This window comes from Lactuca saligna, chromosome 9, assembly GCF_052625555.1.
Source record: "Lactuca saligna cultivar CGN05327 chromosome 9, ASM5262555v1, whole genome shotgun sequence".
In the NCBI taxonomy this organism is placed as follows: Eukaryota; Viridiplantae; Streptophyta; class Magnoliopsida; order Asterales; family Asteraceae; genus Lactuca; species Lactuca saligna.
Window position 1 is genome coordinate 34059519 of NC_136425.1, and position 144179 is coordinate 34203697.

A 144179-nucleotide genomic window follows, 5' to 3' on the forward strand; every position below is an offset into this window, starting at 1 on the left:
CTCCCGCATCTCCTGTTCCGGCTCCCAGGTCATCTCTGATCCCTTCCGATGCTGCCACTGAACCAATACCAGGGGTACCTCCTTGTTTCTCAAAACCTTGATCTTCCGATCTTTGATGGCCACAGGTCTTTCAGCATAATTCAGACTTGCATCCACCTGAATATCCCCTAACGGAACCACCGCTGATTCGTCGGCTATACATTTCCGCAGTTGCGACACATGGAAAGTATCGTGAATCTGCCCCAACTCTGCTGGCAAGTCTAAACGGTAAGCTACCCGACCCACCCTTGCGATCACACGGAAAGGACCAATATACCGGGGCCCCAGCTTGCCCCTCTTCCTGAACCGAATCACTCCTTTCCAAGTATAGACCTTCAGGAGCACGAGATCACCAACTTGAAACTCAAGCTCGGACCGTCGCCTGTCTGCATAACTCTTCTGCCGGCTCTGAGCGGTCAACAACCTTTGCCTGACCATCTGAATTTGCTCGGTCGTCTGAAGCACGATCTTCGTGCTACCCATAACCTCTTGTCCCACCTCACCCCAACAGATGGGGGTGCGACACCTCCGCCCATACAACAGCTCAAAGGGCGGCATACCAATGCTCGAATGATGGTTGTTGTTATATGAGAACTCTACTAAAGGCAGATAGGTGTTCCAGCTCCCTCCGAAGTCCAACACACATGCCCGAAGCATGTCCTCGAGTGTCTGAATTGTCCGTTCACTCTGGCCGTCTGTCTGAGGATGATATGCCGTACTGAAATGTAACTTAGTACCCAACTCTTCATGGAATTTCTTCCAGAACCTGGAAGTGAAACGCACGTCGCGGTCCGAAATAATCGAGATCGGCACCCCGTGCTGAGATACTACTTCCCTCACATATAAGTCAGCCAACTTCTCCGCAGAAGAGCTCTCACTAATAGCTAGAAAATGAGCGCTCTTTGTCAGCCGATCCACAATTACCCAAATCGCATCGACTCCTCTCGCCGTTCGCGGTAACTTGGTGATAAAATCCATAGAGATTTGTTCCCACTTCCATTCGGGAATCTCTAGCGGTTGCAGCTTACCGTGCGGTCGCTGGTGTTCGGCCTTGACCTGCCGACAAGTCAAGCACCTCTCGACGAACCAAGCGACATCCCTTTTCATACATGGCCACCAGTACTCCTTCTTGAGATCCAAATACATTTTCGTAGCACCAGGATGAATCGAGAATTTCGATCGATGTGCTTCCTCCGTCAAAATAGTGCACGCACCGCCCACAAACAGCACCCAAATCCGTCCCTGACAAGTCATAAGCCCTCGACCATCCGTAACAAATCCTGATACCTGACCTACCACCTGTTCCTTCTTCTGGTGTTCCGGCTTTGCAGCCTCCATCTGAGCCCCTCGAATAATGTCTAGAATCGGGGTCAAAACCGTCAACCTCATACAAATATCTCGGATAGGGGCGTTATCCGCCCTACGGCTCAATGCGTCGGCTACCACATTATCCTTGCCCGGGTGGTACAGGATCTCACAATCGTAATCCTTCACCACATCCAACCACCTCCTCTGCCGCATATTCAGATTTGGCTGATCCATCAAGTATTTCAAGCTCTTATGGTCCGTGTAAATCGTACACCGAACCCCGTACAAATAGTGTCGCCAGATCTTGAGGGCAAACACCACCGCCCCCAATTCCAGGTCGTGCGTGGGATATCTCGACTCATGAGGCTTCAACTGCCTCGAAGCGTACGCTATCACATGACCCCTCTGCATAAGTACCGCCCCCAAACCCGATATAGAGGCATCACAGTATACCACAAAATCCTCCATCCCTTCCGGGAGTGCAAGCACCGGAGCCTCGCACAATTTATGACGAAGCGTCTCAAATGAGGACTGCTGCTCCGGTCCCCATGAAAACGCAACACCCTTCCGGGTCATCCTAGTAAGTGGCACAGCGATCTTGGAGAAATCCTTGATAAATCTGCGGTAATATCCAGCCAAACCCAGAAAACTCCTGATCTCGGTGGGCGATCTCGGCACCTCCCACCTCAACACCGCCTCAATCTTGGCCGGGTCGACCAGTATCCCCTTCTGGTTCACAAGATGCCCGAGGAATTGGACCTCTCGTAACCAGAAATCACACTTGGAGAACTTGGCATACATTCTCTCCGATCTCAAAACCCGAAGAATCTCCCGCAAATGTTCCTCATGCTGGTCCCTAGTCCTCGAATACACCAAAATATCATTGATGAATACGATCACCGACCGATCCAGCATCGGTCGGCACACCCTGTTCATGAGATCCATGAATGCGGCCGGGGCATTGGTGAGCCCAAAAGGCATCACCACGAACTCATAATGTCCATAACGAGTCCTGAAGGCAGTCTTTTGGATATCCTCCTCGCGAACCCTCATTTGATGATATCCCGACCTCAAGTCAATCTTGGAAAACCAAGATGCCCCCTGCAACTGATCGAACAGATCGTCGATCCTAGGTAACGGGTACCGGTTCTTAATCGTCAACTTGTTTAACTCCCGATAATCGATACACATCCGATGTGAACCATCCTTCTTCTTGACAAACAAAATCGGCGCTCCCCAAGGCGAACTACTCGGTCGAATGAATCCCTTCCCCAACAGCTCCTGAAGCTGCGAGGATAATTCCTGCATTTCCGGTGGAGCGAGACGGTAAGGCGCCTTGGCGATGGGCGCCGCTCCCGGAACCAAATCGATACGAAACTCCACTTGCCTCTCCGGAGGCACACCTGGTAACTCCTCGGGGAACACATCCGCAAACTCGCATACAACCGGGACGTCATCAATCGAATTGGGCCTCTCCGCGGTCACACGAGTATCCATCACATAGGCTATGAATCCATCACAGCCCTGTTGTAGACTCTGCCTTGCCCTGGCCGCTGAACAAAACGCCGACCCACACCGGGTCCCTTCGCCATAAACCGTGAGCACTCCCCCACTAGGGTCTCGAATCATCACCAGCTGTCTCTCGCAGTCAATGACTGCTCCAAACTTACTCAACCAATCCATGCCCACGATAATGCAAACATCCCCCATAGCTATAGGGACCAGGTCTATAGGAAACTCGACCCCAAAAATCTTGAGCACGCATCCTCGAATCACCTCGGTGGCGTATACCGCTCTCTCGTTTGCTATAGCAACTCGCAGGGGATGACTCATCGTCTCCCGATCGATATCGATGTGCTGGCTAAAAGCCAACGAAACAAAGGACCGACTCGCACCTGAGTCGAATAATACCAAAGCAGGCACATGATTCACAAGAAAAGTACCTACGCAGATAGCAATATAAGCATAATATCTCAGCATAAATGTAAATTCATGAAAGAATACATACCGGCCACTACATCAGGTGTCGCGCGGACCTCCTCTGCAGTCAACTGGAAAGCTCTCCCACGAGCCTTCGGGGCCTCGGTCTTCACTGGCCGAACCTCAGGTACCCTTGCAGCAGGCAAAGATCCCTGGCGAAGCTGGGGGCACTCGGCCTTCCGATGGCCAGTCTGGTTGCAATGGAAGCAAACCATAAATCCCTTGGGGCAATCCCTCGCAATGTGCCCCTCCTTGCCACACTTGTAGCAAGCACCCGATCGACATTCCCCCTCGTGACCCTTGCCGCACTTCCCACAAGTGCGGCTCTTCTGTCCTACGGATCTCAAATCATCGAACCTGGTCCGCTTGGCTGCCGGCTGCGACTGAGCCGGCCGCCGATCCGCCCGTTGAGACTCGACCTCCTCCCTGGCCTGGGTCTCCAACTCGATCTCCCGCTTCCTGGCATTCGCCTGAAGCTCTGCAAAAGTCTGATATGACGAGTTCGATACGAACTCCCGGATGTCTCTCCTCAGCACTCCCAAATACCGGCTCATCCGAGCCTGCTCCGTGGACACCTGCTCGGGGTAGAACATCGCCCGCTCGTGAAACTTCCGCGTGATCACTGTAACCGAATCGTTACCCTGCTTGAGGGTCAAGAACTCCTGAACCAATCGTTCCCTCTCTACCGGGGGAATATACTCGTCTCTGAACATAGCAGTAAATCTCTCCCAAGTCATGGCTGAAACCTCCGCAAGAGTGAAGTTCGCCGTCATGAACTTCCACCAATCCTTTGCTCCCAGGCGGAGCTGGTTCAAGGCGAACCGCACCCTCAGATGCTCCGGACATGAACAAGTATAGAAGCATCCCTCAATATCAGCAATCCACCTCATCGCAGCAATCGGATCCTGCGTCCTGTCAAACTCTGGTGGTTTCGTGTTGCTGAACTCCCGGAACAGCAACAAGTCACCTCCCTGTGGTCTGGCAGCAGCCACAGCTGCGGTAGCTGCAGCGGCGGCAGCCTCAGACAACGCGGCGTACCGCTCATCAAATGTCTCCATCAGCGTGGTCTTAATAGACCCAAACATCTCCGGAATCTCGGCCCGGATCGCTGCAGCTACCTCCTCATGAATCATCTGACAAAGCTCCTCGTCAGTCACTCTACTCGTGCCAGGTATGTGTCGAGGTCCAACCATGATGTCTCTGAAATACAACATAAAAATATCAGAGACTCTATCGGGCAAAATCGCACTCGATAACGCAGTCCTACTTCGTCTCCGATACTCAGGGGTTCTTACTTGGGCTGCCTACTGACCCGGCGTCCGTGGTAGTACGGGCCCAATACTACCAATTACACCGCGTCGGTATTCACCCCAAGTCCTCCTCCCCGAATCCCGAATCCTGAGCACTCTATTCTTATCATACTCTAGTTACTCACTCGCTCTCGAGCACCTCATAGAAGCAAGTTTCTCTAGACTAAGGCATCACAAGATCAGGCCACTCTAGTCCTAATATGTATCCCTAGTCTACTAGCATGCGTATCATATCATATCATGTATCGTAACACATATAATAAGAGTATTTTGGGGATTTTTACCGTTCGGGCGCTGGCTGACCGTACACACTTTTTCTTCTTTGGTCGTCTCATTTGTCAAAAATTTAAAATTTTTCTCAAATCCTCAGTTTGAGTTCAGTTACGCCCGAAGGTGTACCCGAATCCCTCAAACCAAGGCTCTGATACCAACTTGTAACGTCATAAAATTTCCAACCAAAAATTTTCGTTTTTACAACCATCAAAACGTGAGTAATAAGTTTAAATTCCAAAGTAACAATGTAGTCACAACCGATTACATAACAAAAGATAAAATAGTTTTCCCCGAGTGTGTGTACGGTCACGCTGGCGCCTTCCCACGGTCCTCACTCGTACCTGAAACACACAATGCAACAACTGTAAGCATAAAGCTTAGTGAGTTCCCAAAATACAACATACGCACATACGCCTTTCCAGGCCTTGACCTTCCGGTCCATGTGTCTCAGGGGACTTCCGTCCCGACTGGGTAAACCTTCCGGTCCTACCCACGTCCACCCTTACAGTCCATATGACCACGCCTTCCGGCCCATATCAAACATATCATACATGACACATATAGCAAATAACTTAACACACATAAGGCATATATTTCATATCATATTCGACCTTCCGGTCACATAGTCAAAACCCTTCCGGGTACAGTATAGTGAGAAGACTCACCTCGTATGCCTCGCTAAGTCGCTAATCGTGAATCCTGGAATCACTCGGGCTCGAACCCTCGAGCTGCAATCCTCCTATGATATTACAAGTCTATAATTATTACTTGTACCACTAAGGTGGACCATCCATATCAAGTCAACACAGGTTGACTTGGTCAGCAGTCTTTAGACAATTTGGACCAGACTCGGCGAGTCCACAATAGCGACTCGGCGAGTCTACGCGTTTTTACCAACTCTCAAGAATTTTCCCTTTGACTCGTCGAGTACTCCCCCGACTCGACGAGCTCCACCTGGGCCTGAATCACAGGGCCACCGCGACTCCACTCGCTGAGTCGAAGGTCGACTCGGCGAGTCCCAACCTGACTCGGTCCACCTGTCAAAACCTTTCCAATTCTCTGCGACTCACTGAGTCGCCCACAACTCGGTCCGGACTACACACAGGATGGTCTCAAGGACAATCTTCAAGCGACTCGTCGAGTCTGTTCTTCAGACTCGGCGAGTCCATGCCATGCACCAGCTAAAACTGGCTTTTGCGGTCAGATCCGTTCCATACATACATAGATCTGGCCTTCCCAAGCTTATTTGTCATGTAAAGTCTCAGTCTTGGTTGCCATGCAATGCATACAAGGCTTATTTTGAAGAAACAACCACTTATTTGGCAAGTTTAGCTTCTAACTCAAAAGAATTGACATAAAGCTTGCCATGAGGGGTCTCCTGGACCTGCTTAAGTCCAGATCTAGGTTCCATGTCTCCATGGGACCTCTCATACTTCTTATTCAAGCCAAGAAATGCAAGAAGAAACCCTAGATTTGGCCCATCAACACAAAACACGAAGATTGGCTCAGAAAATTACCTCAAGAAGACCCCTTTGATGAAATAGCAACAGATCTAAGCTCCCCAACACTTCAATCTTGCTCCACTCCCTCCTTTCCTTGCAATATCACACAAAATGATGAACAAAAGGCCTTCAAACACACTCACAAGGGCTTACAGACGTATGGAGGCTCTTAGGGTTCAAGGTGGCCGCATATGAGGGCCATAAGGTCCTTTAAATAGGGCTTAGGACCGGGAAATTAGGGTTTCATCAAACAGCGCGGACTCGCCGAGTCCATCCCTTGGACTCGCCGAGTCCGGATGCGAACCCCCGCTCAAAAACGCGACCCGACTCGGCGAGTCGACTACCAACTCGCCGAGTCCCCTCACAGAATGATAAAAATATATGAAATGGAGATACCTGGGGATTCGGGCTGTTACAGAACTAAGTGTTCACCAGATGTTTTGGACTACGTGTTCACCAGTTGTAATCTATAAACCTTGGTAACGATGGACTTCGTGCCAATTCCTTAGTATGATCCTTAGTAATAAATGAATGAGGAATAGTTGATTCTTAGGAGTAAAGAAGATAATGGGAATGGGTAATTGGGTTGATTAATTGTTTGAAGATTAAACATAATAATTATATTATTGTGGGTTGAAAACTCTATGTACTCACCAGGTTTCCCAACCTAACCCACTCAGTTTATTTATATGACAGGTGTTGATATGAAGTCACATTACACTGACAGATTATGGAAATATAAATCACTAGTGATAATGAATGTAAATTTTGTTTATGCTTATGTTTCTGTATTGACGATGACATCCCACATGTTTTGAAATGAATAAAAATACTTTTCTACGGAAATGCTTTGATAACGTATTTATCATGTTTTATTGGGAACAAATTTCAGCAACATTTTTATTAAAAGAGGTACTCTGATTTTTATAAAGCATAAACAAAATCAGACTTTTCTGGCCGTGAAAATGGAGATGTCACAGTGTTTTCCTTTGGGACTCGGCGAGTTGGAAGCTCCAACTCGGCGTGTCGAGAGGGATTTGGCCACGAGAATTAATGAACCAACTTGACAAGTTGGGGTGCCTCAACTCGACGAGTTGGTGGATGGGAAGGAAACCCTAATTTTTAGGGTGTTGTACCCTATTTAAAGGGCTTGTAGAGTGTCTTGAGTGTTGATCTCTTGTCCATAAAACCCTGATAGCGTGCATCATCTTGTTTTGTGAGTATAAGGGCTTGTAGAGGGTGTTGAGTGTTGATCTCTTGTGCTCTTTTTAAGAAGCTTTGAAGATTGGAAGTGTAAAGCTTGGAGGTAAGACTTAGATCCAGAATTTCCCCACTTGTTGTAGTCTCTTGGAGGTATCAAGTTTATACCTTGCTTTGTTATCATCTAGATCTCTTTGTTTGGACATTTATCTTGATTTTGGGCTCATGGGTGGATTGTCCAAGAAGTTGTGTGTTCCAGGGGTTGTTATCTTAGATCTGACCATTTTATGGCCCCTTTGGACTTAAAGTTGCAAGCTTTACTGAGTTCTAGGTCTCATTCATGCAATAAGTTCCTTTTAGCCCATTGTGAGCCCTAGGGTTTCTTTTTAGCATGCATGGAAATAAAGTTGGAACCTTTATGTGATTTTCCAGCCTTTGGATTCCAGGTCTATATTTTGAGGCTATGTTTTGAGAGTTTAAGGGTTTAATGTGTCAATCCTCTCTCTAATGAGTCTATGGTTTGGGTCCGACTCACTTTGGATGGTTCCTAAGGGTAAAGTTGAAAACTTTACCCTTCTAGACATCATTTCGGAGGAGATCTGAGATTTGGAGTTCCTAGATTCTAGGGAAACGGCTTAATGCATTAAGTTGTTGGATTTCTGACTAACTCGGCAAGTTCATTAGCGAACTCGGCGAGTTGATGAGGGTTTTCCCAATCTGTGCAGTTATTGGAGAAAATCAACGAGTTGAAGGACAACTTGATGAGTTGGGTTAACTCGGATCTATGACGTTGACCTTTGACTTTAGTCATTGACCAAGTTTGACTTATAAGGGGTTTTAGGGAATTTGATTTGTATTTAAGGAATTGTTTCTGCTTAGAAGTTAAGTATAGCTGATATTCGAATCCGTGACCTAGTCAACTATCGTTCAATATTGAAGGTGATTCTTCTCACTACACTCATGGGTCGAAGGCACCAAGGTCGGCCCATTAATTATTATGTGATGATTTGTATTGGAATATGGAATTTTTTGCTATTTGATATATATATATATATATATATATATATATATGTGTGTGTGTGTGTGTGTGTGTGTGTGTGTGTGTGTTTGTGTGCGTGGATTTATGTGTAGACCATGGGAGGAGCCCATGGAATTTGGCAAGACCATGGGAAGAGCCCATGGCTCAGGGATATAAGACCTACAGGGTAGCCCATGACATTCCTTTAAAGACCATGGAGGGAGTCCATGGCAAACTTAGATGTATGCGTGCATGGTATTATGTGGCTTTATGTTTACATGTTTGGAAACTCACTAAGTGTGTGCTTACAATTTTGTTGGATGTTTCGGGCACATCTGGTTCTAAGGGCAAGGGCCCGGCTTGATGGTGTGGCATGCATTCTCCACTATTTCCACATCTGGCTTTTGATACTTTGATCTTTTGAAACACTGTGGCCATGTAATGGAATTATTTTGGAAACAATTGTGGTTGATTTTATATTTATAGAAGTTAAAATTTATCTAAAAATTGGTCTATTACAATCTTTTTTGCAAATGCATTTTCCTCTTTTTTTCATGTTTGCTTAGTATTCCTTGAGAGAAATCTCATGTTCCAAAACAACTTTACTTTTGCTCTTAACATCTTTTGATGTGTTGACAGATTTTGAAAAGTGTGTTTTTGTAGGACAATTGGATTTTGGATTTTCAATTGGTTTAGAAACCTATGGTTTGGAAAAAAGGTTTTGATTTCAGTTTCTGAATTGGAGAAGAAGTCGTATTTTGAACTGAAAATTTTGCTGAATTAACAGAATTTTGATTAGAATTTTTATTTTTCCAAAAACGCTTTCTTTCTTGTAAGTTCTTCCTATATCTAGCATTCAATTGTCTTTTCTTATCAATAAGCCCTTCAGGTGATTTATGAATGTTAAATTTAGGTTTCACTTTTCTGATTGGTGTTTCGTGTTGTTCAGAAGAGGTTTCATTGCGAACATCCTTCGTGCCACTTGGACTTGTCTATTCGTCACAAAGGTCTACACGATTCAGTGGTTCCAAAACGTATTTCACTTTTGTTTTCCAAGAGGTCAAGTCTGAAAGACCTTTGGTTTCATCTGCACTATTGATAGGCGTGGACCAGAAAAATTTGTCACAACCCTTCACATTATTATTATAGACAAGGGACATTAATTATGAACTTTCATTTTTGTTCAGTCTGGTTTTTACAAAATCTTGATTCGAAGCTATTTGTACTTTTGGAAAAACGATGGCTTTTCCATTTAAAACTTTAGAGCCTTTATTTTCAACAATACGAATGAATTTAATTGAATTTTCAGAAATAAATTTTTTCTTAGGACATTCAGTATTTTGAACAAAAGCAGAACAATCTATTTCATCCTCTACATAAATGTCACTTATATCGCTTTCATCAAATTCGGTGTAACACCCAAAACCGGGTACGTCTTGAAACCCTCAAGAATTTATGTTTAAGCACAATTGGTCCCTTGAGTACGTTGGGCGTACCTATGAGTAGGCTTAACGTACTCTGCATGAATAATCACGGAGGAGCCTCATCTACGTCGGGCGTATGTGAGGGTATGTCGGGCGTACACGTCAAAGGGTCAAAACCCTAAATCCTGGACTTGTTCCCATATTTAATCATCCTTAAGCCTCTTGGACCAAACCCTATTAGTCTCTTGAGTATCTTTTCGTCTACTTTCAGTTGTGGTATTGTGTGTGAGAGTTTTGAGCTTAAGGAGAGGGTTTTGGTAGGCATTTTAGAGTTCTTTCAAGAAGGAGAAGTGGTTATGCAAGCTTGGAACAAGTTGGTGCTTCAAGATCCTGCCTATTAGTCATCTTGCAAAGCTTCTGGAGGTATAAAGCTTGCACCTTTCCATCTTAATCTCTAGAGCTAGTTAAGGTTTCTTGTTTGGTCCCTTTTTGGATAAGTTTGGACCTCCTTTGAGAGTTAAGCAACTCCAGGAGAAGGGATAGACATATCTAAGGTCCTTTGGTCCTTTAGTACCATAAAAATGGAAGCTTGATGAGAGCTTTGTCCTCATGCATGTGTTAAAGACCTTGGAAAGGTCTTAATGGAGAAGTTGGGTGTGTATGAGTCATGCAAAGGCATAAAGTTGCTAACTTTATTCCTTAGGAAATCTTTACAGAGTTAGATCTGGCTTTTGGACATAAAGGACTTGAGTATTAAGCACTTAATGGGGAAAGTGCTTAAATTGAGGGTATGTTGGGCGTAACCCAGTGTACGCAGGACGTAGTCCCATGTCCCAGTACGTTGCACATACCAGGATGGTATGCCAAGCATACGTAATGCAGATGGGCCGAACCTGTTTTGGGCCCTTAGGATAGTTGGGCCTGATTTGATTTTTAGGCCTAAAACCTGCTAGTAAAGGAAGACATCCTAGGGATAAGAGACATAGGGATAAAGAGAGAGCCAAAAAAGGATCTTTCGTGTATAATCCTGCATTATCTCGAATGTTCTCAGTTCTGGTACGTAGACCAAATAAGACATTGTAATCTGGGAATTATGAGTCATACAATTATTGTGGGCCATGGAATTGGTGTTGGGCCTTTAGTGGGCCAAGAATCCCATTAAGGATTTTGGACTTGGACTTCGGTCCCATTAGCAAAGGATGGATATTTGGGCCTTATGGAAGGGTTGGGAAGCTGGGTTCCCTTGGTTAACCAAAGTTCTAACATTGATTAATATTATCATTCAGCTTGGGAGGTTTTGAATTGTTAAAGGAGCAGCTATTGTATCAGCAAACAAAGGTGAGTCTTCTCACCATACCTATGGGTCTAAGGCACCACCGCCAGCCCATTATGTGTCTATGGTATATGGGTTTGCCATTATGTGATTTTATATGATATGTGATTATGTGTTTTGCATGAAGACCCCCGGGGGGCCCGTGGCATTGGATGTAAGACCATGTGGGGTATCCCATGGTAGTCCTAGGTAAATACCATGTGGGGTAGCCCATAACATTGGATGTAAGACCATTTGGGGTAGCCCATGGCATTCCTAGGTAAAGACCATGTGGGGTAGCCCATGGCAATCCTAGGTTAAGACCATGTGGGGTAGCCCATGGTAGTATTACAGGTTTTATGTATGCATGGTTTATGTGATATGTGTGTAGCTTTAATTAGCTAACAGGACATGTGTATGTGTGGTGTGTGGTATGCTCTGGGAACTCACTAAGCATTTCGCTTACATGTTGTTGATTTGTTTCAGGTACATTTGAGCCCAAAGGCATTGGCAAGGTGTGATGACGCAGCGTGCACTCTATCATTCTCTTTCACTGTTAGAATTGGGGACATTCCGATGATTTGAATAAGTTGTAATGAAATGATGATTTGAAAACAATTAAGTTGGGATTTATGGTTTAAGCAATTATGTTATATTAATTAAAAAGTGAAAATTTTATTTTAATATTTGGGTCGTTACAAGTTGGTATCAGAGCCTTGGTTTGAGGGATCCGGACACACTCCCGGGTGTGTCAGGACTCAAAGTAAGGAAATGGTGAAATTGTTTTTAAAAGTAACTTAAAAGGGTTTTCAAAAGGAAGTGAAAGATGAGAATGCAACGCGCATGATCAACCGAGCCAAGTAAGTAGTTCCCCAATATGTTAAGCCATGTTATACTATATTTGAACCTTGTTGATTATATGGAACTTGCTATGTGTATGCTTTTAAATTTGTATACGGTTAGGAGCTTATAGCCTCAGAATGATTGATTTGGCCTTATTTCCTGTTCCTTGTTTGGTTGTGGTTCTAGGGTGGAGTCTTTTATTCGAAAGCCTGTTTGATCCTTTTCCGTGTACAATTTGCATGCATAAGGGCAACCTGTCATGATTGGTTTGATTGATATGAGTAGAGTGAATCTTAGGACGTCCTGAATCTGAGGTACTCGGTAATCGTGGTATATGGTTTGATTGTGGGATGAATTGAAGTTATCAGGTGGAGCAGTGGGGAAAGGTACAGGTAGATGTGGAAGGTAGTATTGGGCCCGTACTAATGTAAGCACATGACCTGTACCCGAAGCACTGTTAGATTTGACGACTTCAAGGAGGACCGGTGTGGGAAGATCCCTTTTATGGAATTCTTGATCATTATAATTTATGATATTTTAGTTCAGCATGGTGGTGACACGTTTTGGAGCAAGAGGATCAGGATCGGGGTCTGGATCTGGGGTGAGATTAAGAGACACTACTAATGTCATTGATGAGAGGTTGCACGAACCCATTGCAGCTGAGGTTACTAAGGGTATCCTTGACGCAACCTAGTCATTTTTGGGATGTTCAAGGAGGGAATTATGGAGATTATGGAGGAGAGACTGCGATCATTCAAGACCGATTTGGTGGTGGGTCAAGTTGGGACCTGAACACCTTTGTTCCGAGAGTTGAAGGCGGGGGGGGGGGGGGGGGGCAGAGTTCTTCGGGGTTAGGGACCCTATTGTCAGCCAACGCTGGGTAGCAGATATCGAGAACGCCCATCGCACGAGTTCTTTCCCAGATGCGGCGAAGGTTGGGTTTGCTTTGTGTGTGTTGAGAGACAGGGCCCGTGATTGGTGGGGCCTTGTTACTAGTCAGGTGGGGCCAGCCGGAGTGGCTGAGATCGCATGGGCCGAGTTTGTTTGGCGGTTTGATTCATAGTTTGCACCACCTATTGAGGTGCAACGATTAGTGAGGGAGTTTCAAACCTTACAGCAGACCACCGAGACTGTGGCAGAGATCACCTCCAAGTTTCGGTAACGAGCCTTGTTGATCCCATAGTACGCTACCAATGAGGAGATGAGGCGGACACGATATCATTCCATGTTGAGGGATGATATTCAGGAGTTTGTGAGCTTTACAGGGTGCAAGACCCTAAATGAGATGGTGGAGAAGGCCCGTGAGAGGGAGATGGAGTTGGATACCCGCACAAAGTGGAAGACTAAGCAGGCACAAGAACCAGGGAGTCAGGCTAAGAAGCCTAAGACCTATGATTCTTCGGGTAAGGGCCAGCAGGGCCGTGGCCAGTGTGCCAAGTGTGGGAGGTTTCATAGCGGGGCGTGTCGGACGGCTCGGATATCCGGATGTTACTATTGTGGTCAGTCGGGCCACGTGAGCAGGGATTGCCCCAACAATGGCCTGATATGTTTCCACTACAACTAAACTGGCCATAAAAAGGCCGAATGTCCTAGATTGCAGGGAAGTGGAGGAGCAGCGGCAACACCTGCACCCGCCACACTGAGGATCATTGATGGCCGCCCTGCTAAGGCGGAAGCCCCAGCGGTGAAGAGTTGTGTGTTTCAGCTGACTATCGAGGAGGCTCGGGCTGCGCCAGGCGTTATGGTTGGTACGTGTTTACTGTCCTCTATTTTTATTATTTTGCATGACTTATGTGTAATTTTGTTTGTATAGGGAACTTTTTGTTCAATGGTATGAATGCTCATGTATTGTTTGATTCGAGTGCTACCCGGGCATTTGTGTCTCTTGCGCTTAACAAGAAGTTTGGGGATGCGTCGGGGACCTTAGATTCCCCTCTCGAGGTGGAGATTGTTGATGTCCTCACCGTTAGTGCGGAGAGGGTATATTGGGGTTGTGTTCTGAATGTGTTGGGCGAGAGGCTCCGTGGGGATCTAGTTTCGATGCCGTTGCAAGGATTGAAAGTGATTGTCGGACTGGACTGCTTAGGGGCCAACGGGGCCATGATTGATTGTGAGCGCCAATTGGTTAGGGTTCGAACCCCAATTGGGGGAGAGCTGGTTCCTCATGGTGAGAGGGCCTTGCAGGGACCGACCCTCTGGCTGCGAGGACAAGGAGGTTTTTACAGCAAGGTTGCTCAGGATTTTTGGCTTATGTTTCGGATACGAGAATGAAGGTCGTGAAGGAAGTGGGCAGTGTGCTGGTTGTACAGGATTTTCAGGATGTGTTCCTCGAAGAGTTACCAAGAGTGCCTACGGAGAGGCAAGTGGAGTTTCGCATTGACCTGGTGTCGGGTGCCGCCCCGATCGCAAAAGCACCATATCGGTTGGCACCACCGGAGATGCATAAATTATCTGCGTAGCTTCAGGAGCTGCTGGACCAGGGGTTCATTCGTCCGAGCAGTTCCCCGTGGGGTGCACCTATTCTTTTCATGAAAAATAAGGATGGATTGCACAGAAGGTACATCGATTACATGATCTAAAAAAACTAACGGTGAAGAACTGTTATCCGTTGCCGAGGATTGATGATTTGTTTGATCAGCTTCAGGGTGCATATTGGTTTTCTAAGATTGACCTTTGGTCTGGGTATCATCAGATGAGGATTCAGGATGGGGATATACCGAAGACAACTTTCAAGATTCAATATAGGCACTATGAGTTTGTGGTGATGCCGTTCGGGCTCACCAATGCCCCAGCAGGGTTCATTGATCTCATGAACAAAGTGTGTAGGCTAATGCTGGATTGGTCGGTGATTGTTTTTATCGATGATATTTTGTTCTACTCTAAGACCAGGGAGCAGCATGAGCAGCATTTGAGGGAAGTATTAGAGACCCTGAGGGAGGAGAAACTTTTTGCAAAGTTCTCCAAGGGTGATTTATGGCTGAGGGAAGTATAGTTTTTGGGGGCATGTCATTAATCAAGAGGGTTTTTCGGTTGATCCAACCAAGGTTGAGGCTATAATGCTGGGAAGTACCAAGGAATGCATCAGAGATCTATAGTTTCTTGGGCTTAGCGGGCTACTATCGGAGATTTATCCAGGATTATGACTATTTGGTGGGGTGCGGATCAGCAGATGGATTTTGAGACCCTGATACGGAGGTTATGTGAGGCTCCAATTCTAGTACTACCTGAGGGGTTTGATGATTTGGTGGTGTACTATGACGCGTCAATCTCAGAGTTAGGCGCGAAACTGATGCAGAGGGGGCATGTGATAGCTTATGCCTCAAGGCAGTTGAAGCCTCATAAGGCAAATTACCCCACTCATGACCTATAACTGGGGGCAGTGGTGTTTGCCCTCAAGATTTTGAGGCGCTACTTATATGGTGTTCATTTCACTATATATACCGATCACAAGAGTTTGAATTATTTGATGGATCAGCAGAACCTCAACATGCGACAGAGGAGGTGGCTGGATGTGCTGAAGGATTATGACTACGAGATTCTATACCACCCAGGAAAGGCCAATGTAGTGGCCGATGCGTTGAGCCGCAAGACGGATGGGTCCCCGATTAGGGACATTTGTATGAGGATGACTGTGATTTCGTCTTTGTTGGATTTGATCAAGGGGGTTTAGGTTGAGGGGGCGAATAAGGAGAACTGGAAGACAGAGAAAATTCAGGGACAATATCCTATTTTTATCAAGGATAGTTGCGACCTTTTAACTCAGTGTGGCCGAGTGTAGGTACCAGTGGCAGGGGGAGTGAGGCAGAGGCTACTAGAGGAGGCACACAAGTCCAAGTTCTCAATACACCCTGGAGATACAGAAATGTATAGGGACTTGAGGCTAAGTTATTGGTAGCCCTGCATGAAGCGGGAGATCGTCGGGTTCGTGGAGCGGTGCTTGACCTGTAGGAAGGTCAAGGCCGAGCATCAGCGGCCTCATGGCAAGGTTCAGCTGCTACCCATCCCTATGTGGAAGTGGTAGGAAATCACCATAGACTTCATCACGTAGTTGCCCAGGATGGCAAGGGGAGTGGACACTATATGGGTAATCGTAGACAGACTAACAAAGAGAGCCCACTTTATTCTGATCTCCGAGAGTATATCTGCGGAGAAGTTGGCAGACATTCATGTTCTTGAGGTGGTGGGTAGACACGGGGTGCCCGTGTCTGTAGTCTCCGACAGGGATGTCCGGTTTACTTCCAGGTTTTAGAAGAAGTTCCATGAGAAATTGGGCACCCAACTACATTTTAGTACGGCATATCACCCTCAGAGTGACGATCAAAGTGAGAAGACGATCCGGACGTTGGAAGACATGCTTTGTACATGTATGATGGATTTTGGCGGAAGTTGGGACACATACCTCCCATTGGTAGAGTTTTTATACAATAACAGTTATCATGCCAGTATTAACTGAGCTTCATTTGAAATGTTATATGGTCGGAAGTGCATGACCCCAGTGTGTTGGGACGAGGTTGGGTATCGGGTCATGGGTAGCACTGAGGTAGTGCTCAACACTACTAGATTGATTCAGCAGGTGTGTGACCGGTTACGAGTCGCGCAGAGCCGTCAGAAGAGTTATGTTGATCAATGGCGATCGGATCTTGAACTTCAGGTGGGGGATTTCGTTTTGCTGAAGGTGTCGCCCTGGAAGGGTATTATCAGGTTTCATCAGAGGGGCAAGTTGGGGACTCGGTTCATAGGCCCGTTCAGGATCATATCCCGAGTGGGCAAGGTGGCATATCATTTAGAGTTTCCATAGGAGCTTAGTCAGATTCACAACACCTTCCACGTGTCCCAGCTTTGGAAGTGTGTTGCTGACGAGTCTGCAGTTGTTTCCTTGGATGGGAGCATGAACTATGTCGAGAATCCGGCCACCATCTTAGATAGGAAGACGAAGGGTCTTCGCAACAAGGCAGTGAAGTTGATAAAGGTACAATGGCAGCACCGGAAGGGCTCCGAATGGACTTGGGAGCCGGGGGAGGAGATGCGGGAGCATTATCCCGATCTGTTTACGACTATGGACTTCGAGGACTAATTCTAGTTCAAGTGGGGGAGAGTTGTAACACCCAAAACCTGGTACATCTTGAAACCCTCAAGAATTGACGTTTAAGCACAATTGGTCCCTTGAGTACGCTGGGCATACCTATGAGTATACTTAGCGTACTCTGCATGAATGATCGTAGAAGAGCCTCACGTACGCTAGGCGTATGTGAGGGTACACCGGGTGTACGCGTCATAGGGTCAAAACCCCAAATCCCGGACTTGTTCCCTTATTTAATCATCCATTAGCCTCTTGGACCAAACCCTATCAGCCTCTTGAGTCTGTTTTCATCTACTTTCAGTTGTGGTATTGTGTGTGAGAGTTTTGAGCTTAAGGAGAGGGTTTTGGTGGGCATTTTAGAGTTCTTTCCAAAGGAGAAGTGGTTGTGCAAGCTTGGAACGAGTTGGGGCTTCAAGATCCTGCCTATTAGTCATCTTGTAAAGCTTTTGGAGGTATAAAGCTTGCACCTTTCCATCTTAATCTCTAGATCTAGTTAGGGTTTCTTGTTTGGTCCCTTTTTGGATGAGTTTGGACCTCCTTTTAGAGTTAAGTAACTCCAGGAGAAGGGATAGACAGATCTGAGGTCCTTTGGTCCTTTAGTACCACAAAAATGGAAGCTTGATGAGAGCCTTGGCCTCATGCATGTGTTAAAGACCTTGGAAAGGTCTTAATGGAGAATTTAGGTGTGTATGAGTCACGCAAAGGCGTAAAGTTGCCAACTTTATGCCTTAGGACATCTTTACAGACTTAGATCTGGCTTTTAGATGCAAAGGACTCGAGTATTAAGAACTTAATGGGGAAAGTGCTTAAGTTGAGGGTACGTTGGGCATAATCCAGTGTACGTGGGGCGTAGTCCCATGTCCCAGTACGTTGCGCGTACCAGGATGGTATGCCAAGCGTATGCAATGCAGATGGGTCGAACATGTTTTGGGTTGTTAGGCTAGTTGGGCCTCATTTGATTTTTGGGCCTGGTTTAATATGGGAATTATGAGTCATATAATTGTTGCGGGCCATGGAATTAGTGGTGGGCCTTTATTAGGCCAAGAATCCCATTAAGGATTTTGGAGTTCGGCTTTGGTACCATTTGCAAAGGATGGATATTTGGGCCTTATGGAAGGGTTGGGAAGCTGGGTTCCCTTGGTTAACCAAAGTTCTAACATTGATTAATATTATTATTAAGCTTGGGAGGTTTTGAATTGTTAAAGGAGCAACTATTGAATTCAGCAGACAGAGGCGAGGCTTCTCACCATACCCATGGGTCTAAGGCACCAAAGTCGGCCCATTATGTGTTTATGGTATATGGGTTAGCCATTATGTGATTTTATATGATATGTGATTATGTGTTTTGCATGAAGACTCCGGGTGGAGCCCGTGGCATTGGATGTAAGACCATATGGGGTAGCCCATGGCAGTCCTAAGTAAAGACCACGCGGGGTAGCCCATAACAATTGATGTAAGACCATGTGGGGTAGCCCATGTCAGTCCTAGGTAAAGACCATTTAGGGTAGCCCATAACATTGGATGTAAGACTATGTGGTGTAGCCCGTGGTAGTCCTAGGTAAAGACCATGTGGGGTAGCCTATGGCATTGGATGTAAGACCATGTAGGGTAGCCCATGGCAGTCCTAGGTTAAGACCATGTGGGGTAGCCCATGGCAGTATTACAGGTTTATGTATGCATGGTTTATGTGATATGTGTGTAGCTTTAATTAGCTAACAGGACATGTATATGTGTGGTGTGTGGTATGATCTAGGGAACTCACTTAGAATTTCACTTACAGGTTGTTGATTTGTTTCAGGTACATCTGAGCCCAAAGGCATTGGGAATGTGTGATGATGCAGCGTGCACTCTATTATTCTCTTTCACTGTTAGAATTGGGGACATTATGGTAATTTGAATAAGTTGTAATGAAATGATGATTTGAAAGCAATTAAGTTGGGATTTATGGTTTAAGCAATTATGTTATATTAATTAAAAACTGAAAAATTTTCTTTTAAAAATTGGGTCATTACATTCAGAAACATTTTCGATATCAAAAGTATTTTCTGAATTTAATTTATTGCATTTCAAGTCAAATTTTTGCATAGTATTAGATTTGATTTTTTTTTTATCGTTATCATTCAACATCTGTTTCAGCATATTCTTATGGCCTTTGGACTTAATGTATTCTTTGATTTTCTCAAGTCCAATTTTTTATGAGTTAGAAATTTCATTAGAAGAAACAATAGATTCACACTTACAACAATCTGCATCGATTTCATCATCTTTCAATTCAAGAAGGGGCAAAATCATTTTATGCAACCCTTTTCCTATTTCACAATCGATATGCAATTGAGTAATATTGAAATATAAATGCTTAGCAATTAAACAAAAATGTTCCTTTGTTTTAAAAAAGCAAGATTGTCTCTCGTAAGATAAATAGTGTCATCTCTAGTTCTAGTGTCCTCTCTTCACTTTCAAATGTTACCATGTTGAGTTGATCAATTATATTATCATTACTAAGACGAGTTCTTTATAAACTATCACAAAAATTAGAAACAATATATTTTAAATCGTCTAGTTTGAATCATAACGAGACACAAGAATGTTCAGAGATTTATGTATAGAGTGTAACTTATCGATGACCTTTTCACATTCTATCACCTTCTCTGAAACAGTCTGCGCTACAAAACAACTTTCAGAATTTTAACCGTCGTTAGTTGCGTATCCTCTAAATTCTGAAACGCCGTTCTGAACCATCAAGCATCTACCTTCATACTCCTTCTCATCTGACTTTTCCATGAATCACTCGCCGTGTGTGGGTTTCCTGACCTCATCATCTTCAGAGTCTTTTGACCACACCTCGACTATTTCATCATCATCGCTTCCTTCTTGCACAATCAAGTTGGATTTTCACTATTCTTCCTGAGTTCCTCTATCTTTTGAAGATAGCAGGCTTCGTCATTCTCATATTCTTTCTTCTCATTCATCCTCCTAAGCATGCATTCCTTGGCAAAATGATTCTTGCCATGTCAATACTTGCATTTATAGCCATAATCACCTGGAAGCTTTTTCTCCTTTTTCTCTTTATCATTTTGAGAGCTCTTAAAACTCTCATCTCTAGTCTTTTCAGATCTGGAGTTACCACCCTGCTTGTATTTGTTCCTATAGAACTTCTTAGGGTTGGAAACCAACAATGCCTTGTCTTCAGTGGAGATTTCACTATCTGAGAGATCACATTATGAATCATCTTCAGTTGCCTTCTTTCCCTTCACAACCAAAGCTAGGGATCCCATGCCTGAAACAATCTTCACCTCCTTTGTAACTTCTTCTTTGTGGGATCTCAAAATTCCCATAAGCTTTGCCAATGAGTAGCTCTTGAATTATTCATGTACGCCTTCACGGTGGACATAATATCTTTCCACTTGGATCTCGGTCCATTCATGAACGTGACTTTTTGCTGAATAACTTCACGCCTGAGATTGTGTTTAAGCATTCTGCTTAATAGATGATTAAATCGATTGAACGTTTGATCTAGTTTTTCATCAGAATTTTGTGCATACGCTCCAAACTCAGATAAAAGTAATGTTTGTATGGAGTGTTCTAAATCAGCATCACTCGAATAAAGTTCCTTTAGCCTATCCCATATTTCATTAGCGGTTGTATATGCACTGACGAGGCGAAAAGTGTCTGGAGGAATAGAAAATCGTATAATTCTCATCACCTTGATGTTGCTTATTAGCTTATATTTTTCATCTTGAGGAAATTTTGTATGCTCAACGAGAATAGCATTGTAGTCAGCTTGATTTTTGATTACTTTTCGGGTAGACGTGTGCAAAAACATCTCCTGTATCATCGCTTGCCATATGGTTGAACCATGATCTTCAATACCCAGAACATAGTCTTCAAAGTGCAACACCCAGACTTCATAATCCTGTGGGAAGAGGATTGGAATCCTTGTAGTGGAGCCAATACTACTAGAAATATTGAAAGATAGTTAATGAGGATCTTCGTTTTGCATGATATCAAGAATTCACTAAAACGGTTACAGAATCAGATGTGTAATAAGTGAATCAAGTTTAGGGTAAAAAACAAAAGATCTAGATTTGAAGTCTATAATCGATAGAAACGATTGAGAACAAAAGAACGGATCAAAGAAAAACAAAAAATCCTAATAGAACTCGACAGAAGAGTAGCAAATGAGTTACACTATCTCCTGCTCTAATACCAATTGTAGAAACAATAAATATGATCGATAGATTCTATAGTTAATAAAGTGAATTAAATAACAAGAACAATGATGAATATAGTGTCGAATGCTTTGATTATAATAAATATATAAGAGTTCAACGAGAACTTTTATGTAAGAGCTAAGTATGGAGACAAAATGTTAACCCTAATCGATACATGTATGCAATATATATAGGCTAGACAAAAATCATAAACATGAGAATGGATAGGCCCATCTCGGGATAAACAAACCTATACAAAACATATTTGACACAATACTAATAAGCCCAACTCAATCTCGATCCTTATTGGACTGTTCCTTCTTAAAAATAGTTATTTTAAGATAAGTTATTTACTTCGATTATCATAGTAGACCGATGGGTCATGTTCTAATGACCTCTCATCGTATGATGCAATGCTTAGACTCAGGTCTTTTAGAGCTAATTTCTAGAATGGAAGATACCTTCCTTCATGTCCTAATGTGATATAATCACGTTCTAGCATGTAACGCTTCTAGCTGCAAGCTCTTACTTTAACGGCGGTCGCGATACTTCTATTGATCGCCTTGATTATCTTTCACTTAATTCGAATGCTACATCGATCTTGGTTCTCTGAACCACGTAGAATACATATCTTAGTCAGACTTGATATGATAATAATCATCTTCTTAGTCATTACCAAAATGATGGTAACAATAAATATGAACAAAACATAATCAATTACTAGCGCCTTAGTAACCTCGCGACTTTCCCTGATCCAAGTGCGAGTCCTATGCTTCTGGTAGTATAGGCCTCTACTAACTTTCACCCCTACTCATACTCTTCCCAAGTATTGTCTCTCAGTTCTCCAAGTTATTATCACTACAACAATTTTAACATATACAAATGTGTTTAGGCAACCATAAAATTTTCCCTAGACTCTACTAGGACTTCTCTCAGTCGTCAATCATCAATTCTGCTTCAACTGGGTTGGTGGAAGAAATGCCAGATGATGGGATAACTTCATGGATTATACCAAAAATCTTTTTTTCTGCCAATCGAAAGTGTACTTCTCCCATACTAGATGTATTACTTATTAGACACATTCTAAAGACAAGATACATCTCTTACAGTATCTTCCAATAGGTATCATTCACTATCATCAACTTTCTTATTTCCTCTATTTGCTTAGTCTGGTACGAGTCCTTATCATGACGTTCCATACACCGTAATAGTTTTTCAAGACGAGAAATTTAAGATAGAGAAGGTTTAGACGTGTAATCCTCCTTATTACTCTGAAAAGTTACATGCCAATTCTAATGCTGTAATTATACATTTAGAAATCTGAAAACATAAAATTTCAAGATCCGGTTGGCTATAGGCCATAGATGTGATCAAACGATAGCATCAAAAAGCTTATAAGGCATCTTATAGCATAAATCATTTAGCACATAAAAGCAATTGAGGCATCTTCCCTAAATAAGCTAGTGCTCGTGTCTATTCAGGTGTACTACCTAATATAATAGACACACTCCTCGCGATCATCGCTTAGCAATTCTAAGTTTAAGTCTAGAAATTTCCTGAAATTCCTAGTTCGCTTAAACTAATTCTCTGATACCAACTGTGACATCCCCAAATTCACGGTCATTTTAAAATTTTTATTTATACTTATTTAAACATCAGAGTATCCTTTTTGAAAAGTAGTATTGTGGAATTTGCTCCCAGAAGACATAATAATGATGTTATCAAAGCATTTATGGAGAAATGTATTTTTATTTAAAACATCAGGATGTCATCATCAATACAAAAATATAAGCATAAACAGACCTTACATTCATTTACACTTATGATTTACATCTCCTTTAATCTCTCGGTGTAATGTACCTTCGCATCGATATAAGTGATTCAAATAAATTGAGTGGGTCGAGCTGGGAAACCTAGTGAATACATAGGGATTTCAATCCCACAATGTTATATCATATATATTTTAGAACTCATAATATATACAATTTCACCTCATATAAGCAATTCTACCCCACCCCGTCGATCCTCACAAAGACATGATCCATAATCTTGGATCTAAAATGAACGGATTTACCTAATCCATCATCCTGGATCAGGTATGAATAACTATGTCCAATCCATGCTCTCGGATCAATGAAAAATGACTATGGCCACTCCATACTCTCGGACTAGGGGTGAATGATTATGTCTAATCCATGCTCTTGGATCAATGCCAAATTATTATGCCAAATCCATACTCGCGGACTAGGGGCGAATGTGTAACATCCGGATTCCCAGGTATATTATTTTATTCATTTATTTTGGAGTTTGTAGAGGGACTCGGCGAGTTGGTGCTTAGACTCGCCGAGTAGGGTCGCAGATTCTCATCCGGGTTCATGACTGGACTCTGTGAGTCCATGAGTGGACTCGGCGAGTCCATGTTGTTTAATGAAACCCTAATTTCCTGGGTTTGGGACCTATTTAAAGGCCTTTAGGGCCATCATTTGCGGCTACCAAACCCCAGAGAGAAACCCTAAGAGATCTAGAGCGATTGTGAGGAAGGAGAGGCCACTTTTGATCATTTTGTTGGTGTGATTGCAAGAAGGAGGTGACCAAGGCAAGAAGGGGCTGAAGGAGGAGCGGTTCTCGTGATTTCAGAGTTTAGAGACTTCATCTTGAGGTATTTATTCAGACCTTCTTTAGATTTGGTGTTGATTCTTAGAGTTAGGGTTTTCTAACCCCCTTTAGAGAATGAATATGTGGAGCAATTGGTCCCTTCTCGAGTTTATGCTTTGGATCTGGACTCAAAGAGGTCCAGAGACCTTAACCCTTGGAGCTTTATGGGTTATTTTGGGAGCCATGAACTTAGGAGGTTATTTTTGGGGCTAAATCACCAAGTGAGACCATCTAGATGCTATATGAGTTTCAAGGTCTGAACTTTACGTGCTTATCATGCTTGCGAAGGTCAGATCTATGGTAAGGAACAGATCTGACCTCAGGAGGTCAATGGAGTTTGTGCATGGCATGAACTCAGCGAGTAGGGTTAGGGTTTCCCGTAATTCACTCAGTGAGTAGACTTGCCGAGTTGGGGAAATAACTCAGTGAGTCAGAGGGGGATTAGAGGACTGGAGTTCAAGGCGGAACTCGCCGAGTTGTTCTTGAGACTCCACGAGTTGAGTCGGGGTGGCCCCATGATTCATGCTAGATGTAGCTCGTCGAGCAAGGGGAAAGACTCGACGTGCCAAGCGAGACTAGAGAGATAGTGGACATGTGTAGACTCGCCAAGTCACCTAAGTGCACCCGACGAGTCGGGTCAAAGTTTGATCGTTGACTTTTGTTTCCTTTTAGGGATTGGTCAACAATGGGGTCATTGAGCCAAGAGAGGGGTAAAATGGTCTTTTACCCTTCTGAGGATGTCAAGAGAGAGTTGATTCTAGTCTCAAGAGTTATATTTATGAGAGTATTTACCTTATGTGATCAGGCAGAGGCTAGACCATATTTCTACCGAGTCAGAGATTTACCGAGATATCCGAGGTGAGACTTCTCACTATACTTTACCTTGAGTAGATAATTAGAGTTATGTGACAGAGTTATTGTATGTTATCTATGTGATGTGTTGCATTGCATTATTTCTATGTGATTTATGTCGTGTGTATATTAGAGTATATCAGAGTTAGAACCGGGAGGTTCACAGAGCTAGGACCAGAGGGTCCACAGAGTTAGGGCTCAAGGGCCTGCAGAGTTATAGCCTCGAGTGGCTAGTATGTGATATGTGTGGTATTTTGGGGAACTCACTAAGCTTCGTGCTTACAGTATTTTGTGTTATGTGTTTTAGGTTTTCTCAAGATCACGGGACGACACCGACTCGATTGTACACACCAGAGAAAAAGTTTGTTTTGAGGATCCTGGTTATTAAGTGATTGAACAAAAGAGTCATGTATTGTAATTAAAACAAAAAAGGAGATTTTTATGAAAAGTGTTAAAGATATAAACTATTTTAAATGAAAATTTTATTTTGAAAATTTTGGTGTTACAAGTTGGTATCAGAGCCTTGGTTTGAGGGATTCGGATGCACCTTTGGGTAAATCTGGACTCAAACTGAGGAAGTAAGAAAAGTTTTCAAAGAAATGATTTTCTAAAGGTGAATAAGAGTTCAAAGAGAAAGCGAGAAAGAGTAGTGTGTACAATCAGCCAGAGCTCGAACGGTGATTTCCCAAAATACCTCTACTTTTGTGATTAAGATACTTATGATACATTTTATGAGATATTATGCATGCTAGATACAGGCTAGGTATTTCATATCTTAGGACTAGAGTGGCCTGATTTGTGATGCCTTAGCCTAGGAGTTGTTGTTATATGTGATGCACTTTTGAGTATGAGTGAGAGTATTCAGTTGGAATCCTTCTAGGGGATTTGAGTAGAGGAGTAATCTCGGAGAGACACCTAGATGAGTATTGTGGTGCTTATCGAGAGAAAAGTTAGAACCCGCGAGGGGTAGAGTTGCAGAGTTTGGTGGTACTTTGGAGAATGAGCAGAGCAAGCGGAGATATCACCCGAAGTGAGTTCTATGTATTATTCGATGCCCGAATGCTGCTTTCTTCGTCCTTTGTGGAACTCTTGATGATGGGAGTCAGCTACCGAGTGAATATGACGATATTTATGAGGTAGATGGATGGCATCATTAGGAGCTCTTCAGCAGCTGATGGCAGAGAAGTGGCAGGACCAAGAAGAGCCTAGGGAGTAACCTTAGCCAGATGAGTACGCTGTCGGAGTAGAGCATTTCGCCGAGGAGCGAGCACTTGTGATGGAATTGGTAAACGAGAAGGTTGAGCAGCTACTTAGGAGCTCTGGGATGGTCCGTGTGGAAAGTATGGGTAGATGTGGCAGGTAGTATGGGCCCGTACTACCGAAACCAGAGGACCCATACTCGATACAGGGAGTATTCTGAAGGTTCTAAGGAGCAGATTGAGGACTGATGTTATGGTTCGAGTACCATACATCGGAGCAGACTGAGGAGTGATGTTATGGTTTAAGTACCATACATCGGAGCAAACTGAGGAGTGATGTTATGGTTCGAGTACCATACATCGGAGCAGACTGAGGAGTGATGTTATGGTTCGAGTACCATACATCGGAGCAGACTGAGGAGTGATGTTATGGTTCGAGTACCATACATCGGAGCAGACTGAGGAGTGATGTTATGGTTCGAGTACCATACATCGGAGTAGATTGAGGAGAGATGTTATGGTTCGAGTACCATACATCGGAGCAGATTGGGCAGTGATGCCATGGTTCGAGTACCATGCATCTTAGCAGATTGAGGAGGTGATGTTATAGTTCGAGTACCACATATTTTAGCCGATTGAGGAGAGATGTCAAGGGATGAGTACCATGGTTCTTAGCAAATGATGCTTGCGATTCTCTGGTTGTCCGGTCAGGATTGATTGGTGGAGTTTGGACGCGATGGAGTTTTAGGCCTAAGGGCCATGATTGAGTCCAAAGAGGCATCCCTTAAGAGGGAGGTCGAGAGCATTTCAGAGTATTATTGGTAAGATGTAAGATGTAGTCGCAAGACTCAGGGATTAGTAGAGAAGGCATTTATGGGGGATTGCGGTCTGAGTGAGCAATCAGAACATGGAGGAGATGTCACCTTATGTGACCTGATGGGTGCTATTTATGTTTCTTGTGGGAAACAAGAGAAATGTGAGAATTCAGTTTTAGGTTTAGGAGTAAACCTTCGGGATGACATTGATGTCGATTTTTCCACCAGCATAGTAGGCAGCAGGTCTGCCGCGAGGAAATGATCTACCATGAGCACGTATTCAGTGGGGACTGAGATGGTCAAGGACCACATTACACCCTAGTTGGGTACAATAGAGCGTGTGGTAGCGGCATCAGCGGGTAATCCAGACGAGTATATCATAGCGGTGGCTATTCTGTCTATGATGGGTATTGAGTACGGTAGTGGAGTCCCTATTCTCGTGATGATTCACTCGTTGGAATGGGGTTGAGAAGTTGAGGGTGAGGAGTATGATGATTTTTTGTTCAGTCTAAGAGTCAGTGATAGTACTGGACAGTTGGGATGTTCGGTATTGGGATGGTATGAGGCTCCGGACGGCGAGGGGCAGTCATGATGAGAATTTCCTGAGGATTTCATTGGAGACTTAGGGTATTTGAGGTTTCTTGATCCCTATTGGGGAGATCATTGGGCGTTGTGTGGCACCTTCCAAGCGTAGATGCGATGTTTTTGTCAGAAACCGTCTGTGGGGTAGATTGTTGATGCGTCAATTGGTGATGGTTCGAACCCTAAGTGGGGGAGAACCGGGTATTTTATTGGGGAAACTAGAGATCTGTACAAGAGCGGTTAGGGGTTGGATACAGAGACATGCAGCTCGAATTCATGAGACCAGGGTCATTGGTGATCAAGGAGAGGTGCAGAGCGAGATAATGCATGTGGTGCGTGTCTGAGAAAGGATGAGTGTCTCCACGGCAGGTGGCCGATGGTCAGGAATCTGGTGGTGTTCGGGGCCGTTTCGAGTGGTAGGCTCGTAATGATGGTATGGGCAGTCAAGGACTTCTGGGTCGAAGTATGGATAGAAGATTATCGAGCAGCCAACTCTTGGACTGGTATGTGTATTTTTGCTTGGATTTTGAGCAGTAGGGGAAAGGGTTTCGGAGGATCATCAGCGTGTTCTGAAACGTTAGCATTTTCTTTGTATTCCAATTGAGTGTTCCGATAAACTGAAGTTACACCTTAGGTAAATGAAGAATTATTTATGGGGTTCAGAGGAAATGTATTATTGTATGGTGCTGGGAGTAGGAGATCAGTGGTTGAGGCAGGACATTGTGATGTTTTGTAATGGTGTTCCGTAATACCTGGGTATAATGTTCTGATTTCGGAGTTATTTGGAATCTTGAGCTTGAAACAACTAGCGGTGTATCATGTATCTACAGTTCCAGTAGGAGCCCTTCAGGTATTGGCATCAAGAGGTATTAATTAAGAAAGTGGATCTCCGCAGAGGTAGGTATTTTGTTATAGCGGTTACTGCCAGAGTATGTGATGCACATGTGGGACAAGGGTATGTAGCTATCTATGATAGTCTACAGAGCATGGGTTAGTGGACGTAGTGTGGCGTTGTGATGAGAATGAGAGTATAGGGTGAAGCTACAGGGATCCATAGTACTCACTAGTCAGAGGGTGTTGTGATGCTACGGGGAGCCGTAGTACTCATGTGACATCCCCAAAATCACGGCCAGAAAAGACCGGTTTTGTTTATACTTTATTTCAAAATCAGAGTTATCTTTTAATAAAAGGGTTGCGGAATTTGTCCCAAAACAATAATATGATAAAGATTTATCAAAATCATTTCCATAGAAATGTATTTCATTAAAAGACTCGGGATGTCATGTTCGTACAGATCAAAAGTATAAACAGTACAATATAAGCCTTACTACATTATTTCATATCTACAGGCCTATATCCGTAATCCCTCATCCAAAACATCACACCTATGCTCATGCGCCACTACCTGTAATACATAAAACTGAGTGGGTTAGGCTTGGGAGCCTGGTGAGCACATAGGGTTTTCAACCCACAATAAATAAGTTTATTAATTTCATCAATCAACAATAACCCGATTACCCGTTCCCGTTATCCTCACTTTACGTCCCTAAACACCTATCATAAGGGACCTAGCCTAAGGATCATCATCGGGACGGACACTATTGCTAAGGGGATTCCTCAACAATAAATGTCCTAATAGGCAACCATGTGGGGGATGGAGTACACCGGTGAACACATCGTTCACAACACCTGCAGGTTGCGAGCCTGCTAGTGTTCCACTGGACTGTCTAGAAGAGTCCGTGGTCGTCATCTATACTCCGCTAGATGACTGGATCAACAACAACAACATCGATGCCTCTCATCATTTTATCACACATCACCTATTACATCTACCCATGTTTTACCCCAACATTTTCGTAGATATAAAATACATATACAGTTTAAATCATTGAAAACATGTATAACAACGTTCATCTAGCATAGATAGCAAGTATTCAGATAATATGCACACATAGCACGTAATTTATATAAAATATTTCATATCTATGTGTAAGTTGAAAGTAACTATGCACTCACCTGATTAGGTGGTGACTCAGCACTCGGACAGCGCTTCGCTACTCTCAAAATGATATTCCTTCGATAAAACCTAGTATCGATACCACTAGGGTTTAGTCTAATGGTAACCGTGACAAATTAATTGTCTGACTATTATTATTATTATTATTATATAAGTGTTAATAACACTTAATATAACTCATAATAATAGCCCAAATAATTATTTTAAGGACCTAATAACATTCCTATATTAAAACATAAGCTAAACTAAAGATAGGATAGGTACAGCTCACTTACAGTGGGTTTTTCTCGAAAACCGGGCTTCGCTGGAGCAGCGTTCCCGAGCCGAAAGGCTCTTTTCTCGGGACTCCGGGAGCCTCGGGGCTTCCTTCGGGTGCTAGGGGATTTACCTAGGCTTTTAGGGGGGTTAGGGAGCTTAGAGAGAGAGTTTAGAGAGAGAAAGAAGAGGGGTGAGGGGTGAGGAAATGAGGGAACCCGACACCTCTATTTATAGGGGAGGATTTTGATGTACTCGCCGAGTAGGGGGGACCTACTCGCCGAGTTGGTCCATGTGGTGGCCTTCTGGTGGTGCCACGTGTCCAATTCTGGTGGTGCCACGTCACCCCTATCGCGTGTCAGCCCTCAAACTTAGAAAAATCATAACTTTCACATACAAGCTCCGTTTTCGACGTTCTTTATATCCACGCGTAGGTAAAATCAAGATCTACAACTTTCGTTTAGACTCCGTTGGCTAATTCTCGACCGATCTCAAATTTAATAGTAGGAGGCGTTTAGACTGTTAAATGACCGCGAAGAGTTCATAACTCCTTCATACGGACTCCGTTTTCGTCTGTCTTTTTACCGTTGAGTTCCTATGAATGAGATCTTCAACTCTCATTTAGGTCGCGTAAGCCAAAAACCGCTCGAACTAAAATTCGAGTTTCGGGTCGTGCACTGCTAAGCCGAATCTTAGAAAAATCATAACTTCTTCATACGAAGTCAGATTTGGGTGTTCTTTTTATCGATGTTCTTAGTTTAACATATTCTACGACTTTTGTTTAGATTGCTAGGGCTAAAAAGTCTTCTATCGTAAATTTACTATTTACGTCTCCCGGTGCCGTGCCGGTTTTGCCGTAAAACTTCGGCGGGTCATAACTTCTTCGTTATAGCTCGGATTTCGGCATTCTTTATATCTACGGAAACCTTGAGACATATTCTACAACTTTGTGTAGAGATATCGGGATTACCTCACACTTTAATTTTGACGCTCATTTTTATTCTTTATTAATTATACATTTATAATTAAATAATAAACACATAAACACACATAATTCACATAATACTCAAATATTTCATATTTATTACTTCAAAAAGAGTTACAATAGTTGACCTAGACTATTACATTGACAAAAATGCTTAGCCCTGAAACCCGGGCGTTACAATTCTCTCCCCCTTAGGATGATTCCATCCCGGAATCATGCATCAGCAAACAGATGTGGATAGCGATTCATCATGTCATCCTCTGTTTCCCAAGTGAGATTCGGCCCATTCGAATGTTTCCATCGGACTAGCACCAAGTCTACCATCTTGCGTCGTAACTTCTTAGTCTTACGGTCAACAATTGCCTCAGGCTCTTCAATCAGCCGTTTATTCTCATCCATCCTTAACTCTGAAATTGGAATTATGTCGGGAACATCTCCCATGAATTTCCTCAAATAACACACATGGAAGGTGTTATGAATACCATTGAGTTCTTCGGGCAATTCCAGCTTGTAAGCTTGGTTCCCAATCTTCTGAAGAACTTTGAACGGTCCAATAAACCTTGGACTCAACTTTCCTCGTTTCCCAAATCGTATAAGTCCCTTCCACAGTGAGACTTTAAGCAAAACGGAATCCCCAACTTCGAAGGTTATCGGTCGTCTTTTCTTGTCAGTATAGCTCTTCTGACGATCCTGAGCTGCTAACATTCTTTCCCTAATCACCTTCAATTTCTCAGCAGTCTCATGGACCATATCGGGGCCCATAAACTGCTTCTCTCCGGCTTCAAGCCAACAAGACGGCGTACGACACTTCTGTCCATACAAGGCTTGATAAGGTGCCATCTTGATGCTCGAGTGAAAAATATTGTTGTAGGAAAATTCTACTAGAGGTAAGTGTTCGTCCCAATTCCCTTGGAATTCGAGGGTACATGCTCTCAGCATATCTTCCAACGTCTGAATCGTTCTTTCGCTCTGACCATCAGTTTGCGGATGGTAAGCAGTACTCAAACACAACTTTGTACCCAACTCCTCTTGTAGACTCCTCCAAAACCTCGACGTGAAACGACTATCACGATCTGACACAATCGTAAGAGGGACACCGTGAAGTCTTACAATTTCCTTCACGTAAGCATTTGCGAGCTTATCCATAGACCACTTCTCGTTGGCTGCTATGAAGTGTGCACTCTTGGTGAAACGATCCACGACTACCCAAATCATGTCGTGTCCGTTCTTCGTTCTGGGCAGTTTAGTCACAAAATCCATGGTGATGTCTTCCCATTTACCCATGGGTACAGGTAAAGGTTCTAAACTCCCATACGGTTTCTGATGTTGTGCCTTAACCCTCGCACATGTTACGCACTTAGCCACATACTTCGCAACATCGAGCTTCATCGTCGGCCACCAGTAGTAGGGTTTTAGGTCCCTATACATTTTAGTGCTACCTGGATGAATCGAGTACATGGTCTTGTGTGCTTCTTCCATTAAAAGATCTCTTATTCCTCCCATCTTAGGTACCCAAATTCGATCTTGGAATACCTTCAGTCCTCGACTGTTCGTACCGAACACTAATGTTTTTCCCAAACGTTCTTCCTTTCGGTCATTCTTTTCTAAGGCTTCTTCTTGAGCTTTCCTGATACCTTCCACAATCGTCGAGACGACTTCAATTCTTAACGCTCTTGGCCTTTTCCTTTCAAGATTGACTTTCCGACTGAGAGCATCAGCAACAATATTTGCTTTACCCGGGTGGTAAAGTATCTCACAGTCGTAGTCCTTGAGAAGTTCTAGCCAACGTCGTTGCCTCATGTAGTCATGTTCAACTCCTTCTGATTAAAGAGATACTGGAGACTCTTATGATCAGTGAAGAGCTTGCACTTCGTGCCGTAGAGGTAATGCCTCCATATCTTTAAGGCAAATACTACCGCTGCCAACTCCAGATCATGAGTGGGGTAGTTCTTTTCGTGCTCTTTCAATTGTCGAGATGCGTATGCTATCACCTTTTCTCTTTGGGTCAGAACACAACCCAACCCGACTCCAGATGCATCACTATAAACTGCGAAATCTTCGACTCCATCGGGTAGAGAAAGTATCGGTGCTTCACATAACTTCTTCTTTAGCTTCTCGAACGCCTCATCATGTTTCTCACTCCATGTATACGTAGCTCCTTTATGGGTCAAAGCTGTTAACGGAGCAGCTATCGAAGAAAAGCCTTGGATAAATCGTCAGTAATATCCGGCTAATCCTAGAAAGCTTCGAATCTCCGTGGGACTCTTCGGACGTTCCCACTTCATTACAGCCTCGATCTTAGCGGGGTCAACCATTATTCCTTCCTGGTTAACAACATGACCCAAGAATTGGACTCCCCGTATCCAAAAGTCGCATTTGGAGAACTTTGCAAAAAGCTTCTCCTTCTTTAACACCTCCAACACTTCTCGTAGATGCTTGCCGTGCTCCTCCTGGCTTTTCGAGTAGATGAGAATGTCGTCGATGAACACTATCACGGATTTATCGAGGAATGGTTTACAAACCCTGTTCATCAAATCCATGAATGTTGCGGGAGCATTGGTTAGTCCGAATGACATAACCAAGAACTCGTAGTGTCCATATCTTGTTCTGAATGCAGTCTTCTCAATATCCTGCTCTCTCACCTTCAGCTGATGATATCCTGACCTAAGATCGATCTTTGAGAAGTAGCTCGAACCTTGCAGCTGATCGAATAGGTCATCAATCCTCGGTAATGGATACTTGTTCTTCACCGTTGCCTTATTCAGCTCTCGGTAGTCTATGCACATCCTCATGCTTCCGTCCTTCTTCTTCACGAATAACACTGGAGCTCCCTAGGGTGATGAACTAGATCGAATGAAACCGCTGTCCAACAACTCCTGAAGTTGTGTCATGAGCTCCTTCATCTCCGTCGGTGCTAATCGGTAAGGTGGCTTTGCTATCGGTGTTGTTCCTGCTAATAAGTCTATACAAAACTCCACTTGCCTATCAAGTGGTAATCCGGGAAGATCTTCGGGAAAGACTTCTGGATAATCGCACACAACCGGTATATTCTGCACCTCTTTCTTTTCTTTCTTAGCATCGATTACGAATGCCAAGTACGATGCACATCCCTTGGACAAACATTTCCTGGCTTTTATCAAGGAGATGATTCCAGAACTCACTCTGCGTTTGTCCCCGTACACCATAAATGATTCCTTTCCGGGTGGGTTTATCCTAACTATCTTCTTTCGGCATAATATCTCGGCATCGTTGGCGCTAAGCCAATCCATACCCAAAACGATGTTGAAACCGTTTAACTCTATGGGTAATAGTTCCTCATGGAATTCGTTTCCGTTTAGGTCAATGACGATGTTCCTAATACGATTACTAACAGGTACAAATTTGCCACTGGCAATTTCTACAATCAGGGCATTATCTAGTTTTTCTACAGGTAATGCTAATTTCGCACTAAATTTATGCGACACAAAGGAGTAGTTGGCTCCGGAATCAAACAGTATATTTGCAGGCAAACCATTTACAAGAAAGGTACCTGAAGCGATGTCTGTTGCCTCCTTTGCAGCCTCGAGCGTCATCTGGAAGGCTATTGCCTTCGGCTTCGGTGGTATGTTGGGTCTTCCTGCCTCTTTCTTCTTCGGGCAGTCCTTCAAAATGTGCCCTTCTTCATTACACCCATAACAGGCCTTCTGGTTGAGGGTGCATTCATTGGCATAGTGCCCAGGCTTTCCGCATTTGTAACAAGTGACCCCTCCATCACACTTCCCAGAGTGCTTCTTCTTGCACTTGTCACACCACTTTGCTTCTGATCCTCCTCCTCTCAAACCAGACTTCGAGAATCTACCTTTCTTACCGGACCTCGAGGATCCGTCAAATTTCCTTTTCTCTCCCACTTCCGCTCTCTCCAGACCCTTCTCTCGTATCTGGGTCTCCACATTCTTAGCAGCCCAGATGGCGGCTTTCAGAGTGGTAGTTTGCTTGACCATTGGACCGAAGTCCGCTGGTAATCCGAGGGCAAATTTGTTAACCTTGGAGAGTTCAGTTGGGATGAGGTGAGGAATAAGCTTCATTTTCTCAGTAAAGCTTGCAGCGTATTCAGTAACGCTCATTCTTCCCTTCTTCAGATTCTGGAATTCATTGTTGATCTCCAGAAGATCCTGCTCAGAGCAGTATTGCATCTTCAACTGTACCAGAAAATCCTCCCACGACATTTTGCTTGCTTCACCTTTGGGCATTGAATCAGCTAATAGCTTCCACCAGCTTAGTACTCCAGATTTCAATAGAGGAACTGCGAGAGCAGTCTTCTGCCTATTGCTACACTCGCAACTCTCAAACATTGTCTCCATCTCAGAGATCCAGTTCATGACTTCCACCGGCATCGGGCTTCCAGATAGACTCGGTGGCTTGGATGCCACGAAATCCTTGTATTTGCATCCACGTCCATCATTTCCTCCATCCTGGTGGTTTTGCCTAACTATCGGTGGTTGGCTTGACCAATAGTCCCACTATAGTTTCCTTCTTCAGTCTGCCCTTCGTTCAACTCGGGTTGTTCGATCTGAATAGTCGCTTCCTCTCGATTTTGCTGGAGCAAACGCCTGGTTTCCTCCATTTGACAATCCAACATTGCCTGGATCATCGCTTGCACTCCGGCTATCGTTATTGGTCCGGCAGCGGCTTCCACAACTGGTATTTGTTCTAACACTGTGGGTTGGTGTCTGTTCCCATTTGCGTTCACGGTTCCGCTACGGGTCCTTGCCATCTTGATCTATACACCGAATAAGGTGAATTTAGATCTTTATTTAGGAGAGACGTTTTAAATCGTCCTTATCACTCCGAAACGTTTACATGCTAGTTCTAATATCGTAGTCGTACGTTTAGAATCCTAAACACATAAGGTTTCCAGATCCGGTCGGTAACAGACCATAGATCCAAACAAAATAACAGCATATCATGCATAAAGCATTTAGCACATAAAAGCATTTTAGGCACAATTCCTAAAATAAGCTAGTGCTCACACCTCACAATCATTGCTTAGCATTCTAAGTTTAAGTCTAGAAATCCTACAAATTCCTAGTTCGCTTAAACTAATGCTCTGATACCAACTGTGACATCCCCAAAATCACGGCCAGAAAAGACCGGTTTTGTTTATACTTTATTTCAAAATCAGAGTTATCTTTTAATAAAAGGGTTGCGGAATTTGTCCCAAAACAATAATATGATAAAGATTTATCAAAAGCATTTCCATAGAAATGTATTTCATTAAAAGACTCGGGATGTCATATTCGTACAGATCAAAAGTATAAACAGTACAATATAAGCCTTACTACATTATTTCATATCTACAGGCCTATATCTGTAATCCCTTGTCCAAAACATCACACCTATGCTCATGCGCCACTACCTGTAATACATAAAACTGAGTGGGTCAGGCTTGGGAGCCTGGTGAGCACATAGGGTTTTCAACCCACAATAAATAAGTTTATTAATTTCATCAATCAACAATAACCTGATTACCCGTTCCCGTTATCCTCACTTTACGTCCCTAAACACCTATCACAAGGGACCTAGCCTAAGGATCATCATCGGGACGGACACTACTACTAAGGGGATTCCTCAACAATAAATGTCCTAATAGGCAACCATGTGGGGGATGGAGTACACCGGTGAACACATCGTTCACAACACCTGCAGGTTGCGAGCCTGCTAGTGTTCCACTGGACTGTCTAGAAGAGTCCGTGGTCGTCATCTATACTCCGCTAGATGACTGGATCAACAACAACAACATCGATGCCTCTCATCATTTTATCACACATCACCTATTACATCTACCCATGTTTTACCCCAACATTTTCGTAGATATAAAATACATATACAGTTTAAATCATTGAAAACATGTATAACAACGTTCATCTAGCATAGATAGCAAGTATTCAGATAATATGCACACATAGCACGTAATTTATATAAAATATTTCATATCTATGTGTAAGTTGAAAGTAACTATGCACTCACCTGATTAGGTGGTGACTCAGCACTCGGACAGCGCTTCGCTACTCTCAAAATGATATTCCTTCGATAAAACCTAGTATCGATACCACTAGGGTTTAGTCTAATGGTAACCGTGACAAATTAATTGTCTGACTATTATTATTATTATTATTATTATATAAGTGTTAATAACACTTAATATAACTCATAATAATAGCCCAAATAATTATTTTAAGGACCTAATAACATTCCTATATTAAAACATAAGCTAAACTAAAGATAGGATAGGTACAGCTCACTTACAGTGGGTTTTTCTCGAAAACCGGGCTTCGCTGGAGCAGCGTTCCCGAGCCGAAAGGCTCTTTTCTCGGGACTCCGGGAGCCTCGGGGCTTCCTTCGGGTGCTAGGGGATTTACCTAGGCTTTTAGGGGGGTTAGGGAGCTTAGAGAGAGAGTTTAGAGAGAGAAAGAAGAGGGGTGAGGGGTGAGGAAATGAGGGAACCCGACACCTCTATTTATAGGGGAGGATTTTGATGTACTCGCCGAGTAGGGGGGACCTACTCGCCGAGTTGGTCCATGTGGTGGCCTTCTGGTGGTGCCACGTGTCCAATTCTGGTGGTGCCACGTCACCCCTATCGCGTGTCAGCCCTCAAACTTAGAAAAATCATAACTTTCACATACAAGCTCCGTTTTCGACGTTCTTTATATCCACGCGTAGGTAAAATAAGATCTACAACTTTCGTTTAGACTCCGTTGGCTAATTCTCGACCGATCTCAAATTTAATAGTAGGAGGCGTTTAGACTGTTAAATGACCGCGAAGAGTTCATAACTCCTTCATACGGACTCCGTTTTCGTCTGTCTTTTTACCGTTGAGTTCCTATGAATGAGATCTTCAACTCTCATTTAGGTCGCGTAAGCCAAAAACCGCTCGAACTAAAATTCGAGTTTCGGGCCGTGCACTGCTAAGCCGAATCTTAGAAAAATCATAACTTCTTCATACGAAGTCAGATTTGGGTGTTCTTTTTATCGATGTTCTTAGTTTAACATATTCTACGACTTTTGTTTAGATTGCTAGGGCTAAAAAGTATTCTATCGTAAATTTACTATTTACGTCTCCCGGTGCCGTGCCGGTTTTGCCGTAAAACTTCGGCGGGTCATAACTTCTTCGTTATAGCTCGGATTTCGGCATTCTTTATATCTACGGAAACCTTGAGACATATTCTACAACTTTTTGTAGAGATATCGGGATTATCTCACACTTTAATTTTGACGCTCATTTTTATTCTTTATTAATTATACATTTATAATTAAATAATAAACACATAAACACACATAATTCACATAATACTCAAATATTTCATATTTATTACTTCAAAAAGAGTTACAATAGTTGACCTAGACTATTACATTGATAAAAATGTTTAGCCATGAAACCCGGGCGTTACAATTCTCTCCCCCTTAGGATGATTCCATCCCGGAATCAAGATCACGGGACGACACCGGCTCGATTGTACACACCAGAGGAAAAGTTTGTTTTGAGGATCCTGGTTATTAGGTGATTGAACAAAAGAGTCATGTATTGTAATTAAAACAAAAAGGAGATTTTTATGAAAAATGTTAAAGAGATAAACTATTTTAAATGAAAATTTTGTTTTGAAAATTTCGGTGTTACAGAATGAATATGTCTAATCGATGCTCTCGGATCAATGATAGATTTTAAATTTCTACCCTATGTGTACATCTCACCCGTACTCGTAAGAAAATAATACCCAATATTCCTCTTAATTAATTTAGGTTTAATTTGTATCCTAAATCACCATATATTGTCAGATATGCTCTTAACACGTATTTAAGAAAATATCAAATATTTCACACATAAACACATATTTAATACTTTAATTGATAATTGTATTAAAATCATGTTCATGAAAGGGTACACTCGCTTGTTAAAGTGATGACTCGTAATTCGGACGACGCTTCGTTTCTAATAATTTTTTTCTTTTCCTTCGACGAAACCTAGTATCATTATTACTAGGTTTTAGTCTAATATTTATTGCGACTAATTATTAGTCTAGAGTTATCATTAACTCAAGATCTACGTCATGATCTATCAAGTAAGGATCAGCCAATCATGACAGTTGGGAGGCATGACCATTTCAACATATAGCTTTTCTGAAATCCAACAACCAATCACAATGTGACCATTTTATACACCTATCTCGTAAGTAGTTCAATCAGTATAACGACTTTGAATCACTGATAAATCTTATTTATAGGTACATAATAACGATAATGAACTTAAACATAAGTTATACTTGAAGTAGGGTAAACATGACTCACTTATAATGGGGTTTAGCGAGGAACCGAGCTCTGCTCGGGCAGAACTTCTGAGCAAAAAACACTTCTTCTAGGAGACTTATGGCTCTCCATGACTTGCCTTTAACACTTAGTAAGTGCTAGGGAAAGGAAGAGGGGGTTTGAGGATATTGGGAGAGAGTGGGATAAGGATGGTGTGAAACAATGAGAGATTTGTGCCACTATATATTGGTTGAGAAATGGCACAACACGGCGTGTTCTGATCCCCTACACGATGTGTTGAGGTGCCAAGTGTCACCATCTGGTGGCTAGGCGTGGGGAGGAAGCTGTGGCTGAGATGGTACCACGTGTCACTTGCTGGTTAGTCCAAAAACTAATTATTTTTTAAAATTCGTAACTTTCGCATATAAGCTCTGTTTTTGACGTTCTTTATATCCACGTGTAGGTAACGATATGATCTACAACTTTATTTTATACTCCATCGGCTAATTTTGACTTTATTTTTAAAGTTATATTTTAATAGGCTTAGACAGTTAAAGTCCGTTAAAAATTTATAACTTTGTTATCGGACGTCCGTTTTTTACTGTATTTATATCGTTGAGCTCATATCAATGAGATCTTCAATTCTCATATAGGTTGTGTCGGCAAAAAATCGATCGATCTAAAATTCGATTCCCAGACTGTGTATTATTATGCAAAATCTTAGAAAAATCATAACTTCCTCGTACGAAGTCGGATTTGGATGTTCTCTATATGCACGATTTCGGTTTAATGTAGACTACAATTTTCATTTAGATTTATAAGGCTAAAAAGTAGTTTATCAAAAATTCACTTTTTACGTTACGTGGCGCCATGCCGTTTTTTTCGCTAAACTTCGACGGGTCATAACTTCTTCGTTATAATTCGGATTTCAACGTTCGTTATATGTACAAAATCCTTGTGACATATACTATAACTTTGGTTAATATTATTTATTCTAAATAATCTTCTATCAAAAAAGTCATTTTTAACGCTTATGATGTCTAAATTATCTAGCTCGAATCTGCGGGCGTTACACCCAGTCATAAACACCACCTCGGTTCACCCAAATTCACATGCTCAACTGTGGATGTTTGATATTGGTGCCTCATACCATGTCACATCGAATTACTCATCCTTTCACACCCTCTCGGATTACGGATGACCTGATGAGATTGTTCTTGGAAACGGTAAAACTCTTCCAATCTCTCACACCAGTCACACAAACTTTACCACTCACACTCGTCCTTTAACGTTATTCGAAGTTTTCTATGTTCCCCGTCTTCATAATAATCTCATTTTCGTTGCAAAATTATGCAAATCTAATCAAGTTCTTGAACTCTTTCCTTAACATTTTTGGTTAAGGATCTTCACACGGGGCACATCTTATGCGGTGAATCAATGCTAATGATGTATACTATGGTTCCACCTCATTGCACTATTTTCCATAACTCAACTCAACCGCTATAAAAATCGATCTCCTCCTGGCATCATAAACCAAGACACCCCTCCATCAATATCTTCCAAGCTCTCCTCCAGACATTAGGACTCAATTTTAATAAATTGTTTCATGCTCCATTTCATTGTGTTTCCTGTTCCATTAATAAAAGTCACAAACTTCCATTTGGTTCAATTATTTCAATGCTACCAAACCAATCCAACTCTTGTACTTGGATGCTTGAGGACCAATTCAAAAATCAAATGATGATTTTGCTTACTATGTTATCTTTGTTGACTTTTATTCAAAATACACGTAGATATACCCCCATGATATGCAAATCATACCTAGCTAGTTTGTTCCCACAATTCAAAATACTAGTTGAATTTTTTTTTCCAAACACAAATAATATCCCTATTTACCGATAATGGTGGCGAATATGTTTGACTTATCCCGTTCCTACAAACTCATTACATACCCCACTTAACAAGGCCTCCCCATACCCCATAACAAAATGATTTTGCCAAACGTCGTCACCAACACATCATTGAAACTTGTCTTTCAATTCTCCACTTTGTCAACTTACCAATTCGTTTTGGGTCTCATGCCTTTCAATCATCATTCTACCTTATTAATGTCTTCCTACCCACACTCTTGATTCCAAATCTCCTTATCGTCTCCATGGTCGATCTCCTTCCTACTCCAAACTCAAGCCATTTGGTTGCTTATGCTACCCTTGGCTATGTTCTTACACAACTTCCAAGCTTCAACCTCGATCCACTCAATGTATTTTTGGGCTACTCCTCTTCCAAGTCAGCATACAAATGCTATGATCCTCACTTTCATCATCTTTATCACTCTGGACATGTACAATTTATTGTAGATAATTTTTCATTTCACAAACCTATGGAAATCACTGTTCCCATACATCCTGTTGAATGTTTTCTTACCAAACTATCCCCATCTAACAACCCATCAAACTCTCCAAATGCCCCATCCTCACCCACTATTGACATAAATCAAAATATCACTTCATCTAGTCATCCCATGCAACCTGTATCTACCAGCTTCCTTCCATACACACACATACCAACCTAGCCCTACACCGACCCCACCTACCTCCATGAGTCACTAGACCAACCTCTCACCCGCTTCCCGAACACCTTCCACTGACCTATCAACCTCCACTAACTCCCCCTTCAACTCTCCATCGATGAACCCCCTCACCTATACATCCCTCCCCCACCCTCTCCACTATACTACAACTCGCTACCTTCGCTCTATCTCCCTGAAACCACAAACATAACTCACAATACTACAATCCTACTTACATAAATTCCACCACCCTACTCTCTTCCACATACTATTAAACCTACCACTCACCTTTAAGCATCGAAAGACCCAAAATGACGCACTACCATTGATCTAGAGTTTAATACCCGTTTTCATAACAACACATGGTAACTTGTGTCACCTTCTTCCTACAACCCTATCCGTTGGAAATGGGTTTTTCGTACCAAATGAAACCCCGGTGGTTCTATCTCAAAATACAAAGCCTATCTTGTTTCCAAAGGATTCCATCAACAATATGGAAAGGATTGCTTCAACACCTTTAGCCCTGTCACCAAACCTGTCACAATTTGAACTATCCTCTCCATTGCTCTCTCCAAATACTGGTTGATGTCAACAATGCTTTCCTCCATGACACCCTCCACGAAGAGGTATACATGCAACAACCTCCCAGCTATGTACACCCATAATTTCGAAACCATATATGCAAGCTTTGTAAGTCCCTCTACGTGCTGAAGCAATCCCCCCGTACCTGGTACATTGAACTGGAAAATTTCCTTATTCACTTTGGCTTTAAGAAATCTTTAGTCGATGCCTCTCTCTTTGTTTACAAACGGAATGACATCATTTGCTACTTCATGGTTTATGTTGATGATATTGTTCTAATCGGAAATAACATTGAGTTCCTTAATAAATATATCACTGCTATCAGCACCAAGTACTCTGTAAAAGATATTGGTTCTCTTCATCACTTCCTTGACATGAAGTCATTTTCACTCCTTCAAGTATGTTTCTATCGCAACACCACCACATTCAAGACATTCTCACCAAATTTCACATGGAAGGTGCTAAAGAGGCTACCACTCCACTTAGTTCCTCATATCCTCTTCCCCCTACTGATTTGTCTCCTTCTATTGATGTCACACCTTATCCCTAACTTGTTGGCACTTTACAATATCTTGCCTTCACAAGACCCGACATCTCCTTTGCTATCAACAAGCTCTCTCAGTTTATGAACTCACCCAAACAAGCTCACTGGAAAGCCCTCAAACGTGTTTTTCGCTACCTAAAAGGTACCATTAATTACGGTCTCTTTTGCCGCTCTCCACTTACTCGACTTTTTATGATTCTGATTGGGGTGGTACTAGTGACTTGGGTTGATCCACCACAACTTATTCATTATACTTGGGTCAAACATCATATCATGGAGGTCCTACAGGCAAAAATCCGTATCACGTTCTTCAACGGAAGCCGAGTACAAAGCTTTGGCAAACGCAATTGCTAGAATTTCATGGTTCAAAAAATTATTAATGGAGTCGTGCATTCAACTTCCGTAATCCCCCACACTATTTTGTGATAACACGAGAGCTAACTAGCTCTGCGTAACCTCTGTCCACCATTCCATAATGAAATACATTGCACTCGATTATCACTTTGTTTGTGAATAGGTTTCCCAAAATCTATTATGGGTTCTACATGTAAACTCAAAAGACCAGCTTGCTGACCTGTTGACCAAGCCACTCGGTCGCACCCTTTTTCTGCATATTCGTTCCAAGATTGGCGTCTAAAATGGAGCCTCAATATTGCTGGGGTGTATTTTGGATAACACTCAATCATAATTCAAATTATAATATTCTATCAATCTGTATTATAAAATAGAATTATTTACTTTCCTTTTTATCTATCTTTTGTTATTGCTCCTCTTTATATGTACATCGTGCCTATATAAGGCATTGTAATCCTCGGTAAAACATAATTGAAATTATAAATATAATTCATCTATGTTAGTAATTTCTTTTTTAATTTAATAAAAAATAGCTTTATATATAAATTAAATTATTTAAATCATAATAAAAAACTTGTTGTGTAACACTCCACCATTCCAAATTGCAAGAATTTGAAGTGGTGTTGTGCCATGAAAATAAGACTTACAACAATTAAATATGTGACAATGATGGCACCAATTCCGGGTATAAGATATCTGGCAATATGCAAATCTTGAAATTTAAGATGGGTGATGATGTTTTTCCTGGGATTAGGTGCGACCGTGCGAGTGGTATGTAAATGTAGTATGTTTCTCTCTCATTTGACAAAACAATTAGTAGAAAGTGAAAGTGAGTCACAAAACCCACCTCTTCCTTCAATTATTGCTACACTAATTCTTATATATAATTAATATTAAATATTTAAATTAAATCTTGAGGTTTATTATTTTTCTTGTTAATTTTTTTTTTTTGGGTGCAAATCGAGCCGACGATATGGGAATTTACCACTACACCCTTACCCGTTGAGTCCCCTCCGAGAACCACCGTAACTGGACCCTAGTCTCCACCGCGGACTTCCGCCACTCCGGTAGGCCCCACTCTGTCCAAAATTTACAACTCATACTTCTTTTTCTCTCTCTAGAATTATCAAAAAGGAAAGCCTCTCACAGACAGATCCATCAAAGCGATCTGTGTCCCTTCTGTATTACGCGTTGAACTTTCAACGCCTTTCTTTCTCTCTCTTAAGAATTTAACACACAACCAGTTGTCTTTGTCGAGATCTCTTCTTCTTCTTCTTCTACCTCTGATCCACACACCTCAATACTCCCCAAACTTTTTTATTCTCTCTTTCTCTCTCAAGAAAAGAATCAATCAATCACCAATTTTACCACTTTTGAGTGAGGGTTTTTATCTATTTACTTTCTCTTTTTTACAAAATTACAGAGGTATTTGCTGTCTGCATTTCGTTGTCAGCCTTTTTTTAAATGAGTTTGGTAGTTCTTGTGATTGGGTGTGTATTAAGAGAGTGAGTACTAAATAAAGGAGGAAAGGAAATAGAGAGAGAGAGAGAGATAGAGAGAGAGAGAAAGGGGGAAAAGCTCTCTCCTTTCATCATTTCATGAGCTTCCTGAAGCGATTCGCCGTGTGAAGTGAGTTTTCATTCAAGATTTCAAGTCAGGTTTCTCTCGTGTTGTAAGCAATTGAATTGATAGTCCGTGCGATTCAATGGCTACCAACGGACGGCTTATTGCTGGTTCACACAACCGGAACGAGTTCGTTCTAATCAATGCAGATGAAGTCGGTAGAGTAAGTCAAAGATTCATTCATAAATCTCCCAAAATCTCAATTGGGTTTCCACTCTTTACTTCCGTTTGCCCTAATTTCATTCTCGGGTTTTCGATTCCGACTCGATTTATGCATTTGCGTAGTTAATTTGAGTTCTTGTTGTCAGAAAGTAGGTTTGCAGCTGTAAAGTTTGGACCTTTCTGTATTAATTTCTGTCGGTGCCTTACAAATTAATATAATAATTTACTTTTCTTAACAAGTTTCATTGACTACCATGTCAGAATTAGGTTTCAGCTCATCTGTATCTCAAATGTTATTACTTGATAACTACAGATCACAATAATCTTGATCTGAAGCTAAATTTAGTTTTCATTTATCTATTTAGGTGACTTCTGTAAAAGAGTTAAGTGGGCAGATTTGCCAGATTTGTGGTGATGAGATTGAAATAACAGTAGATGGTGAGCAATTTGTTGCTTGCAATGAGTGTGCTTTCCCAATCTGCAGACCTTGTTACGAATATGAAAGAAGAGAGGGAAATCAATCTTGCCCTCAATGCAAGACCCGATTTAAACGGCTTAAAGGTATCAATAATCAAGATTGTGATGAAGAAATTTTAGTGAAAATAAAAAAGAGAAATTTTAACTTAATTCTGATAATTTCAGGGAGTCCAAGAGTTGATGGTGACGAAGAAGAAGATGAGTTTGATGACTTGGATAACGAATTTGATCTCCCTCATAGTGATTCTGAGGCAATGCTTTCTTCACGCCTCAATATTGGAACAAATGTTTCTGGTTTTGCAACTCCTTCAGATGCATATGGAGTCAACCCAGAGATCCCACGTCTCACTTATGGTCAAGAGGTAATAAATTATACCCTGATATCAGTCATATCACAAGATTAATAACTTTCTTTGAAGATCAAAAATGGAGATTTGAGATTTCTGATTGTGAATTTGTTGAATTAGGATGATGGGATTTCATCTGACAAGCATGCTTTAATCATTCCACCGTTTATGAACCGAGCAAAACGGATTCATCCCATGCCTTTTTCTGATACTGCTTCATCTATCTCTTGTAAGTTTTTAGTTCTTGATTTGATTTTAATTGGTAGAAGATTCTCGGATTAGTTTTGATTGTGGTGGTTGGTGGTGGTTGATGGTGGTGCAGTGCCGCCTAGGCCAATGGATCCCAAGAAAGACCTGGCGGTTTATGGGTATGGGACTGTTGCATGGAAAGACAGAATGGAAGAATGGAGGAAAAGACAGAATGATAAACTTCAAATGGTTAAACACCAAGGAGATGGTGATGATGTGGATGATCCTGATTTGCCAAAGTAAGTGTTTTTTCTAATCTTTTCTACATATTAAACAAAGGGTATTTTTCTTTATAAGCAAACTAATGATCTTAATGTCAAAATTTCCTTTTCTTTGAATGTAGGATGGATGAGGGTAGACAACCACTTTCAAGAAAGCTACCAATTCCTTCAAGCAAGATAAATCCATACAGAATGGTGATATTAATGCGACTCGTGATTCTTGGATTCTTCTTTCATTATAGAATCCTTCACCCTGTGAAAGATGCATACGCTTTATGGCTCACTTCAATTATATGTGAGATTTGGTTTGCTGTTTCATGGATCTTTGATCAATTCCCAAAATGGTTCCCAATTGAACGCGAAACATATCTTGATCGTTTATCACTCAGGTATCTATTGTTTCCACAATCATCTTTTTCTTGATTTCTTGAGTATGGATAAATTTTGAATGAGTTTATTTACAACAGATATGAGAAAGAAGGGAAGCCATCTGAGTTAGCTCCTGTGGATGTATTTGTGAGTACAGTTGATCCATTAAAAGAGCCACCACTTATCACTGCAAACACAGTGTTGTCAATTCTTGCTGTTGATTACCCTGTGGATAAAGTAGCTTGTTATGTCTCTGATGATGGAGCTGCCATGCTTACATTTGAAGCTTTATCAGAGACATCAGAATTCGCAAGAAAGTGGGTCCCGTTTTGTAAAAAGTTTAGCATTGAGCCTCGTGCTCCTGAATGGTATTTTGCTGAAAAGGTTGACTATCTTAAAGATAAAGTCCATCCTGCATTTGTTCGTGAACGTCGTGCTATGAAGGTTTGTAATTGGATTGAATCTTGTAAAAATTGATTTGATTTCTTGTTTTGGTTTATTGACATGAATTTGTATTTGAAATACAGAGAGATTATGAAGAGTTTAAGATACGTATAAATGGACTTGTGCAAATGGCACAGAAGGTTCCGGAAGAAGGATGGACAATGCAAGATGGAACTCCATGGCCTGGGAACAATGTTAGAGATCATCCTGGAATGATTCAGGTTTGTTTCAGTGTGTGTGTGTGTTTACATTTTACAGTTTCTTTCTTTCTTCATATCTAAACATTCTTAAATTTTAATAATATTGGTTTGTTTATAGGTTTTTCTAGGGCAAAATGGTGTTCGTGATCTTGAAGGAAACGAGTTACCACGTCTTGTTTATGTTTCTCGTGAAAAGAGACCTGGATTTGATCATCACAAGAAAGCTGGTGCCATGAATGCTCTGGTATAAGCTTTTTGCCATTTTTTTTTATGTTTTGGATTTGTAAAAAGCTCTTTGCATTGTTGAATGTTGATTATAATTTTGTATTTTTGTATTTTCTTTTTCAAGATTCGTGTGTCGGCTGTTGTTTCAAACGCGCCTTATCTTCTCAATGTTGATTGCGATCATTACATCAACAACAGCAAAGCACTTCGTGAATCCATGTGTTTCATGATGGACCCCACATCCGGGAAGAAAATCTGCTACGTGCAATTCCCGCAAAGATTCGATGGGATCGATCGTCACGATCGGTATTCAAATCGAAATGTCGTGTTCTTCGATGTATGTATCACCTAAACTGGATTCAAGTTCAAACATGATTATGTGAATAACTTTATCTAATTTCTTGTTATTTTTTGTGTTTTTTAAGATTAACATGAAGGGTTTGGATGGAATCCAAGGACCGATTTATGTGGGGACTGGGTGTGTGTTTAGAAGACAAGCTTTGTATGGATTCGATGCTCCAGCTAAGAAGAAAGCCCCTGGAAAAACCTGCAACTGCTTGCCAAAATGGTGTTGCTGTTGTTTCGGATCAAAGAAGAAGAAAACCAAAGGGAAATCGAAAACCAAAGAGAGTTCCAAAAAGAGTAAGAAGATGAAGGAAGCCTCAACTCAAATACACGCACTCGAGAACATCGAAGAAGGAATCGAAGGTAAAAACCAAAAACCAATCCTTTTCAATGAATTTAATCCTTTTTTCATTATTTTTTATAACCAGCACATGTATTTCGACAGGAATCGATAGTGAGAAAACATCACTGATGCCTCAGATAAAATTCGAGAAGAAATTCGGTCAGTCTCCCGTGTTTATCGCATCAACACTTCTCGAAGAGGGCGGTGTTCCTCCTGGCGCAACCTCAGCATCACTACTGAAGGAAGCCATTCATGTCATAAGCTGTGGATACGAAGATAAATCCGAATGGGGAAAAGAGGTAAAACTTGAAAACCCTAAAACTAAACACATAAATACGCAACTCAGATTCGTAAAAGCTTCTTATGAAATGTGTTTATATGGAACGATTAGGTTGGGTGGATATATGGTTCGGTTACTGAAGATATTTTAACCGGGTTCAAGATGCATTGCCATGGATGGCGATCAGTGTACTGTATTCCTAAAAGAGCAGCATTTAAGGGTTCGGCTCCAATTAATCTTTCAGATCGTCTTCATCAAGTTCTGAGGTGGGCCCTGGGTTCTGTTGAGATCTTATTCAGCAAGCATTGTCCAATATGGTATGGATATGGATGTGGTTTGAAGCCATTAGAGAGGTTTTCTTATATCAATTCGGTTGTGTATCCTTTAACCTCTGTTCCATTGGTTGCTTATTGTACCCTTCCTGCTGTCTGTCTACTCACTGGAAAATTCATCGTTCCCGAGGTAACAAACACATTCTAATTTTTTTTTTGAGTAAGTTACGTTTTTAGTCCCTGAGTTTATCTGATTTTTGCAATCTTGAATATGATTTACAGATAAGCAATTACGCGAGTATTCTGTTCATGTTGATGTTTTTGTCGATTGCTGTAACAAGTATCTTGGAGATGCAATGGGGACGTGTAGCCATTGATGACTTATGGAGAAACGAGCAGTTTTGGGTGATTGGTGGAGTGTCATCTCATCTTTTTGCTCTGTTTCAAGGTCTTCTCAAGGTTTTAGCTGGAGTCAACACCAATTTCACAGTTACCTCAAAGGGAGGAGATGATGGTGATTTTGCAGAGCTTTATATCTTCAAATGGACAACACTTTTGATCCCGCCTTTGACTCTTTTGATTTTCAACATCATTGGGGTTATAATTGGGATTTCGGATGCTATCAGTAATGGTTATGAGTCATGGGGTCCGCTTTTTGGGAGATTGTTCTTTGCGATATGGGTGATTTTACATTTGTATCCTTTCTTGAAGGGTATGATGGGAAAACAGAGCAATGTTCCAACTATTATCCTCGTGTGGTCGATCCTTTTGGCTTCGATTTTATCGCTTTTGTGGGTCCGGGTAAACCCGTTTCTTGATCGAGGTGGGATTGTGTTGGAGGAGTGTGGATTGGATTGTGACTGATGAAGAATGGAAATGGAAATGGAAAAATGGTGGAAGTATGTTTATGATGATGACTAGTAATAGTAGTAGTATAGAAGATGTGAAAAATGGATGTGTGTAGATAAAGAAAAGGGAAGGGATGAATTCATATTTGTTTTTGCAAAGTGTCTTCTTTTACTTCTGATATTAGCTTTAATTGATTCATTTAGATTTTTGTGAGGGGTATGGGTAAAATCTGTGTAACCAAATCCCATGGACAACATAAAAGTTCTAGTTTTTTTTCTCTTTTTATATAATTTAATTAATATCCCAATTTTCATCAAGGGTATTCTCTTTTTATTATTTGTAACATATTGAATGTATTTGGAATGTTGCTTGTTGGACATGCATACGTATGAATGCGTAATGCACATTGTATTTTATTGTATTGGTATTAGACAAAATCGGGGGGAAATACATGGTTTAGTCAAGATAGGCTCACCAAACATGTTTCACTTATAATTGCACCTATTAGGGGAAAGACTCAATTGGTAAGATCATAATATCGATCAAGTTGATCCATTCTTCGTATTGCTATAAAAAGGAGGCTAGACTCTAAAAGTGATTAGGATAGGTTGATTTACATAATCGTTGGTCAAAGGAAAATTTTAGAGTGAGCCATAAGCCGTCTCATATGTTTTATGCTTGGACTCATGCATTACATATCATTATATTGCATATTATACTTCTATTTTGGAAAGAGAAGTATATGTATTTAATTATGCTTTTAAAAGAAATGATATTAACCTATATATCTTGGAAAGAGAAGTATATGTACTTATGTTTTGAAAAGGAAATCATATAGGCCTATTTTGGAAGAAGTGTATATCAAACTTATGTTTTGAAAAGGAAAACACAGGTCTATATTTTAGAGAGAGAAGTATATATATATATATATATATATATATATATATATATATATATATATATATATATATATATATATATATACTTATGTTTTGAAAAAGAAGGCATATGAAACTATATTTTGGAAAGAGCAGTGTATGTACTTATGTTTTGAAAAGGAAGACATGTGAATCTATATTTTGGAAAGAGAATTATGTACTTATGTTTTTAAAGAAATATATACACTAGCACATATTGTGGAAAGAAAAGCATATGTACTTACAATTGGAATGAAAGGTATACAAACCTATATTTTTTGAAAGAAAATTATATGTACAAATGTTTGAGAAAAAGTGAATTTTCTAAACTGCAAGATGAATCGGAAAGGAAAAATGTATAATTAAAAGCATTTATATATCGCAATCAGGCCAACCCAAGGTATGTGTGGGGTGTGCGACTGCACAGAGTGGGGCCCATATTGTTTAGGGTGTGAAATTTTAAGTACATTATTATTAGCGATGAATTATTGCCAAATTACGACGGATTAGTAAATGATCAATAACATTTTTTTTGTTTTAATTAGTTTTATTACAATTATTGACTTATCAATGGTTTTTGTTTGTGCAGAAAAATTATATTTAAAGGCTATTTTTTACTTTTCGCACAGGGCCTTCGAAATCAATGGACCAACCCTACTAACGAGATTTTTCATGTCTTACGTATTCTTTTTTCTTTTGAATGACATGTACTCATATACCAAAGACACATGATACAATGATTTAGATTGTGTTTGGCGTGCCACAACTAGCTGATAATATAGCTTATTTTTTGAGTTTTTTATGTTGTCGTGTTTAGTGAGCTAAAAAGTAGTTTGTAAGGTAGCTTTTTAAAAAGCTACTTAGACTAGCTTTTTAGAAGCTTTTTCAAAATTTTCAAATACACCCTTTAATTAATTATAGAAACACATTCTTTTAAATGTTCTTTTATGCAATTTTATATCTATCGGCTAGTTTTCCAGCTAGTTTACCAAACGTCATTTTTTATAAGCTAGTTTTTCGGCTATTAACTAGCTTTTTATTTAACAGCTAGTTTTTCAACTATAATCCAACTTTTCAGCTAACAGTTAGCCTTTCAGCTAGTACGCCAAACATAGCCTTAGTTTCACTACTCACTAGCATGAATTTTGGACACCAGAAGACTCCACACATAAACGTTAACAGTAGAATAAGAAAAAGAGATAATGCCATCAAAAGCCTATCCTTTCTAGGCCTAACACGATCATGTACACATTTGTTCCGGTAGTTCCAAATTCACCACCAAACTGTCGAAATAATCACATCCAAGCAACCTTGAACATCACCTACGAACAACATAGAAGAGAAATCAAAATCACACCATTGACCAATCTTGGCCATCATGGAGTTCGCTACATTACATCTCACTAACACGTGATTTACATCTTCCACATTGACTCCACAAATTGCACTCAACACACTAGGCACACCTATACCACGATCAACGGGATTATATTTAGTAGAAAGTCGAATCAAAGACACCCTCCAACAAAAAAAATGTTCACATTAATAGGAATTAAAGTGTTTCACTTCATTTGTAACCCACCAGGAGAAAGAATCGCATTATCAATGAACAAACGAGCATTTTAATTTTTAATTTAACCGTAAATTCCAACCCGTTTGCCAACTTCTAAGACCACCTGTCAGGGCTTTCAGATTATGTCTCCATCTCCATCTCCAGTCTTGGTTTTCTCTTCTGTTAGCTATTGAGCAATCAAGATCTGTTTCAAGAAACGCAAGCCTAGGGAACACCAAAAATAACTTCATATTTCCTATCCAAACATCTTTCCAAACACAAAGTGGACCTACTATTACCCATAACTTTTTTAAAAGTAGATGAAGGATCAATCTATTTTTCATGAAGCTTTAGAGTTGTTGAAACAATACCCGACCAAACACCTTTAACAGCTAGGCGAGAGCCCACCATAAACCCCTCAAAATTACCATGAATAGATTTCAAAACTCTAAACCATAAAGCTTCCTGATTATATGTTTATGTTTTCCTATGGAAAAAGTTTTAATTGGGACCAAGTTCCACAAAATAATATTGATTTTATGATATGACATGTTTTGAAAACTGAACACAAAATAATATTGTTTTAAAATGGTATGAAAGTGGGGGGGTTACAAAATACGATAAAATATCTAAAATGTTAAAAAAACATTACATGGTCCAAGATGACCGTTGAGTGTTGATTACTGGAAAAAAAAAATATTAATCTTGACAACTTTGAAAAAATATGTATCTAATTCTACAATCGAAAATGAAAAAATATTTCATTTTCATATGTTGAAAATATTAAAAAATATGGGCGTGTAAGGTATCATGACTTGTATGCTCCTTTTATTGTATCCATTGGTTTTAAGAGATTAAGTTGTATCATGTCTTAATTCGTTCCTCGTATTCTTGACAGTATTACAATGTTTGATGATTTTGATGCTTCATATTCTTAAATCATCAGTGGAAGAGGTACATAGATGTATTTTAAGTTAAGGTACATGGCACTACATGCCAAATATCATGTATGAATTTATCATGAGGATATTTCGAATAATGGAACGTGGTAAATAGAATAGAGACATGGATATGTGCATAGTGAAAAGCAGTGCGTGGTTCCAATGAACAAAGAGTGTGATATGGGTTAAGGTACAAATTCCAAAGGCACTACAAAGTCTAAAACTTCCATGTGGCTAGCTAAACAACAAGGACGTATGCTCCATTCTGATTCACCTTCAGTTAAATCCTTAAGATAATAAAAAGAACAAACTAAAAATGCTAAGGTTTACTTATAAGAAAGGATTAATGAATTAGGGGTAATTAGGTTTATAGTTTATCCGCATTAGGTCACTAAGGTTTTTTGTGCGCATTAGGTCACTAAGATTGTTATTACCGTTTAAAAATAGTTTTTTTTACTGGTTTCTCCCTATTTAGCTTAGTTGACAGCTTACATGTTCGGTGGCATGCCTATAACCATCCCATATTTTTTGTGTCCAAAATTGAAGAGTTGAAGTAGAACAGAAAAGATGTCGCAAGCCTCCATCGCCTCCACCTCAAACAACCGAATCATGTGCTACTGTGGGCTCCCGAGTCAGATTCGAGTCTCCACGACACCACAAAATACGGGGAAAAGGTTCAGAACGTGCCCTAATTCGTTGGTAATGGCCAATTTTGAAGATTGAAGCTTTACACTCTTTAAATCTCTGTTATAAGTGTGTAAGTCGAGGCATTTATCTTAAAGCTTTGTTCTTTTTCATTTTTTTATAGAGAGCAAGGAGAAAGTGTCGATTTTGGGAATGGGTTGTTGAAGATTCGGTCACAGAGGAGCTTTTGGGTCTTAGTCATGAACTTAATGAAATGAAGAAGATGATGAAATGGCATAAAGTAGCTTTGATTGTCTTGTTTGTGTTGTACTTTGTTAAGTTATATTGAATGGAATTATGATGCAGTAGCCATCTTTTGAATATAAAGGGTACCCATAATTTTGTTATTTTGATTGTAAGGGTGGCTATAATGTAATGAAATCATATGTATGAATGCAAATGAAGCTTTTGGTAATGAAATTTGTAATTGTAATGTTAATATGGTGTATTGAAATCTAAAATGCTATTATAGTGAACAACCAATGCCAGTAATTATAATGAACAACCAAATTGAAGGCAAAGTACATCTGTAAAGTGTATGATTCAATAATCAAGAATCAGTTCAAAGATTTAAAGCATAAAATATATTGAAGGGTAATATTGTCAACAAATAAACACCCTTAAAAATGTGTCCCATCCAACATCAAAAGAGCATCAAAAGCTGGATAGTTTTGTCCCTTAGTCTAGTACAGCATTACATTTAATATCAAAAGATTCGACCATCACATGCTTACCTAACACTTACACCCCACATGCATACATAAGAAAACAAAAGAGTTCAACATCAAACCCACAATCAAGACAAATCTACAAGTTTCTCTTAATTACAACCACTACCATCCTTGGGCACCACTTTTTTCCTCACGCACAGTTTGGTGATTCTTTTTGAAGCTTTCCTCTTTCTCAATTGAACTGCACTTTGAACTGGTCTTGCAGAAGTGGATCTTGGTCTTGGAGTTGCATTTTTTTAATTCATCTTGAATAACCATTTAATAGCTATATGTAAAAGATACGAATACTTAACAGTTAAGACCATAAACCTTACTCAAATGTCCACAAATGTCTTGAAGTAAACATTTTTTTTCCATTATTTTATCATTATCATAAAAAAAAAGACATCCTCATGTGTTTAAATTTTTTAATTTGTCTCCTAATAACAAATAAGTTGTGTGTCAATTCCGTCTTTTGACATTTTAATGAGTCACGAGCAATAGCTAAACCGAGCAATGATAACTATTTTTATATTTATTGTTAGAGTTTCTTTATAATTAATATTGTGTGTGTGTGGTATTTGGGGGGGGGGGGGGGGGGGGTTATATCGCTTATTTTGAAAAAACATAAATAAGTTACTATTTTTTGAAATAAATAGTGCTATTACACAATATAACCATAAAAATAACAATGTATTTTGAAAGTACATTGTCAAATGTTAGATTATATTTGCGTAGACCCATTTTCACGCATGATCTATTTCCTGTGTTACAAGTAAAAAATGTTTGAAGATACTCATATGTGACGAGTTTATTAAAAAAGAACATTTAATTCTAAACTGAAGAAATCAGGATCATTTATTTCATTTCAATACTATATTTTACACCTTGGGATTATTTGATGACATCATCTTTGTCAACCATTTTATTTTAATCCATAGATTTTATAACACGTATATTACGTTTTAACTTAGAATTTTGTTAAAGACACTTAAATCTTACCAAAAATAAAATGAATTAAATTAAAAATTTTATTAATGACAATTAAATATCACCAAAAATAAAATGAATTAAATTAAAAATTTTATTAATGACAATTAAATATCACCAAAAATAAAATGAATTAAATTAGGAATTCTATTAATAACAATTAAATCTCACAAAAAATATATTAAAAAATATCCCGCCTCCTTCAATTCTTTAATTAATATATCTAACTTAAGTTTTGTAGTGGATAAGAAAATGGGGGGAAACAGGTTGTTTTGATTTTTACTTAACGATTCAGATTTGTAGTCGAACGACTATAATTATAAATAAATCAGAGAAAGATAAAAAACAAGTAACTCAAATTTCACCTGACAACTTTTTAGTCATCTCATATATGCTTATTTTTTGATAACTAATATTTGTACTATTTATCGATATTTGTGCTAAAATTGTGACAACATGAAAATGATTGTTACTCAAGTTGCTTGATTTTTTTTTTTTTTTTGGATTTCTTGTAGGTTGAAATTGGAGTTGACGAACAACAGAAATTATCGAATTCATCTGAGTTCTTGTGAATGTAAGTAAAATATATTTTGGTTTTTATGTTACGAGGGTGTCAAATTTTGCGGTTTGAAAATTAATTGTCACAGTTGTGTTATTTAGAAATTTGAATCGAATCTTTCTATGGGATTCCCCATTTTTTTCATACTTTTGACGAATTGTTCAATAAGTTGAGCAATCAAATTATAAACAATAGACTCATACACAATGTATGTCATATCCTTTGCTTTTGGTTGTTAAAATCACAAATCTGTTTTTTCTTTTCCTGTTTTTTGGATATGTTAGGATTTGAGACCTTGATTTGGATACTTGGAATTTTTGTTTGTCTACCTATCTACTACATGTTTGATGAAATGTTTAAGGGAACATGTAACGATCATTTCCGAGGTATAAAATTTATTTAATTATTCAGTTTGTTTTGGGCCATAATTGAATTATTATTGTGAGTGGACTTTTATTTTGGGCCGAAGTGTAAGCAGCCCATAAGCAGTACGTTGGGCGTACTGCTTAAATGAAACGCGTGGAGGCTGAGCGTACGCACAACGTACCTTATGGTACGCCCAACGTACACGACCAGGTGGCAAACCCTAATTTTAGGGGTTGAGGCGTATTTAAACCCCATTATAGCCTCCCATTTGGCCTCCTCACTTATCATTCACTCCAGTGAAACCCTAGTTCGTCCCCTTTGCTCCTTGTTTGTGTGTGTTTGATCTTTGAGCTTATTTTTGTGAAGAATGAGAAGAAGAGAAGTGGAAAAAGAAGAACTTGAGCACCTTGAGCTCATAGATCTGGGATCATCCTTTCTTTTGGCATTCAAAAGAGGTATAAAGCTTCCAACTTTCCTCTTGTAAGTTTAGATCTAGGAGTTTTTGGAAGTTTGGACCTTTTAGGTCCAAAGGAAGGACCTTTATCTTGCAACTTCATTTTTAGAGCTTGGAATTGCTATCCTTGAAGCTCAAGTGTCCCCATAGCAGTAAAGTTTCGATCTTTGTGGCTTATATGGAACCATGCATGAGATCTAGTTGGTTTTATGGAAGTAGAATGTTATTTGTGGAAGTTTGAGCCTTTATGAGACTTGTAAGCCATAAAGTAAGCAACTTTATGGCTTAAGTCATGGAATAAGCTTAGGATCTGGATTTGTAGCTTCTGGATCGGATTATTAAGCACTTAATGAGATGTTGGCTTAACAGAGTTGTACGCTGGGCGTACAAGGAAATACGCACCGCGTACAAGCCAGCAGCCAGTACGCTTAGTGTACCTTGGTGTACTCCCCGCGTACGCTACCAGTTTGGGCTTCGAGTGTTGGGCCTCGGTGTGGGCTGGGTTTCAGGCTTAGGGTCCTTGGGCCTTTATGGCCCATCAGAATTCAGTTGCTTAAGACCAAGGATTTAGTATTGGGCTTGAGTAAGGTCCAATAAAAGGGTTCTAGGCCCAATATAGCAAATTGGGCCATTAGTAGGCCTATAGTGGGGTCATAGATGGACTTAGAAGGAATTAAGGTTTTGGGCCATGTTGTGTCCCACACCATAGTAGGGGTAAAATTGTCATTTTACCCATAGAGGAATCCCTATTCTGATTTAGTATTTATTTCCCATGATAGCTGGGAAGCAGCCGGAGCAGCAGTCAGGGATTTCTCATTCAGGAGTTCAGCAGTCAGCATCACGAGGTGAGTTTCCTTCCAGTAGGAACGGGTGTAAGGCCACAATGTCGGCCCGTTTAATTAGTAGTAGTTTTCGGACCTCGGTCCGATGCAATAGTTTAAATGTTTGATGCCTTCGTGGCTTAGACAATGTTTTTTGTGTTATGTATTCCGGGCTACAACCCGATGTAGTGTGCAATTTATGTGTTCATGCTAGTTGATATGTTTATGCTATGTTATGCTCAAATAGTTTCTGGAATTCAGTCTGATGCAGTTAGTTCCGAACTTTGGTCCAATTCACGGGACAAGGTCCAGTCAGTTCCGGACTTCGGACCGATGCAGAGGACAAGGCCCAGTTAGTTCCGAACTTCAATCCAATGCAGTTTCCGAACTTCGGTCCGATGCAGTGGGCAAGGCCCAGTATGTGTTATATGTTATTGTATGGTAAGTGGTAGTTTGGGGGAGCTCACTAAACTTTGTGCTTACAGATTCAGTTTTGGTTTCAGGTATTTCCGCAAGTAAAGGGAAGGGCTTGGGTTGATGGCATCGCACACACCACGACTTCAGTTTGTCCTAGGAGTTGTTTTAGTTTTTCATAGATGTGATTTGATACAGTCTTGATACAATTTTCTCATGATACTTTGCTATGGTTTTGGGATTTTGACGTATGGGTTTTATTTTATGATATTGACATGATATTTTCAGTAATTATTAAACAAAATTTTTTAGGTCGTATTTTTGGGATGTTACAGAGCAATATTGGGATAAACCTACGACCCGATTTAAACAAATTTAAAAATATATTGGTTTAAATTACTTAAAAAATATACTTGATGATTTTTGTTATCCTTCATGGTTTAAATTTGTATGTTTCTCCTTAAAGTTTCATGTTTCATCCATAATATTTATTTGTTTATGTTTTAGTTATAATATCTTCTTTGACCCTTGATCACATTGGTTAGTTTCTCATACTAAGTTTTCTTAGAAAATTATATTTAATTGCAAATTATTACACTATCTAACACCCCAATAATCTTTAATATTTGTATAAGATGGCTGCAATTATTATTTTTTATTGCAGCTTATCTTCATATTGATTATCGGATGTGGTTTGAGTTATGAAATATTGTGACTGAGGGGATTCCACATTGTTGGCTGTTGAGGCATGATTTATATACCTTATTGGGTATTGATGGAAACGTTTAATGCTTGCTCATGTAGATCGATAAGAATTTTACAATATGTTCTCTTAACCTTATATTAGGACTTTTTTTCGAAAAAATTGTTTTTAATATTAAACTTTGATAAAAAAATCATATATAGCATCATACTCTTAAAAAAATGATTTTTTTGGATTATTTTTAGTTGATATGGAAAATTATATTTTCTGTATACTGAAGCTCATTTAAACGATTGTTTTCTGGAAAAAAAAATCATTAATAGCATTAAACTTTGCAAAAAAGTTCATTAATAGCATTGTAGTTTCAAAAATTGACTTTTCTGTATTTTTTTTGGCTAATCTAGAAAAAAAAATTTCTACATTAGAGCTCATTAATATAATTTTTTTTAAACATTTTATTAATGAAAAATATATTTTCATTTTCTTTCGCGTGATAGACCATTTATGTTGGAAAAACATTTCAAATATGGACCATTTGTGTATTTTTGTTCACAAGTGAACCATTTATGTAGTATGTAAATTTAATTGTTAATTAGTAGGTTATTAATATGATAATTTTCTAGGGAAAAATTGTTTTTATTATTGAAATTTGCAAAAAAAGTAGAATGATAACAATATATTAATTTATTTTGTATATATATATATATATATATATATATATATATATATATATATATATATATATATAAAAGTTATATTATAATATAAGTTTTTAAATAAGACATAAGGAGATTACCACCTTATAAAAATAAAAATAAGATAACAACCAATTTATTTCAATATTTAATTATGATCTTTAAAAGATTAATTATGTTCTAAAGTTTTGTTATACGAAAATTTTGTCAAATATATAAAAGTAATCTTGTTTTAAAATTTCAATTTATACAAGTAATCATGGTTTATGTTTTTCATATATGAAAATCATATTACGAAAAAGAATACTAGCATCTACCCGTTTTAAAATAAACTTCACATATTATTTTAGTTTTTAAACATATATTTTGACAAATAACTATTTTTTTAGGATTAATGTATACTTATATATGAATAAGAGATGATACAGGAACAATATATTACGTGTTCTTTAAAGTATAGCATGTTCCTGCTAAGAACATATGAAAATTTGCATTCATAAATAAGTCTCATTGTTAACCAATTTGCTAATATTTATTGCAACACACCCTAGCCTCCCTCTAAACCTTAAGCCCTTAAATAGTCGTATGAAACTGATCATCAAAAGAAACTATTTGGTACCGTCGCATTACTAATAGTCAAAATAAACTATATAGAGATATGGTCCAAGGTTTCCTCTATGTCCACATGAAGATGACATGTTACCATTCAAGCTGATAAAAAAAACAATTTCTAATTGGATTATGTTCGCGATAACAATCAATAAAGCTTACGGAGAAATAATTCCAAATGTAGGTATTTATCTCCCAGAATCGGTTTCACGCATGACCAACTTTATGTGGCATTGTTTAGAAGGATATCATGTACCAATACAAAAGTATTAGTAAACTTTGACGAACAGTTCAACGACACTGAAGTTTATACATCAAATATGGTCAACAAATAGGATATCATTGCTCTGTATGTATTTATCTTTAAGAATCGTTTGGAGGTAATACCATTTTATTTGGAGATGACTTTAGACAAATTCTTCTAGCAATACAAAGACGCAATTGTTTGGATATTGTGCATGCATCATATTCATCCAAATTACGGCGTGATGTACAGATTTACGTTTAACCATAAACATGAGATTTATTTTGGTTGTCTAACTAATGATTTAGATGAGACAAAAGCATTTGATGAGTGGATTCTTAAAATTGGTGAAGGTAATATTGGCGACCCTAATGATGGTGAAGCTGAAATTGAATTTTCAGAAGACGTTGTTGTTCGCTCTATAGGTGACCATATTCATTCAATTGTATCCACCATTTATCCATCATTTGAAAACCATCTTGATGATCAATCATATTTCCAAGATAAATTTATTTTGGTCCATACAAATGAAGAATTTGATGCTACCAATAACTACATTTTAGGATTGATAAAAGATGAAGGGAAAACATATATGAGTTCAAATTCTTTACGTGATACAGAGTTAGCAGGTTTTTTTGAGGAATCAATCTACTCTTCAATTGTGTTGAATGGTTTTAAGGCATCTAGAATTTCCAACCATAAAGTTACACTAAAAATAGGTGTTCCAGTCATATTACTTTGTAATATCGACCAAACCAAAGGACTATGCAATGGTACTAGATTATTGATTGCTAGGCTTGGAAGAAATGTCATTGAAGATTGAATCATATATGTTAGATTCCTTATCGAGACTACTTATATACCTTGCATGAATTTAACTCCGTCTAATAAAAAAATATCATTTTGTTTTTAGCGGAGGCAATTCCCCATAGTAGTTTATTTTGTTATGATCATTAACAAAAGTCAATGACAATAATTATTAAATGTTGGATTATATTTGCATAAGCTCGTCTTCACTCATTTTCAGTTATATATTTTTTGTTTCTCGTATCACAAATGAAAATGAATTGAAGATACTCATATATTAAGAGTTAGGTTGTCCAATTAATAAAACAAAAAGTTATGTTTACAAAACGTCCTTCAACTATTATAAATATTCAAATGTTTCTTTGTTTTTTTTTCAAACATTTAAATGTTAGCAATAAGCTAAGTTTGTTTATGTTACTTTATTTTTTTTATAGTGTCAACTTTTTTTATACCTGTACATGTACATTTTTATATGTTCCCTCGCGTTTTACACGGGTCATAATATAGTCAACTAATAAAACAAAAAATATTGTCTATAAATAGATTATTCAATGAATATATATATATGGTTAGGTTCATTTGAAACCACTTATATTTTGTGAGACCGTGAGATGCATTTTTTTATTTTTTTTTATTTATTTTTTATTTTTTTTTATTTTTTTTAGTTAATTCATGTTCCGAAAATAATATTTAAAAAAAGAATTTTTTGATTTTTCCATTTATTTTTCATTTTAAAATTATTTTTAAAATATGTACAGTGTAATATTCTATTTAGAATATTTCACGTATTTTTTTAAAAAAATAGAATTTTTTTTTATTTTTTTAAATTTTTTTAGTTAATTCAAGTTCCGAAAATAATATTTAAAAAAAGAATTTTTAGATTTTTCCATTTATTTTGCATTTTAAAATTATTTTTTAGAATATGTCAGTGTAATATTCTATTTAGAATATTTCACGTATTTTAAAAAAAAAAACGGAATTTATTTATTTATTTTTATTTTTTTTATATATTTTTTATATTTTTTTAGTTAATTCAAGTTCCGAAAATAATATTTAAAAAAAGAATTTTTGGATTTTTCCATTTATTTTGCATTTTAAAATTATTTTTAGATATGGTCTCACGGTCTCACAAAATTAGAATAGTCTCAAATGAACCTGAACCTATATATATATATATATATATATATATATATATATATATATATATATATATATATATATATATATATATATATATATATATATATTACCGATTTCAATATATTTTCTATACGTTTCAATAATACCAATAACATTGATTTTCTTATAATTATTATGTAATGGCTATATACATTTATATTTTAGGGTAAATTACACCATTCGTCCCTCGTGCACATGCCAGAAAGCGTGTTTAGTCCCTATTTTCAAAAATTAACTCCGACCGTCCCTCTATTCGTTTTTCCTTACACGCTTAGTCCCTATTGACATGAAATGACTTTTTTACCCTTAATAATTTATTTTTTTCATTTTATTTGTTTATTTATCAGTTTTAAATTAAAAATAAAAATAAAAAAATATCCTTACCCATCTATTTTAATTTCCCCTTCTCTAAGATTTTCCATAAACCACCACATATAACAGCTGGCACCTTCAACATCACCACCTACTGCCAGCACCTCCAGTAGCAACGCTTATCACCGCCAGCACCTCCGCATCACCACCTATCACCCCACCATCTCAGTAGGTCCTACCACCTCACATACTCTCCTTCTTTTCACCCTCTGTTTTCGTCTCTTATTCTGTCACCAACACCTCTTACCTATCCCCACAATACCACCGTATACATATTCCAACACCAACAATCACCTCTAGACCACAATCCATTAATCTATCTTACATTTTATTTGAAAGCCTATCAGATTTGAACCTAGAGCTTCGTTAATATGGTGGTCTGGTAGCTTCACATGAGTTCTAGCCCTAGAGCTCCACTAAACGCATACATATCAAAATTGGTGCTGAGATCCACAACATAAATTCCAAAATTGAAATCAATGATGAGAGAAAAAAAATAGATAACCATCCCCTGCATCTTTATGAGTTTAAAGCCTAGGAATTGAAAAAACAAACAAAAAAGAAAGAAAGAAACTACGTTCAGATTGTATCGTATCTGAAAGATCTGCACTTGGTGCCGATTTGAACAAATTTAAAAGGGTCTTCAGCCCCTCTTCCTTCTATAACCATATCACTGGAGATACTGGTTGCCTCTGCCTCCGATTCGAACAACGAAGAAGGAAAGAGTCTTAACGGTTCTTGATTGAGACCGGAGAAGAAAGAGATAACGATCGACGGTTCTTCATTTGGGGTGTCTTGATGCTCGTCGAAAGGGATGAAATTGTTGAGGTGATGTTCCTCGACAGAAAGATGAATCCGATGAACTGATGGTGGATTTTAGTAACCTGGAAACGACAAATGAGGTAAAAGGAATGTAGAAGGAAAGGGGGAAAGGAAACGGGGAGGCTGGGTCAGGGTATTTAACTTTTTTTAATATAAAATAATTTATGATTTATGTAATAATAAAATTATAAGGGCAATATAGTCATTTTATAGTTGGAAAGGGATGCAACGTGCAAATTTAAATTAATGAGGGACGAAGCGTGCAAATTTTAAAATAATAAGGGACGGTCCGAGTTAATTTTTGAAAATAAGGACTAAACACGCTTTCTGGCTTGTGCACGAGGGACGAATGGTGTAATTTACCCTATATTTTATTTTCGTGTTTCCGTATTTAACAAGGTGATATCTAATTAGGCTATCCGGTATGAGGACATTTTCACGCGTCTTGGACTGAGGTGGCACCCTCTCCCACGTGTAAACACCGCCCAAGGGTGAGTGGTTTGCTTGTGACGTGAGGCGAAAAACGGATGAAGATGGAGCTTCCTATTAGTTGCTTCTTTTTTGCCCCTTAATTTCGTTGGCTTTTCTTTATAATCCATCAAAGTAGGAAAAAAAAGGATGTACCTAGAGGGTATTAGGCGAAGAACACGGTGAAGAAGATAAACAGTGGATATTGTATATATGTTTTAATTAAAGTTACAAATTTGGTCCTTAAGATTCTATTTTTTTAATCCTATTATACCCTTTTATTTTTATTTGAATTAAGTTAAATCTTTAATTATATATAATTATGTTTATTTAATTTTAAAAATTAATAATATGTTTATTTGATTTTGTAATTAGTAAAATTATTACTTAAGGTTATAATAATATATTTTTATTTAATCTAATGTTTTAAAATTAAAAAAATAAAAGTATAAATAATATGGAGTAATAATCATTTCTAATGTTTAGTGGGTTGGTGATGGATTGAATGTGAAGCTGAAATCCAAGCACATATGTCAGCACTTTTTCAATGAAATTCCAATCTTCCTTAATAAATAAATGTTTTTTTACCAGTTATCAATCTTTCATCAGTTTGGACACTTATCATTTTGTGGTAATTTTGAAATAAATATTATCCACTTGTTAATTTTTGATTTATTTTAATTTTTAATTAAAATCATATATACTTATATATTTGTAAAGTATTAAATATCATATATATTATATTAAATTGTAATAAATACATTTTTTTCTTTCTTATTTTAAAATTGTAATCAAAAAATATTTCTTTTTATACTTTAGTTTAATTATTTTTTAAATCAACTATTGTACGGGTCTCACACACCTACTTAGTTTTATATAATCTAGTTAGGCTTGGTCTCGCACACCTAATTAGGCTTGGTCGTTACAGACCCGCGATGACTTATGGAGTAAGGTGCTGTTTGTTTTTCTGAAGCCAAAATGTCTGCAGTCTGCGGACCACATCTGCAAGCCTCTGCAGCAGAAGAGGTGGACCAAACGTCTGCAGTCTGCAATAAGAAGACTGTTTGTTTTTTAACGTCTGCAGGCTGCTGAAATAAACTGAATTTTAAATAAAATTATTTTACAAACTTAAAATGATTTTTCAACACCAAAATTTTAATAATAATAGTCTTATAACATTGAAAATAAAATTCATGCAACTAAATTAGTCATAGAATAAAAAAAATGTTTTACAATAATAATTTCATTTAAAACAATTCAATCTATATTATGCATCAACTGATCAGCAATTTCATCACGTAACTGAGTCATATATTCACGGTCTGCTGCAGTACCATGTGTTGGAATCTCGTCTTCATCATCATCAATGACCACATTGTTATTTCGAAACGGGACATTGGGTTCATCGTATCGTGCGAAATACTCATCACTCAATCCTTCTTTCCTTATATAATTATGAAGCGCGAAGCATGCCATGGCAATGTTTCTTTGTGTCACAAATGGGAATGGTGCCATCCTCTTCAATATAGGGAAGCGTGCTTTCAACACACCAAAAGCACGCTCAATGACATTCCGAAGTTTCGCATGTCCATGGTTAAGTTTTTCTTTATTGGTCAATGCACGTCTTTTACGAAAATCTCCAAGCCAATACCTCACATTACGATAAGGGGCCATAAATCCTCGAGTGTGTGCATACGCGGCATCACAAAGATAATATTTGTCTGAAAAAAATGCAAAACACTAATCAATTTTTAAATTAAAATAAATATATTTAAAAAAAACAAAAATTTACCTGGTGGTGGAAACGGGAATGATGCTTGTGGATCGGCTACTGCTTCTGATAATATTCTCGAGTCATGCGCTACCCCTTCCCACCCGGTCACAACAAATGTAAAAATCATATTGAAGTCACAAATTGCCAATACGTTTTGGTAGCAATCTCCCTTTCCCCTACTTCTATATAAGTCTTGTTTCTTAGCAGGGACAACAACATGTATCAAAGTGCCATCAAGTGCACCAACTGCTCCTTTGAAAACCCTTCGTAGCCTCCTATTATGTCCTGGAATGTTTGGATTCGGATTAAAAGATGTTGGTACTATAACATCTTGTGCGAAAAGCATCATTTTTTCCAACACTTCATAAAAAAATTTATGAATTGTTTGCTTCGAGTGTTGAAATCTCCGCTTGATAATCACGTAACGTTGATTATGTCCGATCATCATCAAAAACATAGCCATCTTTTCCTCAACTGATACATGTTTGCTGTCCTTTAATGAGTAATTTGCTCTAAAATGAGCACATAGTCGTACGAAAGATTCACGGGACATGCGTAATACTTCAACACATTGTAAACGATTACGGTGTAACAACTCCAATGTGTATTCATGTCCCGTCATTTCCGAATCATTATCCCGCAATCGTTTCACACCCTTCTTCCAAAAATAACGGATGTATAGGTACATAAGAATTACGAGAAGTAACTTTTGATCGTGATCCATATGAACCTAAAATCAACAAAGTAGAACTTTAAAAAACTTTACATAAACCATATTTCAAGTATCAAATAAACATTCCATTAATCATATTTCAAGTACCAAAAAAACATTACATAAACCATCTTTCAAGTATCAAATAAACATTCCATTAATCATATTTCAAGTACCAAAAAAACATTACATAAACCATCTTTCAAGTATCAAATAAACATTCCATTAATCATATTTCAAGTACCAAAATAACATTGCATAAACCATAGTCCAAGTAGCAAAATAACAAAAAATAGTTCCAACAAGGGCAAAAAGACCTAACAAAATAGTTCCAACAACGCCAACAAAATTTAACAAAGTAGTTCCGACAAAGCAAAAAGACATAACAAATAGTTTCAACACTAGAAAATCATCGAACAATCTGTCCATCCTTCAAAACTCCTAAACCGGTACCCGTCATCTCAAGCCACCCTCGTAATATCTCGGGAACATCGGGCAAATGCATCCACATCTCTCTCATGTTCATGGTTCCTCCAAAAATATGATATGCGACAAAGTGTAAAGGATCTGTAGGGCCTAACTGAAGGACCTCTAACTTCTCTAAACACTGAGGAATTGTATACCCTTTAGTCAAACTTTGTAGTGCTTTCTTCATTTCAAATGCTAAATCATCAGTAGTAATAGAAGTTCCATCAGGTGAAGAAGCAGACGGTGAGGCACTAGGAGCTACAGGAGTTGAGGGTTTAGCCCTTTTGTTGGGGTTACTGGATGGTGTAGCAGTATATGGTGAAGCAGCAGAAGGTGAAGCAGCAGAAGGTGAAGCAGCAGAAGGTGATGGCTCATGATGAGAAGTGTCAACACCATCATCATCCATTGCATCAAAAGGGGTGGCGGTGATCTGAAGTGGTGGAACACGACAGGAGGATGCACCAGCTACTGATGATGATTGGGTTGAGTAACTCCTAAAATTACCAGTGGCACTATTTCCATCAAAAAGACGTGCACAAAGATCTGGAAAAGGCAGTGGAATTGTTCTCAAAGAAGCAGCTTTCGGATGCCCCTAAACCCAAATGTAACAAGAAATAGTATAAGAATATTTGGCAACTTCAAACGTAAATGTTATATATATATATATATATATATATATATATATATATATTATTGTATATTAATGTGTATGTACCTTCTTAAAATCGTCCCACTCCTCGGCTGTTAAATTAAAAGTGTTTGTTTGAGAATTGTATATATTACCGGTTTTGTTTTTTAAATATACCCATCCAGTGTATTTGGCTTTCAGATTGTCATATGCGTTTTTCATTTGTTTTTGAGTCAACTCAACCCCAAATTTCTCCTTAAGAACTCTTCCAAGCCTTATCCATGAATCTTTCTGCAAACTCAATCCTTTTCTACCAACACTCTCTACTTCTTCAATACAAGTATCCAATAAGCATTTTAAATGCTCATTGGTCCATTGTTGTTTTTCTCCCATTTCTAATAACCAATATAACATAGACAAATATTATTTCACAGCATTATATCATCCACAAATCGAAAAGGGCTACCTATTTAGGGAATTGAAAGGGTAAGTTTGTAATTTTATTTTATTTTCAATGATAATAATGTGTAATTTTGTTTTATTTTCACAACATTATTTCAATAAATTTTGTTTTAGTAAACTTTTTATTTTCACGAAAAGTTTGTAATTTTGTTTTATTTTCAATCATAATAATGTGAAACTTTTTATTCAATCATAAATAACCTCAATTAGAGTGTTTTAATTCAGAGTTTTCTAAAAAACTTTATAAATCAAAATCATTAGTACCAACACACATCCAAAAAGCTAGTGAGTTTTCCAATTTACTTCTATCAAATAAACAAAACTTATGACTCTTTTTGATGCTTTCTATCATATACATATACACAATCAACAATCATATACATATACACTATCATATACATATACACAATCAATAATCATATATATATATACACAATCAAAACTCATATACACATAAACAATCACAATCAACTATCATATACATATACACAATCATATACATATACACAATCAATAATCATATATATATATATATATATATATATATACACACACACACACACACAATCAAAACTCAATATACACATAAACAATCACAATCAACAATCATATACATATACACTATCATATATATATATATATATATATATATATATATATATACACAATCAAAAATCATATACACATAAACAATCACAATCGACAAGATAATATGTTATCTTTTGCTTCACAGTTATGTATTTTGGCTTCCAATCAAAGAAAAATATAAATCCAATTTTTTTACAAATCCAATTTGTTTACAGGTAAGATTTTCAATTTGCTGGGAATTTGGCTTTCAATTTTAGCAAGAATACATTATAGATTATACACCTCCAAGATTTTCTGTGAAACAAGGATGTGATTCAAACAAGAAATTGAACAAGGACGTGAATCAAACAAGAAATTGAAGAATCAAACAAGTTGAATTGAAACTGAAATTGACAGAGAGAGAGAGGAGGTGACAGACCTGATTGCGATCTATTTCAGGCGTTAGCCTTGCTGTTCGCTCGCTGCTGCAATCGACGCTGCAATCGGCGGACGCTGGATCGAAGAGGAGGTCTGCGATCGGCGGTTTTGATCGGAGAGGAGGGCTGCAATCGACGTTGATGTTCGGCGTTCGCTGCAAGATGGAGTCGTCGAGGTTTTTTTTTGGGTGAGGCTGGGAGGGAGGTTGGACGACGAATGGAGGCGGAATCCCAAAAAAAAAAAAAAAGCGTTTTTTTTAGGGCAAAGGCATTGCAGACTTCAGAAGTGGCTATCTCATATCTGTGTGGTGAAGACCTCGCGCAGACGTTTTTATGTCTGCGCACTTCAGAAAAACAAACGGACTGCAAACCATTATGTCTGCGCGTGGTCTGCGCCTCGCAGACAGAAGAGGTCACGCAGACCTGCAGAGAAAAAACAAACACCCTCTAAGTGTTAGTCTGATTAAGTTTTATAAACAACCCCTTGACATTTGCTAAAAATACAAGGAACAAATTTGATATTCGAAGAAAAATGCCGATTAACAATAGTGAAGGGGCCATTTATGACACCCATTCCAATCCTATAATCAAGTAGGGCTTCGTCTACACAATGCATCAACTATATAAACGCGGAGTTAGGGTTTCTGAAAGAGTATCCAGAGCAACCGTCGCCGCACAACCATCTTTGAACCTCAAGCTCTCTCTATACCTCCCTCCCTCCCGCCCTCTGTTTCAATACATGTTTATTAACACTTCTTAGAATCGACACTTAGTTTTCTCTATCACCGTTGTTTGTATTCGACTGTTAGAAAGGATTTGATTTCGGGCATAATCAGATCTATATTCCGTTTCTTCTGAATACATTAGCTCGGAAATTATATTTCAAGCCGTTGATTTTATGAAGAGCACTTATCACGAAACCGAATCTGTTGATTCGATTCTTATTTTTCGTTTGATAGAATGATGATATCTTTGTGCAAACGCAGCATTATCGATCAATCGGAATGCAATGAGCGGCACTTCCACACGAGATTTCTGACTTTAATTTCAATATATGTTCTCTTTTTATTCACCAAATTCTTTTCACTTCTTGCTTTAAACAAAATCTCTAGATTTCGTTAAAATGTTAATATGTTGATTGTGAGTTTGAAAGGTATCAAAAATAAAAGCATGTGATCTCTGTAATGTTGCTTCATAATGGTGAACTCTCTCACAGTTAAATGAGAGAAATTCAAGTTTCCGGAGCATAAATTACCTTTTTTTAAACGCCAGGATTAAACAGCTCAATGTATTTACTAATTGCCTTGACGTTACCTATCTCCTGGCACATTCCTTAAGAACAAGGTTCTAAGGCCGAAGAGAGTTGTGCCTTTATATTCTAAATCATTTAAACCTTTAACATGATCATTTGATTTTACCTGTAGTCGTCTTCCTCACTCTATTATCTGTGTTAACCTTATCCAAGACAACAACCTAGGCCTCTTTTGCACAATCAGAGTTTTTATCAAGTTTTTGAAGAATTTCTGTTATTACCTGACAAAAATTCTATTTTCCTAGTGTTAATTTCTGTAGTTTCTAAGCGTATCTACAAAAGGTTAAGAGCAATAACATGATTGTTTTTTGATAAATTTGTTTTGCTAAAGAAATAAAATTAGTAAAAATTTACAAATGGGGATTACATTTGATGCACAACGTGATTGTAGTTCATGGCCTATAAAACGATGTTGAATGAAATTGCATACAGACAAAATGTGTAAGACATTTACAAGACCAAGAGATTACTGTGAGGTGAAATCCATCATTAAAGAGATGCAAGAACGCGAGAAGAAGATTCGTGAATAGAGATATCAGAAAGTAATATTAGCATGTTTCTTGCATCAATGTGGATATGCAGATCTTGATCTATGTCTGCTTCGTTTGATAGATAGATACTCGAAAAAGGATAGAAGATATAAGAAGACAATCTGTTTTGTTCGATAGATAGACATTTGAAAAAGGATAAAAGATATAAGAATTTTGTATCGATAGATGTATACTTGAAAAAGGCTTTAATGTTTTGCCTATGAAGATTTGAGGAGTGAAGGGGGTGTTTTTCGCAAAAAGAGTGTAGAAAGAGAGGGAAAAATGAATGTATTTGAACCCTAAAAAGGAGATAGAGATTGGTATCTACCGATGAAGATTACCTTAAAGAAAACATTGTAGAAAACATCCATTCTGCTTGCTGGCGGTAAAAACATTACCAAATCGCCTAATATACATTCATAACACTCTAACAATATAGGCAAACTAAAAAAAGAAAAGTCTACCAATTAAGAATATACCCTCGGTAAATAAAAACATCATCAGTAAAATCTTAGGTTCTGTTTGATATATGAATCTTCTCTCTTCAACGATCATAACATTTTCTATAGTTTCTCTCGATCATAACATTTTCTATAGTTATCTTACTAACGTGTGGAAGGTTTTTTTTTGGAACCGATGGATATTATTAAAACCACGACCTAAAACAAAAAGACCGGACACAAAAGAGAAAACAAAACAACTTACAAAATGTCAAACGGGGAACAAAACTAACATTCTCATCTATAATTTTCAAAATCACTCTTATATTTCAACCAACTAAACACCATAGAAATCACATTATCTGCCAACTTTGTAGGGTTCACTTTAATTCTCTTAAACCAAATATCGTTCTTTGCTTTCCACATACACCATAGAAAACCATAGCAGATAGCAATAAATATTCTCCTATTTTTTTGTCAGTTCCCCCATGAAGCAGCAAAATTAACAAAATCTGAAGTCAAAGTGAGCCACTATATAGGAATGTCACACCAATTGAAAATCCAGCCCATGGATTCAAAAGCAACCGAGCAATCCAAGAGAATATGATCCGCAACATCCACCCCAATAAAACACATTTTACAGGAAATAGAAGAAAGGTTAATACACCTCTTGGAAAGAGCCATTGTCGTAGGAATACGCCCCATACAAGCTCTCCAAACATAACTAATGCACTTTATAGGAGCTAAGGGAAACCAAACCGTGGGGTTATTTATCGGGACGGTCAACTTACTATCAATGAGAGCCCTAATATCACACACACGAAAAGAACCATCGACAGCTAACCTCGATCTCCATGTATCAAGCCCATTGGAGCTCACAACAAACCTTGTGATATCCACAATAAAGTTCAGTTCCAGCAACTCTTGAGAATTGTTGGGTTTCCTCTTCCAAGCCCATGAGAAAGTGCCATCAGCCCATCTACCACTTAAAAAACAAGTTTTCTTCTTATCTAACGCAAATAAAGAAGGGAATTTCACTACCAAAGTTCTGTTCTTTAGCCAATCATCTAGCCAAAATAGAAATTTCTTACTATCCCTCACCTGAAATTCAAAAATATTTGAAAAATCAATACCATTATTGCCAAACGTCGAGAATACATTGACAATACTACTCTAAGTGCCCAGGAAATATTTTTTTAGCCCAAGAGTGAATAGGTTTCCTTTCACATCTATGAATACTACCAATCACTCGCCTCCAAAGAGTGTCCTTTTCCGCATTAAACCTCCATAACCATTTTGTCAAGAGGGCCCAGTTAAGCGAGGCCAATGTGACATCCCCAAAATCTCGGCCAGAAAAGACCGATTTCATTTATGCTTTTTGAAATAATTTTCAGAGTAAATCCTTTTAATTTTAAAAGAGATGCGGAATTTGTTCCCAAAAACAAAACATGATAAAATAGATATTTATCAAAACATTTCATAAAGAAATATGATTTCATTTCACAATCAAAAGTCGGGATGTCATGTTCCGATACAGATCATAAAGCATAAACAATAGCATTACAAGTCATTCAACAAATATATACATATACAGACTTGTAAACAAAACAACTTGATGTTCGCCCATCTTAAGCTCTTGCGCCACTTCCTGTAAAATAAATCAACTGAGTGGGTCAGGCTTGGGAGCCTGGTGAGCATATAGGGTTTTCAACCCACAATAATTATATTTAATTTCAACAATCAACAATAAACCCGATTACCCATTCCCGTTATCCTCACCTTACGTTCCTAAAAATAACGTCTATTATAAGGAACCTATTTCAGGATTTTTCATCGGGATGGACATTACTGCAGAGGGGCTTCCTCAACATTAAGTGTCCTAAAGGCAACCATGTGGGGGATAGAGTACACCGGTGAACACGTCGTTCACAACACCTACAGGTAATGAGCCTGCTAGTGTTCCACAGGACAGTCTAGAATAGTCCGTGGTCGTCATCCATACTCTGCTGAATGACTAGAATAACACCAATAACACCGAGGCCTCTCATCTGTTTATTACACACCAATTATCTACCCATGTTCTACCCAACATATTAGTAGATAAAAATATACGTTTTTATACATAGTTTAAAAACCTGTATAACATGTTTTAATCAACACATATTCCACATAACAGATGAGGCATACACACATAACATGTATTTCATAGAGAATACATCATATCTATAAGATAGAAGAGAGTAAATATACACTCACACGTATAACAACCAAATATATACACCTAACACGTATTTTATATGAAATACTTCATAATATTGCGTTGGAATGAAAATAACTACACACTCACTTGATCAAAAGATGATCGGGCAGCACTACGGCTTGCAGAAGAGGTGTTTCTCCGTAGATCTGGAAGATCTTCACAAAACCGGGCTCCTCGCGGGCAGCGTTTCGGCTCGGGAATAACGCTCTTCGGGATCCTCGGGGCTTCGGATCTTGCTTCGGGGCTCGGGAATATTACCGGGGCTTTGGGGTATAAACGACATGCAAATCGAGGCAAAACTTAGAGAGAGGGAAGAGTTTGAACAAGAGAAAATGGCTGAATTCGAGTTCTATTTATAGGCTGCTGGGTCTGGGATTACGCGGGGCGTACTCAAATTACGTGGGGCGTACTCAGTACGCGGGGCGTACTCGGGTTACGTGGGGCGTACTTTAACGTCACTGCGTGCGTCGACTGGTGGCACTCGAGTATTGGTCAGACAAGTTGCATCCGACTGAGTACGCGGGGCGTACACAAATTACGCAGGGCGTAATTGACTTGTCAAACTTCTAAATTGCGTAACTTTCGCATACGAGCTCCGTTTTCGACGTTCTTTATATCCACGCGAAGGTCAGACCATACTCTACAACTTTCATTTAGACTCCGTCGGCTAATTTTGAATTTTATTTTTATTATTTATTTTTAGAAGGCCGGGACAGAAAAACTTCGTTATAAATTCATAATTTCTTCGTCTGACGTCCGTTCTCGCCTAACTTTTCATTGTTTCGCTACTAACAGCAGGATCTTCGATTCTCATTTAGATTGTTTCAGCTAAAAACCGCTCGATCTCAAATCGAGTATTCGGGCTGCATACTGCCACGTCGAAACTTCAGAAAATCATAACTTCCTCATACGAAGTCAGATTTGGGCGTTCCTTTTATGCATGCTCTCGGTTTAACGAAATCTACGACTTTCGTTTAGATCGCTAAGGCTAAATATCGCTCTATCTTAAATTCATATTTTACGTCACTCAGCGTCGTACCGGTTCTGTCTCGAAACTTCGACAGGTCATAACTTCTTCGTTATAACTCGGATTTTGGCATTCCTTATATCTCCGGAATCCTTGTTTCGACCACTACAACTTTATGCAAAGATGTCGGGGTTATCTCACACTTAAATTTTGACGCTTATTTTATTCTTAATTTATTAAATTATAAAATTAAGAAAATACACACATAAATCACATAATTCAAATAATTCACTAATAATACATTCTTATTATTTCAAGTTGAGTTACAAGGTTAACCTAGACTATTACATTGCTAAAAATGGCAAGCCTAGAAACACGGGCGTTACAGCCAAGGATCTGACCCCAAGCCCACCGTTCGGCCCAAGAACCACATTCCAAGCGACCTAGTTGATTTTTTGTTTTTCTTCACTTCCTCCCCACAAGAACCTCCGTCTTAATTTCTCGAGATTATTTGATAATGGAAATCGGGGCTTTAAAATGGAAAAATTAAAAAGGGGGAGACTACCCAGCACAGCTTTAACCAAAATTAGGCGACCGCCAAAGGATAAAGTTTTAGCTTTCCATAAAGAAAGCTTATTTCGAACACGATCAATGATTGGCTGCCAATTCCTTTTTTGGGACATGTTGGCTCCGACAGGAACTCCAAGATATTTAAAAGGAAAAGAATCCGCCTCACAACCGAGAATTCTAGCGCAACTAGCAATTTCATTATATCCGAAACACCAATGCCAAAAACTTTAGATTTGTGAAAATTAACTTTGAGCCCCGAATACGCATGAAAGCAACTCAAGATTCTTGTCAAATTTGTGAAATTAGAGCTTGTCCAATCTCCAATAAACATGGCGTCATCAGCGTAAAACAAGTGAGAAGTTATAGGTCCTTCGTTAGGCATTTTAGCCCCAATGAAATAGCGAATAATCGCAAGCAGAGCGCATGGCGACATTTAAACCTTCCATAACGATTGTAAATAGGAAATGAGATAAAGGATCCCCTTGTTGAACCCCTTTGGTAATTGGAAACTCTTTTGTGACGGAGCCGTTGAGTAGCACAGAAGCTCGAGAAGACAAGAGGCAACCTTTTATCCAAAATAACCACTTATCACCAAAACCCATTTGTTTCATGATCGATTCCAAATAATTCCAATTAATAGAATCAAAGGCTTTGTCGAAATCGACTTTGAAACGAAATGTTTTTCGTTTAGATTTTTTAGCCCACGCATGTAATTCATTAGCAATCATTGGCCCGTCAAGAATGCTTCGCCCCTCGATGAAAGCAATTTGAACTTCCCCAATCACCGATCCGATAACTCTCTTAATTCTTCCGGCAAGAGTTTTAGCAATAATTTTGTAGACACACCCAATTAAACTTGTGGGACGAAATTCATGAAGCGTGAGAGGATCTTTAACCTTTGGTAACAAGGATATGAAGGAAGAATTACTTTCCTATAGAGAAAAAACCTTACTTTTCAAAATGTTTGACAAATTGCATAATATCTCCTTTCATGATCTCCCAATATTGTTTAATAAATTTAAAGGTAAAACTGTCAAACCCGGGGGCTTTATCATTACCGCAACTCCAAATTGCCTCCTTTATCTCCTTAACATCAAATGGTTTTTCAATAAAGCATCTATCTGTATCCGAAAGTTTAAGAAGATTTTCGTTAAGGAATAGTGGTCTCTCATGACATTCTTCACGAAACTTTTTAGCAAAAATTCCCATGCCTCCTTTTTTATCGCCTATACATCGGTGGTCTAATTACCATTTATCATGAGTCCATGAATGTGACATTTCCTATTTTTTTATTTTTAAATGGAGATGAGAACTCTCGGTTTTTCCATGTGTGGAATGTTGGAAACAAACTATTCTTTGATGGATATGATGTTTTTGAACAATTTGTTTTGTATCCTATGCAAATTGAAGAATCTCTTTTGTTTTTGGTTCAAATATTCATATATATTATGTTGGTTATCCTTGACTAAAAACTGTTGAGCCACCATCAGCATTCGTTTTTCTTGGGGTTCAACTTGAAAGGCTCTTTGATTTTTAGTTAGGATGAATGTAAGGGTGAGCTTATGTAACGCCCGTAGATCCGGGCTAGTCAATTTAGAGACGATAAGCATCAAAATGATTATTTAGAAGGATTAATCTTAACCGAGTTGTAGTATATGTCACAAGGTTTCCGTGCATATAATGAACGCCGAAATCCGAGTTATAACGAAGAAGTAATGACCTGTCGAAGTTTCGCGACAGAACCGACACGATCCAGCGCGACGTAAATAGTGAATTTAAGGTAGATAGATATCTATCCTTAGTGATCTAAATGAGAATTGAATATCTCATCGATAGTAGTGCAACGACGGAAAGACGGACGAAAACGGAGTTCAGATGAAGGAGTTATAAATTTCGAACGGAGTTTTCCTATCCCGGCCTACTAAAGATAATATATAAGTAATATATTTATAATATATTAAAAATAAAGTCAAAATTAGCCTATGGAGTCTAAACGAGAGTTGTAGAGCATAATCTCACCTTCGCGTCGATATAAAGAACGTCGAAAACGAAGTTCATATGCGAAAGTTATGAATTTATGAAGTTCGGGGCGTGAACCCCAAAGCTGTGTCAGAGACCACGAAGTGGCAAGCAGTGCCACGACGTGGCAGGTTTTCTGACACCTCCTGGAGTCCCCCAGATGCAACTTGGGATTAGGGATGTCAACGGGACCAAACGGGAGCGGGATTAGCTGCCCCCGCTCCCGCCCCCGAAATCAATTGTTGCCCCCGCTCCCGGTCCCGCCCCCGTTCCCCCGGTTCCCCCGCTTAAAATTCGTTTTTTTTTGCTAAATGACTACTTTGTGTTAGGCTAAAAAGCTTGTTTTTAATAACTTTAAAAGTTTAAAACATAATCTTTTAGAAACTAAACAATTAAAAATTCAACATTACGAATTCAATATTACAAAACGACAATTCCATCAATCTTAAAAATATAAAATATGACAAATCCAATATTACAAATATAAAATACTTACATATCCAAAAATATATAATTAATTCACTACCTCTTCAATATCTATTAATTGAAAACGGGAAAGTGAAACCTAACCTACACTTAAAATTAGAAAATCTATTTTGTATATGTATTTTATATTAAATATATATTTTTTACATAAATGTACAACCGGGGCCCCGCGGGAGTACGGGACGGGAATACCAACTCCCGCTCCCGGTCCCGAAAATAAGCGGGGTTTAATTTTGCCCCCGCTCCCGGTTTTTTTAAAAATTTAGTCTCATACGGGATCGGGATCCCACGGGAGCGGGGTTCCACGGGGGTTTTTGACATCCCTACTTGGGATGACGCATGCAGTGACGACCAAGCCCACGACGTGGCAAGGGCCAGTATTGCCCTATAAATAGATTTGAAGGGCCATCCGAGTTTGGTTGCTCATTCTCTCATCTCTCACCCATATTACCTCGATTTACGTGCAAAGAAGTACCCCCGAAGCCCCGGTATCATCCCGAGACACGAAGCGAGTCCCGAAGCCCGAAGATCCCTAGAAGAAAAGAGTTTCCGAGCTGAATCTCTGCCCGCGAGGAGTCCGGTTTTTTGTGAAGATCTTCCAGATCTACCGAGGAATACTACTTCTGCAAGTCGTAGTGTTGTCTGATCATCTTCTGATCAAGTGAGTGTATAGTCCCTTTCATAAACACGATCTTAATACAAGTATTGTTTGAATGTACTAAGTATATGTGTTATGTGAGTGTATCGATGTTATCTTCTAATCTCATAAATATGATTTATTCTCTATGAAATATGTGTTATGTTTACGCGCCTCATCTTTTATCTGGAATGTGTTTTGAATGAACGTACTATACAGGTTTTAAACTATATCTAAAAATTTATATTTTTATCTAATAAAATGTTGGGTAGAACATGGGTAGATAGTTGTTTTGTGATAAAAGGATGAGAGGCCTCGATGTCATTGTAATCCAGTCATCTAGCGGAATTTAGATGACGACCACGGACTTTTCTAGACAGTCTTGTGGAACGCTAACAGGTTCGCCACCTGTAAGTGTTAATGAACTTGGGTGTTCATTCGTTGTATTCCATCCTCTCATGGTTGCCTTATTTGACTTATATTAATGAGGAACCCCCAAAGCATGTGTTGTCGCCCCGATGAAATATTCTTAGACTAGGTCCCTTGTGTTAATTGTCTTAGGGATGTAAAGTGAGAATAACGAGAATGGGTAATTGGGTTATTATTGGTTGATGAAATTAAATTAATTATTTATTGTGGGTTGAAAACCCTATATGCTCACCAGGCTCCCAAGCCTGACCCATTCAGTTTTCTTTGCATTACAGGTAATGGCACAAGAGTATAAGTTGGTGGACTTGACAAGAGGTTTTGGATTATAGATCAGTAGTTATAAATAACTGTTGTAAGGTCTATTATATATTGTTTATGCTTTTGGTCTGTATCGGAACATGACATCCCGATGTTTTTATTATTTAATGAAAATACATTCTATTTGAGAAATGTTTTGATAAATTGTTATCGTATTTTGTTTTCGGAACAAATTCCGCAACCGTTTTCTTTAAAAGATTTACTCTGATTTTATAAAACAAAGCATAAACAAATCGGTATTTTCTGACCGTGAAATTGGGGATGTCACAGCTTAATAGCCAAAGAAGGAATTCAGATGAGCATTATAAGCTATGAATGTATGTAGATTTCTATTTTTTCTTGATGATTGTTAAGCATTATAAGAGTGTAATCTTTGAACATTTAAACGAATTGGTTAGTGTAATCTTTGGATATTATTCGGATATATGTTGCCAATTTTGACCTTAATTGTGCTATTATTATTTAGGATGATGTTGATTTCATTAGTATAAAATTGTTTTATGTTTAAAATTGTTCTTGATTATGATAAAAACTATGATAAATTACTTTAAATATTAATGTTTTAGGATGTTGGTTTAGAATGAGGGTAAAATGATTATTTATCATTAGTCAGCACATCCAGTCAGATGTACAATCAAACAACATGATTTCTTACTCAGTCAAGATTTTTTATCCAGACAGACATTTCCCAGTCAATACTTTCACAGTCAGCAACTATAAAACAGGGCCTAACCCCTATACATGCATAAGATTCCAACAACCTACTATATTCCCCTATACATTCATAAGATTCCAACAGCTTACTCTATTTCCCTATACATTCCAACAATATAGACACATTTTAAAAAATGGGTCATGTTATTGGTTTTGGTCCAAAAAAAGTTGCATCTTGATTTTGGATTTTTTTTTTTTTTTGTGATTTTGGTTCCTATGCACTTAAAATGATTATAATTTTTTTATTGTTGTACTATTCAAATTATTAAAAACTAAAATTCATAATTGAAATACCTAACCCACACCTCTCTCTTTAGCACACACTACGATTCCATTTATCTATCTTTTCATTGACCGAACGAAAACCATAACCAGCAACAAAAAGCACCGTCAGCGCAACAATATTCGTCGAAAACCACCGTCGGTGGTGCAATACTTGTCGGAAATCACCGCCAACTGAAAAACATAGCTTTGTTTCTAAAGACCGTTGGCACAAGCATTTATGTGGTTTCCTAGTGGCTTTAGAATCTTATTCATCCATGGAGTCAATTCCTAGCTTTGACGAAGTTTAGACAACATTTATATCTCATTCAGATCTTATCCATAAACACCCACCCCACCCTCATCGGAGGAGCGTCTGAATTGGTGTTTTCTTTTCTCCATTGGGGTTAGATGAGAATCCGATTTTTTCCAGTGATGGTAGGAGTTTGAGATCAAAGGGTAAAGGTTTACATGAAGATGAAATGACCCCATATAGGAGGACAAGTTGAAATTGTTGTGGAAATCATCGTCGTTGTGGGGTACCAACATTAGTTATAATCGTTGGTGGGTGTAAGCTCGGGCAACGTCTTACAGGGAGTTAAACCAGTCATGAGCCTTCTTCATTGGTATCCGGTTGCTAAGCCACCACATCCTCTGGTATCAATTAGATCGGTTCTCCGACGGTTGCCTTCATTATGTTGCCTCATCACATGACAAATTTTTCTGGTGAATAAAGTAGGATCGGGGATAGGGAAGAGAGAAAGAGGGTTGATTTTTTTGGGCTTTTCATGGTAGATCCGACATGTGGTGGTGGTCTGATGACGGACGGTGGGGGTCCAACTAGTGGTGTGTTCGGTAGCAATGGAGAGAGAGAGAGAGAGAGAGAGAGAGAGAGAGAGAGAGATGAAGTCAATGTGTGAGAGGTAGGTGGCTTAGTATGAGGTGGGATGGGTGTGATTTTTTTAATAAAGGTAGTAAAGGAATAACTAAAAGAAATTAAAAAGAATTATTGGAGGGCATACGAGTCATTTTAGATTCAATATGGACCAAAACCACAAAAAAAAAAATGTAAACCATAAGGACCAAAACCACACAAGGTATTCAAAACTAGACCACTGATGCACCACAAAAAAAATTAGAACCATAGTTTTTTTTTTGACAACCACATGTTTTGCAATTTGTCTAAAATTTATTAAAAAAATAATTTTGACAAATATGATATATTAAATATTTACAAAGATAAATATGGTATTTAAAAATTAAGTTGAACGATTATATGATATTTTCAAATTTAAATAGACATACAAACATCTCCATAAACTCAATGTATCATATTTGGTAAAAAGAAAACAAAAACATATGCATCGAAAATAGTTTTCCATGACAGTGATATGTTCGTTTTTTTTTCTTTTTTTCTTTTTGGAAAAGACGAATAATCCTTGCCAAATTTTACAGTGAGAAATAACGATAACTGGGAAAAAAACTCATTCTAAACTTGTTTTTTTAATGTATTATCAGCAGTTTAGTAAAAGTTAGGGACTAGAAGCGACAACTCCACAATATTATTGGGTTTTATAGAAAATTAAATTGTACAATGCGGAAAAAATTTACATTTAATAGATTACATGCCTCATAAAAAAGATATATGTCATAACACTTTGAAGACAACATATAATGAACAACAAAACTAACATAAACCATAATATAATCGAAATCATGAGATTATGGTTACATAACTTTGATTTGGTGTAACAAACAAATCATTTTAATCCCACTATAGTGTTGGTCTTGGAAAACTTAGCACCAAAATGATGTTGTTTCTAATAGCTAACATCAAAACCCTATAACTAGAAGACAATATGAGATATGAGAGAGGAAATGGAGTATTTTCATTCACAGTAGCCTTTTAGGAAGAGTATTCTCAAAAATCATAACCATTGAGGTCCTATTATAGTATGGATAGGACAAGGAAAAAACCTATATTTAAATAATAAAATATTCAATTTTATTCTTTTCAAATATGGTATCCTTATCACCTTAGAAATATTCCATAAACCCTATATCACTCCCAACTTTCGTTCACCACTATATGGGTTATATAACTTTCTTTCGTTACTCAATTACAAACAATTACAATTCAACCCTTAGACCTTTAATTAATTCCAATTAATCCATGATTAAAATTATAATTAATTTATCAACCTTATTAGTTAACAAATCAATTGTCGATTTCTGATTAATATATTAATCATAATATATTAACAAATCATTTATCGCAATTTGTTAATCATATAATAAGCTAATAAATGTATGTCCTTTCTCTTTCTCCCTCCCTCTCTCTCTCTCTCTCTCACACACACACACACATCCCCAAATCGAATTGACGGAAACATTCGGGGGTGGATGAAGTCATGTACAATATCATAACAATACATAATAGTAAATCAAGCAACAACATCCATTGCATTAAATTGTATAGTCAATACAAATGTGTTCTTTATAACGTTTAAATGACACCAAAAATGAATGTATAACAAAAGAATAAAACGAGTCTTGATTTCCGCTCCGGCTTCTCAAAAGCTGAACGAGTGTACCTATCGTACTGGTTCCCCGAGAATACAAGTTATTTTGAAAGAGAGCGTCAATATAAAAATATTGGTGAGATCATAAGTAATTTAGAGTTATTATGTTGCATTTGTTTTACATAAATGTTTGCATTTGTATCATGAAAATGCTTTTTTATTTTTCCAAAAAATCCTATATTTTCTACTTATATGTATATGTATGATCTCTAAACTATAGATATTATAGTTTACTAGTATGTTTGATGTATAACTGAACTGTTGAAAAGACTCAATTGATAAGCATAAACAATTAAGTTAAGTGTAACCTTGAGAATTATATTTAATATTAAATTAAGTATTTAGTATGTATAATCATAAGTTAATCGACAATCGGACTAGTGAATCCTACCCTAAGCCCACAACCAAACAAGGAACAGGAGTCATGCTCATTAACATTAGTCCTAAGTCCATTAAAGCATGCTTATACTCAAATATCTATATGAATATGGTTTTGAAAGTAAAGAGTTTATAATTAGTTTGAAAAGCGTTTTGAAACGAAGTTTAACAATGTTTGAAAACAGTAAAGTCCTTTTGTTTACAAGTAATCAAATGTATAAACAAACATAATTCTATTGTGTTTCAACTTGTACCCCCCCCCCCCCTAAAAAGCATTTAAAACATGTAAAAGGTTGATTGTAGGGGTATGAACTCACCTGTTAGTGAGTGATTGCTATGAAAGATAGATATGGGATGCTTGAGTTCATAAATGAAGCCCCGAAGCACAAATGGATCCTATATAGCATATAATAGCATATATATTCATACAATTAGTGCCTATAACAACTAATATGCATATTGAACAACCTTAGGATGAAGGAAACACTTACAATGAAATGTTAGGACAAAAATCAAGAAGATGAAAGGTGTTTACAGTTAAGCTCTAAGTGTTCACGACCCTTTGATGTGTTCACGGCCCAAGAACACTTGAAGTGTTCACGACCGTGTTCTTGATTGTATGAAGGGTTCATTGCCCCTGGTGAAGGGTTTATAGTCGTGTTCTTAAATATCTTGAAGATGATGATAAAGAAGTGATGAATCAATGGATGGAAGTAAGTGGTTTCAAGTATGAAAAAGATAAGGATGAAACACTTACGATTTTGGGGTGAAATGAGAGCCATTGTTGGATGATAATTGAGCGGATTTGAGAGGTTTTCGGACAAGGATGTAAGAAATGAGGGATAAATGAAGAAAATATATATATAGAGAGAGGGGTTCACGGCCAAACATGGGTTCACGGTCGTGAACACCCTTTGATGAATTTTCTGGTTCAAATGCATTCCTATGATATCAAGCTAACACTTCTTAACATCTAATCCTTAAGTGTACAAGGCTTAGAACTCATAAAATGACACTTAACACGGTTAAAAGATAACAGAAACAAGTCTGAACTCTTGGTTGATATGAATTGACTTACATGATAGAATTTACGGGTTGTCACATCATCACCCTGTTAAAGGGAATTTCGTCCCAAAATTAAGATTAATAAATACACACAGACTAAGGGAAAATATGAGGATACTTAAGTTTCATTTGATCCTCTCACTCCCAAGTGAATTCGGGTCCTCTCTTTGCATTCCAACGGACCTTCACTACAGTAATACGACTCTGTTTCATTTGCTTGACTTCCATATCCATAATTTTCATGGGTTCTTCCATGAAGTGCAAGTTCTCATTTAGTTATATCTCGTCTAGAGGTATCACAAGTGTTTCATCAGACAAACACTTCTTTAAGTTCGACACATGAAATGTAGAGCGTACGTTCCTAAGTTCTTGCTGTAGGCGAAGTTTATAAGGTACTGGGCCGATTCTTGTGAGAATCTCAAAAGGCCCAATGTACCTTGGATTAAGTTTCCCATGCTTGAGGAAGCGTATCATTCCCTTCCAGGGAGAGACTTTCAATAGAACAAAGTCACCGACCTGAAATTCCAAGGGTTTTTGTCGTTTATCAACATAGATTTTTCTGTCGGTCTCGCGAGGCTTTCAGTCTCTCGCGAATTTGTACTATCTTTTCTGTTGTCTCTCGGATGATTTTCGGACCGGTGAGAGTGTTGTCATGAACTTTTCCTTTAGCTGACTGAGTGTCGTCCACCTTAGCCCAACACATAGGGGATCTACACTTCTGGACATAGAGGGCTTCAAATGGGAGCAACCTTGATGTTTGTGTGATAATTGTTATTGTAGGAGAACTCGACAAGGGGTAAATGAGTATCCCATGCCTTTCTAAACACACAGGCTCGCAACATATCTTCTAGAGTTTGAACAGTCCTCTCACTCTGTCCATCAGTTTGTGGGTGGTAGGTTGTACTCATGTCCAGCCTGGTCCCCAAAGACTTTTGCAGCGACTGCCAGAATCTCGAGGCGAACCAACTGCCTCTGTCAGAGATAATGGATATAGGCACCCCACGAAGTCGTACAATGTCTCTAATGGAGGTTTTGGTTTGATTTTCCATCTTGTCCATTTCATTGATCAGCAGGAAATGTGCAGACTTGGTTAACCTGTCAACGACCACCCGTATGGTATCGAGACCACCCGCTGTCTTGGGCAACATGGTTATGAATTCTATTATAATCCTATCCCAATTCCACTCTGGTATCTCCGGTTGTTGTAATAGACCTGAGGTATTCTAGTATTCGACCTTAACCTTGGCACAAGTAAGACACTTGCCCACGAAGGTAGCAATTTCTACTTTCATGTGAGGCCCCTAGTACAACTTTTTGAGATCTAGATACATCTTATCTAAACCTGGGTGAATGGAGTATCGAGCGTTGTGCGCTTCCTTCATGACTACGTCTCTGAAACCACCATGAATTGGCGTCCGAATCCGGTCCATGAGATATAGAGCTCCGTTACTCTTGACTTATAGATTTTTGTCCATTCCTCTTAAGGCTTCACCCGCCATGTTCTCAAGTTTCAAGGCTTCCAGTTGAGTCTCTTTAATTTGTGCGGACAGGTGCGAATGGATTGTCATGGTCAATGATTTAACTCTACAACCTGAGTATTCCTTCCAACTTAGGGCATTTGCTAGTACATTGGCTTTATCAGGATTATAACCAATTTCACACTCATAGTCATTTAGTAGTTCGACCCATTATCGTTGTCTCATGTTGAGTTCCTTTTGATTGAAAATGTGTTGAAGGCTTTTGTGGTCTGTAAAGATAGTGCTTTTCGTTCCATACAAGTTGTGTCTCCAAATCTTTAGGGCAAAAATAACTGCTCTTAGCTCAAGATCATGCATAGTGTACTTAACTTCGTGTGTCTTCAACTGTCTCGAGGCATAAGCGATGACCTTTCCCCGTTGCATCAGAACACAACCAAGCCCTTGGTTGGAAGCGTCGCAGTACACTATGAAATCTTCTATCCCTTCTAGGAGGGATAGTATTGGTGCGCTACACAGGGCTTGTTTGAGCGTTTGGAACACATTCTCCTGTTTTTCTTCCCAGCTAAAATTCACACCCTTTTGCGTCAGGGTGGTAAGTGGCTTATCTATTCTTGATAAGTTTTGAATGAACCTACGGTAGTAGCCAGCGAGGCCTACAAATTGACGAATTTATGTAGGCGTTCTTGGTGGTGACTAGTTCTCGATTGCCTTAATCTTGGAAGGATCCACATGAATACCCTCTTTGCTCACCACGTGACCCAGGAATCCAACTCTTCGAATCCAAAATTCACATTTAGAGAACTTCGCATACATCCTCTCTATGTGTAGTGTTTCCAAGATTCGATGTAGATGTTGACTATGTTCCTCCTTACTACGCGAATACTTAAGTATATCATCGATGAATACAATCACGAACTAATCCATGTAACGACGACACACCCAGTTCATTAAATCCATGAATATTGTGGGTGCGTTCGTTAATCTGAAGGGCATCACTACAAACTTGTAGTGACCATAGCGAGATCAGAAGGCTGCTTTGGGAACATCTTCCTCTAGCACTAGTAGCTAATGGTACCCGGATCTTAAGTCAATTTTTGAAAAGCAACTCACTCCTTGGAATTGGTCGAACAAGTCGTCGATGTGCGGAAGATGACAGCGGCTCTTAATGGTTAATTTGTTAAGCTCGCGGTAGTCAATGCACATGTGGAACGATCCGTCTTCCTTCTTCATAAATAAGATCGGTGCTCCCTATGGTGAGAAGCTTGACCTTATAAATCCTTTGCTGAGGAGTTCATTCAGTTGAATGAATAACTATTGCATCTCCGCTGGTGCTAGATGATAAGGCGGCTTGGCTACAGGGGTAGCTCCAAGAATTAATTCGATTATGAACTGTACTTATCACTGCAGGGGTACCCATGGGAGATCTTCAGGGAAGATGTCGGGGAAATCGCAAACATCCGGGATGCTCTTCAAATCTTGTACTCTTTTGTTCGAATCAACAATGTGAGCCAAGAAGACATGGTACTCCTTTTGTAAGTACTTATAGGCTTGAATGCATGAAATGGTTTGAAGATTTGCGCCTGGTTTGTCGCCGTAGATTACTAGGGTTTCACTACTCGGCAGAATTAGACAGACGACCTTCTCAAAACACAGAATGTCAGCATGATGGAGACTTAACCGATCCATGCCAACGATAATGTCGAAACTCTCAATTGAGACATGTATGAGGTCGATTGAAAATGAATGGTTATCTATAGAGAGGGTACATCCTACGAAAATATCGCTAGAGGTCTCAGTCTTCCCATTAGCCATTTCTATGACGAATGTTTCTTTTAGCGCTTTCGGTGTTTGATTAAGTAAGTGTTTAAATTCTTGGTTCATGAAACTCCTCTCCGCTCCAGTATCGAATAATATGCATGCATATGAGTTATCGAGGAGAAACATACCCATGACCATCGTGGGGTCCGTCACGGATTCCTCGTGACCAATAGCAAGAAGTCTTCCTGCTCTGCTCGCATTCCTTGACTTAGGGCAATTTCTTTTGTAGTGCCTCATTTTGCCACACCCGTAACAGACCTGGCTTGCTCCTGTGTCAGGGACCTGGGTGATTGGCCTAGTTGGTGCCTTGTAGAAACAGGTTGTGTCCCCTTTCCGATCACTGTTAACACAATGCATTTCACGACAGGGGACGTTGTGATCGAAATTGCACTTGTTGCACTTGGGCAAGCTCCCCACATATTGTTTTGCTGGTGCAAGGGTTGCAGGGGTCATCGCAACCTGAACAGCCACAACCTGTTGTTTCTTGGCGGAGGGTTGTGCTGATTAGCTTTTTTTTTCCTATCTAGTAACTTCCTCTTGTTATCACTTGTCTTGGTTGGTTCTGGGACAGTATGGGTAGTTGTTGTTGCTTGTGGTTGGACTACATGGTCTATAAGTCTCTGTGCTAACCGCTTGGAATTGTCGAATGTAGTATGGATTGAAGACAAAACATTCCCCTAAAATGGAGGTACCAGTCCCTATATATATATATATATATATATATATATATATATATATATATATATATATATATATATATATATATATATATATATATATATATATATCGATCTTCTTGCTTTCTGTGGGGACCATACCTGGACATAGCTCCACCAAATCACTGAACCTCATCGTATAGGCCACTATATCGTAACCTTTCATCTTAAGGCCCCAAAGCTCTTGCTCGAGCTTCTGAATTTCGCCCCTCGGGCAGTATTATGCTGTCATGAGGTCCTTCAGCGTATCCCAACCCATCTCGTTAGCCACTACCAGGGTGAGTGACTTGACATGGCCATTCCACTACATCAGGGCTCTGTCAGAAAAGGTACAAGCAACAAATTTTACTTTGCTTCCTTTCGGGCAGGATCAGATCTCAAATATCGACTCCGTCTTCTCAATCCATTGCGATAGGGTCTTCTCAAAGATTGACTCTGTCTTCTCAATCCATTTTACTCTGCCTTTAGGCCTTTCAAATTGTAGTTTGGGTCATGATTTTGGACAAGGCTATGATAGGGGTAAATTGTCTTTTTAACCCAAATATGGATTTGTGGTACTGGATTGGAACCTAATTGTTAATTGGGTGTTGTTTTGTATTGATAGTTCGAGGATCTGTCAGCCAGCAACCAAGAGTTTTATGTATGATTTAGCAGTGCGAGGTGAGTCTTCTCACTATATCCATGGGTCGAAGGCACCAATTCCGGCCCATTATGTGTTATGTGGTATGCTAGTTGTCTATGTGCTACTTGCATGGAAGACTCCGGGGGGAGCCCGTGGAAATTATATGTCAGACCACGGGGGGAGCCCATGGCATTCCAGGTAAAGACCATGGGGGGAGCCTATGACATACTAGATAAAGACCATGGGGGAAGCCCATGGCAACTATATGTATGTGCATTATAATCTATGGTTGTATGTTATATGGTATTTTAGGGAACTCACTAATCTTTGTGCTTACGGTTTTCAATTTATGTTTTTGGTACTCTGATTTTCAATTGGAAGAGTTCGGGATGATTGCAGAGTACACACCACATGTTTCCGTATTTTGTGAATTACTCTGATTTGATGATGTTTTGCTAAATCTTGATTACCTTGGTTTTATAGGAAATATTTGTAATAGTGATTTACTAATCCAAAAACAAAAATTTTACGGCATGATTTTTGGGACGTTACATCCGCCAAGTACTTCAGATGTTATAATCAAATTATTAAGAGGGGGGGGGGGGGCAAAGATATCGCTTTTCCTGTTAAGGTAAAGTGAAATAATTAATTTGACTATATAATGATACATTTTACCAACCAGATCATGCATGAAACTACTCTTTATAACACCTAGTTACGAGATGTGTTTGGGTAAATCAATGCACAACCGATTAGTAAACTATGAACTATATATCTTCGTTTAAAACAATAGATATTATTGTCGTAAAATTACTCGTGATAAAATCCATGAAGTAATATCTAAGCATGGGTTTATCCAATACTTAAAATCTATATTTTCAAAATCCATGAAGTAATATCTAAGCATGGGTTTATCCAATACTTAAAATCTATATTTTCAAAGTACTCATGAGTATCGTATCAATTCCACTTGCAATGTTTTAACCTCAATCGACAATCTACAATCAAGTAATGACAATCTTAATTCATTACTTACTTCCAAAAGTATATCCGATAGTGGAATTGTGAATAATATTAAAATTACTCAGAGAATTAAACATGCAAAGCGAAACATAATAAAAATTAATTAACTACGGTTTCAAACTTACTGAATATAAACAAATCTGATTATTTAATCACCATAGTGATTACAAATTTATTCATTGTATAATGTTTCGAGTAATTAACTAACCACTTGAATTGGATAACATCAGTGATGCCTATGTTACAAACATGCTTACTATGTTTCTCTATGGTCCTTCATTTGTGAACAGATCCACTGGACATTATTCAAATGACGCACATTTCACAAATCTTAATTCTTTATCACTATCTAAGATGTAATGGAATTTCAACTTTACATGTATTGATATCTTGTGACGGTGAGGCATTAAAGTCACAGAGACTCAACCAAGTTTCAAATTCAATATACACTCCTTGAACAGCTCTTGCATTAAAGGTTCCAACTCACATGTAGATTTTGCAAACATCTCCAATTATGGAAAACATTTCAATATTCTCATATGACCAACATTCTGATAAAAAATCATCTCAATCCAGAAGGTGTCACTATGGTACTTTACAAATGCTGTCATATTTCTAACTCTTCCACAAGCAACCAATTCTTTGGTAAACCTTATTACGTTATTAACAATTTGTTTAACAACTTTAGTAACATAAAGCTGAAAGATCCAATATGTTCAAGAGTCAGATTAGAATGATGTTGTTAATTAACATATGATACTAAGGGTCGTACTAACAACAACTTGATACAATTGATTATTTAATAGAAATTGATTTTAATAAATATTCATAAACTCTTATAGTCAATTGGGAAAATATTTATTTCATGGAAATAATTATTTTACAATACAAGTAACACATTTTTCATAAAGTATGATTTAATAAGTAATGCACAAATTTTGGACTAGTTAAATACTTTTGTCTTTTACCTAAAAACAAAATTTATATTTTATAAAACTTAGGTTTATAAAATTTAAACTCTTTCTCTATTCTTTTAGTTAAAATTGTGGCTTCTTACTAGGGTAAGAAGTCATGGTTTTTTTTTATTAAAATAAGGAAAATAATGCATGGGTTGTAGAGCATGGGAGACAAGTAGACTTATGTTCAATGAAAACTTAATAGGTTAAGGACTTTCATAAACTGAACAACTTAAAATAAAAAGACACTCATTAATCATAAATGTGAACTAGAAAATATGAACACAACTATAAAAATATTTAATTTTGTTAGGCATTTCACCAGACACTTGTAAAGCCTCATCAAATATAACTTGGTAACCCTTTTATAATTCAAAGTTTCACATGAAATCTTCTTGCTTATAAACAAATATAAAAACAGTTGGTTCTATTAGACTAATTTATTAATATGAGGGAAATCCAGTTACAACTCATAATTTTGATTTTTAAGATAAAAATAAAAACCGGAGTAGATGAAAGAAACAATAATTTAAATCATGTTTTTCAAGCAACATTTGCTTCAAATCATATTCAACATCATTATAAAGGAACGTGATTTTCAGAAAAAATACAAAAAGTTCGTCAATTAAATAGCTAGTTGAGAAGTCGAATTAAAAAAAAAAAATAACATATGTTAGCAATTAATGTTCTCACTGTAATCAATCTAACAAAAATTGTTCAAATTATAGGAGTAAGATGAATTAGCATTGCAAATTGTTAGAATAGAAAATTGGTTGTTGTATGATTGAATACATAACTTAGTTGGAGGCGAAAAATAAGATGGTGATTCTGGATTGGTGTTCAACATAGTCCAATGACACAATCATTTTTCCCGGCCCATTTAGATTATTTTGTGACAAAACTACCCTTAATGAAGTCGATTGGTTGAGAACTATCCTTGTAGTCCTCACCGGAATTGGAGTCATCATTGGATCCGAACCTTTTATATATATATATATATATATATATATATATATATATATATATATATATATATATAGACACACACATACACACACCTATCTATATGTATTTATATATATTAATATGTGAAAATATTTATTTATTTCCTTTAAGACATATTTTGTCATATAAATCATATATATGCAAAAAAAAAAAAACATCTTTTTATATAAACCATATAAATAAGTATTTTCATAATTTATTGTATACATTGTTTTATATAAAAATATAAAATATATATGTATTTATACTTATTAAATACATATTCACACACACACACACACACACATATATATATATATATATATATATATATATATATATATATATATATATATATATAAATTTTAGTATGTAAAAAAAACTTACTAAAAATATAATACACATATAAATATACTGTAATATGTTTTCTACAAATTGAATTACGTTTTAAATATTCATTAAGATGCCATGTTGTAGTCTTTGGTGATTGTTGTAATTTTCAAAATCGTTTGAAATTTATTCCAATGGTATATTACCACTGGAATCATCAATTTCAACTAGAATCTTCACAATAAAATATGGAATTACATCTTGCATTAACTTACGAATCAACAACTATGACAAATAACTTAGATTACAATTGTTTGAATCAATTACTGTATACACAATCAATTATACAAGTTATAGAGGCCTTGTACAACTCATTATCGAAATTAAGTATTGCTTTGTCCAATTCTCATCAGAATTTGAATTTGATAAATCAATTATTAGGGTTTTGAAGGGCATTAAATTCCCAATGATGCTTAAAATCCGTTAATTTTAACGAGTCTTGTGTTTGTTTTATGATAACTAAAATTTAAACATGATTTTTTAAGCATGTAGGAACATATAATCTACATCAGGTTCATCGTGGGTTCCTAGTAAAAATCATAGTCAATTATATAATTTTTTTTTTAACATGTTGATTGGTTAGGTGTTAGTTTTAATATTCCAATTACTGTTAGCACTAAGGATCGGACCCTGACATCCCCATTCTCGTAAACCAAGAGATTATGGTGCTGTTTGTTTTTTCGAAGCGAAAATGCCTGAAGTCTGCGGACCACCTCTGCAACCATGTGTAGCAGAAGAGGGGACCAAACAACTATAACATGTAATAAAAAGTTTGTTTGATTTTTTAACATCTGCAGACTGCTGCAATAAGTTAAAGTAAGGTGTGAAGAACTTTGAAGTAGAGAATCAAGTGCTGCACCACGCAACACATGTACAACTGTTTTAAGATAGAAGTCTTCCGAAAAACAAACAGTTGCGAATGACCAAATGTTGCGTGTGTGCTGCACGATGCAACAATAAATGGTCAGAAGTGTTTTTTTAGAAAAAAACAAACAACACCTATACCTCTACCAATTGAGCTATTCCCATTTGACATTTTTTTTTCGTTTAATACCAATCTGTTATCAATAAAAAGAAAAGTTTTAGATATATGTAACGGGTAAACGGGTAACAAGTTGTACCGTTAATCATTTTTAGATGTCAAAACTAATTTTTTTAAAAAAACACATTCATAGATATTAAGATCATAAAATTACTATGCACGAACAAATGGACTCTATTGAAGAGTTCCACAACATTTAACCATTTTTTTTTTCATAAAACTCACTCTTAAAGTCCACAAAAAGAAAAACCTTAGTATATAATAAAACCACATAATATGATTTGTTTGTTTGTTATTTTATGACTTAAAAGACATATTTTATTATTGGACCTTTTTACATTTTTCTTTTTGAAAAATGCAAAGATTTAACTTAAATACAAGCAACAAATTTGTTAATTATTAGAGATGAAAAATGCCGATTAAGAACAGGGAAGGGCCATTTATGTAACTCCTTCCAATCTTAGAATCAAATAGGGCTTCGTCTACACAGGGCATCAACTATATAAACGTAGAGTTAGGGTTTTTGCTAGTGTTACCGAGCTACCGTCGCCGCACAGCCATCTTTGAACCTCAGGTTCTCCCTCTCGCTCTCTCTCCCTCTATTTGAATGCTTGAACTATTACAGTGTGTTTATGAACATCTCTTAAAATCAACACTTGCTTATTTCTATCACCTATGTTTTCGTTCGATTGTTCGTAAGGATTTGATTTCAGTTGAAATCCGATCTATATTTCGTTTCTTCTGATTATATAGACTACCAGTATGCTCAGTTACTGGAAATTATCTTGCAAGCCGTTGATTTTATGAATTGCACTTATCACGAATCCGTATCTGTTTTCATATGGAACACTTCAATTGATAACATACCGTCAAAACGTTTTCGGCTTTGTCTGGAGCTTATTTAGTACCTAGTAATGGGTTTTTATTCGTTTATAGGAAATAGATGCATTCATCAGTAAAGATTCAATAGAGTTTTTGAGCGTTTGATTCGTTTGTGCATCAAACATTGAAAAATATAATCACTTATAGATGGATCTTCAATGAATAACGATCTGATTATCATATTAATCCACTTTTGTCTATAGATTTTTGAGTTTTCTGTAATTAATTGTTTACTTTCTGATTTAAAGGTGGACGAAGGCAAGAATGTCGCACAGGAAGTTCGAGCATCCCAGACACGGTTCCCTTGGGTTTCTTCCCAGGAAGCGTGCTGCTCGCCACAGAGGCAAAGGTATAGTTCGTTTCTTAGTTTGCATCAATCAGTTCATCCTTATTTTGTTTATGATTGGAGTTCATCTCTGCATTTTTAATCTGGCTTTTTCTTTTTTAAACAAGATCCTTACTCTTTAAAACTTCCATTAATTGATGAAGAAACCAACATTACTCTTTCAGAAGTGATGTAAAATTGAGACTAGACCTTCAAAATTTTCCACCACTCTCCCATACACTCCAAGAGCACGTTGATATTTCTAGTAGTTCTGGTCAAATTTGAGTTGTATTTTTTCATTCTCTTTTTGCATTTGTAGTTATTAATTAAACCATGGTTTGATTTGATTTATGCAGTGAAAGCTTTCCCCAAGGATGACCCAACCAAACCTTGCAAGCTTACAGCTTTCTTGGGTTACAAAGCTGGCATGACCCACATTGTTAGAGATGTCGAGAAGCCTGGATCAAGTAATCCATTTTTCCTCAAATTCCATTATCAAATCAATTAGTATCTCTTTCCACTATACTAATCTTTACTTCTTTATTTCTTCAGAGCTCCACAAGAAAGAGACATGTGAAGCAGTGACAATCATCGAGACACCTCCCATGGTGGTTGTTGGAGTTGTTGCCTATGTCAAAACCCCTCGTGGCCTCCGTTCTTTGAACACTGTTTGGGCACAACATCTCAGTGAAGACATCAAAAGAAGGTTCTACAAGAACTGGTGCAAATCCAAGAAGAAAGCATTTGCCAAATACTCCAAGAAATTCGAATCCGATGAGGGCAAAAAAGACATTCAATCCCAATTGGAAAAAATGAAAAAGTACGGAACCGTCATTCGTGTCCTAGCTCACACCCAGGTAAAAAAAATTAATTCCCATTTCACCCTTTATGTAATTTACTCTTTTATATCTAAATCTGACTCATTTTGTGTTTTCAGATTAGGAAAATGAAGGGATTGAAGCAGAAGAAAGCGCATTTGATGGAGATTCAAGTGAATGGAGGAACAATTGCTCAAAAAGTTGATTTTGCTTATGGGTTTTTTGAGAAACAGATTCCAATTGATGCAGTTTTCCAGAAGGATGAAATGATTGACATTATTGGTGTGACAAAGGGTAAAGGTTATGAAGGTGTGGTGACACGTTGGGGTGTGACTAGGCTGCCACGTAAGACCCACAGAGGTCTACGTAAGGTGGCGTGTATCGGAGCGTGGCACCCTGCCAGAGTGTCATTCACTGTTGCAAGAGCCGGACAGAATGGGTATCATCACAGGACTGAAATGAATAAGAAGATTTACAAACTTGGAAAGACTGGACTCGAGTCTCACACTGCACTCACTGAGTTTGACAGGTTAGTGACTCACTGAGTCAGAAACTCAGAATCTTTTGTAAATAAAATTTACTTTTTTTAATGAGTTAATGGTGTGTTGTTATGTGTAGGACTGAGAAGGATATAACACCAATGGGTGGGTTTCCTCATTATGGTGTGGTGAAGGATGATTATTTGTTGATTAAAGGGTGCTGTGTGGGGCCCAAGAAGAGGGTGGTGACTTTGAGACAGTCGTTGCTTGCTCAGACGTCCAGGCTGGCGCTTGAGGAGATTAAGCTCAAGTTTATTGACACATCATCCAAATTTGGGCATGGTCGTTTCCAGACTACACAGGAGAAGCTTAAGTTCTACAATCGCATGAAGGCTTGAAGAATTTTGGGGTTTTGAAATATGATGATCATGAAATGTTGGTTTCTTTTGTTTTCTGGTTATGTTTTGAATTCTGAAAAGAAAGACCAGTTTTGGTTTGAGTTTTGTTTACTTGAGACGTTTGAATTTGTAAACGTTTTTTGGTTAATTTCAGGATATTTATTTTACAATTCAGGTGTTTATTGTTTAGTTTATGCACTACTAATGCTTGCAAAATTGTTTTATGTTTGTTCTCACACAATTTAAAAAACAAATCTGCCATTTTTCTTGACGAAAATGCACTAAAAAAAAATCTTGATATCATAGTAAGTTTATTGGAGGAAAATTTAGATGTTTTATGGAGGTCATTGGCAGGTTGAATCCTGTATGGAGGTTCTATATCGACTATTGAGGTACATATATGGACGGTGATGTACATGATAGAAGTACATGTATATGTGGAAATTTAATAGGATCAAATATGTGAGAAGCATTTTTTGCTATACAAAAATGAATTTTTTTACAAGAGTTTATGAGATTATTTAAAAATGGTTTTTCTAATTTAGAAGAACAAGGATCTTATAATACTGATATATATCAAGGGGTATTTGATATATTTTTAATGGATCTTATAATACTATACAATATTTAAACTATTTAATACCACAATTAAATTTGATTCAATATATGATGTGTCTTTTAATAAGTATGATAAGAAGTTCGGACTTAATTAGACAATGGTTCAATTAGATCTAAATAAATAAAAAACTATCAAAAAACCCAAAGATTAAATTGCTTACATTTATATTTATTAACTTTTCAGGTTCGATCTCCAATAATAAAGGGAAAGACCAGGAAAAAGACTCATACACAACCGGTCTAAAAAGATTGGATAGAGGCCTGATAGTTGTATCATTTTCGGGTTGGCGGGTCGCGGGTCAAAATACACCAACCCGAACACTACCCATTTAACTATACATGTACGGGTTTGCGGGCCACAGGTTGACGGGTTTGGAACATAAAACTTAATATGATATGTCAACCAATTTATTTATACGGGTTCACAGGTTGACGGGTTCATGGGTCAGATGTTCCTACTAAATGGAATTCTACTCAATCGCCAACTAGTAATTGAAAGTTAATACTCAATTGCAGGTTCTTTGTGAGTTCAAGGCTTCAGGCGCAACTCACGTTCAGGGCTTTAGGCATCGACATCGTTCGATTCATGTCGTTGTTTCTGTCCTTCACCACAGAGGGAGATTGGGAGAGGGTTGCTTATTCAATTTTGTTTGTGTCTTTGTGAGTACTAATATTATTTAGCGTAAACGCCAAACGAAAAAACGAGTTACGCATGTCAAATGGTCAATGACATCCTATCCTAGACTTATAAACTGTATAATACTTACGTCATAATACATTTAAAAAATACATAATTTTTTTTATTAAAATTCTAACACATTTTTTGAGAAACCAATATATGACCTGTTTAATAAACGAGTTCGCGGGTTGAAAGAATCAACCCAAACCCGTTTATTATGTATCGTGTTGAGAATTACCAGACCTATTCAAAACTGATTCAAGATCGGACCGAGAGCAACCCAGGACCAGTATTAAAAAAGGATGGAACCCAAATTTGTAAACATATCATTTTTATATTGACTACATATCTTTCAATCACATTACCCAATTGCTTCCTACCTTTTACGCATACTAATATTCCTACCAATTAAAATTATGACAAATGTCACATTCCATATTTTTTAAACTATTTCAGTAAAATTATATTAGAAATATATCAAATAAAATCAAATTGAATGGTGGAAAGATGATACTTATTATAATTTTAGTGGATAAGAATATTTGTAGGATTAAAAAGTAGGAGACGATTAATTTTTTTGTTTTTGTTTTCTTGTTTTAATAAATTTATTTTAATCTTTGATTTGATGTTAATCATATAGCATAATCTTACAAGACTTGTTGTTGTGAATAGATGGTAGAAGGTGAAATCGAACAGGGAGATGATCTTGCAACTTCAATTACATAATAGTAATGATGGGTTGAACCGATTTCAGATGCATAAAACATGATTTAAGAATAAATGATACTAATCTACAACAACGTCGATTTCATATACACAATGGAGATGATGTTCCTGGTGGCGAAGATTTAAGAAGCAAGGTGGAGACGTGAATCGATCTGCTCCAGCGGCCTTTTGGTTGTTCTTTTCTTGTCCGATCAGCAGAAAACACGAAAGGGGAAGAGGCAAGGCAGATCGGTGACTTCAGGGGGTGTTTTGTTGTGTTGTCGATGGGCAAAGGTGGAGAGGACAACCGATCTTTGGAGAACCCCTTTGTGGTTCTACTCCTCGTTGCCGACAGTAGCAAACCGGAAGCACCAAGGTGCAACATCAGTCGACCGTCAAGCAGATCTATCGCCTCTGATGAACGATCATGGTGGTGATGTGGCTCTAAAAAGAAATAATGGATTTCATCTTTGCCACCGGCTTCAACGAAAACAAGTTTTTGTTCTTGAGTTCTTGAAAACCCAGATGTCTTAGGTCAATGGTATGGAGAGAGAGAGAGAGAGAGAGAGAGAGAGAGAGAGAGAGAGAGAGAGAGAGAGAGAGAGAGAGAGAGAGAGAGAGAGAGAGTTTTTGTTTTTTAATTATTAAAATAAATAAATAGTTATTAATTTTTTTTAAATGGGGATATATTTTATTAGGTGCAAAAATAGTCCTTTATAAGTAAAAAGACAAATATATCCTCATGTGGGAGGCACATGAGGGGGTTAACAGCAACAACTTAACGGAAGTTAAATCGGAGGATTAATTCTACGTACCAACTAGATCAAAAAGACCATGAATCCAAAAAAATTCAGATTTAAACCGAAACCTCAAAAAAATGCAAACCACAAGATATTTTTGCAATTTTGTATGTGGTTCTTTAGAGTAGAAAGCCGAAGCCGTTTGTAAGAAAAAAAGATTTTGGGCCGGGCTAAGCGCAATGATAAAAGCCCCTGATACCTAATAAGAGAATTGAACCACCCTCTTTGGTCTCTCCCGGAAAACCCAGTCACTCTTTACAACATCGGCCCCTAAACCTAAACTCTCTCATCGGCCTCCGGCTGACCAAGCTACCACTGACCACCGTCCCTCGCTTTGACTCTGAAACTCTCTCATCGGCTCTCGCTCTCACCCTTAACCTCTCAATTCTCTGCTGTTGTTGTTGTCGAGGTATTCACGCTATAGCGCAGTCTCACTCTGTTATGTTTTGTAGTTTTTCTAGGTGTAATTTCTTTTAATGTTTGCATTTTGTTAGTTTTCGGTGTAGGGTTTTGGTTACTTGGCTAGCTGTGTCCTGTTTTTCAAACCCTGCTTGCTTAACACAGTAACACTTATCGTATACTCCTGAAGCAATCCTATAAGGTCAGACGTTAGTTTTTCTTGAACAAATCGGCGTAGATGTTGTTTACCACTGTCATATTAGTCGATTTAGCTTTAGTGTACTCTATATCCAACATTTCATACTTAGGGTTTGTTGAAAAAGTCGAATTGAAAATCAAAATTATCATTAAACCTCGATAAAAAACCTGAATTGTTTATTGTTTTAGTAGCTTATTGTTCTAAAATGATTTATTGTATTGTAATCTTGTATCTGCTACTATACTAGCTGGTGTAAGAAACAGTTACTAATTTGAAACAATCCATTATCTTATGCAGTTTTCTAAGTTCTAACAATGGTGGAGGTGAAAGTCTCAGAGAGCAAAGACCTAACCCGAATCGAACGAATCGGGGCCCACTCCCACATCCGTGGGCTTGGTCTCGACTCTGCCCTAGAACCCCGGGCAGTCTCCGAAGGCATGGTGGGTCAAACCACCGCCCGAAAAGCCGCTGGAGTCATAGTCCAAATGGTCAAAGAAGGCAAAATTGCGGGTCGGGCCGTCCTCCTCGCGGGTCAACCCGGAACCGGAAAAACCGCCATAGCCATGGGTATGGCCAAGTCAATAGGACTTGAAACCCCATTTGCCATGCTGGCAGGTAGTGAGCTTTTCTCTTTGGAAATGTCCAAAACAGAAGCTTTAATGCAAGCATTTAGGAAAGCAATCGGTGTTAGAATAAAAGAAGAAACCGAAGTAATTGAAGGAGAAGTGGTGGAGATCCAAATCGACCGCCCTGCGGTGGCTGGAGCCGCCTCGAAAACCGGGAAGTTGACTTTGAAGACTACCGAGATGGAGACTGTGTATGATTTAGGAGCTAAAATGATTGAAGCTTTAGGAAAAGACAAAGTACAAAGTGGTGATGTGATTGCTATCGATAAGGCTTCCGGAAAGATCACAAAACTCGGGAGATCGTTTTCGAGGTCTCGAGATTACGATGCCATGGGCCCACAAACGAAATTCGTTCAGTGTCCGGATGGCGAGTTGCAGAAGAGGAAAGAGGTTGTTCATTGTGTTACACTTCATGAAATCGATGTTATCAATAGCAGGTAAAGTAGCTGAATGAGTAATGATATCTGTCTGTCTGGATAAAGTATTGTCTGTCTGTCTGGATAAAGTGTTGTCTGTCTGTTTCTTTTGCAGGACACAAGGGTTTCTTGCGCTTTTCACGGGTGACACAGGCGAGATACGCGCCGAAGTCCGTGAACAAATCGATACAAAAGTGGCAGAGTGGCGAGAGGAAGGAAAGGCCGAGATCGTGCCAGGTGTCCTCTTCATAGACGAGGTCCACATGCTCGACATCGAATGTTTCTCTTTCCTAAATCGCGCTTTAGAAAACGACATGGCGCCGATTTTGGTTGTCGCAACAAACCGAGGGATCACAACGATTCGTGGGACCAATTACAAATCGCCACATGGGATTCCGATTGATTTTTTGGATCGGCTTTTGATAATTTCTACACAGCCGTATACGGAAGAGGATATCCGGAAGATTCTAGATATAAGGTGTGGGGAGGAGGATGTTGATGTGGCGGAAGATGCTAAGGTTTTGTTGACTAAAATTGGGGTGGAGACGAGTTTAAGGTATGCGATAAATTTGATAACATCGGCTGCTTTGGCTTGTCAGAAGAGGAAAGGGAAGGTGGTGGAGATGGAGGATGTGAGTAGGGTTTATGAGTTGTTTTGGGATGTGAAGAGATCGACTCAGTATTTAATGGAGTATCAGAGTCAGTATATGTTTAGTGATGCACCTGAGGAAGATGATGTTAACATGATGGTTTGATTCTGATTGTTGAATTTTGTGAGTATTAATGTTCCAAACTTCCTGTTGTGAACAATAGCACTTCTTTATCTTCAAATTTAGTAGAGTATGGGATATGCTTCATTATTTAAGAGTGAATTATATTTTTTGTTAAAAAGTTCTCTTACTTGTAACGTTTTTTTATATATATGTTCCAAGTAAAATGACTATTTTTGGTCATTTCACTAGAACAGGTACCAAAATAGTTGCAAAAACATCAAAGACTGACCAAAATTTAAAAATTTAGCTGTACAAAGAGACCAAAATTGTAAAAACGTTAACTGGTTTTGAAATTTTGGTCTCTAATTGTAGTCTTTACAAAACTCGAATAAAAACCAAAATTTCAATAGAAAAAATGTTCACACAATAAATAGTTAATAAACTTAACTACTGATGCTAAAATTACAACTAAAAAGCTTTATTAAACTACTGCAAAAAACTATAAACTGTATCATCTTATCATCTTATGGACGATTTACTTGAGCTTGTAGTGTTGGTCAAGAGCTTAGTACTGTTAACGTATAAATTGTAAAATTCTTTTAAAATAATAAGTTTTTTTTCCTTCTAAATTACATACACATAATTTTCATGATAATAATATAAAGAAATGATCAATTAGAAATTCGCTAAAAATACGCTACCGATGCATTGAAAAGCTAAAATTAACATCAATTAGATCTAATGCAAATTATAAAATAACCAAATTTTTATAAAGAAATGATCACACGTTTCATGAACAAGGTTTTGCCGTTTTGCGATTCACAAAAGGAAGTCGAACGGTTCCTACATGAACAAAACTTTTTTCAAAAAATGTATACTTTCACATTTTTTTTTATCAATATATAATTTTTTAGATTTATAAGACATTAATTTAATTTGTGGTATTTATAATCAATTTTGTTATTATGCAGGTACCTATGTGAAAGAGATGTATTGAAATTGACCTACAAAAAGTTGAGTCAAACATTGAATCTGCATGATCACTCAAATACCTGCAACAGTAATAAGGATAAGAAGGAAGTAAGTACAAGTGTACAACCGTAACACCCCAAAACCAAAACAAGAGCATCCCAAAATTTCAACTTATGAAACAACATAAGTTTTACAATATTTTTATAAAAGATGTATTTCATTCACTAAAGGAACAAAAGTTACATTATATTGCCTCTACGAGGTAATTAAAATGGTTTTAATTAATAGACATTCAAATGAAAGCAGATTGCCATAAATTGGTCTCAAAGCATTATTAATCTAGGCAAAAAAAATATAATGTTTTTTTGAGCATCGAGATAATACGTTTTTTTTTGCTTGTTCCCTATAATTTAATTTTTGTTTGTGTTTTAATATTTGTGACGATTTAATAAAACGTCAAATTTTGTTATGTTATGTTTAGTTTTGCTAAGTTCTTATCATATTCCACTTTATTATGTTGTGTGTCAAATGTTACCTTTTTAAAACAGTAAAAAGTAAAAACAAATATATATTGAAAAGCTCATTTAAAGAACAATCTTGAATATTCTTAGGTATTATCCATGAAAATAGTTTTGGAACAACTATAATATTTTATTTATTATCCATGAAAACAGATTTGAGATGGAAACAAAGATAATATATGAAAAGGCCCATACTTTTATTTACCCTGTTTATGAAAGGAAGCAAAAGCAAAAATATAGAAGATCATATTCATAACTAGGGCGAAGTCCCCACACACTAAAGAGAATTCGTAACCCAATACGATTTTCCCTTTCAGACACTACTCTCTTTGCCGCTTCCAGCTTCGGCTGACTTCGTTCATCATCTTCAGGTGCGATTCCCCTTTATTCAGATTTACGATTCTCACTCCTTCACATCTCTCTGGTTTTCCCCTTCCAAGAAGATTCAGTTTGATTTTTTCACGTTATCTGATTACAATTCCCGATGGAAATTTAGGGTTTTACTTCCAAATTCTTTTGCTTTGCTTGATTAGCAATCATCAACCGTTTTTCCTTTTGGATTTTAGAATTGATTGCTTCATATATTGTATGTGGAACCTTTTTCATGAATCAGTTTAATTTCTTTTTTTCAGGATAATTTAAAATGACAGAGCCTTCTAAAGTCATTCACGTTCGGAATGTTGGTCACGAGATTTCGGAGGTTTGATTTCTTTGTAATTCACAACGTTCTTCTTTCGATTATGCATATTAAGGATGGATTCCTTTCCATTATTTCTGTTATTCATCACCCTCGATGAATTTTTCTGTTTCTGTTCATAAAGATTGATGCTAATTTGAACTTTTTAGTTATAATTCCGTTTCATTCTCTCCATTCAGCCTGATCTACTTCAACTATTCCAACCTTTCGGAGTCATCAACAAACTAGTTATGCTTCGTGCAAAAAACCAGGTATATAGCTTTGCGATATAAAATCTGCCAATATTTTGGCTATTAATTTCCTAACATTTGCAGGCTCTCCTTCAAATGCAAGATGTCCCTTCCGCTGTGAATGCAATGCAATTTTATGCCAATGTTCAACCAAGCATAAGGTGTATCGACCACTGATGTAACAAAAATTAGAACAAGAAAGAATTATGGATTTCATAAATCATAATTGGTCTTTTTCTAATCGTTTAAGTTTTATTGATTGTGAAAGTACTAACTCTTATTTACAATGCAAACTAAATATCAACTCCAGGGGTAGAAATGTGTATGTTCAGTTTTCATCTCACCAAGAACTAACCACCATGGAGCAAAATACTCAAGGGCGTGGAGACGAGGTATTTATTATGAAATTTATTTCTTTTTTTTTTTTGTTATGGTGATTTGATTAAGAATGTTATATATTTATGGGTCTGTTTGTAATTGTATGTGTGTAGGAGGTTGACATATTTAAAATTCTATCTCTATATCTATTTCTCTTTCCCTTTCTTCTTTTCTCTATCTATTCTTCTCTATTCATTCTATTCTCTTCTCTCTCTTCTGTCTATGCTGGGCTGCGATTGGACGTGGTATGGAACACAGCCTAACCGTATACTCCTGGTTACAATCCATCACATGCTCTACCCTATTACTGTGGAAGTCCTGCAGCAAGTCTTTTCTCCTCATGGATATGTCGAGAAAATTGTCACTTTTCAAAAGTCAGCTGGTCAGCATCTTTACATTTTTTTCATTTCCTTTTAATTCTTATTCATAAATAATTTCATGTCATATATTATTATTTTCACATATAGGTTTTCAAGCACTTATTCAATTTCAATCACGCCAGAGTGCCATATCTGCGAGAAATTCCCTTCAGGGGCGTAATATTTATGATGGTTGTTGTCAACTAGATATTCAATTCTCAAAGTAAGTTTTTAAACTTTTTTTTTTTTTTTTTAAATCTTTTCCTAATATGATGTGCTTTAATGGTTGTTGACTTTTTACAGTCTCGATGAGTTGCAAGTGAACTACAATAATGATCGGTCTAGGTCTGTTAATATTTTTGTGAATGTAACAAAATATCTTCTTATGATTTTACAATTTTATTTAACTTTTTTTTGTTTTTTTCTATCAACAGAGACTTCACAAACCCATCACTGCCTTCAGAACAAAAGGGCAGACCTTCTTCTCAAGTAAGTTTTTTTATCACAATCTGTTATTATTTTATTAAATTCATTTCGTATTTTAGTTGATTTTTTTTTTAATTATTATTTGCTGTTGTGCCAGCCTGGATATGGAGATGCAGGAGGTATGTACACTTTACAAGGTCATGAAGGTAGGAATGGTGCCAGAGTGTCTTCTAATAAATAATTTTAATTTTAATTTTTTCTTGTTTGGTTTTCAGTTGGATTTCCACAGGTGGGTGTTATCCTCCTTGTTATATAAATCCATCTGTTTGAAGCTGAAAAGGGAGTCATTTATTATTACCAAATTTATTAGAGTCTAGACACATTTATTATTATTAAATACTAATGGTTTTATTGGATGTGTTTTGTGTAAACTGTTGAAATTAAGATGAACAATGGCGCAGCAATTGCAGCTGCTTTTGGAGGAGGGTTGCCTCCTGGAATTAGTGGGACTAATGACAGATGCACTGTTCTTGCATCTAATCTAAATCCTGATGTAATCTCTCTCTCTCTCTCTCTCTCTCTCTCTCTCTCTCTCTCTCTCACACACACACACACACACACAAAAAAAAATGAAAATTATGTTTGTTTTAATGGTGTGATATTTTATGTATGTCAGAGGATAGATGAAAACAAACTGTTCAATTTGTTTTCTTTATATGGAAACATTGCCCGAATCAAGCTTCTTCGCAATAAACCAGATCACGCGCTTATCCAAATGGGTGATGGCTTTCAGTCTGAATTAGCAGTACACTTTTTAAAGGTCCAAAAAAAAAAAAAATTCATTTCTTTATATTTATTATTATATATAGTCGGTGCATATCTAATAAGAATGTTAGTTTTAAATTATGTTATAGGGGGCGACATTATTTGGAAAGAGATTGGAGGTTAATTATTCAAAACATCCACACATCACAATGGGTGCTGAAACGCATGAGTATTTAAACTCAAATCTTAACCGATTTAACCGCAATGCTGCTAAGAACTATCGTTACTGTTGCTCACCAACCAAAATGATCCACCTGTCCACCCTACCACAGGACATAACAGAGGAGGAGATTGTGGCCCACCTTGAAGAACATGGGAGCATCGTCAACACGAAGCTTTTTGAAATGAATGCTAAAAAACAGGCTCTTGTTTTGTTTGAAAATGAAGAACAGGCCACTGAAGCTCTTGTGTGTAAGCATGCAAGTAGTCTTGGTGATTCCATGATTCGGATCTCTTTTTCTCAGTTGCAGACCATTTGAGGGGCGATTGCGTCTTTTACCACTTGTGAGAATTTGGTTTGGTGATATCAAGTTTTTATTATAACTCTGTTTGCTAAATTTAGTGTGTGTGTGTATTCTTCTTGCTATTGATTACTACTACTCTCTTTGTGGTTTTAGATGCTTGTATTATTTATTTCTGTTTTTTGCAGAGTAGAAACTAGACAAACCTATGTAGTTTCCATTTGCCATTATCTTTGTGTGAATTATGTAGTTTCAAGATTAATAAGTTTGATTGAATCTACTTAAATTGTTCAGTTTAGAACATGTGGAATTTTTTTTTTTGCTTAGGTCTTTGATTAGGGTCTAAAAAAAATGATATTTGAGGTGGCAAATGGTTAGATGAGTATTTCTAAATGAAGTATTAGCTTGGATAAAAAAGAATGAAACGAAGGTGTTCACCTTTAAAGTTGATTTTGAGAAGCCAAATATGTATTAGGGAATCTCAGTACGTTCTTCTCTTTATGCAAGGCTCCTTCAAAAGTCATCGAATGTATTGAAAACGTTCACATGAGATTTTTCTGGGGTGCAGACTTGGAGAAAAGAAAAATGGCTTCGATTGCATGGGATAAGATCCTTGCTCCCAAAGATAAGGGCGGGCTTGGTCTGGGAGCTTTAGATCGCAAAACATTGCTCTTTTAGGCAAATGGTGGTGACGTCTTAGAAATAATACAAATAATATTTGGGTAGGCATAATTAAATCAATCTACACAGCAGATGAGGGATTATCGCACCCTACAATGGAAAAAGAAAAAGCAAAAACGGCTATCGTGGTACAAATGCAAATATTCATAAGGTCTTAATAGGTGAAAATATTGCATTTCAGAATCTATTCCAATCCTCAATTGTTCAGACGGGACGGTAAATTGGAGCCGATCACTTGAACCTTCAGGTAAATAGGGTTGAGAACTTGTTCCGTTTGTAGGTTCTTCGGTTTTCTCGGTTTGGATTTTTTTTTTGTCCAATTTGAAAACTGAACCAAATAGAATTCAAATCCATCTAGACCAAATCGAAAACCAAATTCTAATTCAGTTTGGTTTAGTTTGTTAACCAAGGAAACCAAATATTTTCTTAAAAAAAGTTCAATGTTGTAATTTTTCAAACATAAATTACAACGGTTTAAACATAAAAGCTAAAGTTGCAAGCATAAATATCGAAAGTTTCTATGATTTGGAGGTGAAATTGAAAATGAAAAGTAAAGTGTGCATGTGAATTGTGAATTCGTTAGGATTATGTAACGATCCAAAAATCAAGGGTAAAAATTTCATTTTAATATACCTAAATTATTAATACCATTTATTCTAAACAATTCAAATCATCATTAAGTAGAAAATTCATCAGAGTTCATCCCAAAATCATTTATTGCGGAAATCATAGGTGTGTGCACTGCGATCAATTCGAGCTCTTCATTTCCAAAACGATGATACTTGAAACCATAAACAAACATGTAAGCACGAAGCTTAGTAAGTTTCCCAGAGCATACCATACACACAAACCACATATCACATATCATGTTGCTATAAAAGCTACCTGCACCACATTTTCCTGCTAGCTATAAAAGCTACCTGCACCACATACGCTGTGCATACAAAAAGCTGTAAGAATGCCATGAGCTACCCCACATGGTCTTTACCTAGGACTGGCATGAGCTACCCCACATGGTCTTACATCCAATGTCATGGGCTACCCCACATGGTCTTTACCTAGGACTGCCATGGGCTACCCTACATGGTCTTACATTCAATGCCACGGGCTCCCCCCGGTGTCTTCCATGCAAGTATCACAAAGACAACTGACATAACACATATCATATAATCACTAGCATACCACTTAGGGTGCCTTAGACCCAAGAGTTAGATACTCGTTTCGTTGATGATTCCGAGACGTAATCATCCTAAGGGGGAGATAATTATAATGCCTATAGATCCGGGCTAGTCAATTTAGAAGCAATAAGTGTTGAAAATGACTTTCCGAAAAAAGATTATTTAGAATAAATACTCTTAACCAAGTTGTAGAATATGTTACAAGGTTTCCGTACATATAAAGAACGCTGAAATCCGAGTTATAACGAAAAAGTTATGACCCGTCGAAGTTTCGCGACGGAACCGACACAATACCGAGAAGCGTAAATAGTGAATTTACAATAGAGCGAGTTTTAGCCTTAGCGATCTAAACAAAAGTCGTAGAATACGTTAAACCGAGAGCGTCCATAAAAAGAACGCCCAAATCTGACTTCGTATGAGGAAGTTATGATTTTTCGAAGTTTCGGCTTAGTAGCGTACAACCCGAAACTCGAATAGTAGATCGAGCGGTTTTTAGCCGAAACAACCTAAACGAGAATCAAAGATCTCATTAATAGTAGCGTAACAAGAAAAAGATGGACGAAAACGGACGTCGGATGAAGAAGTTATGAGAATTTAACGGACCAATCCTGTCCCGACCTGTTAATAATATAACTTTTAAAATAGAATCAAAATTAGCCAACGGAGTCTAAACGAAAGCTGTAGAGTACGTTCCCTCCTACGCGTGGATATAAAGAACGTTGAAAATGGAGCTCATATGAGGAAGATACGAATTTTTAAAGTTTGGATCCAAAATTGCGAAGTCTGTTGCGAGACTGGTGATGTGGCAGCATCAGGGCCGTCCATCGCTGTAGAGTACGTTCCCTCGTACGCATGGATATAAAGAACGTTGAAAATGGAGCTCATATGAGGAAGATACGAATTTTTTAAAGTTTGGATCCAAAATTGCGAAGTCTGTTGCGAGACTGGTGACGTGGCAGCATCAGGGCCGTCCATCGCTGAAGAAAGCCTTGCATCGAATGAAGCCACGTAGCCACTCGCATTACACCCCACGTACGAAGTCTGGTACGCCCCGCGTACCTTCGGTCCTTATCCTTCCGACGCAGTGCAAGCCAGCTGGTGCGAGCTGGCACCCTTATCCGATCTACACCCAACGTAACCGAGGTGCTGGAGCCTCTAAAAGGCATGCGAGATTGCCCAAATTTCTCACACCTTTCTTCATTCTCTCTCTAAATACTTTCTCTCTCTAAGGGTTTTAACCCCCTAAACCCTAGGAAACCCCTAGCACTCGAAGGAAGCCCCGAGGCTCCCGGAGTCCCGAGAAAAAGGGTCTTTCGGTTTGAAAACGCTGCTCCAAGCGAAGCCCGGTTTTCTATTAAACCCACTGTAAGTGAGCTGCACCTACGCTATTTTTAATATAGCTTCTATTTAATTATAGTAATGTTATGAGGACCTTAAAATAATTATTTGGGCTATTATTATGAGTTATATGGTGTTGTTTAACGCTTATATAATAATAATAGGCAGACGATTAATTAGTCTTGGTGAATATTAGACTAAACTCTAGTGATAATGATACTAGGTTTTGTCTGAGGAGAATTGTGTTGAGAGTAACGAAGTGCTGTCTGAGTACCGAGTCACCACCGTATCAGGTGAGTGCATAGTTACTTTCATCTTACACATAGATATGAAGTATTTTATATAAGCTACATGCTATGTGTGTATATTATTTGAGTACTTGCTGTTTATGCTGGATGAACGATTTTATACACGTTTTAAATTATTTAAACTGTATATGTATTTTATATCTACGAAATGTTGGGGGTAAAACATGTATAAATGTAATAGATGGAATATGAGTTGGATGATGAGTTGGGAGGTGTTATAGACCACGAGGTGAGGGTGAGAGGTGGACGATGTGAGAAGCCTTTCCCAAATGATGGCCCCGTCATCTAGCAGAGTATGGATGACAACCACAGACTATTCTAGACAGTCTAGTGGAACACTAGCAGACTCGCAACCTGTAGGTGTTGTGAACGATGTGTTCACCCGATGTACTCTAAACCTTGGCGACCATGCAGACTTGGTGCCTAAACCTTGGCGATCATGCAGACTTGATGCCTAAACCCTGGCGACTATGTAGACTTAGTGCCCGTTGTGTAAACCTTGGTGATCATGCAGACTTGATGCCTAAACCCTGGCGACTATGCAGACTTGGTGCCCGTTGTGTAAATCGTGGCAACGATGGACTTCGTGCCGATTCCTTAGGATGATCCTTAGGAATGAATGAACGAGGAATAGCTGATTCTAAGTGTAGATCCTTAAGAGTAAAGAAGATAATGGGGATGAGTAATTGGGTTGATTGTTTGATTGTTTAAACATAATAATTATATTATTGTGGGTTGAAAACCCTATGTACTCACCAGGTTTCCCAACCTGACCCACTTAGTTTATTTATATCACAGGTGACGATGTGAAGTTACCTTACACTGAGAGATTAAGGAGATATAGATCACTAGTGTAAATGAATGTAAGTTCTGTTTATGCTTATGTTTATGTATTGACGATGACATCCCAAATGTTTTAAAATGAATAAAATACGTTTCTTTGGAAATATGTTGATAACGTATTTATCGTGTTTTTCTGGGAACAAATTCCACAACATTTTTATTAAAAGAGATACTCCGATTTTTATAAAGCATAAACAAAATCGGTCCTTTCTGGCCGTGAAAATGGGGATGTCATAGTTTGTATCAGAGCATTAGTTTAAGCGAACTAGGAATATGGATTTATTTCTAGACTTAAACTTAGAATGCCAAGCAATGATTGTGAGGAATGTGTCTAATAAATTTAGGTAATGCACCTGAATAGACACAAGTACTAGTTTATTTGAGAGAAAATGCCTAACATGCTTTTATGTGCTAAATGAATTGTGATGTTCTGCAATGCTAATGTCTGAATGGATCTATGTTCTGATGCCGACTAGATCTAGGAAAGTTTATGTGTTCAGATTTCTAAACGTTTAATTACGATATTAGAACTCGCATGTAACTTTTTGGAGTAATAGGCAGATTTACAAGTCGATCGTAAACAAAATCTTTCCTATCTTAATTCTCATCATTGCACACCGGACGACCGATTTGGTGTAGAGATCGAAATGGCAAGAACTCAAAGCGGAGTTGGGAACGCGAATGGGAATAGGAATCAACAGCCCCCAGTGATCGAGCAAATACCTGTTGTAGTAGAAGTTTCACCTGAACCAATCACTATGGCTGCAGTATAAGCCATTATTCGGACTATGTTATCTGAGCAAAGGGAAGAAATGAGGAGGATGCTGCATGAAAATAGGGACGAACCTACCATGCCCATTGAGCAACCTGATTTGATTTCCGAGAAATCAGAGGAAGGGAACTATAGCCGCCTGTAAGTCAAGTTGGGACTCAAGGAGAACAAAGGAATGGCCCAGAGAGGGGAAATGACCAGGATGGGCGGATGTATAAGAATTTCTTGGGTGCCAAGCCACTAAGTCTTTCTGGAAGCCTGAAGCCGGTTGAGATTATGGATTGGATTTCTGAGATGGAGACGGTGTTTGAGAGCTGCAACTGTAGCGAGAAACAAAAGACTTTTTTCGCAGTAAGACAACTGAAAACTGAAGTCTTGAGCTGGTGGAAGTTATTGACAGATACAATGCCACGAGGAGAAGCCCTAAGGATGTCTAGGGAAGAGTTCTTGGAACAGTTGAAAATGCAGTACTGCTCGGAGATAGATCTGATAGACCTAAACAATGAATTTTAGAACTTAAAGAAAGGGAAGATGAGTGTTGATGAGTATGCCACCGCATTCACCGAGATGATGAAGCTATTTGCCTAATTGGTTCCTACTGAACTCTCCAAGATTGATAGGTTTGCTAACGGACTGCCGACATACTTTGTCCCAACGGTCAAAATGGCAACTACTTTGAAAACAGCCGTTAGAGCAGCTAAGAATGTAGAGACCCAACTAAGAGAAAAGAGTCTGGATAAGTCTGAAGTTGGTGAGAAAAGGAAGCATGAGGGATCTGCAATGTCCAACAAAGAAAGGAAATTCTCAAAGACTGAAGGAGGAGGAGGAGACTAAGCTAAGTGGTGCGAGAAGTGTAAAAAGAAACACTTCGAGAAATGTAGCGATGAAGTGACTTGCTACAAATGTAGAAAGACAGGGCATTACGCCAACAAATGCGCATCCAACAAGAGGGTGTGTTACAAATATAACAAAGAAGGGCATGTTTCCAGAGACTACCCGAAGAAAAACGAGGTAGCAAGGCCATATACACCACCAAGACCAAGGGCATTCCACATGATCCTCGACGAAGCAGAAAACAATGCAAGGAATCGAGGATGAGGAATTCATACCCGAAGATCGAGTTATGAAGTAGCCAAGGGGATAGAATCACATGGTGTAGCCTATTAGAGGGATATTCTAGGGTGAACTTGAACACCTATGTAATAGTTTCAAGAAATAATATAACCTTTGTTTTGCTATCTGGTGTGTTAAACTGTTATGTGAATTTTTGTATGGTGACTTGGGAAACTGCGAGACAATACTTGGGACGAGTATGAGTAGGTGTGTATGGTAGTAGAGGCTTATACTAACGGAAACATAGGACTCACACTTGGATCAAGGAAAGTCACAAGGTTACCAAGAAGCTAGTAATTGATTCCGTTTTATTCAAGTAAGTCGTTACCATTGTTTCGGTAATGATTAAGAAGATGATTGTTGTTTCAAACCTAGTGGTTGTATCAAATTGAGTCTGACAACGATAAGTATGTTTCGTGGTTCAGAGAACCAAATTAGATGTAGCATCTGACTTAAGCTGGAAGATTGGAATAAGAGATAATCAAAGCGACTAGTAGAGGTATCGCGATAGTTGCTTGTAGCTAGAAATGTTACCTTTTAAGATGTGACTATATCATATTAGAATATGAAGGAAGGTATAGTCTATTTTGGAATTTGACTCTAAGAGGCCCGAGTCTAAGCGTTGCAACATGCGATGATAGGTCATTAGAATATGAAACATCGGTCCATTATAGAAATAAAATAACTTATCTTAAGTTTGTTAAGAAGAAGAAGGAGTCTCCAGTACAGATCAATATTTTGACCCGAATGTCATAGTTTGGAGAATAACAAGCAGGCGCAAGTTCGAGTACCGCCTGCAGTCAAGGAGTCCAAGAGTTGGATACTCGTTTAAAACAACATAGAAGATACAATTATTACCTAGGATGAAAAGATAATGTAAGGAGTCATTATACAACCCCGTTTCGTTAATGATTCTGGGACATAATCATCCTAAGGGGGAGATAATTGTAACGCCCGTAGATCCGGGCTAGTCAATTTAGAGGCAATAAGTGTCGAAAATGACTTTCTAGAAAAAGATTATTTAGAATAAATAATCTTAACCAAGTTGTAGAATATGTTACAAGGTTTCCGTACATATAAAGAACGCCGAAATCCGAATTATAACGAAAAAGTTATGACCCGTTGAAGTTTCGCGACGAAACCGACACAATACCGAAAAGCGTAAATAGTGAATTTACTATAGAGAGAGTTTTAGCCATATCGACCTAAACAAAAGTCTTAGACTACGTTAAAACGAGAGCATCCATATAAAGAACGCCCAAATCTGACTTCGTATGAGGAAGTTATGATTTTTCGAAGTTTCGGCTTAGTAGCGTACAACCCGAAATTCGAATAGTAGATCGAGCGGTTCTTTGCCAACACAACCTAAACGAGAATAAAATATCTCATTAATAGTAGCATAACGAGAAAATGATATACAAAAAAGGACGTCGGATGAAGAAGTTATGAGAATTTAACGGACCAATCCTGTCCCGGCCTACTAATTATATAACTTTTATAATAGAGCAAAATTAGTCGACAGAGTCTAAACGAAATTTGTAGAGTACGTTCCCACATATGCGTGTATATAAAGAACTTCGAAAACGGAGCTCATATGAGTAAGATACGAATTTTTAAAGTTTGGATCCAAAATTGCGAAGTCTGTTGCGAGACTGGTGATGTGGCGGCATCAAGGTCGTCCGTCGCTGAAGAAAGCCTCGCATCAAATGAAGCCACGCAACCCCTCGTATTATGACCCATGTACGAAGTTTGGTACACCCCGCATACCTTCGATCCTTATCCTTCCGACGCAGTGCAAGCCAGCTGGTGCGAGCTGGCACCCTTATACGATCTACACCCAACATAACCGAGGTGCTGGAGCCTATAAAAGGCATGCGAGATTGCCCAGATTTCTCACACCTTTCTTCATTCTCTCTCTAAATACTTTCTCTCTCTAAGGGTTTTAACCCCCCTAAACCTTAGGAAACCCCCCTAGCACCCGAAGGAAGCCCCGAGAAAAAGGGTCTTTCGGTTCGGAAACACTGCTCTAAGCGAAGCCCGATTTTCTATAAAACCCGCTGTAAGTGAGCTGCACCTACGCTATTTTTAATATAGCTTCTATTTAATTATAGTAATGTTATTAGGACCTTAAAATAATTATTTTGGCTATTATTATGAGTTATATGGTGTTGTTTAACGCTTATATAATAATAATAATAGGCAGACTTGTAACATCCCAAAATTCAAGGCCAAAAATTTTAATTTTATTTAAGTTATTGCATAAAAGCGATTGATATAAAAACTTTCATAATAATATCTCATATCAAAAACTAAAGTGTCATTAATCAAACAGAGTATCATAAAACCATATCAGAGTGTAATCCTAAAGATCTCGCGTGCGGAAAACATAATGTGATGCGCTGCAACCAAGCCGACTCCTTTCCTTTGAAACAATGTACCTGAAACACATAACGCATAACACGGTAAGCACGCATGCTTAGTGAGTTTCCCAAAATACCACATAAATATATTAGCCACTCGAGGCTATAGCTCTGTAAGACCTTCCGGTCAATGTGTCTCAACAGGACCCTCCGGTCCCACAACTCTGGTAGACCTTCCGGCCCTACCATGGCTTGCCTTCCGGCCTCAACTCTGTTTGCCTTCCGGCCATAACTCTGATTGCCTTCTGGCTACATCTCTATCGACCTTCCGGTCCCAAATCATACAGCATATACATATCACTTAAGTCACATGGCTCATACAAATACATATATATATATATATATACATATATATATATATATATATATATATATATATATATATATATATAAAAGACCTTCCGGTCACATATCACATAAGTTACATAGCTCATTCATACACATAAGACCTTCCGGTCACACCTAGTTACCATTCCAGGTAATGTATAGTGAGAAGACTCGCCTGACACTGCTAAAGTCCAGCAGACTCAATCCCACACTGCTGAAGTCCTGCAGACTCAACTCCAGCTGCTGGATGACAGATTCCTGTTCTGTCAATTATCAAACATCACCCAATTAATAATTGGATCCCACTACATAACCATAAGTACATTCTTTGGGTAATTACTACTTTACCCCTAATTCTTAGGCCCAAAGTCAATTAGGAATCAAAGCCCAACACATGGCCCAATTTTACAAATTGGGCCCACTCCTCATATGGGCCTTACCTCAAAGCCCATTAATTATTCTAGTCCAATTGCTTTACTTTGGATGGCCCAATAATAATACAATCATCAAGGCCCAATAGAAACGCCCAACAATAAACACAAGAGATATTAGGGTTTCACATAAAATGACGATTAGGGTTAAGTTTCCTACTTAACCCATTAAGAACTTAATCCTCTAAGGACTTAACTCATTAAGTCCCATACTGCTTAGCTAAACCTTGCCCATGATTATTATTCATGTTTTAAGTTATTAATAATTCCCGAGTGTGTGTGTGTGTCCCAATTTATTCTCAAATTAGGGTTTTATTGGCATTATGGTCTTCCAAACCCTAATTAGGGTTTCTAACCCAAATACTAGCCCATTTATTAGTTTGTTGGACTTTTTAGATCAATTAAGGCTTTATTGGGCCTATTAAGCCTACTAGAACATTATTAAGCCCATTAGGGTTTTCATTAAGCTCATTAGGCTTCATTGGGCCTATTAGGGCTTCCTTAGGCCCATTAGGGTTTCTAGCACAGCAGCACCCCACACTAGTCAACACAACCAGGCAAAGCACACTGCCACCCGACATGGCGGCCGGTGGCGGCAGGAGGCGGCAGCCACCACCCTAAGGTGGTGGTTTTCAATTTCCTTTCATTATTCCATTTACAATTTACAAAGAAAATACCAAATAAATGCACACACACACACACACAACAAAATAAACACACACACATAGCCACCTAATGGTGGCCGGCGGTGGCGCATGGAGGTAGCCACCACCCTATGGTGGTGGTGATGCCTTTTCTTGCTTTTCCAGGTACACAAACCAGCCGACACATGAACAACTAGCGGAAATACAACCACCCACCTAAACACGAAATGAAACACGCACACAACCTATATTTGAAACAGAAGCGCATCCACTCTCCTGGTGGTGGTTGACGGTGGCAAAGGTGGTGGCAGGAAGACAAAAGGCGGCAACAGCTCACGGAGGAACAACAATCCCACAAACACAATCACCACTTTGACTGTGCTAACCACAAGAACCGGAGACCCTTTATCTTCACATAAACGAACCGCGGCGGCGTCATCTGCCGGAGATAACGGTGGCAATGGCGCTGTCGCTTTGCTTCCCTTCCATTTCCGTTAGAGCAACGATCTCTCTTGTCTATCTTCGTCTTCAGCAACCAAGAGAGGCACGGCAGTGATTTTCCCACTCCAATCGCTATGGAAACGTCGAAGATGGAGACAATCGCGATAACAGATTCGTCGATCCCCACTCGGTGCAGCTTCATACAACCGATATATGTGGTCTTTCACCGGTCACTCACGCCCTCCAACGGCGGAAACGATGTCCTGACGGTAAGGTGGCAAATGGTATGGTGGCGGTTAACAGGTGGGGAAGGAGAGGTGACGGCTGTAGCAATGCTTAGGGTTAGGGTTGTTAATCCTTAAATACCCGCTCCCATTAAAACTTTGCCATAATGGCACTTCCAGCCCCTCCATCACCTTCTTCTTTCAATCTAAATTCGAAAATTACCAAATGGCCCCCTCCTCCTAAATACCCCTTTCAAAGAAGATCCTTATTTTACCTTTTAGCCCCCAACATCTCTTCAAATGAAGTCCCAGAAGTTACCATTTAGTCCCTGCCTTCATAAATAATTATAAAATGAGTCGGAACTTACACTTTTAACCCCCAACTTCTGAATTGTGCCAATTAAATCCTCGAAACCACACCATGCATATATAATCACTTATTTTAGGACTACCATTCATTCATTATTTTGTTTATTTATTTAATAAATAAACCGGGTGTTACAAGACTATTAATTAGTCTTGGTGAATATTAGACTAAACTCTAGTGATAATGATACTAGGTTTTGTCCGTGGAGAATTGTGTTGAGAGTAACAAAGTGTTGTCTGAGTACCGAGTCACCACTGTATCAGGTGAGTGCATAGTTACTTTCATCTTACACATAGATATGAAGTATTTTATATAAACTACGTGCTATGTGTGCATATTATCACAAAGAAAACTAGCATGACACATATCATATAATCACTAGTATACCACTTAGCATAAAGCTAACTATCATACCACATATCTCTACTACAGCTAGTGTACAACATAACATGAAATGGGCCGACCTTGGTGCTTTAGACCCATTAGTATGGTGAGAAGACTCACCTCAAATGCATAAACTTCTTGAAGAAATCTTTTGCTGCTGCCTCGCCAACTACCCGAGCTACCTTTACCAAACAATATACCCAATTAGCATTTGGGTCCCAAACCATAATCCTTAATCCCTACATGGGGTAAAATTACCATTCTACCCTTGGCCCAATATGATCTAAACTTAGGCCCAAGTCCAAAACATAAGCCCAACACTAAGTAGGCTTTCAAAGCCCACTAGTAGCTCACTAATGGCCCAATTTGCCAAATTAGGACCAAATCCTCCAATGGGCTTTACCCTAAGCCCAAAAATCTCCTTGGCACACATTATATGACTTATGATGGCCCACAAAAATCCCTCGCATGGCCCAAACTGAGGCCCAAAACAGCCCAAACCCATATCTAATGAGTACGCTGGGCGTACTCCTATGTACGCTAAGCGTATAAGCCAAATGGTGAGTACGCTGGGCGTACCAGCATGTACGCTTAGCGTAATCCCCATGTTAAGTCACTTTCCCATTAAGTGCTTAATACTCTGATCCAGAAGCTACAAACACAGATCCAAGTCCTTATTGACGTCTTAAACCATAAAGTTGCTTACTTGATGGTTTTGCGTGACCCACATAAGCTCAAATTCCAAAAATGACAATCTACTTCCATGGAAATGGTCTTAACTCATGCATTAACCCATTAGGACATCAAAGGTGGAAACTTTCTGCCTTATGGACTCATTTAGAACCGAGAGTAGCAACTCCAAGTCCTAGAAATCAGATTCAACCACAAAGCTTCAACCTTTGGACCAAAATGGTCCCAAAACTCAATCTAAGACATCTAAGGAGATAATCATCAAGTTCATGACTTTATACCTTGAAAAGTTCTATAGAGAAGCAACAATCCCAGATCTGAACTTTATCATTTGCACCAACACCTTGCCTTGACCTTTGCTTCCTTGAAGAGTGGATCCAAATCACCAAAATGATCTTCACCAAGCCTTCCAAGCTCCAAGAACTCTCAAAGAGGATTAGGGTTTTGTTAAAACTGCCTAAGGGTGAGAAGGAGGCTGACCCTTGAGGGTATAATGTTCTTTATAGTGTCACACCTTAAAAATTAGGGTTTAAAGACTCTGGGCGTACGGCGGGCGTACTCCTAGTACGTTGGGTGTACGTTTCGAGTCTCCCACGACCATTTCTCCATCTACACTAGGCGTACCCCCAACTTATGCTAGGCGTAATCTCGAGCTGGCCAATTTGCATGCATGGGATCATCTTGTCACTAATTTCGATTAGGGGCTAAAATCGACAATAAGTACCAAGTGTCATAACTCCTTTATTCCAAGTTTGTTTCCAACGAACTTTATATCCACGCAAAGGTGGCGGGAAGCCCTACGCTCCCTTCGATACCTCTAAGCCTAAAACCTTTCGGATAAATCCCTGGACCCATAAAAGACCGAATTTCCCCTACCCCTTTGGTTTCCAAGGCCCCCAACCGAGTAATTTTAAACGGGGCGTTACAACTATCCCCCACTTAAACTAGACTTCATCCTCGAAGTCATGCATTGTTAGGCCCGACATACCAGAGTACCTGAGCACCATGGTCACAAACCCAGGAATACTCTAATCTTCCCAGGTCAATTAGAACCAACCCTTGCAGGTTTTAGAATCCGAAGATGAACGATTTCCTTGAAACCTGATCAAGTTTGCTTCATCCGAAACCTGAACTTTGAGATGGTCTATCTCCCTGACAGACTGCCCACTACATATCATCATCGAATCGATTTCCCAGGAAACCAGTCTAGATAGAATAGTTCCCATGAGCAATACCTTGAGGCTTCCTGAAGAACAAATCACCGATCAACTGTGACTACTGAATAACAAGCAATTCGACACACATACCTAAATCACTAAACTCACTCCTACTCTTCTTGCTGCCACTTGGCTGCTTCTGGAGAACACTCGGGGACCTCCCTGGTCCTAACCTGTCAGAAAACTGACCGGAACACCGCACACCTACCCGATTGCTGAGCCAAAAACACACTCAGCAGTTCCCTGCGACCTCCAAAGGATACCTCGTCTAACATAACTTCCCTATCTCCTTTAACCCATTGATCCATCTGATCGAGATAGGCTGACACCCTATTGCCACTGAACCCAACACCAAAAAAAGTGAATACTACCAGAATAACTGTAGACTTACATCATACCTGACCTCCGTCGACCCACCGGTTTCTAATTCCAACATGTCGTGGCTCTATTACAGATAGAGCCACCCGAGACACATCATATTGGCTTAGGCTACCATCAAACCAATCCGTACATTGCCCTAGAATTCTACCCTCGATGTCCTTGGCATATAAATGCCCCACACCCCATCTCACCGAAACAACATCCTGTACGAATTCCAATTAGGGTTCCAATCCAAATCTGAATTGTTACCTTCTCCTAACCAGAGATCCTCAAATTTGCATTTGCATAATGCACCTCGACTTCCCATCCTCCCTTACTCGACTGATTAATCAACGCCCTTAGTCAATTCCCTGAGACTACCAGTCACGCACCCGGTCCCGCCACTAGGTTCTTATGAGATCCAACATCATGGCTACCCAACCACAACCCTACAAAAACATACACCACTCGGCCATAAGATCCTGTATCACAAGGTCCAACACTTAGCTCAACAGTCTCTACTGGTTCCAATCTGGATTCCCATAACCACCTCAGCTAGCCCCGGATAACTTATTGGTCAATCACCTCTGGTCCTGAACCTCACTACGCAATGGATCCCCCACAACCCTACAAACTATCCCACCCTAGTCCAAATGACCTGAAAGAATATGTGAACGCTACATCACCCCCACAGTCTTGCAACACTCTCTACTACTAGTGAATGTTACAGCTCCCCCACAGTCTTACAACACTATACCCCAACTGGCCATTAGTGAATGCTACGGATTCCCCGTAGTCTTACATCCCTTTCACCCTTGCTTATGTACTGGATACCTGGATAATTCTCCCCCACTTAGATTCAACTAAGTCCGCTCGGCACACAAGAATTGAAGGATCCCTAATCCTCATTACGTTCCAACGCTCACCTTGCTGACGACCGATGTTTACCAAAGCTAGAACACCATGAATTACCCTGCCCAAATAACATACTACCTGAAATCCAGCTAACACTTATTGTATCCCAACTACATCAATAACTTCAAACGCTTAAAAGTGACATCGCGCTCAGATCCCAGAGTCCAACGGACGGATAGCCTAACCAAAACCTCAGCAACCACTCTCTCTCTTCCCTCGGCAATCCCGATGGCTCCTCCAAAACATAAATACTAAGCCTACTGAAAACTAGCAATAAATCCCTCGTTCAAGCCCTTGAACCAACCCCAAGAATGGATGGAGCAGGTACACTCACCGCTCTTCCCTGATCGTCAGACAGTCGACCTCCTTGTCGTCCACCTAAACACAACGAAAATGAAACGGGCTTGCTCCTTATAGACAACCACTGAACAATTCCGATCACTGAACAATTCCGATAACAACTCAGAGCAATCTTGCTCCTTGTAGACGTGGCCAAACCTGCTACACCTGTAGCAACCCAGATCACTGAACAATTCCGATAACAACTCAGAGCAATCATGGTACACGCGAAATCCACTCCGCAAGATAAATCCATCTGAAGATCTCTCAAAGATTCCTCGACATGCTGGATGGCATCTGACAAACCTTGCTAACCCAGACAATATCAGAAAACCGACTCGAGATCCAACTTATCATAATTCCCAAGCGATACTATTACACAATATCCGCCGTAAATGGCCGAAGATAGCATATCCGCAAACATATGAAGGAATCCTGACCACCTCCTCCTGTGATACCTAGACTACCCTGAGAACATGATGTAACACCTCATTTTGATCCCAACGACAATCCAATCCCTTGGAACGAAGCTCCATCGCGCAGTGTCTGCGAGTGTTACAACGTATCCGACCCTGATGACCTCTAAAAAGCTGATCCAAACTGCTGGATCTCTTCCTGAGATCCTCCACTATAGGCACCTGATCTGGTCCCCTCTTCCCAAGATGACCCAAATCACTTTATGCTCTTGAGCTCTAGAAATCATATCATTCAGGGCCTTGCACCCTGACATACTCACCATCTTAATCGCTAATGGTTGATCCGCAATAGCTGGAGCAACCTCTGCTCTAAACCAACTACAAAATATTCCCAATACATAGTCTCTAACTCCAAAAGTGAAATAAATTGCACCATCAATCCTTGCCACATGATACAAGAGATCCAAAGCAAACTCAAAATCCTAGCAGTCCTTCCGCTAACTGGTTCTTCACCGGAGCCGTGACCAAACTCTGTTCCTACCTATGCATACTCATCGGCATTCTGTAAAGCAACTATTCCTACGATCAAGGCATAACCAATAATTCTCCTTCCCATAAGCTTCTCATATTCTCCAAGACTCTCACCGATTCGAGTATGGATCCTATGCTTTTAGTAGTACGGGCCCAATACTACCTTCCACACCTATCCATACTTTCCTCAACAATCCTCCCAAATCCTCTAAGTCTCTTACTCCACCTAGTACACTAAATGTATGCTAAACATCAAGACGATCTCTACCGTAGCATCTTCTAGGCTCCCCCTAGGTTCCCAACTTCACCGAACTACCCCACTAAGCTCACCAGAGCATATCCTAGGCTTTCCTAGGTTCCCATCCTCACTCTGTCCTCAGTTGCTGAAAAAATCCCATTAATGTCAACTAGCTACCTCATGAATATAGCCACATGTAGCAGATATAATATAATCCTTCAAGTAAAATCCCTAGAACGGTTGGACTCATACAAGAGTTGCACAATGGTCAAGTCCATCACTCTGAGATTATCCATTATGTGCTACATGTGACTTAGCATATTCACTTAACAACTAACTCACATTAATAAGAGTCCTACAAAGCACAAAGCAAGCATCATTCAGGCAATCGGTAAATCTAACCATCATACACTAGACAAGTCAGTCTATCCACCCATATAATCCGAAAGCGGGTAACACCTGTCACTAGTATCATCCTAGGCTCTCCCTAGGGAATTTTCCAACCCGCAAAGCTATCATCGGACATTCAGTACACGTGCCAAAAACCCATGCTCTCACGTCCACTCTCACTGTCAACTGCCTTTGTGCATGCAAATTGTACACAAAGCAGGAAACGATTCCTAACTGTATACAATTTTTTTAAAACATACACTTAACAGTTATTAGTACCGAGAATCATTCTCCTTCTAGCATATCAGGCCAATCTATTGCTAAATACTTAGCACTAGCATGCAACTCTACCGACTCATACAACATACAAAGGCATCTCTCCTAGCCCTACCTAGCATGCGATTCTCAGATTCATAAATGAAATCATAACAAATAAAATTTTTGGGTATTATGGGATACTTACTTGAGGTCGGCCGAATACATGCACCACACCCTTTCTTATCTTAGAAATTCTTTACTCGAAAACATTTTTCTTCTGAAAACTTTACAGATCCTCAGTTTTAGTCCAGACTCACCCGAAAGTATGTTCGAATCCTTCAAACCAAGGCTTTGATACCAACTTGTAACGACCCAAAAATCAAGGGTAAAAAGTTCATTTTTAATATAGCTAAAACATAGATACCCTTTATTCTAAACAATTCAAATCATCATTAAGTAGAACATGCATCAGAGTTCATACCAAAATCATCAGTTGCGGAACTCATAGGTGTGTGCACTGCGATCAATCCGAGCCCTTCATTTCCAAAACGATGATACCTAAAACCACAAACAAAACATGTAAGCATGAAGCTTAGTAAGTTTCCCAGAGAATACCATACACATTGTTGGGTCAATATTTTGGTTTATACTTTGCTTTTCTAGGAAATTGTATTTTTATGTAATATCTTATGTGTTTACGGTAAATTTATGGCCAAGGGGGTGTTTACGTCGTAAACAGGTTTACGGCCGTAAACCCTGTTTACGGCCCATGTTTCCCGTGTGTGTGTGTATATATATATATATATATATATATATATATATATATATATATATATATATATATATATAGGGGTGAGGGGTGTGAGGAAAAGAGTGATGAACACCAAGGAGCTTAAGTGTGTGCATTTGAAGGTGTTCTAGAGAGAGAAACTAGAGATAAGTTTTGTGTGTGTGAATCTTTGTATCCGGATCTTCATTCTAATCATATCATACATAGATTCATCATCATCTTCTTTTTCTCCTTCTCTTTTATTTGATATGACATCATCCGTTTGATTGGGATTCCGCACCATCAAACGGATTTGATTGATACACAAGCATTTTTGGGGACTTACAATTGGTATCAGAGCTTAGTTGTATCAATCGATTTTTTTTTTCAGATCTGGTGCTTATTTGATCTTATTTTGAAGAGATTTTTATGTTTTTGGATAGGTCTCGCAAAAATAAGGGGGGGGGGGGTTGTTTTTCGCGTTTTTCGTAAAAACGAGTTTTTCATCGAGTTTTGGAGCAAAAAGTGTAAAAAACGTTGTTTTTCGTCAATAACAACAATTTCTGAAGAGTTTACGGTCTTTGAAGGGCTTACAGTCCGGAAACAAGTTTACAGCCAGAGTTTATGGCCGAAAACAGGTTGCTGGAGTTTGCGGCCGACGGTTTACGGTCGCTGAAGTTTGCGGCCGACGGTTTACGGCAGCGGTGTGCGACCTCAGCTCGGCAGAACGGCTCGGTGGATCACGGCTTGGAAGACGGCTCGGCTCAGTAGCAGACTTGCATCAACACTTCAATAAAAAAGGACGCGAAGCTTGGGGGAGGCAGGGATCGAACCCACAACCTTCCATTCATCAGTTAACGCGCATTGCCAACTCCACCATCAGATCTCTTGTGACTTAACTCCGAAATATTAAACTTAACCACTCCCAGTCGCACCAAGCTTTCGTAATTTTGTGAAATTCAACCCAAAAATCAATTTCTTTCATTTTTAAATTTCTTTTTCAACCAAAAATTATAGTTTTTAAATTTTGACTTTTATTTTTGATTTTTTACTTAAATTTTTGACTTTGACTTTTAAAACTTGACCTTTGACTTTAAACTTTGACTTTTAAATTTTCAAATTTAGCTTTTAGATTTGACTTTTAAGTTTGACTTTTCAAGTTTGATTATTTAAATTTGACTTTTAAGATTGACTTTTGAGGTTTATAGTCAACGGGCATTTTTAAATTTAAGTTTGACTTCTAGTTGTGTTTTTTTAATAGTTTTTGAAGTTTACAAGGGAATTAAAAACATGAAAGAGAGTCGTCAGGAGATGTTAAGGCAAAATTTCAACATGTTCGATTATATCCCTGGAGAAACCCTGGAAGCTCAGTTGCAGCGATTTACCATACTCACTACCGAGATGAATATAGCTGAGATCTTCTTGACCAAATTTGAGATAAACAAAAAGCTGCTGAATGCGCTTCCAAAATCGTGGGATATGGACGTGGCTGACATCAAGAAGACAAAAGATCTCAATCGTCTTAGTATGGCTGATATAATTGAAGAACTTAACGCTTTGAATTGTCGAAAAACAATGAGTTCCACAAACCTCCCGGTCAATGAAGTTTCATGTTCTCAATCATGTGAAGTTTCATGTACGCTATCTAGTGAAGATACGATTAAATTTCTTCGGGAACATATTGATTTATTAAAAAGGGAAGTTGAGGACCTGAGATATAAAGGATATCAAATCAGGAAAGGATAAAAACCCCTGAAGGCTGAATTAGAAGCAAAAACCAAGGACTTTAGGAAACTTTAGGAAGAGTATAACAGCAAGTGTGAAAATTATGATTATATTAAGAGACAACTTGCTGCTGTAACTGAAGAACTTGACGCTTTAAAAATTAAGTGTGGAAAAACAGATGTCAGTTTCAAAAATTATACTGCATCAAGTCAGACAGTCGAGTCCTGATATGAAACCCAATTAAAATTCAAAGAAAATCAAAACAAGGGTCTAGGATATGATAGTGTACCTCCTCCTTATAATCATAACTACACATCCATCCCTATGACACAGGACGAAACTAACAGGGAGCCACATCTTCGATATGAAAAACGAGCTGGATTTGTGTCAGGAGGAGTTATTAATGTTGAAAATACTAATGTTTCTACTTCATGTGCAGGTAAAGTAGCAGAAGATGAGAACAAGGAGAGCACTACTGAACAAACCAACATCTCCTTGAACTCTGAATCTGTTGCTTCGAACTCAGCTGTTTCTGATCAACATGCTGTTGAGAAATACAGGCCACCAATTCCAACGCAACAGAGTTCTTGTGGTAAGTGTGCATGTGGGAACAGCAAGAGACAAGGCAAAGATACGCCACCAGGGGTAGGAAGAAACAACTTCCCAGTGAAGAAAAAGACATGTTTTCACTGTGGAACACCTGGACACATTGCTCGAAATTGTCCAAATCGCGCATACGTTCCTTACTGTGCAAAAGACTGTCAGAACGCGCCAAGAGGGAGATACTCCAAAAGATACCCCTCCAGATCACGATCAGACATTAGTGAATGGAATGCCAAGAAGGCCAAGAATGCAACTCCCAAGGCTAAGAATCAAACTCCAAAGGCCAAGAATTCGAATCCCAAGGGCAAGAAGGGAATGTCGTCCAAGAAATCCAATCCAAGAGATGCTTCCATGAAGCCAAAATCAAAGTCATTTCAACGGCCGACATCAAGTTACAAAGCAGGTACTGAGCCACCCATCAGATCGAAAAAGAAATAGGTTAAACCCAACTACAAATGGGTTCCAAAGGTTCAATCTCCCAAATCAACTAACGACTCTAATATTTCTACATCTTATGTTTGTGATAAGCATGACATGTCATGGGAGATAGTACCGTGCAAGGATGACAAAGGTCGGCCCAGTTTCAAAATGGACTGGGTTCCAAAGACCAACTAACCCCGCTCTGTGTCGGTGCAGCTATGGAGGCATATCATCAGACTTTGGTTTGATGGTAGTGACTGTTCCTGGCACTTGATAGGGGACATCTCTCAACTGTACAACATTCAGACATTTGCTTGAGAGTTTGTGTCCTTTGCGGGAAGGGAAGAAAGGAAGTGATCACTCACGGGGTTTGTGCTTAATGATATGAAGAATTTTCAGATATGTTCTGATATTACGCGTGCTATTCTCAGACCTTCTGGATGCAAATTCAATCGGTGACTTACGGTTTGAGGTTTCTTCTTTATACTCCTGAGTTTTTCTTAGGCTGATTCACTTTAAAGACTAATTTTTTGTTTTAGGATAGTTTAAATTTGTGCATTTACTTTCGTTTCTCTCATATGCACAAATTTAAGGGGAGAAATAAAAACAAAACAAAAATTAGAAAATTTTCAAAAATCCAAAAACATTAGAAAATCAGAAAATCAAAAATATGTTGGTTATGAAATGTGCTTGAGGGAGATGTTTTGGGAAGTGATATTATCTAGTGATAACATGCAATCTAAGTCTGCATAACGTACCCAAAGTTGAAGGGTCTATGCTCTGGTTTGATGCGTCGGTAGGCACGAAAGATTCTAAATATACCAGACTAGGCATAGTTGAACTTAAGAAATTCTTAGTCTTGAAAAATCTTGACCTAGTTAGATCCGTTCAGCCTGACAATACGACACTCAGATTGGTTGAGCAGGGAGATATATGGGAATCCACTCGTCACATTAAATGAACCCATACTTGGAACCGTGGATTAACTTTTCCTCGATGTGCGGATTTTGTCCTTAATTCCGGTATTGATGGGGCGATTGGTAAATTCCGATAAATTAGGTCTGTAGAAAATCATTTTATTTCTTTCTTACTGTTAGTCATATGTTGCCTCCTCTGCGTGATTGGAAGAGATCCGACCTGGACTGTAACATATGTAACTCTATTTATCTGCATATTATATATATATATATATATATATATATATATATATATATATGTATGTGAAATTCCTCTTATCTGTTAGCCATATGTTGTCTCCTTTGCGTGACTAACAATCCGACCTGGTACACAGCATATGCAACCTTCTACTTCTCAACCCCTCTGAAAGTATAAGTGATAATACTCTGAATCTATCTTCTCTCCTAATGATGGTCTGCTCATCCGATGTAAGGAGTAGTCTGGAAGTCCTTGATTACTAGGACATATCAGGAAGCGGGAAACATGTTCCAGTGCAATTAAAATTGAACACTCAAAGATTGTCTATAGATCTCGCTGCTCAATTTAGGTGGACAACAATATCCCTGGTCGTCGTCAATGAATGGTCCTTAAGATATAGTATCTAAGAAATTAGGATCAGATATAATATCTAGGATCTTAGGATCACTTTTTCTTACAATTATTAGTATGTCCTAAAATTATCACAATTTTTCGTGTTTAAGTGGATCACAATACCGACGATCGACCAGACAAAGATGTGAAGATAGAAGGTACCAACAAGTGGAATAAGGCTGTCTAAAAACTTTGATCCCAAATCATTCTTAAAGTTAGATATCATTTTATTTTTGTTAAATTTTTTCATAGTTTCTTCTAATTTAAATATTAGGGGAGAATTAAAAAATTTTAAAAAACCAAACAAAAATCAGAAAATTAAAAAAAAAATCCAAAATATTTTTGTTTTTGTGCTAAGTTTTTTTTTTAGTTTAGTTTTGTCTTGAAAAGTGATTTCAGGTATAGATAAGACTCATGAAGTTTGTGTCGAAGATTTCTGAGCCAAGGCTTCATCTGTGAGCATCGAAGAATTCACATTTGAAAGATCAAGAAATGAAGATTACTCTTTCGACATTCAATCCTTCAACCCCAAAAGAAAGGTCAAGCTGACTTTAAGAACATGTGACAGATTGCATTAAAGCCTCCTCAATCAATCTGCTGCTATCTTAAACATGGTGAAGTGATCTAGAAGTTTAGTTCTCTCTGATGTTCTCTCTGAAGATTCTCAAACTGAAAGCACTATCTTTCAAGAATCAGTACGTCAAGCCTCCTCACCCAACGTGCGTTCAATGCCAAATTCTGAAGAAAAGCCCAACCGCTCAAGATGAAGTCATTCATTGAAGATTCATCAAGTTCATCTTGAAGTCGTGAAGAATTTGAAGATTAATGCTGAAGCTAAGTTCCCAATGAAGATTATCAAGAAAGCCAGCTACTTTTTAGGGGGAGCTTGTTGGGTCATTTAAGAAAAGAAAAGAAAGCTATACACCAAGGGGGGATTGTTGGCTCAATATTTTGGTTTATACTTTGCTTTTCTAGGAAATTGTATTTTTATGTAATATCTTATGTGTTTACGGTCAAGTTTATGGCCAAGGGGGTGTTTACGGCAGTAAACCCTATTTACGGCCCATGTTTCCCGTGTGTATATATATAGGGGTAAGGGGTGTGAGGAAAAGAGTGATGAACACCAATGAGCTTAAGTGTGTGCATTTGAAGGTGTTCTAGAGAGAGAAACTAGAGAGAAGTTTTGTGTGTGTGAATCTTTGTATCCGGATCTTCATTCTAATCATATCATACATAGATTCATCATCATCATCATCATCATTATCATCATCATCATCATCATCTTCTTCTTCTTCTTCTTCTTCTTCTCTTTTATTTGATCTGACATCATTCATTTGATTGGGATTCCGCACCATCAAACGGATCTGATTGATACACAAGCATTTTTGGGGACTTACACACACAAACAACATATCACATATCCTGTTGCTATAAAAGCTACCTACACCACATTTTACTGCTAGCTATAAAAGCTACATATAACACATAATCCATGCATACAAAAACCTGTAAGAATGCCATGGGCTACCCCACATGGTCTTTACCTAAGACTAGCATGGGCTACCCCACATGGTCTTACATCCAATGCCATGGGCTACCCCACATAGTCTTTACCTAGGACTGCCATGGGCTACCCCACATGGTCTTACATCCAATGCCATGGGCTCCCCCGGGGTCTTCCATGCAAGTATCACAAAGAAAACTAGCATAACACGTATCATATAATCACTAGCATACCACTTAACATAAAGCTAACTATCATACCACATACCTCTACTACAACTAGTGCACCACATAACATGAAATGGGTCGGCCTTGGTGCCTTAGACCCATTGGTATAGTGAGAAGACTCACCTTGAATGCAGAAGCTTCCTGAAGAAATCCTTTGTTGCTGACTCGCCAACTTCCCGAGCTACCTTTAACAAACAATATACCCAATTAGCAATTGGGTCCCAAACCATAATCCTTAATCCCTACATGGAGTAAAATGACCATTCTACCCCTGGCCCAATATGATCCAAACTTAGGCCCAATTCCAAAACAAAAAGCCAACACTAGGTAGACTTTCAAAGCTCACTAATGGCTCACTAATGGCCCAATTTGCCAAATTGGGCCCAAATCCTCTAATGGGATTTACCCTAAGCCCGAACATCTCCTTCGCACACATTATCTGACTTCTGATGGCCCACTAAGGCCCAAAGAACCAAAATCCCTTGCATGGCCCAAACCGAGGCCCAAAACATCCGAAACCCATATCTAATGAGTACGATGGGCGTACTCTTATGTGCGCTAAGCGTACCAGCCAAATGGTGAGTACGCTGGGTGTACCTCCATGTACGCTCAGCGTAATCTCACTGTTAAGTCACTTTCCCATTAAGTGCTTAATACTCCGATCCAGAAGCTACAAACACATATCCAAGTCCTTATTGACGTCTTAAACCATAAAGTTGCTTACTTGATGGCTTTGCATGACCCACATAAGCTCAAATTCCAAAAATGACAATCTACTTCCATGGAAATGGTCTTAACTCACGCATTAACCCATTAGAACATCAAAGCTGGCAACTTTCTTCCTTAGGGACTCATTTAGAACTGATAGTAGCAACTCCAAGTCCTAGAAATCGGATTCAACCACAAAGCTTCAACCTTTGGACCAAAATGGTCCCAAAACTCAATCTAAGAGATCTAAGGAGATAATCATCAAGTTCATGACTTTATACCTTGAAAAGGTCGCAACAATCCCAAATTTGAAATTTCTCCTTTGAACCAACACCTTGCATTGACCTTTGCTTCCTTGAAGAGTGGATCCAAATCATCAAAATGCTCTTCACCAAGCCTTCCAAGCTCCAAGAACTATCAAAGAGGATTAGGGTTTTGTCAAAAACTGCCTAAGGGTGAGCAGGAGGCTGACCCTTGAGGGTATAATGTTCTTTATATAGTGGAACGTCCTAAAATTTAGTTGGGCGTACGTTTCCAATCACCGCGACCATTTCTCCATCTACGCTGGGTGTAGCCCCAACTGTCGTTGGGCGTAACCTCGAGCTAGCCACCATGCATGCATGGGATCATCTTGTCACTAGTTTCCATTAGGGGCTAAAATCGACAATAAGTACCAAGTGTCATAACTCCTTTATTCCAAGTCTGTTTCCGACGAACTTTATATCCACGCCAAGGTGGTGGGAAGCCCTACGCTCCCTTCAAAACCTATAAGCCGAAAACCTTTCGGATAAATTCCTGGACCCATAGAAGACCGAATCGCCCCTACCCATTTGGTTTCCAAGGCCCCCAACCGAGTAACTTCAAACAGGGTGTTACAGATTATGAGAGTGAATACTGAATAGTAAAAACCCTAAATTGGTATAAGGGTTAAATGTCTTTTACTTTATATTGATTATTTAATATATAAAATATAAAGTATAATGTATAAAATATAAAATATAAATTTTAATTAAATAATACGAATTTTCGGTTCGATTTGGTCTAAAGTTTATGAAACCAAAACTCAAACCAAAAATCAAATTCAAAATTCGGCTTGGTCTCAGACCAAACCAAAAATCAAATTTGAATACTATTTGGTTTGAATCGATTTTGGTTCGATTTGATTTTTGGTTTTTTTGATTTCGGACCAAATAATTCCCTCTCCTACTAGTACATATTCGGTATCATCCCTCCAGAATTGTATTGATAATGCTTCAGTCTTACAATCAAATGGTTGTTAGTCTTGGAATAATTTTGTTCCTAGAAAATTAAACATTTTTACTTGGAGAATTTGTTAGTGTAACCTTCCTACAATGGAAAATATCTCCAAGTTTGGCATTTCCAATTCCGTTACTTGTAAAATGTGTAATAATGCAACTAAAAATGAAGAACACATTTTTGTTGGGTGTTCAATTACTAAGCCAATATGGCAACAAATATGTAGTTAGTTATGGGCTTTTGTAACCCAATTAAACTTGGTGTCAGATCTTATGAGGTGTAGAGATTCTATGGTAGGTCAGCAAAAACTTGCAGATCCCCATGAGGCAATACTGATGGTTTTTCCGTGGGTGTTGTGAAATTTCTAGAATCAGAAGGCTCATCATCTAATCTCAAATCTCACACGGTTTTGGAACACGAGGTACAAAAATTATCATTCCTTTGGATCAACGTGAAGAAGAGAAAATGTGTGGCTTTAAATTGGAAGGATTGATGTTATAATCTCGTTGTAGAATGCTAGTGTAAACTCTAAGTTCATGTATTTTATGCTCTTATTTTCTTTTTCCTTTTATACCTCCTAGCCCCTCGCTAGTCTTTCTTTTTAATAAAATTTATTAGCTGATCAAAAAAAAAAAGTTAGAGTTCGATTGGTAAATGGGAGATTTGACCAAGTTAGTAGTTTCAACTAGCTGTCAAATTATAAAAAATGGATAGTTGAGGGGCTATTTTTGCTTAGTAGCCAAAGATGCGACATAAGCGTCTTATCTTCTTTCATTTGAACATAAATCGAGTTAGAATCTTGGAAGATGTAGAGAGATTTTGAGCTAGAACAAGATCTAAAGAGAAGCTTGAAGTATTTGTGTAGAGGAAAAGCTAAAATCAACTCACTTAAGTACTTCGAAGGTACAATCCTTATGAATATTCTCCTCTAAATAATTACACTTTTGGGTGGACTTTCTAGAAGTCTTCAAGACAACTTCTTTAAATAACCCAACTCGTCATACTATTAATTACCTTAATTAACTATTTAGCTATTAAATAAACTTATTTATAAATTATTAAATAAATTATGTTATTTAATTTATTTTGATTTAATAAATCATAGATAACCAATTTATTTGTGTGTGACTTTATAGTTTAACATATAAATAACAATATAAGTTATTGTTTATCTTGCATATTATAACAAACACTTTTATAAATGAATAACTTGTCTATTTCATTAGCCGAATGAGGGGGGGGGGGGACAGTTGATGCAATGGATTGAAATACAAAAGGTGGTGTAGTCTATAACTTTTTCTGATTAGTGTGATAGATGGGAATGGAAGCTTGATGGTACAGGTGAGTACATGTTATCCTTAGCAAGGTATATCATTGATAAAAATTCTTTAGTCTTCAGACACTCCAACTAAAAAGAGAAAACTAGTTCTATTATGCACCCACCCTTGCAATTCACCTATCAAAGACAGATGCATAAAAAGATTCCAAGAGGAGAGGGGACCACAAACAAACAAGAGGGCATTACAAAAAAGTTAGTGGGATCAGGGGTATTTGGGAATTAAGGCCGATCCTCTATCATGTCCAGCCTATATTATGGGAGGGTGTTGTTAGAAAAGGCATAGGAGGGAAAGACCCTCTATCATATGCAACATATATCTTGTTCCTTTCATTTTTTCTTGTTCTTGTTATGAACCTTGAGAAATATTAAGTTATCAATTGCAATTTTTGTGTTCTTGTTGTCTTTTAAGTTGTAACATCTGGTTTTCTACAAATTCTGAGCCATGGACCGGAAGTAGATTATGTAAGGTTTTGGGTCCTAAGGAGGCTATTTTTAGTCCTTGTGGAAGGAGGTAATGATAGTTAAAAGATTTTCCCCTTGAATTGTGTTATGAGCCGAAGGTAGAGGGAAAAGTCATAGGCCGAGTCCTTGCATGAAATATGGATTTTTGTTCGAGAAGTTTTCAGTCCAAGATATTTAGATAATATTGTAGAGCACTTCAACACCTTTCCATTGATATAAAGAACATTGAAAACGAATTTGGAATGAAGACATTATGACTGCTTGAAGTTAGGGAAATTTTGGGTTGAGCCGCATATGTTGGGCGTACTCAACATGTACGTTGGGCATACTAGGGCATCCCTAGTATGCTGGGCATAATTGAGTATGTTGGACGTACATGATTAATGCCCAAACCATATTATCATGGTTTGAGCCATATTTAAGCTCCTTAACTTCCCCAAACCCATTCCATTCTCATCCTTCACCTCTCCAACACCCTTTCTTGAAACCATAACCCTAGATTGAGCCTAGTGAGCAAAAAGAATGTGTTTTTAAGTGCTTTGGAGTGTTCTTGGTGCACCTTGGAGAAGAAGGAACTTATTGAAGAAGTTTTGGTTGCATTGGAGCTTGTAGATCCAGACTTTCTTCACCTTGATCTTTCTTCTAGAGGTATAAAGTTTGAATCTTGATGATGAAATTGATAGATCTATCTAGTTTTGAGTGTTATGAGCTTTTGTTCACTTTAAGTGCATAAAGTTCAGATCTTAAAAGTTTGTGACCTTGTTATGGATAAAGTTGGAACCCTTATCCAACTAAACATCATTTTGATTCAGATATAAAGGTTGGAGACTTGAAGTTAATGGATTAAGTTGAAAAAGATGCACTTTTGGGTCCCTTTGAGACATAAAGATTAGATCTTGTTTGTTGGGACCATTCTAATGGACAAAGTTTGAAAATTTATCCATTATAGAGCTATTATTGTTTTGGTAAAAAACAAAGTAAGTGGATATCAACCAAATTTCATGAGAGGCTGTGGTGTTATGACTAATGAAAATGGTGAATTGAGAACAAGATAACACGAGAGATTTACAAGGAAAGCCCTTGATCCTTGCTCGGACCTCTGAAATAAAACCTTGAAAGGTGATAATGATCTCCTGCCTTGTATGATCTTATTGATTTAAATGTAAATTACAAAGACGATCTTGATAATATGATTATAAATGATAAAGTGAGTCTAGATGGGTAAGGTGTTAGAGAGTTGTTTCCGTTGTCTGAGTTTTACAAGTGTATTTATAGTTTAGGTTAAGTAACTATAAATCCAATATTTCCGGGATCCTGTTGAATTGGTATTTGAAACGTGCTTTGACTTGGTATTCCCGTGTATTAAGTCTGGTTGGAGTGATTATTCGTTGTGAATGAGTCCTGTGTTGACCATTTCTGCACATGTGAGAAATAAACAAGAAATATAGTTGTTAATCTTGTTAGGAAATAATAATGATGATGTTCAGGATCCCGATGTATGTTTGAGATCCTAAGGCTCCTTTATGACTCAAGATCCTGGATAGGTTTAAGGATCCTTAGATATCTTTAAGATCTGGGATCGTGGATAGGATTGAGGATCTTGGCCCTAACAATTTCCCTCAAATTATACATGCAAAATATTTGAATTAATTTCAAGTATTTAAAGTGTATAATTTTATTAATTAGAAATAAAGGATTTGAATTTAAAACTCGAATGGATAGAATTGTATTTGTTTAAAAGATGTGATTATGTTGTCAAATCTCTTCTCTATCCTCTATGATCCACATAAATAAGGGTTAAAGGTTAATGATCTTCTGTTACTTCTTTTAGCTCTCTTTCAAGCGTTATCAGTTATCTTGAAGGTACATTTCCTATTCCTTTCTTCTCATTTTCTAGTTTGATGATCATGGGTAGAAGGGCACTCCATTCTCGCTCGAGCATCCTTACTCTTCCTGAAGCGGACTTCCTCGATCAAAAGATACTGTCTTAGGAGGGGACTTGCTCTTTTGATGATAACGACACTAAGTCCTTGACATCGATCAGAGCTTTTCTTTCCGGTGTCATTTTCAAGCCTTTTGATGCTAAGTCCAAACCCGACTTCATCTTTCCTACTTGGGTTTGCTTCCATCTAAACTATGCCTGTGATCTAGAGGATCATGTTTTAGGTTGATCGATTGAATCAGTCTAAGGATCTACGCATGGGATTAGTAGATTTGGACCATGTTTATGATCTCCAAACTTATGGGTCTTCTCATTTCTTGCTCAAAGTAAAAAACAAATAAATCACATCTTCTTTTGAAATTGAAACAAAACGATGGTTCTCATAAAGAGAAATATTTCTTTGTGAAACGTGAATCCATCCTCGGCAGTGATCTCCTACCAAGAAATTAGGTTAGAAATGATATAATTTTATTTTATTTCGTTGAGGATATGAAATTCACACTTCCTTGTTTTATTTGTTTCGGTGCAGCTTTTGAGTTCGAGGATCTCGTCCCTACTGCTAAAGATATCTAGGAGAGATTGGGAGTTTCCTTGCTTTTCCTGAAACTGAAAGATCCTTCAGGGTTTGAAGAACTTAGCTTTCAAGAGAGTACATCTGCTATTGCCCCTATGTTGACATGTAAAGATCCTTTGTTAGTCTATTTTGTTTTTTTCATGGAGGATCCTGAACTTATTGAGTTCCTTTGTTATGTTTAGGGTCCAAGGCTACACACTCTAGTGCTTGGTTCACCCTTGTTGATATCGACTTCGCCATGTCCGGTGGCCAACTTGTGGTCAAGAAGGAGAAGACCTCATCTTCTATTCCTCCAAAGAGAACCTCGATAAATCTGACCATCATGACTCCAAGATCCTGAAAGAGGAAGTTGACCGAGACCTTGGATTTGGAGAGCCTTGGGGTGGATGTGTAACATCCATAAAATTTATGCCAAATTTAAACTTTTTAAGACATTCAAAACCATTGAACATTACAAACTTGTTTTCAAAAATAGTATAATATCATAGTATCCCAGAAACAAAATCATAATGTGAGGAGCTGTATGATCACGCCTTTGCCTTCCCGCGATCATATGATGTACCTGGAACAAAACTAAAATTGTAAGCCCAAAGCTTAGTGAGTTCCCCCAAAATACTCATACATACAACAATATACATATAATCACAAACAACATACTGTGGGTCCAGTCAACCATTAGGTTCGAATATCCCAGGCCCTCAACCATCCGATTGGAATGCCAACTTACTATGGGTCCAATAATCATTGGGATGGAATACCCCAGGCCCACAACCAATAGGTTGGAATTCCCACATACTACGAGTCCAATCATCCTCGGGATGGAATACTCACAGCCCATAACCATCGGGTTGGAATACCCAGGTCTATTGGCTTTCACACAAAGCAGATAAGCCTCAACCACCAATCAAACATGTGCACATATAACAGATAATCATATAACAGTCTATAGACAGATAAAACGATCTAATGGATCATATCCACATAATAACATCCTATCTACTAGGATACCGATCTAACAGATCATAATAACATATATCATCCTATCTACCATGATATCAATCTAACAGATCATACTAGCATAACATATCAGGATAACAATCCAAAGGGCCGACCTTGGTGCCTTCGACCCTTGAGTATAGTGAGGAAAACTCACATTGCAAACGTCAAACTGAAGTAATAAGCTTAAACTCTCAAATCACAACCACATAATCCACCACCTATAGTTACCATGAAATCATTCCATAAATTTCCAATTTACCAAATACCCCCAGAATTTGATCTGGTTAACCCTTGGTTAAGTCAAAGTCAACTGTCAAGGTCAATCCTACTCGTTGAGTGCAGCTCACTGACTTGTCGAGTCCTTCCAGAACTTGATAATTCATGAAATCCCCAATTGACTCATCGAGTTTCCTAACAACTCGCCAAGTCCCTGCCTGCCCAAAAGTCGAGAAAACCCTAACTGACTCATCGAGTCGTCTTGCTGACTCGCCGAGTTCATGTAGAAACCATCAAGGTTAATCTTTACCGGACTCACCGAGTTGGCCATGCAACTCGTCGAGTCCCTTCAGTCCTTTCTTCATTCAGATGATTTAAAGCCACCTTAAATCTCTATAATGCTGATCTAAGCTCCTAAGGCATACTTCCTACGTAAAGTTGCAAGATTTACATACATGCAAGGTGATAATGGACCAAATCAAGCTAAATAAGAGGTTTTAGGCAAGGGAAAGGCACTATCATGCTAAAGGCTGAAACTTTATGATTATAAGGACCAAGATGAGCCTTGATCTGAAGTTGCAACTTCAGATCTTGGTTCAACACCTGCAATGAAATGCCAACATGCCAAAATGGCCCCAAAACTCAAATATAGAAAGATCTAGCTAGAAGGAGATCAAGGTAACGACTTGATACCTTCAAATGATGCTAAACTGGAGTAGACTTTAGATCCACAATCGTTCCTTGTCTCAAACTTCTTAATCTTCAAGCTCCTTGCAACAAGATCTTCCTTCCAAGCTTATCAAAACACAAATATGGAGAGAAAACACGATTTAGGGTTTCTGAGCTCAAAGGGGGCTATAAGGGAGGCTAATGACCCTTTAAATAGGGTGTGAAACCCCAAAAATTAAGGTTTCATACTCCAGCTCCAACTCGTTGAGTCGTGTCCTCCGACTCGTCGAGTTGGTCATTTAAGTTACGCAACCAAATCAATTCCTACTCGACGAGTCAGGGCATCTAACTCGTCGAGTCGATCTTTCAAATGAAAATATAAAACTGTAAAATTTATACCTAAGAGTCGGTGTGTTACAGGACGAGGCGCTGAGGAAACCGATCTCTTTCTCGCAAGCTATAAGGATCTTTGTGCTTTTTTCTATTTGATTTCAATTCTCTTACCGTGGTCCTGTTGATGTTATGATCATGTTTCTTGATCCACCGAAGATCTAAAGGTTAAGTTTTACCGAGTGGAGCAAGCCTTGAAGGAGTAAAAAAGGATCAACAATGAGCTTCTGAAGAGGGTGGAGAAACTGAGTAAGGAGAAAGTTGAGAAAGATGAGGAGAGTATGCTGGAGATCAAGGAGGTGATTGCGAAGGTTAAGAGCAATGTTGTTGAGGCCATCTGAGAGGCAAAGATCAAGATTATAGAGGATGTGGAGAATGCAGGATCTTGGAACGTGGCCGATTAGAGTGAAACCTTAGCTAAGTTGACTGGAAAGCTTGTAAATGTTGGTCAGGGTCCTGCAAAGAAGAAGAGAAGAAAGAGATAGAGTATATCCTAGTTGGGGGTGATCAAACATTAAATTAAGTTTGATCAAATTAAAAAAAATAATTGATTTTTTGTTTTGTAAAACAATATTTTCTTTTTGTTGGGTAGGAAGGTAACCCCTTTTAATACTTATGCTTTTATTTATCTATTTTCTTGCGTGGTTGATTTGGTTGTAGAAATAGGGTTAAAACAGGTTTTGCTAAGGGTTCTCAAATGATAAGGATCGTAATGAGTTTAGAATTTACAAAAACTTTTTAGAATCCTAAAGATCTGAGATAAAATGTTACTTGATCAGGATCTCGTAATAGTTAGGATCACGAGGTTTTAGAAGTGGTAAGTTTTGGTTTGAAAAGTAGGAAAACCTTTAGAAAAAAAGTGTATATATATATATATATATATATATATATATATATATATATATATATATATATATATATATATATATATCTTTACTATATTATTAAGGATATTGCCCATTTATTGAAATTTAAGAGGTACTACACCTACTGCATAATATACAATCAATTTATTCATACCTTTTAATACTCCTATCACATTTTCGTTTTACAAACTATTTGCATTAAATATTCACATTTTCGTTTGACAAATTAATGGCATTAACATTGACGTTTCATAAATTGAATAAAAAAAATAAGCATACTATTTTTCTCCTCTGTCCTCTACACTCGCATTTTCCCTCAAACAAATAGCAAAAACCCTATTTTGAAAAGCCGACATTGTACCTCATCTGCCTGACTCATCGTCATCATCACCATCGGTAGTGAATCACCACCCACTCTTTAACCTCGCACCACTCACTGTATCTGTATCTGATCGCCGTCGCCGCCACCTACTGTGCTCTCAGCAACACTTTTTCGGTGACAGGAAGCCACCACGCTCTCTCTTTCCTGAATCATTTTTGTCTTCAATAGATGTTGGTTAACCTCCTATTTCATCTTTTCCTCTTCGTATGCAATCAATTTAAATATAAAATGTATTCTTAGCAGTTATGTGAATGAAGTATTGCTGATTTTTATTATTAGCTTTATATTTCAACTTTTTTGTTAAATAACATCACGAAACTTGAAGCATATTTTATGTCAAATGATATAAGGGAGGCCTTGGTGGTGAATATGAAATCCCTCACTGTGAAAAAAAATGCTAGCTTTAACAAGGTTGTAACATGCTTCATATCTAACGCAACGATAAGTATTCTTTTGTACCGTATACTCCTGTTTTTTATAATATATATACTCAAGTAGTTATGTTTTGTAGTGTAGGTACACTGGTAACCCAACTACCAGCATGTTAGAATCATATCTCTATTTTTTTTGGTCAAGAAGCCATATACACATGTATTTTTTGAAATTATGTGTCAAATTCAGAAATTTGTTTGGTTCTTTAATTTTAGCTTAAGTTTTATGTTTATACTTATGATATGATTCATAATATGTTTCATAATATAATTTGTTTGCCTCTTTAAGTACAACACTTATGCTCAATAACATCTCTATATTGCAGTGAAATAACACCTATAGTGAAATAACACCTGAAGGTCCCTAGATTGCAAATCTTGATCATATTTTCTTTAATAGAAAGACCATAACTATTGTAAGTATCATGCTTCTTAGTTAAATCTTTTCTACATGATTAGGATTATATATTTTGTCGAACAATTCTTAAAAATCAACTCTTGTTTTGGTTGAATTGAAGAAGCTTGAACAAGAAACTCGCATCCTGGAGGTTTAATCTTTAATGTTTTTATGTATTCTTACACAAAATTTCTATTTTTATTGGTTATTTTACTGATTTTGTATATCAATGGTTGAATTGAAGAAGCTTGAACACTAGGTGTAGATCATTTGGTGTGAAAAAACGAGTCAGCAGAATAGATGAGGGAAACGAGGTAGCCGAAACAAAGAAAATAATTTGCGAAAAGGAAGTGTCTATAAGTAGTTTTGAGGATCTGGTATAGAGGAACAAGATTATGCATATCACCAAAATCAGTTATTATTTATTTATTTTATTAATCTTCTTTTACTTCAGGTCATTTGCTTCACTAGAAAAAAAAAGTAGATAATTTTCACTGCTAATGTATTTTTTGGTGTTTTCTGTTTATGTGGGTCTCAAATGACTGGAATAGGAGGTTGTTAAATCCATTTTGTTCTTCATTGAGAAAGATGATGACATCATCCACTTTGTTTTTATAAACCGAGAGCTTAATTCATGCTTTTAAAAGTTGTTATTTAAACGGCATGCTTCTGACACATTGAGGAGCTTTATCACAAGACATGGCTGCTATACAACTGCTACACAGGTAAGGGTATAATGACCGAAATACCCTTTATAAAATGTGTCTATAGAAGTTTCGTGAAGAATATACTAAGTAAAATATAATTTTAATACAAAAAAATAATTAAAACATGGTGAAGATTTGGTTATTATAATCACATTAGGTCACTGTAGATGGGTCTGGGAATAAGCAAGTTAAAGGTAAAAAGAGAGGGATTCATGTTAATCACACCAGGTCAGCCCTCTGTTAAGTCCCATATTTCTTCTCGTTTTGAATTTCTCTTACAAACAATTTCATTGCAATGTACTTTTTTTTAGTTTCCATTCATCTGGTACGATAGTGTTGTAAATAGCAGCTAACTTCATTGATTTGAGCATCATACTTTTGTTTAGGGTGCTGATTTTGCCACTGGAAATTTTAATTCTTCCACTGAAAATTTAATATAATGACAATTATACCCTTGATCTAAATTTATAGATATTGAAAGAGAGAGAAAGATCCTAGGGAATCTAGGATACGTTACAAAACGAACAACGTTCCATCTTCTTCCTTCCTCCTTCACGCATGAGGTCGATTGACGTTCACAATATTTACACTCTTGGTAAGTTATTCACCATTGATATATGTAATTAAGAAAAAATAATTATAATTAGGATGCATATTTTATTTCATGGCCTATTCGTTATGTGCAAACAAATAATTAACATGAGGGAAAGAGTCGCCGCCTCACAGGAGATAATTTGACACTGAAGAAGGATGGATGACTGTAGAAAGCAAGCAGAGAAGGTCCAATCTAGTGAAAAGGGGAAATATTTTGGAGCTAAAAAAGGATTGCAACTACTTTCTTCGTGTCTCACTTGCCTGAAGGATGTAAGAGTAGCAAGCTTAGAAAGTTTTCAAGGATGTAATCCGGGATGTGTTCTTGAAAGAACATCAAGAAGCCAAAGAAACAGTAACACCCGAAGCTATTTAAGCCCAAGAAACCAAGATCCTGATGCTAAATCGCCCAAAACTATCGACACTAGTCTCTGATATGTTACACCATAATTATTGGTTCTCCAAGGAACCAATTTTTTTTAAGTTTTAGAGCTTATTCTTTATCGAAAAAAACTAAAAATATCTAAATTCATAAAATAACATTTTGAATGTTAAATATATTTTTCGGATTCACCGTGTGAATTTAGATTCACATTGTGAATTTTCAAAGATTCACATTGTGAATTTGACGATTTTTTTTTCCGAATTTGATATCAATGGAAAAATGATAAAAAATTATAATTTCTGTATTTTTAGTTTTTTTTTGATAAAAAATAAGTTCTAAAAAAAGATTGGTTCCTTGGTTAATTATGGTTCTTTATTGAACCTCACCTTTTATATATATATATATATATATATATATATATATATATATATATATATATATATATATATATATATATATATATATATATATATATATATATATATATTTGTGTGTGTGTGTTAAATAATAAATCTAAGTATATAATATATATTAATCACCGCTGGCCGAATTTTACAACACTTCTTACTTCAATAAGGGCCGATCGAGGAGTACTTAGATTCTGTAACTCGCTTCGGTAAAGGGTCGGGTAACGAGTACTCGGACGAATAATCGTCCAACTCGGCGAGTTTTACAATAGTGACAATGTTCTATGATTTATCTTTATGTCACAATAGGTTTCGAGACGATTGATTCAAAGTGGTATGCATTACCATTTCCAACTAGTATCACCTCACGCTTGACAAAAAATTCTTAAATTTATTGCCTGGAATGAGAAAAGTAAGACGCATGGGTTGATTTTCTCAATCAAGAAGACAAACAAGACCAATAAAGTAAAACATGATTGATCAACTTTTCTAAGAAAGAAAATAGTTGTAGGAAAAGTCTTTCTTTTTTGAGCACCCTTCTCGCTCTAAAAAATAGCATATTGAACAACATAGATCATAGTTATTATCTTCATCAATCACATGACATGCTTTGGAGAATTCAAATTGTAAAAGGGTACTAGTTAATCCCATAGAAAAGAATATAAAAATTAATTATTAAAATCTAAACTACTAACCCAATTGCAATAGAGCTACTTAAAAAACTAGAAATGTGTTCAAGATTATATATATATATATATATATATATATATATATATATATATATATATATATATATATATATATATATATATATATATATATATATATATATTGCTACGAATTCATATTCTTAACTCCATCCTCATTCCCATTCCCATCGGAGAATATAAATAAACCTCTATCCTCACCCCCAACGGGAAATTGGGAATTTTTTTTTCCTCTTTTAATATGAAAAAAATTTCGTAAAGAAAAACTCTAAATTTCAATTTTTCCAGTGTAAGTTTAAAGATTTTTCAAAATATAAAAATATCTTTAGATTGTATAAAAAATATAAACAAATTTTTTTAGCAATTTTAAATAAATACGTGAAAAATAAAGTAGAAAAAATTTTATCAAGTGATATTTGAAATGAAATAGATAAACCAACTGGAAAAAAAATTATGCATGGTTTTAAGTTAGATAAAAAAATATAATTTCAACCAAGTAATTACTAATGAATTAGGCTACCAAGATCAAATTTTACGTATTATAAATTTACTATAAATATATGTTTTGTATTATTTTTATATATTAATATATATTTGGGGCTGCTTCGGGGTCGGAGATTAGGGTTTTCCCCATCCCCATCCCACTTTTTTATTCAAGGATTGCCCATCACCGGTCAACTTGAGGATTCTCTAATCAAAACGGATACGGGTTTCGGGCTCCCCATCGGGTAATGAGCTTTTTGCCATCCCTAGTAAGGAGTCAAGTAACGAGTACCTGGACGAGTAATCGGCCAACTTGACGAGTTTTACAATACTGTTTCGAGACTATTCAAAGTGGTATTAATTACCATTTCCAACTAGTATCACCTGACGTTGACAAAAAAATTCTTAAATTTTTTGCCTAGAATGAGAAAAGTAAGACGCATGAGTTGATTTTCTCAATCAAGAAGACAAACAAGACCAATAAAGTAAAACATGATTGGTTAACTTTTCTAAGAAAGAAAATAGTTGTAGAAAAAGTCTTTCTTTTTTGAGCAGCCTTCTTGCTCTAAAAAATAGCATATTGAACAACATAGATCATAATTATTATCTTTATTAATCACATGTCCTGCTTTGGAGAATTAAAATTATAAATGGGTACTAGTTAATCCCATAGAAAAGAATACAAAAATTAATTATTAATAACTAAACTACTAACCCAATGGCAATACAGTTACTTAAAAAACTAGAAATGTGTCCAAGATGTTTTTTTATAT

At 38.0% G+C, this 144179-nt stretch overlaps 6 protein-coding genes and 1 non-coding gene across 9 annotated transcripts; all 7 read left to right on the forward strand.

The window, feature by feature from the left end:
* The first annotated feature begins 12756 nt into the window (after window positions 1–12756).
* LOC145016194 (uncharacterized) lies at window positions 12757–14668 on the forward strand. The gene is made up of 3 exons (XM_078974589.1): window positions 12757–12883; window positions 14023–14366; window positions 14483–14668. The coding sequence occupies exons 1-3, from the start codon at window positions 12757–12759 to the stop codon at window positions 14666–14668; spliced, it is 657 nt and encodes a 218-aa protein (XP_078830715.1).
* Window positions 14669–44375: 29707 nt separating this feature from the next.
* On the forward strand, window positions 44376–49912 carry LOC145018661 (cellulose synthase A catalytic subunit 2 [UDP-forming]-like). The gene is made up of 14 exons (XM_078976535.1): window positions 44376–44975; window positions 45340–45535; window positions 45617–45813; window positions 45919–46027; window positions 46121–46286; window positions 46391–46657; window positions 46736–47081; window positions 47165–47302; window positions 47400–47525; window positions 47631–47843; window positions 47932–48214; window positions 48297–48493; window positions 48586–48936; window positions 49029–49912. The coding sequence occupies exons 1-14, from the start codon at window positions 44895–44897 to the stop codon at window positions 49608–49610; spliced, it is 3252 nt and encodes a 1083-aa protein (XP_078832661.1). The 5' UTR covers window positions 44376–44894; the 3' UTR covers window positions 49611–49912.
* A 10586-nt stretch (window positions 49913–60498) lies between these two features.
* Window positions 60499–61077, forward strand: LOC145016195 (uncharacterized). The gene has a single exon (XM_078974590.1). The coding sequence runs from the start codon at window positions 60499–60501 to the stop codon at window positions 61075–61077; it is 579 nt and encodes a 192-aa protein (XP_078830716.1).
* A 9059-nt stretch (window positions 61078–70136) lies between these two features.
* LOC145018909 (small nucleolar RNA snoR137) lies at window positions 70137–70282 on the forward strand. Its single transcript, XR_013667269.1, has one exon. It is a non-coding gene; the product is annotated as a small nucleolar RNA snoR137 (small nucleolar RNA).
* A 23111-nt stretch (window positions 70283–93393) lies between these two features.
* On the forward strand, window positions 93394–96019 carry RP1 (ribosomal protein 1). Its single transcript, XM_078973446.1, has 6 exons — window positions 93394–93521; window positions 94078–94178; window positions 94511–94621; window positions 94707–95011; window positions 95092–95501; window positions 95591–96019. The coding sequence occupies exons 2-6, from the start codon at window positions 94094–94096 to the stop codon at window positions 95847–95849; spliced, it is 1170 nt and encodes a 389-aa protein (XP_078829572.1). The 5' UTR covers window positions 93394–93521; window positions 94078–94093; the 3' UTR covers window positions 95850–96019.
* Window positions 96020–98852: 2833 nt separating this feature from the next.
* On the forward strand, window positions 98853–101182 carry LOC145015913 (P-loop containing nucleoside triphosphate hydrolases superfamily protein). Of its 2 annotated transcripts, XM_078974383.1 has the most exons (4): window positions 98853–99060; window positions 99146–99252; window positions 99547–100312; window positions 100407–101182. In XM_078974383.1, exons 3-4 carry the CDS (start codon window positions 99564–99566, stop codon window positions 101044–101046), a joined length of 1389 nt encoding a protein of 462 aa, XP_078830509.1. In that variant the 5' UTR covers window positions 98853–99060; window positions 99146–99252; window positions 99547–99563; the 3' UTR covers window positions 101047–101182. The 2 variants fall into 2 exon arrangements, with proteins under 2 accessions (XP_078830509.1, XP_078830510.1); XM_078974384.1 differs by lacking the exon at window positions 99146–99252.
* A 1549-nt stretch (window positions 101183–102731) lies between these two features.
* Window positions 102732–106153, forward strand: PTB3 (polypyrimidine tract-binding protein 3). 2 transcript variants are annotated; one of them, XM_078973760.1, is made up of 14 exons: window positions 102732–102868; window positions 103130–103197; window positions 103374–103445; window positions 103509–103585; window positions 103735–103816; window positions 104061–104184; window positions 104270–104384; window positions 104465–104506; window positions 104596–104650; window positions 104745–104793; window positions 104863–104876; window positions 105033–105140; window positions 105264–105407; window positions 105502–106153. In XM_078973760.1, exons 2-14 carry the CDS (start codon window positions 103141–103143, stop codon window positions 105889–105891), a joined length of 1329 nt encoding a protein of 442 aa, XP_078829886.1. In that variant the 5' UTR covers window positions 102732–102868; window positions 103130–103140; the 3' UTR covers window positions 105892–106153. The 2 variants fall into 2 exon arrangements, with proteins under 2 accessions (XP_078829886.1, XP_078829887.1); XM_078973761.1 differs by having other exon boundaries at window positions 104745–104766.
* The last annotated feature ends 38026 nt before the right edge of the window (window positions 106154–144179 follow it).

Excerpts from the sequence above, each read along its gene's own strand:
- PTB3 (XM_078973760.1), top strand. The coding sequence starts at position 103,141 with ATGACAGAGCCTTCTAAAGTCATTCACGTTCGGAATGTTGGTCACGAG. Across the intron at positions 104,651-104,744 it reads AGGGCAGACCTTCTTCTCAA|CCTGGATATGGAGATGCAGG; the intron begins GTAAGTTTTTTT and ends CTGTTGTGCCAG. Across the intron at positions 105,408-105,501 it reads TAGCAGTACACTTTTTAAAG|GGGGCGACATTATTTGGAAA; the intron begins GTCCAAAAAAAA and ends ATTATGTTATAG.
- LOC145015913 (XM_078974383.1), top strand. The coding sequence starts at position 99,564 with ATGGTGGAGGTGAAAGTCTCAGAGAGCAAAGACCTAACCCGAATCGAA. Across the intron at positions 100,313-100,406 it reads ATCGATGTTATCAATAGCAG|GACACAAGGGTTTCTTGCGC; the intron begins GTAAAGTAGCTG and ends TTTCTTTTGCAG.
- LOC145016194 (XM_078974589.1), top strand. The coding sequence starts at position 12,757 with ATGGTGGTGACACGTTTTGGAGCAAGAGGATCAGGATCGGGGTCTGGA. Across the intron at positions 12,884-14,022 it reads TGCAGCTGAGGTTACTAAGG|GGAACTTTTTGTTCAATGGT; the intron begins GTATCCTTGACG and ends TTGTTTGTATAG. Across the intron at positions 14,367-14,482 it reads CCCCAATTGGGGGAGAGCTG|GTCGTGAAGGAAGTGGGCAG; the intron begins GTTCCTCATGGT and ends ACGAGAATGAAG.
- RP1 (XM_078973446.1), top strand. The coding sequence starts at position 94,094 with ATGTCGCACAGGAAGTTCGAGCATCCCAGACACGGTTCCCTTGGGTTT. Across the intron at positions 94,179-94,510 it reads TGCTCGCCACAGAGGCAAAG|TGAAAGCTTTCCCCAAGGAT; the intron begins GTATAGTTCGTT and ends TGATTTATGCAG. Across the intron at positions 95,012-95,091 it reads GTGTCCTAGCTCACACCCAG|ATTAGGAAAATGAAGGGATT; the intron begins GTAAAAAAAATT and ends TTGTGTTTTCAG.
- LOC145016195 (XM_078974590.1), top strand. The coding sequence starts at position 60,499 with ATGTACAGATTTACGTTTAACCATAAACATGAGATTTATTTTGGTTGT.
- LOC145018661 (XM_078976535.1), top strand. The coding sequence starts at position 44,895 with ATGGCTACCAACGGACGGCTTATTGCTGGTTCACACAACCGGAACGAG. Across the intron at positions 47,526-47,630 it reads CTGGTGCCATGAATGCTCTG|ATTCGTGTGTCGGCTGTTGT; the intron begins GTATAAGCTTTT and ends TTCTTTTTCAAG. Across the intron at positions 48,215-48,296 it reads CATCGAAGAAGGAATCGAAG|GAATCGATAGTGAGAAAACA; the intron begins GTAAAAACCAAA and ends GTATTTCGACAG.